A 120,699-nucleotide genomic window follows, 5' to 3' on the forward strand; every position below is an offset into this window, starting at 1 on the left:
CACAGGATGGGGACCGGGTCAGGGGGCCTGGGAGGAGGCCACAGGACGGGGACCGGGTCAGGGGGCCTGGGAGGAGGCCACCGGACGGGGACCGGGTCAGGGGGCCTGGGAGGAGGCCACCGGACGGGGGCAGGTTCAGGGGGCCTGGGAGGCGGAACCATGGAAGGCCTTGGAGGCGGAGCCGAGGAAGGCGGAGCCGTGGGAGGCTCAGGAGGCGGAGCCGAGAGAGGCTCGGGAGGCAGAGCCGAGGGAGGCTCGGGAGGCAGAGCCGAGGGAGGCTCGGGAGGCAGAGCCGAGGGAGGCTCGGGAGGCAGAGCCGAGGGAGGCTCCGGAGGCAGAGCCGAGGGAGGCTCAGGAGGCAGAGCCGAGGGAGGCTCAGGAGGCAGAGCCGAGGGAGGCTCAGGAGGCAGAGCCGAGGGAGGCTCAGGAGGCAGAGCCGAGGGAGGCTCAGGAGGCAGAGCCGAGGGAGGCTCAGGAGGCAGAGCCGAGGGAGGCTCAGGAGGCAGAGCTGAGTTTGGTGGCGCCGTAGGAGGCTCAGGAATTGAAGCCATGGGAGGCTTGAGGGGCGGAGCCCTGGACGACTCGAGAGGCGGAGCCCTGGAAGGCTCGAGAGGCGCTGGCTCTTGGACGGTCATGGCTGCCGGCGCTGGCTCTGGGACGGTCGAGGCTACAGGCTCTGGCTCGCTGACCGTGGCAGGCTACAGGCTCTGGCTCGCTGACCGTGGCAGGCGTAGACTGGGGAGCAGAAGCCTTTCCTCTTCTCCTCCTCCGAGCGAATGGAGCTGGCAACGCCGGCTCGGTGGCCGTGGCAGGCATGGGCACGTCGAGCCATGGAAGTCTGGGGGTGACCTCAGTGGGAGGAGATGTTACACCCTCCTCCTCTACACCCACAGTGAACGGTGAGCCCCTCACTCGTAGAGTCTCCTCCACAAACTCGAGGAGCGTCCAGTGAGGTTTTGCCGGAGGCAACAGCTCCTTTAGTGAACTACAGAGACCTGCTCTGAAGAAAACCACCAAGGAAAATTCTGGGTAATCCACTAAGTTTGCCAGATCTAAAAACTCACGAACGTGAACCTCAACTGGACGGTCCTCTTGCCTGAGGAGGAGAATTCTGACAGCTGCTAGATCCATAATGGTTGGTTAGTTCTTCTGTGACAAAGCAGGCGGAGAATGAGGATCTAGACGCAGCAGTTTATTCAAAAACATAAAGAAAAACTCAGAAACAAGCAAACAGGGGAGTCCTGGCACAGAGCATCAAAAACATGCAAGAACTAACACAGGAGACAGGGAAACCAAGGACTTAAATACAGAAAGGAACAAACAAGGGAATAAGGAACACCTGGGTGAAATAATCAGGGAATGAGAACTAATCAGGGGAAAACCAATCATAAAATGAAACTACAAAGGACTACAAAAACCAAACAGGGAATAAACTAAACTTCAAAATAAAAGCACAAAAACCAAAGACAACAGAGAACATGACACTAAGCTGAGTGCCAATCAACCAACTGCTTGTGATGTAAATCAAAGGAAATGGGACTAATACCAGCACTTAATATTTTTCTTGAAAAAAAAATATTCCTCAGCCATAGTAGCCTGTGTATAATAGCCTATGCTTTAGATGTCTATAAATGTAGCAGTCATGTGATGGTTGTGACATTGGCTGCTAATGATTTGGAAAGCATATGTGTATTGGCCAAATGGCCGTATTTATGATGATACTGCACAGTGGAAGTCATGTAAGAATTATTTTCTTTTTTGGTGTACTATCCCTTATCATCACTATTCAATTTTTATTCAGTTTTTGAATGGGTAATGAGGATCCTAAAAAATGCAGCTAATTAGGACTAAGTGAGTTGCTTTCAACTGCAATTGTATTGAAAACATAGACCAAGAAATTCTCCTTTTTTATTCTGCATGAGAAAGAAAGTCATACTGCTAATATAAAGAATATAAAGAGCATTATTTATAAAACTATGTTTAACAACAGCCAAGTAAGCAAGATAAAATGACTCACTCCAGTTATTAGTGTACCCGAAGTGACATGTTAACACATGACTCTATTGACACCTGTAGTATTTTATCTATACCATTTAACAATATTGATTAGAGTTAACCTAGTCAGTGTCCATGGCACTGTAAATTTTGTGCAGTTTTTTTAATTGGACTTTTGTCGATGAACACAATTACTAATACCATAGAGCCTCATACATTGCTAGCCCTGCTGTACTGTTCAGAAAATCATGACTTTACCTTAATTCACTGTGGGATGCCAGCGTGAGTTTGCAAGACATAGATAGAGCTTGGACTTGGAGAAAAGGCCACACAGTACCCGCAAAGCCACATCTCTGCATGACATAAATGGAGGCAATAAAATCCATGGGATCTATATCTGCAGCAAATAATTTAAAATGCTCTGTAGTCTGTTTGTCTTGAGGCTTTATATGTTTTCGTTCTCACAGTATGTCCTTCTAAAGGCACTCCCTCACCTCGGCAATAAGACTACCCATGAACATCTGCTGCTATGTTCAGACAATCTTAAACTGGCAATTCAATGTTCAAAGCGTGACCAAAGACTACTGAAGCTGACACCTGCTCATGTTGTGCTAAACAAATGTCTTTGTCCTATTTATGCTCAATGGGATCACATGGTGCAAAAAAGCTCAAATGAGCTCCTGAAATGAGCTAATATCTTCACATAGTCATATGTCTGTGTGTAGTTATTAGAACTCAAGCTTGGGAGATAAACGTGTAAACGTAGCCCATGGTATGGCTCAAATTCCTGAAAGGTACCCTGTTTGCTTGATCATTATTCAAGAAGTATATCCGCTGGTAACTTGAAGTTTCAAAGCCATAGAAACAGAAGAGTAGCTCTCACAAAGACTTTTTTCTAGGGCTTGTTCTTTGTTTCCAAAAACAGTGAGGCACTTACAATGGAAATTAATGGGGCCAATTTTTTGGAGGGTTTAAAGGCAGAAAACTTAAGCTTATAATTTTATAATAGCACTTACAGTAATTCTTCTGTTCAAACTCGTGGATTATATAAAATGTGAAATTGTTAAAATCTCTTTTTATAGCTGTTTTAGGGTTTATAGCATTACATCGTCATGCAAAGTTGTCAACTTGGATATAACTTTACACAGAAAAGGTTAGTAAACCTTTTTATCATACTAAAAATCAAGTTATATGCGTATTGTGTATGTCTTTTGGCTATAATTTTTAAACAGTAAATATTTTAACGTTTAAAGATTGGCCCCATTGAGTTTTTTGTAAGTGCCTCACTGTTACCCACATTTTTTTATTTTTTAAAGAAAAGGGGGACGATTAAAAAACATTTTTTGTGGTTATTAATATTATGTCGCAAATGCTGACAATTGAGTTTAACTTGCGTTGAACCCGGAATATCCCTTTAAAATCACAGTTCCCCCCAAAATTTGGATTCTGTCTAATTTACTCACTCATGTTGTTCCAAATCCATTTGACCTACTTTTTAATGTGGAACACAAAAGGAAATGTTAGGCAGAATGTTAGGGACTGACAACCTTAATTACCATTCACTCTTATTGGATAGGATTCTCTTTCTGTGTAAATCCCAATGCAAGCCTCCCATTGCAGTTATGTATGCTGTTTACGTGTGCAGTGGGAAACAAGCCTAATGTAGCCTCACAGTATTTTGTATAATATACAAGATGAATCACAAATAGATATCCAGTTTAATGAGTGAGCTGAAGATGCCCTAACTCAGGCAGTATTTCTTGAATGTGTGTATTTCAAGAATGTGCAATTGCGGTTTACACACTGACAGAATGAAATAAAGTAAGCAAGTTCCCAACTTATGTATATTTGTGTGGTAGTATGTTCAGCAGAGAATCTGATGGCAATAAACCTGAATGGATGCAGGGGTCTGTGACAGTCACAGCACATAGAATGTAAATTTAGCTGCAGTACAGACCTACATAGATTGAATGCAGCAGTGCAGCATTTGGCTCAGCATCTCCAATACAGTATGTCCTCAGACTGTTATTTACAACATCTCTGTAGTTAGCACCAAGCATTTACAGTCTCTCACTCCGACAGCCTTGGCCACAAAACGAATGTGAGCGTAGATATTGAATAATTTGGAGTGAGTTCTTGGTATTGATAACAGGGTCACTGGAAAAGCTTTTCGGTGAATTGCATTAATCTTGGCCTGCTGTGTACCGCAATTCATCATGATGTGAGGCAGGATATGGCTTGCAACTGAAGCCTGTCCCAGACCAAATGAAGTCATAAAATATACACCTCTGTGTTGAGGAGATGCTCTACCCCTTTTTTTTCTTCCTGGAAACACATTGTCTTGTAAGAAAAGAAATTCTTTACTCCCTGTGTCTTTCTCCCTCGTCTCTTAATAGAGCATAATGAGACAGATCAGCATGGTTTTAATGAGCTAATGCAGGGAGATCTCATTCATATCTGTAGCTATTCGTACCACAAGTGTACACTTACTTTGTTGTATGTTTGGATAGACATAGAAACATAAAATGTCAATATACTGACAGCATCAAAGATGTAAACATGTTCACGGATGTACAAATCTCTACGAATCCTCTGAAGACTGATCAGAACTGGAATTTCTGGACTTTCAGTCATCTGTAAATAATGGAGAAACTTTGTCTGAGAAAAACCTTTTTCATGGCAAATATTTATAATTTTTTTTAAGTAAATTATTTGTTCTTTGTATGGCTATATGTAATAATCATCAAAGTTCCACAAGTATAAAATGTACAATAAATAAATGTCTCCTCAGATGTTTAAAAATGGATGTATGCTAGAAACACACTTTATATACAAATAACTACAAACGAATCATGTTGGCTCATGATGTAATTATACATTCAAAAATGTAACTTCACAAATGATACACTGTTTGACACCCACACAGTTAACCTTTTTGTTTGCCTCTAAGTGAATTATGAGAAATATCTCAAGGTAATCCAACTCTAATGAAGACAGTGTCATGCTAATGCAGGATTAGTCATTTTGACTGGATGCCTTTAAGTATTATATCTTAGACAAATAAGAGAATGCCACTGATTCGATTAAAATGAGTAACACCGAATCACACATGGACTTCGTATCAGAGATTCTCCTTCATTAAGCTTCCTACATGTGACCTTCTGCGTACACCTTGTGATCATAAGACATGCAGAATTATCAAGAGGTGGCTTGTGATGCAGGCACTGAAAATCCATAATTCCCAAACATGCTATTGATGTGAACGTCAAGACCAGTGAGAAACCATCACACAATGCAGAACTGCAGAAAGCACAATAAAGCACTCACTGTAATTAGCAGTGGGGCCATTCCCTCCATCCTATGAAATCACGTTGATGAAATCAAGAGTGACGGTACAGTGACTATGAAGCACGACAGAGCTGTGGATCATTTCATGATGTAATGGTACAGCAGTCATGGAAAACTGATAAAACATACTGCATTATGATCTCAACAAGGGAACTTGTTAGTCATTTGTACAGTTTGTATGTTTCACTGACCTTCTGAAGTTCATTTATTTCATTATAACATCTTTGTTATTAATATAATAGAGCATACTTTGCCCAGAAATGTTGAAGGCAGAACCAACCTTCTATTCACAGCTTGCTTCATTATTCAGTGTTAAGTAAAATATTGTCTATTTTGAGATGTGTAATACAAAATGAGATGGAAAATCAACATTTCAAACTAATTACTATTATAATTCATTACAACTCGAATTACTTGCATATTGTACATTTAACAAGCACAGCAGACTTAAGGGGTTGATATACATCACAGTGAGGTATTGGCTGCAGATGACCAGTGCGGCATCAGTCATTATTTTAGAACGCTGTCTAATAATACAAGTTAAGCTTAACAGAAAGCTTTACAATATTGATTACCACAAAACTTTATTTTAACTTGTCCCACCTTTACATACAAAAAAATAAAAAGACTGAGGTTACTGTGAGGCACTTACAAATGAAGTGATTGGGGCCAGTTTTTGGGAAATTTTAGAAATTTCTTATAAAAGCACATACATTGATTATTCTTGTGTATTTTAATTGACTAAATTAAATATAAGTATTAATGAAAACTTTATATTTAATATATTTTAATATTATTTCAACTGTAGAGTTGTTTAAATCACCATTTTTACAGTCTTTTTAGGCTATAAGGCTTTGCACCATCATGCAGACAAAGTTGTAATATTGGATATAACTTTACACAGAAAAGGTTATTAAGCGATTATATGAAAATAAAATCATGTTAACATGCATATTGTTTTCATCTTTTGCCTATATTTAGAAACAAGCTTTTAATGTTTATGAATTGGCCCCATTCATTTCCATTCTAAGTGTCTCACTGTAACCAAGATTTCTGCATTTTGTTTAAGAAAATGGTGATGTGTGTGTAATTTCTGCAATACTAGTAGCACAAAATGATTTTGCAATAATAATGAAACAGTTTCCCTGAAGTCTATCACTGGATAACAGACAGTCTTGGCCCAAACTCGTGCCATTAGTTGAGCCTATGTTAACCCAATGTCGAGCTGGTTTGGACACTCACAGACCAAACAGACCAATGTTTTTGAAGCACCACAGCCACAAAGTTTTAATTTTCATGGGGAATCAACCTACAAACGGCTTACTTGCAGTTGTCTCTGAATATTAAGATGGGATAGGGGAACACATTTTAATAGAGAAAAAATTAGCTGCAGCCTAAAGTCATCACAGAAATGTTGTATACTCGGCACTCAAACGAAACTGGCTTGTTAATGGATTTTTCTTATGCACATTTCATTGTCAGTTATTTTCTAAGATAATCAGTATTTACCACTGGACTGTATTTGCACAGCAAGCTCTACATGTAAACTGCCTTATGACTCATCAAGTGCTGTGTGATGATTCCGACTTCATTTTGCAGCACGTAGCGTTCGCTCATTCTGATTTCCTGCTTCCTGCATCTGCTCATAATATCCTCTGGCAATACAGCTGGGCTATGGCCTGCACGGAACAATACAGTGAAGAACAGCAAGAAAATGCTATAAATGTCTGTATACTTTTTTATTGTATTTGTTTTGATGTGTTGTCATTTTGTAGATATTAACATTCTTTCTCCTATCCCAGCTTAATATGCAGGGACAACAATAAGTAAGCCATTCATAGGCTGATTCCTCCTCAAGTGTGAACACTAGTTCACAGCTATCAAAACATGGTTTGCTTGAGCATCCCGACCAGCTTAACTCTACAACATTGGCTCAACCAACAGCATGAGTTTGGGGCGGCACTAACCGTTTTTCCAACCAATGGAAGATCAGGGAAAGTGTTTTTATTTATGCAATTCAGTTTGGTGACACTACTGGTACAGAAATTATACACTTCTCCTTTAAAGAGCCAATTTTGCATTCATGTTTAGTTCCATTCTGTTTAGACTAATTGCATAATCAGCGTTCATGCACAACATGTAATCGGTGTGCTCTCATAAACAGCACTTGTTAGGTAAATGAGGGGCTTATCACAAAGCAATCTGTATTGTCAGAAATGCAAATTCCTTTATTATGCATGAGACACCTGGGTTGTCAAGCACATAGTGGAACACAGAGCTCACGTTGGGCGAGACTCACCACATGATGAGCTGTTATAATAAACAAATTCCTTCTCCATAGGAAGATGTGGACAAGACAGTCAATGATTCAGTGGAGTTGCCTCAGCTCCCTGGTTCCTTTGGCTGGCTGACTCTCCTCTCTGAGTCAACTTAGATCTGTTTGATAGCATTTAGCAAGACAAGAAGATGTCAGCTGCTGCTGACCTTGCCAATTATTACCCTGACAGAACGCTAATGACATGATTCCTATTCACTCCTGCTGGGAATATAAAAGCTGATGTTATAATGGTATTCCAATGTCTGATAGCATGATAAGTTGTAATAAAGCAAGATTTTGAAATTTTCTAAGGCTGTGAATTGATTAAAATGTTTTTAGTTATTAATCAAACAGTTTTCTGTGATTAATTGTGATAAAGTATGGTACATGAGACATTACAACACACATTAGAAATATATTTATATTTTGTCTAAAAGAGCTTGGTTAGTTTAAGGCAGATGCTATTTGCACTCTGGTGCAAATAATGCTACAGTATATGCTATTTAAACCCCAGTGCAAATAGTGCCATATATTATTTGCACCCCAACCTGGTGCAAATAATTGTAGATACTAGTTGCACCCTGGAACAAATACTGTCAAATACAATTTGCACCCATATTTAAATACTAACATACAGCGTGTTTATTGTGTTTATTTAGAAACCTACAGACACACTACATTAACCCTTAAACCTAACCTTAACCTTACCTAAGAAAAAATAACCTTGGTTTACTACATTAACCATGGTTTCACCATGGTATTGTTTTGTAAATTTACAGTAACCACAACATTAACCATGGTTAATGTATAAACTGTATTACCACAATATTACTGAACTAACACCATAGTTAATTGATTTCAAACTATGATTTCTGCCAAAAAGAATATGATTACTAGTTTACTGCAATTTTAGTAATACAGTGATGCAATCTACAACCAAGCTATGCCGAGCCATGGGAACGAGTGCGATCGACAGACCCTGCCTCCGGATCAAACCCTTCTATGCACTCCTCAAAATTCACTGTGACCAAATCACTATGTGACCAAATCACTAATCATATTTATATATTATCTATTATTTATGTAGTCACCAGACTGTTTGGGTGCAAAAAACTGCACTGTGTTAAACTTAAGTGTACATTGCCAATTAATTATTAGACACTATACTTACAGATATAAAACTAATTGAATGCTGAGGTTAAATTAATAATACATTTTTAAATCTCAAAACTATTATTTCTCTGGCTGCCATTCAGCCTCTATCACGCATGCTGGGTCTCTCTTTGCAGTTTCGCTTTTGAAACTGGTTCCAGATGACACTGAGTGAGTGTACAGCAGCTTGCCCGTATCTCTTGCACACCTGGTTCACCAATTGCGGGTGAATTCTCCATACTCCAGACAATAAATCTGCTCCTGTGTAATGCCCGGGACATGTGTCGCATGCAATAAATAAACATGCACTGCTCCACACAATCACTTTCTGTGCTAGGATGTGTAGAGTCAAGCGTGTACCTCCTTAAAATGTATATGTGCCATTTTTGGTGACAGGAAGCGGGGAAAACAGGAGTGAAATTTCATCCATTGTACAAATGTGCCTGGGTTTGCTCCTGGCAGGCAGTAGATGCCATAAGCCAGCCCCCATCCTAATCTTAACCATATGGAGCCTGTAAGGAAACTTGAGACACCTTTCTCCCATCATGTGCATTTTCAGGAAGTAAAAATACAACTATTCATTACAGAAATTAATGCATTATATTTCCCAGCCCTAACATTTGCTAAAGAGTATATGAGTGGAATTTGCCTGTGCAAAACTCGCCACCACAATGTGAGGGGGTTCTGGATGGTTTCTAGGGTGTTGCTAAGTAGGTGGATTCTTGGGTATTCTGAGTGGCTCCTTACTGGCCCAAGTCAAATGTGGCTCACCTCAGGTCTTTCTTCAATACAAGTCTATCTGACTTTTTCACCCATTTTATCATCTGCTAGGCTAAAATATAAAGTCTGATTACTTAAAAAGAAGTAGCACACCACTTCTTAACCATCTGCACAATTTTAAGTATCTTTAATGTACTATGCACAAATGTGTGGGACAAGCTCCATAGTGTAATACTTGGGGGTTAGGGATTTGTTTAAAAGTATTCCCAATAGTAATAGTGGTGCTTGCCTAGTAAACACTACTGACTTGGTTTCAGATTCTTTTCAGGTTCTTCAAACTGACAACTGGATTATGTAAACTGTCTTTCTTTATAGCATTGAGGGCAACTGGTTTCAACAGCCTCTTTGGCAGTGGTCAGCACAGGGGTGTTTGCTGATCAATGATGTTAATGCAGACGATGCTTGATCTCAGCAGATGGTGAGGTTCATTGATCGGGAGATTGCTTACATGCTCAGTGTCCTGAATCACCAAACCTCTCAACGTAGAGTGTTGCGACATTTGACAGGTCTGTTCTGAATGGATGGTGAACAGCAGGGGAAAACATGAGAATATAAAAATGGATAATCTGTTATGAAGTAATCAAATATTTGCTTCTATTGTGAATTGTACATAAACTATATAATTTGAAATGACTAATTACAGCATAAAAATGTCAGTCCTAACTGAACAGTGATGTCCTCTTTCACTTTACTGAACTTCACTCATCACACATGAATACTCGCTACAACTACAGTTTAGTAGTTGGGGAACGTGTGAATTCATTTTTCTCAGACCAATAGTACAAGCAGGCTAGACTTATGCATTATTCATCTGCATTCCCTCTGCTGTAGTTCAAATTAGAGGTCATCATCTGGCACAGGCGAGGTGATGTTACACTAGCCCATTGGAAATAAACTCCTACTGATGTGGGAAGGGAAACCATAAAAATGTCATTGTATTTACAAGTACCACCATGTGGTTTAGTTATCTTACAAGGAGGTTTCTGTCTCACTCTCTCTCTATCTCTATTTCTCTCAACCCCGCCTTACCTGTCATAATCTCCACATCTTGACACAGGATCTCTCCTGATCATTGATTCTGCTGAAGAAGTAAAGTGCTCAATAAATCAGCATGCTCACCCTAAGACATTCAAATCACAGTTAGAGACATTCACTCTCATTTTCTTCTACAGAATACAATTGATCATTGAAATTCATATGTTGGGTAGTGGAGGAAGGATATTAGAAGTACTGCTAGTCATAGGCATACAGGGTTCCACCCGTAAGTATTGTCATGCATGGAAATTTGTAAGATGACTTAAATAGTGGTGCTGATAGAAAAACACAGTGATGCTTTTGGGGCAATTTGAAAATGTTTTCTATAGCCTTCTCTTTTTTTTGCTGAAAACTTTTATTTAAATTTTTCTGTATTAATGTTATATAGACAGCTTAAATGTGTCAGCTAACTGGAATTGATAGGAAATGCTTCTGCTGAAGCCATCAGTCTATATTATTTATAATTTTTTACGATCAGGTTTAATTGCTGACACTACCTGTGAATCCTGAAGAGGAGATCCACCAATCAGAGAATGGCATCCAACAAACCACTGCAAAAGAGCCCAGCAGTGACCACCTTCCTAACTCACCCACTTTTTCTAAGAGAACAAAAAATTGGTCATCATTTATTTGAATATTTAAAGATGTACATGATAATTATTATGGTTATTTTTTTAATTAGACATATTTTTATAGATATAAAAATTGTATACATTTATGCATGCCATTAAATCATGGACATATTGCAATTACAAATTTGGCAAAATCTTCTGTCGTTTTCCAGTGGACTTTTTTCTTTAATAATAGGATCAAATGGGCAATCTCAACTCATATTAAACTTTATTGGCAAGAGAAACTTAAGTGCACATTGCCAATGCACTAGATACAATACATACATATATAAAACATACTGAATGCTGAAGTTTAATTTGATGAAGTTTAAAATTTCAAAACTATTATTTTTTCTGGCTGCCTTTCAATCTCTACAAGTATACCTGGCTGCAACTTGCTGAAAGGCTAGGTCATTCTCAGTCTCTGGTGTGCACACACTGGGTCTCACTCGTGTGGTTTCACTTTTGACAGTGGTTCAGATGAAAGTGAGGGAGCGTATTCTGGTGATGTGAAGAGATACAGCAGCTTGCCCATATCTCTCTCACACCTGGTTCACCACTTTCGGGTGAAGTCTCCATTCTCAAGACAGTAAAAGCTGAGTCGAGCGTGTACCTCCTGACAATTTATATACAGTATGCCAATTTTAGCCACAGAGCGTGGGGAAAACCTGAGTGAAGTTTCGCCCATTGTACAAATGCACCTTGGTTTGTACCATGTTTGTACCATGCAGGCAGCAGAAGCCCAAACCACACCCCACCCGTTGCGCTCTATACGTAAATCTAACCAGAATTTCAAAACTACACAGATGGGAGGGATTTTATGTGCCACTTACACCAGGGACAATAAAGATGTGAAAACGTACAATGTTCACACAATTTTATAATTCCCACTGATTACCAATGGTGGCAGTATTAAAAGGTCTTTACAAACTCAAAACACACAGCACTTGTTTTATTTTTGGAATAGGACAGTCTGGACTTCAAGAACGGTCAATGCTGGTGACTTAACACGCTGTGGCAGTGAAGGACCAGTGCTGCGATTTATCAGTCTGGCTGAATTATGGAGATTGTAAAATGTGGTTCCATATGCGAATATGAACAAATGTGGCTTTTAATGTGATTGCCAGAGGCGGTTGAGCCATCAGTCAAGGTTAAGGTTGGTTGCGGTCAGGGAGTTCTAGACAAAAGTGGTTTTAATAGTGATCCTAAACATGCTACAACAGAATGTGTGGATGCTTTGAAATAGCACCTGTTAAAATTAATGAGGCAGGCAGTTGACGGCACTCCTCCCTTTTTATGCATGAGATATTTCTGTAGAGATGATGATGATGATGATGATGCTGCATTGGATTACAAGAAGCATGCACTCATGTCTGATATGGGATAGCATAATTTACTCTGGCAAGTTTGTGGAATCATTCATAAGTCACTCGGTTAACATATAAACCAATTTTTCAGAACAGACAAATAATCTGGCATTGGTTTGTGCTGATATGTCACATGGCATCAACAGCACACTCTCTCTCAGATCATTTTGAGCTTAGATGAGAACCAAAGGACGTGCTCCTTCACTCAAGAGACAGGTGGATTTATCATCCCCATAACAAATTATAGATGCATAATTCTCCCTAAACCCAAAGTCAGATGAAGCTAGCAAATTGTTTGGGCTCTGTTTGCAGCCTGCTGCAGTGGGGTGTTCCTTCTAAAGGGAAATCAGCATTGACACAGCAGAGAGGGCAGAATAATTGGTGAGCAATGATAGTGTCCAGAATTGGCATGTGTGACCTGCTAACATTGGCTCTCCAGCGTGCCCTTGATCATGGATGCACACTCCCAGGCACAGGTGTGCCCATTCAGCTCGAATGATCAACTTTGCATGCCATACAGTGAGGGAGTGTGTTTCCCAGTTGCTGATATGGCACTCATGGGGCCCATGTTTTAATATGGCCAAGATGCAATAGAGAGAAAGCTAGGGAAATTACAACCACAGTCACGCTTGAGCAAAATTACATCTCCATTTCCCAAATGGCTTCTAAGCTTTAATTTTTCCCATCTTATTTTAAATTGATAAAAATAGAAACTGTAGGTCAGACTCATGCCCTACATAAAATAGCATACCGCCAAAGGACAGTAAGTCATACCACTCCCTTCTCCTCACATTATTTACTTATTTAATTTCAGACATTGGCTGTAAAAGGATGTATTTGTATGGCAGAAGATGTTTTACTGTGCATTTATATTGCTGTTAAACCACATGTATAGAGATGATTACTGGCAAGCTGTTTCATCAAGAAAGAGATAATGTCAGCACGGTACATTGAACTTATGATTTTGCGCTGCCTTTGTGTTCCCAGTAAAAAAAATAAGCTCCTTGTTTATGATGGAGTATACAAGAACATTTTCATCTCGTTCAAAAATGCATGCCCTTTCCAGAGGAAAACATATCCTTGATTACACCAAGAATATCCCTATGACTGATGGTCTGTTTTGTAAAACTAAATTGTATTGTGTAGGCTCAAGACCGACATAAGTCATTTTGTTTTAAGTCATAGTGATACGCCGGCCGCTACAAAAGCACATATTTCAGATAGAGAGGGGTGGGATTAGGTCTTTCACCAAAGCTTATGTCTGAAAAATATTCACAGCACCATACCTACTAGTCCACCAAAAAGCATAGAGTACTGTATGTTTAATAAAACTTCTCTAGCCAGACAGAGATCAAGTGCATAAACACGTAAAACTTTCCAAAAAAATATTTGTGACTGACATTCAAAGTTGTGTGGCTCTCCTATGCAGTTATACATTTGGCGATGTTAACAACACAGGCATGTAAATACACTTTTTATAGTTGTGTTTAATTGGATTAATCCTGACATTGAGTCAGCTTCTTCAGCATTTTATGCCGGTGTCATTCTTGCTTTTGATGGACTCAGCAAATCGTCTATAACTTTTAAATTTAACCTCTTGTTCTTGGGTTTTAACAGTCACGTTATTGAAAACAGTCTGAACTAACATTATTTAATTATTTCTGTGTTTTGGCACATGTACAAACAATGACAGTGGAAACAAAGCAGAACAGGGCAAGCCTACTGCCAGTCTCAGCTGCTGAGTTTTTGATGTCTTAAATACATTTTCCCAGTCTGTTTGTGTTGGCATAGATAACTAACATATCATTGAATTTCCAAAATGCTTTGAATAGACTCTTTTGTTCATCAAGCAATTAGAGCTATCAAGTTGCTAAGAGATTGACAGATATACAGTGCACCTATGAGTCACATTTTTGCAAAATGTGGTACAAAATGTAAGATCCAAATTTATCAAAGAACCACACCAATGACTACTTCATTAATAATACTTTATTTTAACCTGTCCAGACCTGAATTATGTTCCAGCGATTGTACTTTAACCTAAATGTTTATTTAAAACATGTGGTTCTTAACATGATTATATTTATATATTATATATACAGTATATATATATATACATATTGGAGTGCAAACTTACAGGACTAAATGGGGTCTAAAACGTTTTGTGATCAGATCACAAAAACCATATACGAATGTGGTCAAAAATGAATATGCTACATCCCATTTAAGGTGTAAATGCTAATCCTGTATACGTCTCTTACAGCAGCGAAGTGCAACCCCTCAACTGTCAATCAACCGCTGTGCTAAAACAAGAGTTTAAACTTGGCTGATTACGAGCGGCTTTAAAAGGAAATAACCATCTGATCAGAAAACGTAAAGAAGCGGTTACAAACACAAACATAAGATCTTCACAGATGTTCTTAAGTGTACCTGAAGCCAACATTCAGGGACACTTATTATAAGCACAGATATATGCAGTTCAGGGGGATCCACCTGATCTACTCTGCCAAGCCCCTGAGATTTCATAGGTACCCCCAGACATACACGAACACCCAGGGGGGGACCGCTTCCACCCCAAGCCATCCACTTTGCATATACAATGTTAGCAATGCCACTGGTATGACCGCCCCTTATGGATCAAAATGCCCCGCCAAAGATTACATCATAGTTTACACATTCTGTCCAGTAGGTGTCTATATAGCACATGCGCAGATAGATGCAAAACATGTTTGGTGTGAATGGCCCCTGATAGCCTATGCTTGTAGTCAAGCCACTTTGAGTTGGACAGGCCTAGTGAAACCAAACTGCAGTGAAGTGAATGGAAAATAAAAGTGAAAAAAAAAAAAAACATGTTCCTTTTACAGATTAAGTTTATTCCCCTCTGTATTTCATTTATTTAAAAGCACTTATAGGCTACATGACGACCTTAAACATATTCAGCAGCAGTGTTGGGTTAAAAGTAATTTGTGTTACGTAATCAGATCTGATACTTTTTAGAGTAACGAGTAAAGTAACGTGATGGTTTTTTTTTACACCATAATATCTGAGTTATTTTTTAAATAAGTAACAGTTGCTTTTTTACACCTCTCCCCGTATTGAGATAAATCTGGATTAAAAGTGTGCAAACTTCAGGGAGGGGACATAGTGCATGATGGGCATTGTAGTTCTAGAGAGTTTGAGGCTTACCAGAGATGCACAATGAAGTTGTAGTATGTGTGTGCATGATAAGTATTGTAGTTCTATAGAGTATGAGCTATGCTTATCAGAATTGGGCAAAGCACAATAAGTCTTCTTTTAGCACACCCTGAGATTCATGTTTTAAAAACTGCAAAATATTGCTAGTAAAGGAATATAAATCTGAACGCTTCAGTGGAATTCAGTTGTATTCATCATTTGCAGCTGTTGACTTTTTTGTGCACTGTAGCTTACATGAGCAGCCATCATAAACTTTGCCGTTGTCATGACAATCACATCAAGAGATAAGACATGTATTTTCATTAGGCAACATTATTTCAAAAATTTGACATTCGGGTAAGTGAAACTTTGATTCTCGTGATTGATTCATGTACGCTGAATGTAAATGTGAGTAAACGCACATTTTCGTGGTATAATACAGTACAGGCATAAACCCAGAGAAGTCTTCCCGTGGCCACGGCATGATTATACAGATACATACAATGTGAAATGATGGCTGACTGTTTGTGCGTCTGAATTGCTTTGTTTTATAGCTGCCCGTAACTATTACTCCACGATCTATGATTTACATCTGAACTGCACTGTGTTAAAGCATTTAACATTCAACATGCGGTTGAGTATAACAAGATTGATTCATGTGTAAATACATGTTGCATTAAAAAAAATCAGTAAATGTGTTTAGTCAGAGGGATTACAAGAGTAGTCTTCCACTGGCCATGAGATGATATGCAGGATGAAATATTCACTCAATTCACTGACTTATGCAGCCGAACTGCTCCGTGTTAGAGATCCTCGTAACTGCGAGAATGGGATGAGAAAAGCTGACTCTGGATCAGCGGCTGCGAGCAATGTACTACATGGTTTGTGTACGCAGACAAAATGTCTTAATATCTTGAAATATTCAAAATTTTTGTTTCATTATAAACAAGTGATGTGATTTGGGAAACATGCCATTTTGGTAGCATTAAAAACGATTCCATTCAAGTTATATCAGCATGCGTGTTTCCAGTAGGTGTACAACCTGTGGATCAACTCAAAACAAGTGTGCACTGAGATAACTTAGGTGAAAAATATGTATTTATTCATCAGACTTATTCCTTGAATATGTTAGTTTGGCTTTACCCACTGAATTTTATCCTGACTTCTGAAAAACATCTCAAATTGACTCTGGCATTGTCGATGGGCACCGCATATGATGACAAATGATGCAGGTTCAGATGCTGAACCTTTTTGCATTTGGTAAGACAGTGTATATTCATCATTATTCATGTATGCTACCATGTTGATGGAAAAACAAATCATGCATATTCCTGTTATTGACACTTTTTTATGAATATGACGTGAAGACTTACTGATTTTAGACTTCATAAATATCTGTTTGTTTAGAATGTTCTTTGGACATAAGTATTGTATAGTAGCTTGCAAGACCTGTAAAGTCTCTACATATCTCTTGTATTTGTATTGAATGCACAGATTAGCAGAAGAGAGCGTGGCGGTGAGAAACAGTAACGCAAAAATAACGTAGCACTTTGCTCTCCATAAAAAGTAACTTTTTAATTAATTTAGTTACTTTTTAAAGAGTAACACAATATTATAACAACTTACTTTTAAAAGTAACGTCACCCAGCACTGTTCAGCAGGTGTCTGAATTAGATTTAAAATAACACCAGTCTTCAAGCTCCTTCAAGTCTTTTTGACAATCTTCCTCTAAACTGTGCCATACATGAAAGGAGCTTATATATTTTATTGTAATTCCCCTAAAGTGCAGCCCTCAAAATTCAACATATGTCAATGCCCATCTCCAATCCACGGAGGAGGCATATGTCTGGAATGCCATTCAGACCAATGACAGCGGCATGTGGGCGTGTGTTGAGAGTGTAAGAGGTGCTTTTTGAGTTTAGTAAATGACTGCAGCAAGAAACACAGTGAGGCTGGCGGCGTTAATGTGTCGCTTATGAGCGATGGTACAGACTTTGTGCGCTGAAATATCGACGCTTTGGCATTTATCAAGAGGATTCTGGTAAAAAAAAAAAAAAAAAACACTGAAACCAAAAATGAGCAGCGTCTCCTAACTGGAGCAGACAATGGAAGTAGCTTCATGCAGCAGTAACAATTCACCCCTTGGAAGCAAGTACGTACTAAATAAGACTACCTGCAAAAACACATCCGTTAAAGGTAGCTAAAACTAACGTGTGGCTTGAAAGCGACACATTATCCATTGGGGATGCGCGTCAAAAGAACCGCGAAGGAACAGAACAGACGCGTACGTATGTTTTTCTTATGACTGGTGGCATTCCGACGCTGTGAGGGGATTGAGTATAGTTTCATTTGTTTCAAATCGCACCCGCGTATCGCCAGATGCGTTTGCGATGGAGCGTGCTTGAAAATTATTGGGCGACTACACATGCGAAGCTGTTATGGATTGTCCTGAATGAAAATCTGAGAAAAAAAAATAAATTGCAGCGCTTTTTCCACCTGAAATTCCGCAACCCGCTCAAGTCTCTGTCCGCGGTCCTGAAACGGGAGCTCGGCTTCAACCTAAACAGTCACTTTCGGGGGAAATGGTCAGCTCGTCTGTATGCTCTTGAGATGCTTTTTCCCCCGTTTTTTTTTTTTTCTTTTTTTTTTTTTTTTTGGAAATCTCAGACAAGCAAAGGACGAATTGTTCAGCTCAGAAGTGAGAGAAGGAATTGTTGGGTGCACTGAGCTGTAGCTAACTACATCTACTCATCTCTATCCTGACACAATGTTCGCACTCGGGATTTATTTGTGGGAAACTATTGTGTTTTTCAGGTACGTGTCATGGTGGTTTTATATTGTTTTTACTCAAACCTGTTTTCCTGATATAGATTTCTTTAGGCTACTTGTACTGAGAATATTGTAGGTATAGCCTACTAATTCAAGTAATGTTTGCCTCGTTTACATCCTAGTTCATGGTATTTTTATTATTAATTTATATATACGTGTGTTTACCAATTAAAACATATAACTAAGTCGTAATTCCGTCACATTCGACCATCCAGATTTGAAACTGCACAGGATTCCCTTTAAACCGGAAAACAGCGAATACTAGTGGTCATTTGACGAATAGAAAGTTATCAACAGGCATAAAACAATAACTCAATCCCAAAAATGAATCAATGAGCGATGTAATATGACATGTTTTGTGCTGTGATAAAAAAATGTCCTTAAAACGATGGGGCCCAAAATGAGGGTTAACAAAACAAGCCAGTTGGTATCTACCAACATTAATTTATTCATTCATTCATTCATTCTTTCAGTCAGTCAGTCATTCATTCATTCAGAAATAATAATATATTTAATTTACACAAAAATAAACAAATATATATATATATATATAAACGTAATTCCTAAGTTTATAGAGGTCTCTTAATGTACAGTGCAATTGATTGACAATATAATATATATATAATTTTATACCACAATTTTGCCACTATGTTTAATATGCACGTTTATTTAATTTGACTATTTACTGAAAAATAATATTGATATTAGTTTGACGGATGCAATCTGTTTCCAGTTCTAAATTGTTTTTCACATATACTATATTTTAACACATTTCAATTAACAATACTCTATAAAAACTAATACCAAAAAATAAAGGTAACTCTACAATAAAGTTCCATTCTTTAAAATTATTTAATGCATTAGGTATCATGATCAAATAATGCACAACATATTTTTTGCAGCATTTAATAATCTTAATATTAGTTTGTATAAAAACGTAAAAATTGTATTGTTCATTGTAAGATCAATGTAGTGTATAACTAATGTTAACAAAACATTTGATTTTAAAAATGTATTAGTACATTTATTCATTGTTAGTTCATGTTAAGGTAGTTAAGTAATGTTAACAATTGGAACCTTATTGTAAAGTGTTACCAAAATAAATGTATCATGAAAGGATTTACCTTTTCTAGCAAGTTGTTTTCAGAAATTATGTTGCATTCTGTGGGTACTGTTTAGTTCATGAACAAGAATAATAATATTGCAGTCTCAGCTCTTGCTGCTGAACTTTGCAGTACTTGTTAATTGATATCTCTCCTCTCCCAGTTTTATCCTACACCCCAAACTCATTTCACATGCAGACTTATTACTAAACATTGATCACCCTGTCAATGTCAATAGCAATGACAAATACAAATCATACACAAACATCATTTGTTTTATGAAATTCACCTCTCTATAATTGATTTCCATGTCAGCTTGCACACTTCTCATGCAAGGATTGTCATGTGAGAGGCTGCTGTGTGAGTTTCACAGGGGGAAGTGATGCGTAGCTATTAAAATGCTGCCCATGCATGAAACAGGCATGATGTTGTCATCACACAGAGAACTATGCAGGTAATACTGTATGTCTGCTAAATTCAACTAATGGAAACAGCATTGGCATGACAGTATGCAGAATGCATTTGCATCTTTTCTTTTTAAAATGGACATAGAATATGATATAGGAAAATGTGGCTTTGCCGCCCGCATATGTCAAATTGTTGAGGAAATCTTAAAACAAATGTACTAAAGAAAAAAATGTCATAAGTCAATCATAAATGTGAGGCCCATTCTCCTTTGTCTTGGCTGAATTGTATCTTTACATTATACTTGTGACTTATCATCACATGTAAAATATGTGTAGCATCTAAATCCATTAACATATAAATAATAATAAAAAAGTATTGTTTGTAATTTTTTGTCCAGGCACAGACAGAAAAAATGTAGACAATGCCATGTTCATGACCTCTATTATCTGTGTCATCTCTATTGGTTTGCATAAAGACCCAAGTGTGTCTCAGCATTCACTTTGAAAGTGTAGTTGCTTGTTTTACATTACCAAATGCCTGTTGAGCTCAACAGTGAAATCTCTGAAAAATTAAACTGTGTCTTAAGGGCTAACATCATGTAATAGCAGAGTTTAGAATTGTGTCTCTTAAGAGTCCTTCACTGGTAATTGTATATGCACAGATAGAATGAAACAGATGAATGAAACAGAGTAGGGTTCACGCTGTATATGGTTACAATTTTGTGTCTTATAGTAGTGCTTTGCAAACCTACAGTAATGTTCTTATTAAAAATGTAGGCACAGTAAATGAGAGGAAGGATGGCCAATTCAACATCTGAAGAAAATAGCCTGTATTCCTTGTAACCATTGTTATTAAACAGACTCATTCCCAGCTGCTGATGAATTAGATACATCACTGACCAAGACAGATCCTGCCACAAATAGCCTATCACTGGTAGTCCTATTTTGATTTTGGATCCACCACCTTTTTCTATGAGATCAATTGAAGATCTTGTTATTTTTCAAGGGTTATCCTCTATATTTGGCTATTAATGGCAAAATATGTATGAATATGAAATGCTTTGCTGGACATGCTGAAAGATATGTTTTCTTCTGGTCTTCAGAAACCACACTGATCAATTGAGAGGGGCTTAAAGAAATGGCACGTTGGTGCCAGAGAGACCTTTGATTTCTTGAGAGTTACAAAATGTGAAATCAATACAGATTCTGTTCATCAGTGGTCTTAAGAACATAATGAGCTACACTTAGGGCTAATAATTGGATCCTCACCTTAAAATTATGCAGGTCTCTGGGATGTTTGCATATATTTTCTGGCAGAATGCTCTGGTTTGGTTCTTGCTACATCAGCAGAAGTCTCAAGCCCTTCTTCACTGCCATGGTCAGCATTGATCAGGGTTCATTTGTTCAGCAATGTTGCTTTGATCAGTGAAGCCATTAATTACTAGCGACATGTTTAGAGGTGGTCTAGAACCCACATTAAATATCCAGCTTTGCTCTTTCTCTGCCAGCAACTACTTACAAATTGTAACTATGAGATAGACATGCAGGGAACCAAAACTAATAGACTATATCTTCAGATTTCACACTGTCACAAAGATTTTTCCAACAGCACTGGTTCATATAAGGAGACTTTAATGATAGAGAGTGGCTTTGAAAGAGACAAAATAATCTGTCATACCATGACTAATCTTGTTATGTTAACATTGCCAAATTGTACATTCAACACAAAGGATTTTGTTTGAATGGTCTCATTGTGATACACAATTCCCATATCTTTCATTTATTAAAAATTATAATGTTTGATAGGCATAATCATTTCTATTTCTCCACCAGCATCTGCAGAGTTGCTGTTAAATCTGAATTGCCACTTTCTCCTCTCATTATGCATTTAGATGAATGCAAACAGTTCTGGACATGCTTCAATTAACTAGTTTAATTCAGCGCATTCAAATTTTGACATTTTAAAACCAATACTTCTTTGGGATCACACACTTTTAACATAAAGAAATTCATGGTGTTCCTGAAATGCAGAGCAGAATTTCTAAGATTATTTTGCTCTGATGTATCCACATTTAAATGCCAAAGAATTCTTCAATTTAACAGTTACTTGAGCAGACAAGCTAAATGTTAATGCTCAAAAAGAATAATGATGTGAGGAACAGAAAAAGCCTGACCATTGGTTAGTTTGAACTGAATGTATAGCTGGCCATGCAGACATGAAAGAATAATGGATATGCCGCCAAAACAGTTAGACAGGATTCAGTGGCTGGTTAAGAAAATAAATCAATTCCCCCTCAAGACAGACCCATGAAATTGGTCAGAAATGAACCATGTCTCAAGGACTTGGGTGAAATCAATATACCACAGGCTATTTTATGATTATTATCCTGCATTTTTGTAAGACACACTGATGGTGTCGATTTAAAAACAATAAACAAAAAAAGGTCCATTGTTCCTATGTGTTTTCGTCAAAATTGAGGTGTGTTGGAGAACTTGAAGAAGATACACAATGAAGTCCTTTGTGGATTAGAGAAAGATGACAAATAAATGCTAGCCATCTAAAAGCTCTGTGGGTCAGTTAAAAGCATGGCTAATCAGCATTAAGAGTGGTCATAGGCTAAATGCCCATGGGATGAATGTTCATGTGTCTCACAGGCTAGTTAGTGGCCTGACATTTAGTAAGAACAAAATCAGTAGGCAGGTTACACTAAGATGGCAGTGGGACAGATATGTACCCTATTAGCACTAATTAAGTTCTAATGGCATCTAATGACCAATGAAGACATGGATACTTACTGTATGTATGAAGAGGTCTCAGAATTACTATCCTCATTCATTCAGTTCTTTCAGGGACACTTCTTTGGTCTAGAGCAGTGTTTCCTGACATTTTTTGTCTTATCTACACCCAAAGGCCCATCATTTAGGCTCAAGTACCTTTCATTAACATAAAACCAGAAATGTGTTCCTTTGAACTCTTATTAAACTGGATATCATTGAAAATTAAATACAATATTATTATTAACTTGAAATAAAAAAGTGCCTTGAGTCAAAGATGTAATGGTTGCCTTAGGGCAGAAAATGTAACACAATTAAAAAAATTATCACAATGTTGTCCTTCTCCTGCATTGTTTGGTACATTTGTAGAAAAGACAGGGGTTTGATTCTGTAGGTGAATAGCTGTGTAATGCACCTGTCTTTCTCCTGTTTCCCAGCCTGGCAGCATCACAACAAGCAGCGGCTCGGAAAGCTGCCACCCCCATGCCCCCGTCAGAATTCCTGGATAAGCTTATGGGAAAAGTGTCCGGTTACGATGCAAGAATCAGACCTAATTTTAAAGGTTGGTGTATCCACCAAGACACTATTGGATATCACAGGAATGTAGCAAAGAATTAGTTAATATTTTTTTAAATGGGTATTTTTAAATGCATCTTGAAGATTTTACAGCTTAACTAAAAATAAATACATTACATACAGCCAAGTGCATGTTGACTATTGACTATTTTTCAATAACAAGCTGTGGAAACAGGTAATAATGAACCAACACGTTTCCATCATCCATTCAAATACTATGCACATAGATAAGATCTATTTTTTATTATTATTATTATTTTATTTCTATTTTCAAATTCAGATTTTGAAGCATGTTCTTTCTGAAGCTGATGCCCAAAATTAAATTATATACCTGAAAGCAACCTACCTTATGCTTTTACCTTTGACAAAAGTAAAATAAATGCTTTCTGCATCATCACAGATACAGTAGTTGTTCTCAAGCTGGCTACATTCCTGTTTAAGGTTCATGATCTTGTATCATTATCCTGAGAGTATGTCTATGGTGGTACTTGGCATCTTATATATTATATGGTGTGACTTGTGCTGGCAATGTTAGAAATAGCTACTGCAAGGTACATGTCAGAGGTTTCCTTATTATACAGTGTCAAGCACTGCAAATTATAGTGTAACTGTTCCTTAGCTATTCTTGGAAGTAAACTAAAAAAGAATTCCCCCAAGGGTACATCAGTTACAAAATGTTCTCAATAAACTGGCAATATTAAAAAGAATATCTGTTTTTAGGACAAACACTTTTTATTTCATTAAATGGTCAAAACATGTTCTTTGCTTTTTTTTTTTTTTTTTTTTGTACACTTTTAGTGACACTTTTTTAGATTGGTTCACTATAGTGAATTTGTGCAGTGGTGCACCAATGGAAGTGCATGTACTGTACTCAATGCTTATATTTTGAGAATATAATGTGAAAAATAATGTTTGATTATGCATTGTTTGTAGGAAAAAATGTAAGGTCTGATGGCAAGATGATTGATCATTTGCATGTGCATTGACCGGTAACTGATCTTTCATTTTTTTAATAATGTTTGGTAATGGCTTATCAATGAAAGGCATTATAATGTGTTTGCTATTAACCAAGATGTTTTACTTCAGGCTCTTATACAACCCTATTTTGATAATAACATATACATTTTATTGGACAAAAAATCATAATAAGATATGTACTGTACATGTATGACTTCAGGAAAAGTTAAACTTTCTCACTTGTCATTTCAAAATACTGGTATGTAAAAGCATTACTGAATGATAGGAACCTTAGAGCAATGTATCCTGGGACTTTTATCCAGAATGTTAAAACCCTTTTGAATGCTTAAATGACAAATGGCCCTGTCCAGTTTTGAGAGACCTTGCATCTTAACCTTGCTTGTGGCAAAGGATTTATTTATTTGTATTATTATTTTTTGGACAGTCAGAGCTGTGATATGCTGAATGAATTCTGACATCTTCCATTTTTGCCTTTTGCTGAGTTTTGCTGCAATCTTGTTTCTGGCGAAGAGTGTCATACTGTGCAGTTGGCTGATTATTTTCTCACTCAAAATGACTTTTAAGTATCAGCAAATATTCTCAATATTACTAACTTTGCATCGCTTTAAGGCTTCAATTCAAACCATAATTACCAGAAATCCAATTGGTTTATTTTTATATTAACATGCTATTATAAAATATGAATAAGTAACTTAAGTGCCAGTTGATCATCATTGTCTGGATAAATATTGGTGCTCTGCTGTGATCTCATTATGTAATTCATTCACTTCATTTTATGTGGGCACATGGGTCCTGTGGTCACATGACCAGACCAGACATTATGAAACACAATGGTTCACCATGGCTGTCAGATCAGCCATGTAACTGCACTCTGAGCCGGAAGCACACACATTCTCGGCAGTATTCTCTGCTCCACTATAAAACACAATAGAAAAATTCCCACAGTATGCCACCTCACAGCGTCTCTTAGAAGAAATGTTCTGGATTTAATAAAATTTTAAGCTCATTCAACAGCATTTTTGACAATATGTCAAAAATCACAGAATATAATTCTGACCTGACCCTTCTTTAAAAAGCCAAAATTGCAGTTAGAAAAAGGCACATTTAAGAAAAAAGGTACCAGCTTCCAGAGGATTAAATGTCGAAATGTGAAGCTCATATTTTTGTTAAAGTACTTACATTAATTCTTCCATTAAAAATGTGTTATTTGAGCTGGAAAGCTGCATAAATTGCCATTTTTGGGGTGGGACTACTTTAGACAGATATACGTCTAGAGGTTTTTCATCATCATAATAGCTGTGGGAACATGCAGTACATGTACCCACATTGCCAGTATATCAAAAGAGGCGTGTAGTCACCATAACATCATCATGACAACAATATTGAAAGATTGGATATAGGTTTGCACAGACAACAAGCAATTTTTCCACATTAGTCTTATGTTAACATATAATATTTAAGTCTTATGACTGCATCAGAGATGAGTCAAAATGATTGTTATAATCAACATTATGCCACAAAGCTTAACTTCTATTTAACCCAGAACATTCCAAGGAATTCCTAAACCAAAGCTGACACAGGGATATTTAGATAGTTGGTTCTACATAAACACCATCTAATGTGAGAACATATTTTTTCCAGCTCATAGGAAGGGGAGATCAACTCCTCTGATTACTGCATTCTCCTGCAAATTTGGTTGTACAGCAACAGTGAAAAAGATGAGAATTGCCTGCAGCAACGAATGTGCTGGCAGGAGAAAAAATGACACTGATCATGACTGGGACTCACTGTGGGAAACCCTTCCAACTGATTTAGCTAGGATCAAATTGAAACGGAAATCTCATACCCTGGCATATTTGGGGCACCCCCTGCAGTTCGGGCCAAGTGAGCTATAAATTCAGAGCTCTCTTTTCAATCTTTTCAATCAATGAATGCTTTTTTATTAACGCTGAAGTGTGTTACATTTTAAAATGCCTTCTTCATCCTATTCCATAAGAAAACTATACTTATGTTAACTATATTATATTTATGATAGAATATACATATATTACTTATACTTACAGTTATAAGTCTAATATACTTATTAGGGGTGGGCTGTCAATCGATTACATTTCTTGATTGAATTACTTGCATTGTATGCCGATTAATTAATAGAACTAATCGCATGTATAAATATTTGCTGAGAAAGCCCCTTAAATACAAACTATTCAATATATAATGGTTGCAACATATATTGAATGATTTCATTTAAATAATCAAATAAAAAATATATTATAAAAAATTATGGATGCGTCTCACTTTTGCCGCGTTGCATCATGAACATGATTATACACAGGTTGCTCTGTCAAGTTTTACATAGTTTGAACCTTAGAAAAATACGTCTTGAGATCCCTGCATTCGGATTTGCACTCCAGACTCATCTTTTTTTGTAAATCACATTGAATTAATGCTTTAAATCCAAAGAACTGTTACTTACATACTATAGTAAATTACCTTCAAGTAGGAAAATTGCAAACACTGTGTCTCCGAGGCACTTTCAAAACATGACCAGCTCGACAAAGCAACAGTAGCTCAACCAATGGTGCAAGTTTGAGATGGGACTATCTGTTTGTCCAAACAACGAAGACAGGGATTGTTCGGGAAAACATAATATTTAATCATTATATAATCAAAATAATCGTTACTTTCACAATTCTGTTGGAGACTGTAGTGACACAGAACTTACGCACTTCGGTTCTAAATCTCAGTCATTTAAATAATTTTCCCTTGAAAATAATTTTCATGCTTGTTTACAGATCATAGTGTTGCATTAAACAAATTGGGGATGGGTAAACCCGAACGGTGCAGTGTGCTAGAAAAGAAAGGAGCGTTTGTTCGCAGACAGGTAGCTAGATCTGTAATCTGCGGCTGCAAGTGATGAAGTGATATGAAGTGCAGCTGTGTCTCCGGTACCCGTGTTAACCTTGTCCCTTTGCATCAGTCACTGTGAGGTGGTACGGGGGCCGACAGCCACGAGGTGCTGCAGATTCCACCCAAATAGCACAATCACTAGCTGTTCCGCCACGTCGCAGACAGTTATACCCCCTTTTCTCGTTGACCAACAGACACCCACCCTATTTCAAATTAGCCACCACAATGCTTTATGGTCATGATCAGTGTAATGCTTTCTGATTACTATGTCACTTTGCTTCTGAGTGGGTTCAATTAGACAAGTGTACATATGTAAATATACAGTTTGCAGCGGTATATTTACTGATTGCTTTTATTCTTTTCTTTTTGGATGTCCTGTATGTCTCTGTAACCTTTTTGCATCTCCTCATTCACGTAATGAAGTGCAGAAATGAAGCATTATTAGCTGGTGGAGCTTGGTGTTAATTTGGTGCTTTCAGCAAATGCTTAATGGGACTTTAATTGAATTAATGTGAGTTCTCTTAATGAGTGGGGGCGAATTGTTCATATACAAATGGCAATGGTGAACCTACTGATGTGCTTTTCACTTGCTTTAGATGAGGAAGAATGACTGAAAATATGATCAAAAGAGACTGATCGAGTTCTTTTGAGTGTTTATTATTCAATGGTAGAAGCTAATGAATTGGATATCTGCTGTCTTTAGAGAGTAACTTCCATAGGAGCTGTTCAGACTGAACATTGGATGAACTGATGCCAACTCCAACTTTAAGACATCGGATACTTCATATGCCACTGCCTGAATCTTGGACTTAGCGTGGACCCCACCAAACATCACCGAAATGACCTGCAGGCTGATATGTGATACACCCCATCATTTATCTCTGCCTGCATCACCTTTGTTCATTGATGGACTACACTCAAATAATATATATATTATTATTATATTATAATTTTTTTAAACATTTGACCTCAACACTTATAACATTTACAAATTTAAAACCATGACTTGCACTGCACATAAATAAGTAATATTGGTGTTATATTCATGCTGTTTAGCAGCACAGTGAGCATAGTTTCTCGCAAGGTTATTTTTCACCATTAACAAACATCTTATGGAGTTTTGTGTTCCTTGCCACAGTCGCCTTCAGCTTACTTACAGGTTCTAAATACAATTATTTCTTTTTTAATTATTAGTGAATTAGTGAATATTATTAAATGATTTAATTTCTATACACAATCATATTTAATCAAACTAAACAATGATCACTCAAAGACTTTATAGATATTACAGTTTCTTTTTTTGATAATGCATGATTTCCTATAAAGCTGCTTTGAAGAGGTGTGTGTTGTGAAAAACGCTATACAAATAAAAATGGCTTGAACGTGTTTTGAGCTAAAAAAGCTAAACGCAACACAACGTATATTAAAGAATGTAGGTTTCTTTACGCAGCGTCTAAAAAATGTGTGTGAGATGCTAAAACAAACAGCGAGAAACAGCACAATGACCAAAGACGCCTGTCTATCACAAGTTTGCAATAAAAAATCAGTGGAAACACGTGCATAAAAACACTTTTTAGTGTGAACAGCCCCTTAGAGACCAATATTTTTCTCCCAGCAGAATCTTCAAGAGCACAAAATATGTCCCCGCTAAATTCAGCTTTTTCTCCTTTCAAATGCCACTACAAAAAATGTTGTTACATCAAGCTTCAGAATTTTCCAACGTCTCCAATTAATAGAGGTGGTACGATCTGTACTTCTGCCATGGAGGTAGCTAATTGTCTCGGGATTGCAATAACTTTTTTGTTTCTCATGTGTAACAAAATTGATGCGAGGGGCTGCAGGCCTCTAAGAAACATCACAACAGAATAGAACAATCAAGCGACACTGAGACCGAGCAAGGTTAGGTCTGATTTAAAATGTTCATACATGATTTAGCTCATCGCCTACAAATTGTTCCCATTCTCACAGGGCTGCAGACACAATCATCCATGGAAATTTAATTTAAAAACTTCTGCTACTCGGATTTGAAGTTGAGGGTGCAATTTATTTCATTTCTAGTGCAATTTATCGCTGTCTTTTTGAGACATGGATTTGTAATGCGACACATAACTAATCTATTCAGAGAGGTCAAACTAGGTACATTTGTATCTGATTTTGGTGATGCATGTTCTATTAAATATTATAAAAACACAATTCTGAAGTGTTGTTTTTAATATTCTAAGCATGCTATGAATAGAATTTCTTTTTTATTTTGGCATAGCTTTTAGCTGTTTAGTATGTCTTGTGACTCCTATAGCCTTTTTTCAGTATTAGCTCTCTTGTAGCCCTACAATTGGTGATTGACATGCACAGGGATAAAGTCTTTTCTAGGTGACAGAAGTAGAGTCCTCTACAATATTTGTAATTGTCATTATCTAAAGACTTTAGACTGAACAATCAATACTGGTTAATTTTGAATGAGATTTGAATGGTTAACAAAGATCTTTCACACAAAGGATAAGCATCCAGGGATGTCCTGGATTACACCATTATTGGCATTATGCTCAACATGCAATTGGATTTGGTGAAAAAAGCCTAACTTTGAAGTCCTTAAATCACCCGTCTACTTTTATGTTTGTGTATGTTAATTGCAATCCAATGGAAGAGTGATTTCTGTCTTAAGTAGCATACAAATTATGACCACCTACAATGCTTTTGCCTCATAAAAATAGATTGAATTCGTTTTCATTGACGTATAACTGTGCACAATATATTTGGTCACATGTGTGTATGGTAGTTTTGTATTTTTGTCCTTGTGATAACCATACAGAACTGTGCAAGAGATGCACAAAGAGATACACAAAGTATGAGTTGTAGGAGTGTCTGTATGGTTTTGAGGAAGGTCACAAGAGAAAATTGACTCTGGAATATTGCACTGTGACCTGTCATATGTCCTCCATCTTAATCATTTAGGATTTATTTTAGGAAGCAAGTTCCCATTCCTTTTGTATTGCACAGTCATGCAACCCAATTGTTGGCAAATCAGTTTTAACTACCAAAAGTTATTTTACAATTTGTGCAAACCTTAAGTGAAGCCAGTTTGACATGTAGTCTTTGCATTTTCCCTCTTTCGAGTGTGTTGCATCTGTAAGTGCATTTTGCTAACCTTTGCCTCCTGTGACCAGATATGCATTGCAACCCCAATCCTTTCTTTCATTTCAATGCTTTGCCTCCTGTCCTGCCCGCTCTGAAGTTTTGAACAAATTAGTGCATCCCTTCTTACCTGCTCTTGCCCTTAGTATGCCCTTAGCACCCAATAGTCCCTGCCACACACTTCAAATCACAAAAGTGTTGGCAAGTAAAAAAGTAGATAAGTTGAGCCGTGCTGCTTCTATAGTTTTTTTCTGTTGGTTCCGCAAAGCTAAACATCTGCTGTTAGAATATCATGTGATTAAACCTGATCTTTTTTTCATTAGACCCACAAGGCTCCAAATCGGATGGTACTCACAAGAAAGGTACTTGCTTTTTATTTATCCAGGAATATACAAGTTGTTTGTATCATGCGGGCAATATTCCATCTGAGAAACTGCGGAGCTAGAGTGTGATTTCTTGGCTAAATGATAATGAGTTAAAGATGTTTGTGTGTGTCATTAGCCCACAAAAGAGTGTTTGTCGTGAATGGTTGAGAGTAAAAAACACTATCACACACTCAGCATTCTAATGGGAGAGAATGGCCACACATAATTTCTGTTGATACTGACATTTGTCACAGTGTAATGTAAATTCTCAGAGCAATTGGTGATAAAGCACTAAGCAGAATGCAATTGCCATCTGAAGAATGTCTGATCTTTTCCTAAATGGCATGCTAATTGATAACAGAATAATATTCAGATGTGCACAATGGCATTTATTTGTCTTTTGTGTTATTGCTTGATCTATTCACCTGTGCAAGGATCACAGTATTTTGTCTTCTGGCAAAACATTTATAATATAGTGTATTTGTTTATTAATTTTTTTTGCTCTGGCTGTGGAAAATTACAATTGTATTTAGTTCAGTATGTAGCCTCCAGTTGTTGTTTAATTTGTTGTTTTGTTTAGCATTGGAGCTTTGTGATTGCCACTGTTTAGCTTTTTTTGTAACTGGGCATGGGTTACAAAAATCACTGTGCAGTGATTTCCTTCTACAATTGGCTTAAATACAATTAAATTGCGAGAACAAAACTGAGTCTAAAATAATCTTCTAATCTAATAACAAAAAATTGCTTTACAAAAATGCTGTAATTTTGTGTTTATAAATATTACATTTAAAGAAATAGTTCACCCCAAAATAAAATATTTATGTTAATATTTATTCACCGTCGTTCCAAACCCATCTGACTTGTTTCTTCCGTGGACCAAAAAGGAGAATTTTAGTTGAATGTCTGAGCAGCTCTATTCCATGTACTGAAAGACTGTCAAATTCCAAAAAAGCAAAACAACACCATAAAATCTCATTCTCTAGATACCAAGTCTTCTGAAGCATTATGATGGCTTTGTGTGAAGAACAGACTAAAATATATGTCCTTATTCAATGATAATCTTGTCTTGGAAATATATGTTCATCATTCACTTTCATTGTAAGGAAAAGAGCTTTTAAGTCATACAGGTTTTGAATGAAATAAGAGTAAGTCAATAATTAGATTAATATATATATATATATATATATATATATATATATATATATACAGTGGGTACGGAAAGTATTCAGACCCCTTAAATTTTTCACTCTTTGTTATATTGCAGCCATTTGCTAAAATCATTTAAGTTCATTTTTTTCCTCATTATTGTACACACAGCACCCCATACTGACAGAAAAACACAGAATTGTTGACATTTTTGCACATTTATTAAAAAGAAAAACTGAAATATCACATGGTCCTAAGTATTCAGACCCTTTGTTCAGTATTTAGTAGAAGCACCCTTTTGATCTAATACAGCCATGAGTCTTTTTGGGAAAGATGCAACAAGTTTTTCACATCTGGATTTGGGTATCCTCTGCCATTCCTCCTTGCAGATCCTCTCCAGTTCTGTCAGGTTGGATGGTAAACGTTGGTGGACAGCCATTTTCAGGTCTCTCCAGAGATGCTCAATTGGGTTAAAGTCAGGGCTCTGGCTGGGCCATTCAAGAACAGTCACGGAGTTGTTGTGAAGCCACTCCTTCGTTATTTTAGCGGTGTGCTTAGGGTCATTGTCTTGTTGGAAGGTGAACCTTCGGCCCAGTCTGAGGTCCAGAGCACTCTGGAGGTGGTTTTCGTCCAGGATATCACTGTACTTTGCCGCATTCATCTTTCCCTCGATTGCATCCAGTCGTCCTGTCCCTGCAGCTGAAAAACACCCCCACAGCATGATGCTGCCACCACCATGCTTCACTGTTGAGACTGTATTGGACAGGTGATGAGCAGTGCCTGGTTTTCTCCACACATACCGCTTAGAATTAAGGCCAAAAAGTTCTATCTTGGTCTCATCAGGCCAGAGAATCTTATTTATCACCATCTTGGAGTCCTTCAGGTGTTTTTTAGCAAACTCCATGCAGGCTTTCATGTGTCTTGTACTGAGGAGAGGCTTCCGTCGGGCCACTCTGCCATAAAGCCCCGACTGGTGGATGGCTGCAGTGATGGTTGACTTACTACAACTTTCTCCCATCTCCCGACTGCATCTCTGGAGCTCAGCCACAGTGATCTTTGGGTTCTTCTTTACCTCTCTCACCAAGGCTCTTCTCCCCGATAGCTCAGTTTGGCCGGACGGCCAGCTCTAGGAAGGGTTCTGGTCATCCCAAACGTCTTCCATTTAAGGATTATGGAGGCCACTGTGCTCTTATGAACCTTAATGGCAGCAGAAATTTTTTTTTGTATCCTTGGCCAGATCTGTGCCTTGCCACAATTCTGTCTCTGAGCTCTTCAGGCAGTTCCTTTGACCTCATGATTCTCATTTGCTCTGACATGCACTGTGAGCTGTAAGGTCTTATATAGACAGGTGTGTGGCTTTCCTAATCAAGTCCAATCAGTATAATCAAACACAGCTGGTCTCAATTGAAGGTGTAGAACCATCTCAAGGATGATCAGAAGAAATGGACAGCACCTGAGTGTCACAGCAAAGGGTCTGAATACTTAGGACCATGTGATATTTCAGTTTTTCTTTTTTAATAAATGTGCAAAAATGTCAACAATTCTGTGTTTTTCTGTCAGTATGGGGTGCTGTGTGTACAATAATGAGGAAAAAAAATGAACTTAAATGATTTTAGCAAATGGCTGCAATATAACAAAGAGTGAAAAATTTAAGGGGGTCTGAATACTTTCCGTACCCACTGTATATATATATATAATGTTTGTGATTCCTTTAATATTATTAATTTTGACTCTGATGTACAGTCGATCCCATGGCAAATGTTATATTGTTGTATGTAGCTGCAGAGGTAGTTCAGCTGCAGTGTATTCCTTTTAGAGCCCTGTTATTTAGCTTTATTAAGGACATTATATTCACAGCTCACTCCCTTCATCTAGACTAATGTGGAGCCTGCTGGATTTTTGTCATGGCTCCAGTGTTCTTAAATGAATGGTCTTAGGATTGGTATCCACAAATCATATTACAAAATAATATCTGCATTTATCACACAACGTTTAATCATCATTTATTCCAGCAGAAATTACAGTTAGCTATTGGTTTGCTGTAAAATATGTTTGTGGTATGTCTAATGTGTGTTCTTTGCATACATTAGCTGGGTTTTTTTAACCATACTTCTAATGGTTAGTAATTAGTCATGTTCTCTGTTTTGTTTCCAGTCTTGGCACCTTAAACATAATTACTTATGGCTATGAAAGGTTGCTGCTTGAAGCAGAATGTTGTAGATAGTGTTTTTTTCTTTGTATTCAGTAGGCTATATACATGTTTTAATATTCTAGGGATGCAGCAGCTATGATCTGCTGATTAGACTGAGCACTATTCAGTGGGTTTGTTTTTATTGCAAACATTCTCTGAGTCATTACAAATGACAGTCAGCACCATACAACGAAATATAAATAGATTTGCATTTCCTGGCGTAAATGCGCTTTCTCTGCTGCTGATTGCAAGACAGTAAAACAATAGTGCTAACATTTTTGGTTTAAAGCTTGGGTTAGATCAAATGGAGTGCTCTATCAGAGCTATATTTCATTGTCATGACATGTCAGCATGTGTCTTATTTGCTGTCAACTGTATAGTTCTATCAAGAAGACTCGCAGACTTGAGTGAAATTTAAGATGGCATTTATTTGATTAATATAAAACAGAAAAGTAATGTCTCTCTTTGGCGTAGGCCGTGTCTGGCAGAACGAAGAAGTTGTACTCAGAACCGTCATATCCTGCCGGAGATAGGAGGCAGGGGCAAGGAGCCTACCCCCGTGCAGGACGGGACTCAACTTGTGGTGGTGTGGTGGTGGAGGTTGCCGTTTTAGTACACTGAAACAGCGATGTGATAGATTATGAGTAGACTTATAAAGCAATGGTTTACATGTGATTGGCTAAGAATTGCCCAGCTAATGGTGCAATGATATACAGCTGCTAGTCTTCCCGCTAGAACTACTCTAGAGGGCTATTTGGTAAAACAGATGCAAGAAAAAAAAAGACCAATCACATTTGACTATTCAAATAGTTGTAAGCAACAAGCTAATCAGAATTAAATATCCAAATATCACAATGTCATAGTAGTTGGCTATATTAATTGAAAACAATTCTATCAAGTCGAAGGGAGAATGTCTAACTTTAATCTTACATTTCTGAAAAGGTATAACATTTAATAAGCCAATAATAGATAGTGTGAAATTATCTAAAAAAACAATTGTAAATGAGGTCTGTACGTTATTTGCAGAAATTGAATAGTTTTTGTTTGGGATTTAAATGAATACAGTGCTGCATTGCAAACATTTTAATGAACTATATTGAAATCACATGTATAGTTTATATATATAAAATTTTTCTTTTCCTAATTTTCTTAATAACCATATATGTTGGGAGGTATTATGATATTACTATGATAAATATCTATTGAACTCAAACAGCATTTATTTTATTATAAAAACCTGTGTAATCTGTGTCTACGTTGTGCTGTGAATCTATAATTTTTTTTTAAACTAATTAAAGGTTCTGTAAGTTATTTTTTTACTTCCACAAGATAGAGTTGTTGAATTAGCCATGCCCCCTCTTCCCAAAACCACATGCTCCAAAGATATCAAATTAGCTTTATTGTGAGCAGAAATGGTTGTTAAAAACAACAATAGCAAAATGGCACTGTAAAGGGGTTTTAGATGGGTAAGGAGGAGGCGAGAACCGGCTTAACAATTTATTAATAAGGAACTTAAACAAAAAGACAAACACACAAAGGTGTCGGGCAGCTGCCCATAAATCTCTCTCTCTCTGTCCCACTGCAGTCTCCAGTCGGCCTTTATCGCTCTCTGAGGCTTGATTAGCCTGATAAGGGGCTGGGTGTGTAGCATCACGACAAGGCCCCACCCTCTGCCCAGTCACAAGCACCCTTAACTGGCAATTGTTATGAACAACAGGACATAGAAATGCAATATGCCTCAATAATTCGCTGCAACTACGGTACTCTGACAATATGCAAAATGTCTGACAGGTCGAAAGCGTGGACTCTTCTTTGCTTGCTAATTACAGAGTCTAGAGCAATCACAGAAACCGGTGCGATATCTCAGGACACTTATTTAATTAATATCTTTCTGGAAGTAGTAAAAAAGTTTTCATACATTTCCATGAAAAATTTATCTGTGATTAATCGCGATTAAATTATGGTACATGAATCATTACAACAAACCTTCAAAAATAATCATAAATATATTTACTTTATTCTTTGTCTCAAAGAACTTTCAAGAAATTGGTTAGTTATTATTTATTTTTATTATTAAAAAATTTACATGTTAAAATGTAATTAGTTTTTTTGCATTAATTAGACAAATTTTTACTGGTATAAATCTTTGATACAAGTATACAGTTTGAATGCATGCCATAAAATCATAATTTTCGCACAATGTGTAGCGATACAGCAGCTTGCCCATATCACTCGCTCGCTTGTGTGTGAAGTCTTCATTCTTCATACAGTAAATCCGCATGCGTCGCGCGCAATGAATAAGTGTGCACTGCTTCACAAAATCAGTTTCTGTGCGAGGATGTGCAGTTGACTCAGAAAGCCACAGAAAAGGAAGAAAAACATTGGTGAAGTTTCGCCCATTGTACAAATGTGCCTGGGTTTGTTCCTGACAGGCAGCGGATGCCCTAACCCCACCCCACTCTAATTGGAGCCTGTAAGGCTGAGTAGCCTGCCAGGAACAACTCGGCACACATTGTTCCTATCACGTGAAGTTTAAGGAAATAATAAAATAAAAAAAAACGATACTGCATTAATTGCGTTATTTTAAACATGTTAAACAAAAAATATTTATTTCAGAAATTAATGTGTTCAATTTCCCAGCCCTAGTTACAATATCTTAAATACAGCCATACAATAAGGAAGTTCAGATCCAGCTCATGCCTCAAGCTAGATATTGGTCAGTTTATGCAAAATCATCACAGTATTGTAATTTTACATTAATTCAAAAAGACTAAAAGTGCATTTAAGCAACACATTTTATAAGTAAGTTCCCTGTGATCTGAACTCATGACTTTGGTATGGCTAGTGCAATATGCTACCAGTTGAGATACAGGAATTTTCTCAGTATGAATTGCATTATTTCATACACATAGCTCTGCAGTACAATGCCACTACACATTTACCTCATGTATCATTAAAAACTTCAACGTAACCTAAGCGTGAATCAATTTTCCTATGAAATGTTTTAATTAGTCTCATGACTTCTGCAGCCAATGCTATCCAGGTAATCCAGTATAATCAAAGTGCAGTCGCCTCATTCTCCATTCCAGACTCAGTGCCACAGCCCTCCTATTGATTTATGTCTCTCTCCAGCCTCCCTCCTCCAAGGCTGTCATGTTCCCCTATCAGAGATGCTAGCCTCAGGGGCAGGAAGAGATCCTGGTAATTTAGCAGTGTGTCATTACTTATAGGCATGTGACAATGCTAACTCAGATGCTCTCACTGAAACTAGCTGTCACTGCACAGGCAGCTCTTCTTGCCTGAGCTGCGCTGTCCGACTCTTATGAATTTCAATACAATCCTCTCAATGGTTAGTGACGCCTCTAGCTGAAACGAACCTAGAGTGATGGATGGCTGTGACTCTTGTTCAATCTGGATTTTGTGTTGTTGTAGTGGGCTGTTTTATGTAGAAAGTCTTGGAATGTAAAAAGAACGCAGATTTTCTGTCAGACATATGTGCAGATGCAGATTTTTACCTTCATTAACCTGGTTGTTAATTGTGAAGTATTTTGTTAATAACACCATATAATATCCATGTAAGCTTTGCATTAGCATTCCCATTCGTCTCAATGGCAGTAGGTGATTTGAATTCTGCCATCTTTGCTCATGGGCACCCCATTTTGCACACAATAGTTTTTATATCAGTAAATATCATGTGATCATGTGAGCCACAGGAACTTGACTTCATGACAGTGCTGAGATTATTACAAAAATGTGCACATCCCAAGCCCTTTATTAGCAACTATCCTGAGCTGTGACATCAAGGGGAGTAGACAGAGAAAAATTTCATTTGATGCTTTTATGATCCCTGCAAAAAGAATCGGGCACTGGAAAAACATCTGCTATAATATAATATGTAAAGTACTTTTATCGTTTTTTTATTATTCAAAGTCACTATACATTTAATCAGAATACTTGCCTACTATTGATTGGACGTCAATGGAGAAAGATGCTCTTTGCTCACAGAATGGGTGAGTTGCAATATCTACCAGCAAACCAACCAGCCAAACATCTAGGACAATGTTGTAACCATCAGGGAACGAGATGTTGTGTCAAAGAAGCGACACTAGGGGGTCTTTCTTGTGAGCCTTGCGCATCTCTTAACTTGAGAAAAGGCCAATGAGAAATTGGCAGACAGAATTTGCATGTCCCACCCCCGGACATACGGGTATAAAGGGAGGGAAATGCGTCTGTCCATTTAAGATTTTGCCTGAGGAGCTGACAATGAGGTTCGGCTGTAACAGTGGCTCGGTTCAGCGACGTGGCCGGGAGGACACAACATCTCTTTCCCTCCATCAGGGAACGAAGGTTACAACAGTAACCTAGACAGTTCCCCGTCTGTCGCTCACTTCGACGCATGATATTACCTCAGTGGAGGGAAAGGGCGCTAGGTGCAAGCGGTACACCCGATCAGTTGTTACCGCGTTACCGAGTTCTACCGTCTCAGACCTGAGAGAACACGGGATGAAACCGACTCAACCCTGAGATTGTAAAATCTCGTAAAGGTATTGGGTGTTGTCCAACCCGCTGCTCTGCATATGTCTGCTAAGGAGGTGCCTTTGGCCAGTGCCCACAAGGATGCCACACTTCTCGTCGAGTGGGTGTGATAGGCTCTCACGGCCTGGGTGTGATAGGCCAATGCTATGGCGTCAACCACCCAGTGGGAAAGCCTCTGTTTGGAGAAAGCGTTCCCTTTCCGCTGTCCACCAAAGCAGACAAAGAACTGCTCAGAACGTCTAAAGCTCTGCATTCTGTCCAAATAGATATGCAAAGCACGTACCGGACACAGCAAAGAAGGAGCTGGGTCTGCCTCCTCCCGGGGCAGCGCTTGCAGGTTCACTACCTGGTCTCTGAAGGGAGTCGTAGAAACCTTGGGCACGTAGCCTGGTCTTAGGGTGATGTGAGTGTCTGCCGGCAGGTGTCGATGACAGAGAACGCTTGCAGGTCCCTGACCCTCTTGTTGGATGCGAGCACGATCAGGAGGGCCATCTTCAGGGAAAGGGCCGTGAGCTCAACTGATTCTAGCAGCTTGAAGGGGGGTCTCTGAAGGCCCAAGAGGACCACTGAGAGATCCCAGGAGGGGAACAGGCTTGGCTGAGGAGGGTTCAACCTCCGGGCTCCTCTAAGGAACCTGATAACCAATTGTGCTTACCCAAAAAATTGCCGTCTACTTCATCGTAGTGGGCCACATTAGCGGCAACATACACCTTCAAGGTGGAAAGGGACAGCCTCCCCTCCAACCTCTCCTGCAGAAATGAGAGTACTGACCCGACTGCGCACCTCTGTGGGTCTTCAAAACGGGAAGAACACAATTTGCGAACAATTGCCACTTCAGGGCGTAAAGTTGCCTGGTAAAGGAGCTCTGGCTTGGTTGATCATGTCTACGACAGCAGGTGGTAAGCCACTTAGATCTTCTGCATCAGGTCCAGGGGCCAGATGTGGAGTTTCAGAGGTCTGGGCACGGATGCCAGAGGGTGCCCCATCTCTGAGAGAGAAGGTCCTTCATCAGGGGAATTCGCAAGGGAGGGGCTGTAGCGAGGACCATGAGATCCGAGAACCAAGTCCGAGAGGGCCAGTAGGGGGCCACCAGAATGACTTGTTCCTCGTCCTCCCTGACCTTGCATAGCACCTGTGCAAGAAGTCTCACTGGGAGAAATGCATGCTTGCGCAGCCAGCTGTGTGCCAGGGCGTCTGTCCCGAGGGGAGCCTCCGTTCGGGAGTACTAGAGCGGGCAGTGGAAGGTCTCTCGGGAGGCGAACAGGTCTACCTGTGCCTTGTTGAACCGTTCCCAAATCAGCTGGACCGACTGGGGGTGGAGCCTCCACTCTCCGCTGGGCGTCCGCTGTCACATTGAGGCTGCCCGGGATGTGAGTGGCGTGTAGCGATCTGAGTCACTGCTGGCTCCAAAGGAGGAGAAGGCAGGCGAGAGGTGATGTGTGACGGAACGTATGCTGCCTTGGCGATTTATGTACCCTACTGTCACTGTACTGTCTGATCGGATCAAGACGTGCTTGTCCCGAACTAGTGGGAGAAATCTCAGAAGGGCAAGAATTAGAGCCAACAACTCTAGGCAATTGATGTGCCAGCTCAGCGGGGGCCCTTTCCAAAGGCCCGCGGCTGCGTGCCCATTGTACACGGCGCCCCAACCCTGTTTGGAGGCATCTGTGGTGACCACAACACCTGCTGCTAGGGGACACCTGCCCATAAAAAACTGAGGTCTGTCCAGGGTTTGAAAGTCTGGCGGCAGGCAGGGGTGATAAATACGGTGCGTGCCGCGGCGCCATGCCCGTCTCGGGACTTGAGTCTGGAACCAGTGCTGAAGCGGTCTCATATGCATCATATGCCATATGCCTCAGGAGCTTCTGGAAATGCTTTAGAAGGACCGCCGTGCCTGGCCTGAACAAGGTGAGGCATTCATCTCAGGAACGCTTGGGAGCCTTCCAGGTCCTGAAGGGTGTTCGTGAGACAGGGGGGGGCGTACGCTTCCTGCGGGTGCTTGACGCTGGATCTGAGAGCTGAGCCCAGGTTGAGGCGGAGCTGCACGTTTTCTGGAAGCCGCAGGAAGATGCCCTCGGCTGGCAGATGCCCTCGGCAGGCAGACGAAGCACGGCCCGTGCTGGTGGTGCGACGGGGCATGATATGAGAGATGGCCTCTGTCTGCTTCTTCACCACTGAGAGCTGCTGGCCAAAGTCCTCGACGGTGTCGCCAAAGACACCGAACTGGGAGACAGGGGCTTTGAGGAATTGTGCTTTGTCCACGTCCAGCATCTCGACCAGGTTCAGCCACAGATGTCATTCCTGAACCACGAGGGTGGCCATCGCCTGCCCGAGTGTCCGCGCTGTGACCTTCGTGGCCCTGAAGGCGAGGTCGGTTGCTGAGCGCAGTTCCTGCAACACGTCGGGGTCAGGACTACCAAAGTGCAGATCTTTAAGTGCCTTGGCCTGGTGGACTTGCCGGAGGGCCATGGCATGCAAGGTGGAAGCGGCCTGTACGGCGGCACTGTAGGCTTTGGAGGTCAGTGACAACGTCATCCTACAGGCCCTGGAGGGGAGCCCCGGACGATACCCCCAGGTGGCGGCGTTCTCAGGACACAGGTGTATCGCAACCGCTCTGTCCACCTGGGGGACTGCCGAGTACCCATGGACCGCTCCGCCGTCGAGGGTAGTGAGAGCGGATGAGCGAGGGGGTTGATTACGGGCAGTAAAAGGAGGAACCAATCATCCAGCCGTGAAGGCTGTGGGGAGGATGGCCCAGACACACGAGGCAGTGCCTGTGACCATCAGGAGCGGAGAGAACTCGACCGCATCCAGGAACTACACAGGGACGGAAGGGCATCTTTATAAAGAGGCATCCAGAAAAGGACGTCCAACGCCACTGTGTATTGCTCTTTTAGAGAATCAAATACTTTTTCAATATTCTCTTTTAGAAAGCTCTGTCGAAGCGCCCAGGGGCAAAGCTGCACTGCCGTGCAGAGAAGGAGAAAGCTGCTGATATGCGCCATAGATCCAATATCATACGCTCTTAGAGATGAGGTGAACAGATTTGTGAATCGCAGCTCGCTGATCACACAACCGGTCACAACGTCGAAGTGAGCGACAGACAGGGAACCTTGATGACTTGGATTATGCATTTCATTGCCTGTTGTGCTTTAATGTGTTATTTCATGCATAGAAATTGTACGGTTGTATTTTTTTCTTCACCGCATTAGAATTCAGAGAAAATCACCCCATATACAATACTTTCACTGTTGTCAACATCAAATAGAAATGAATTTTGGATTATATAGTTAGATGATTTGTTTGTTTATTTTCTGTTTCTCTGTTCCTGAAGAAGCTTAGCACCTTTACTGGAGCTTAACACATTTTTAACCCTATCGTTGTCGAGCTGCGCAAATTGAAAATTGCCATATGCCACTTGATTTACTCAGTGAGTCAATGCATGAGGAATAAAAAGAAGCCCTTGACATTTGCCCTAGTGTTGATTCAGTGAAGTGCGATGAAAACAGTAAACTTACACAGAGACTGGTAGGGCACTTTGCTGTCCCTTTGTTTTCAGTGTATCTCACTCACCACATCCAGTGAGAACTGTCTTGCCAAGACCTTGTAGGTACAACTGAAGCAATATAAATATTTAATGCCTCAGTGCCATTGTATTTCTGCTGAGAGCAGCTCGATTTTTAACAAAAGCAATTTCATTAAGCATTCTTTATTTACAGTAAATCAGACACTTTCATTTGTGGTGCTCCTCTTACCTGGGAGGCATCTTGAATGCCCGTTGTTTGCAATAAATCTGTTGCTCCTGCAGTGAGAGTGTCCTTTGGGTGCGACATCTCTTACACAATTTTCTCACCAGCTGACCAGCGTAAAACAGACTAATGGCTATTGAGATGGTATCATTCTCTGTATCGTTTCTGCTAGCTAGAGAGATGGACTGTGGTATTGATCAGCTTAGACCCAAACCTTGTTAATGAATGACTATAAACAGTTAACTGTAAAGATGAGTTGTGGTTGTTGGTTTATGAAGAAGTAATTGGTCTCCCGGCACAGGGCACTGTTTTTTGTTCTTTTTTTTTTTTTTTTGTAGGAAAAAGCATAATATATGTATTTTCTATGAAGGTTACACTGTGCTTACCCAAGGGAATTTTGATTAATGATTGCTCTGTTTATATGAGAAATTAATCATGATAATGATTCTGAATGTCTTGATTTTTATTTTTAAATACTTACTAATTCACTAAACAGATACAGCACTTTTACATGCAGCACAAAAACTTTTTAACTAATCACCTCCATTAATAGTTTAATCAAGTACCAAATGATCTGATACAGCACTGTAAAGTATTTAAATTATATCATTGGCTAGGTTTCTTGAAGCACTAAGTAGGATATTAGTAGCACTTTAGTAGTGCTTGATCTGTAAGCCACATTTCCCAAAAGCATTGTTTTATAAGTAGTTTGTAAAAACGTTTGTAAATAAATGAGAGCTTTGAACCACTCTTAAGTCCATTAAGTGCAACTTAAACATATCTTTCTGGCATCTTTCACAGTTTATCAAAGATAATGGGACATTTAGTGAATTAGTGAACATATTTTAATCATTGGAAAGCCATTGTAAACTATTTCAACGGATAAAAAAAGTGCTGAAAAAAATCACTATGAAATCAATAGGCAGACTCTGGAGTCTGTACATGCAACATGATACAGTATAACGTTACATTAGCCTTCTTTGATAAGCAGAATTGTAACGGTAAGATGATAATATGGTAAGACTGTTAATAGAAAGATGATATGTTCTTATTAAACAGATTATTTAAGAAGACATGCGTGAGTAATGTGATCATGCATCATGCATCTCTTCTTCCTCCTTCATCCAATGGATGTTTAAAATTGGCTCGCCTGTAGTCTTTTTACAAGGCAGAAACAAATGGCATGATGCACAATGGCAGTAAGGATACAAGTAGTCTAAACAGTGCCTCACACTCTAACCAGATGATTTATTAGTATTTAAACAGGTCTATGAGTAGTTCCGTACTGACGCCCATCATTTTAATCCTGTTCTATGTGCATTTGTTCAGTTTCCAGCAAAAGGATAACAAATTTTGGCTACGTGTGAGCCCCTCATGATTCACAATGTGTGCATTCACATTAAATGCATTTATTACATCACTTTCATTAATCTCTGTGATTGAGCATCAATACATCTGAAATTTCCCTTGTTGCATGACTGATGGCGCATTGCATCGCATTTATTAAAAAAGAAAAACTGAAATATCACATGGTCCTAAGTATTCAGACCCTTTGCTGTGACACTCATATACTTAACTCAGGTGCTGTCCATTTCTTCTGATCATCCTTGAGATGGTTCTACACCTTCAATTGAGTCCAGCTGTGTTTGATTATACTGATTGGACTTGATTAGGAAAGCCACACACCTGTCTATATAAGACCTTACAGCTCACAGTGCATGTCAGAGCAAATGAGTATCATGAGGTCAAAGGAACTGCCTGAAGAGCTCAGAGACAGAATTGTGGCAAGGCACAGATCTGGCCAAGGTTACAAAAAAAATTTCTGCTGCCCTTAAGGTTCATAAGAGCACAGTGGCCTCCATAATCCTTAAATGGAAGACGTTTGGGACGACCAGAACCCTTCCTAGAGCTGGCCGTCCGGCCAAACTGAGCTATCGGGGGAGAAGAGCCTTGGTGAGAGAGGTAAAGAAGAACCCAAAGATCACTGTGGCTGAGCTCCAGAGATGCAGTCGGGAGATGGGAGAAAGTTGTAGTAAGTCAACCATCACTGCAGCCATCCACCAGTCGGGGTTAAAAAACACCTGAAGGATCCAAGATGGTGATAAATAAGATTCTCTGGTCTGATGAGACCAAGATAGAACTTTTTGGCCTTAATTCTAAGCGGTATGTGTGGAGAAAACCAGGCACTGCTCATCACCTGTCCAATACAGTCTCAACAGTGAAGCATGGTGGTGGCAGCATCATGCTGTGGGGATGTTTTTCAGCTTCAGGGACAGGACGACTGGTTGCAATCGAGGGAAAGATGAATGCAGCCAAGTACAGGGATATCCTGGACGAAAACCTTCTCCAGAGTGCTCTGGACCTCAGACTGGGCCGAAGGTTCACCTTCCAACAAGACAATGACCCTAAGCACACCGCTAAAATAACGAAGGAGTGGCTTCACAACAACTCCGTGACTGTTCTTGAATGGCCCAGCCAGAGCCCTGACTTAAACCAAATTGAGCATCTCTGGAGAGACCTGAAAATGGCTGTCCACCAACGTTTACCATCCAACCTGACAGAACTGGAGAGGATCTGCAAGGAGGAATGGCAGAGGATACCCAAATCCAGATGTGAAAAACTTGTTGCATCTTTCCCAAAAGACTCATGGCTGTATTAGATCAAAAGGGTGCTTCTACTAAATACTGAACAAAGGGTCTGAATACTTAGGACCATGTGATATTTCAGTTTTTCTTTTTAATAAATGTGCAAAAATGTCAACAATTCTGTGTTTTTCTGTCAATATGGGGTGCTGTGTGTACAATAATGAGGAAAAAAAATGAACTTAAATGATTTTAGCAAATGGCTGCAATATAACAAAGAGTGAAAAATTTAAGGGGGTCTGAGTACTTTCCGTACCCACTGTACTTGCAGATTTTTATGTGAGATCAGGCTGAACCAACCCACAAGATTGGTATTGTGGCATGCAAATTACATTCAGCACAAAATGTTGTGCATGTTTGCTCCTTTAAATGATTCGCATTATTCCTTTAATACATCGGCTGCTTAATTAACACCCAAATGCTAAAAGTCAGCCGTGGCGGGTAGCTCTGTCATTCTTACTAGCCACTTTGTCGAAAGACATTTTTTCAGGGTTTTTCCTGCATTGAAAATTGTGTTAATGTCGGGTGACTCAGAGCTGCTGCCAAAGGAAATTACTCCTTATGAATACCAGGAATGGTATTCATGCATCTTATAAAATACACGCGCATCTGTCACGCACATAGGGCGAACCCTAACCCTTCACCTGATATTCCAGCAGTCGGTGGAAACCACAAACTCCTGTGACCCATTTGAATTCTACAAAGAACATTCTAGTATAAATTGCTATATGGAGGTAGTCAAATCTCTCAAACTGCTAGACAGCACATACTGTATATTATAAACTGCACCGACGAGGTAAAGAGGAGACAAATACATCATCAGTTTTTAAAATACACATCATCATCCTTACTAAAAGAAATATATATATATTTTTAACTCTAACTAGTAACTTGTATAGATTCATTTTAAATCTATTAGGGTGAATATATTAGACATTATTTTATATAATTTTTAACTGTGAAAGTTGCAGTGAAAGGTTTCTAAATTAATGTGTTTAGGCTATTAGCTTTTTCATAACAAACACTACAGTTTATTTTTTTAGAAAAGACTATCAACATTAAACTAACCCCAGTAATGTGAAGCCACGTCTTACCTAATGGCCTTGTTATTACAAATGCTACTGTTAAACAATGGTAGAACAATGGGGTTTGAAGGGGTTGAAACTGAAAATTGGAAAAATTTAAAAATGATTGACAAATTTTCCTCCTGTTATATTCTACTCCTGTTCTAACTGATGTTTGCCTTTTATAGGTTACTTTAACCATCAGGTCTGTGTCCTACTGAACTTTTATCCTTCTTGTTGAAACAAAATGTCCAAATAAATGCATGCAGTTACAGTCTCCAGTCTCCTTTATCACATTATGCGAGGTGGGGGATTTTGGCTACTGAAAATGCTTAGTGGCTAGTGACCTTGGAAAATTTCTAGCCACAGTGGCTGGTGATATAAAAAGTACATTTCAAACTCTGACCACAGATAGCGCATGCAAATAAATTACGCTATCATCATACACATTTTCAGTCAAATGATTTAGCTATGCACATACGAAATGTCAATACATCGTTGAAAGCCTGTCCTTACTCACATTCACTCTGTCTTTGATTAGGTTGTCACTAGGACAGACAAGGCTGATCTTTGCGAGTTGCGTGTCCTGTTTATGTCTGTGTAATAAACAGAAGCGCATTGAGACGTGTGAGGCTTCTAAACTTCTGTCACCTCTACAAGATGAGGGTGGAGGTATGGCTCAGAAATTAAGTTCTGATTGGCTTGGGGAAAATGTAAAAAAAAATAAAAATAAAAATAATCATCAGACGTCCCTCCGTTGGCTATTGCATCCGCTCTGCAGTGAGAGGTGCAGTGAAAGGAGAGTAGGCTGGATATTGTTTGGCAAAAACATGGCAAAGCAAATCATTCTTGCCGATGAGTCACCCTTTCCTGACAGTTAATGAGCTCTGTCTTTCACTCTTTCTCTCCTCTCTTTATTGGAGGCCAGGCTCACAAATGAACTGCAGTGGGGGTGAGGACATTAGATTTCTTCTGCGCTGCGTCACATACTGAAGGAAAGCCAAGAAGAGACAAATGATTACAGACGGTATAATACTCAGTGGAAGGAATATGCCAAAGGCAATTAACTATGTGTCCTCACATTGTACACAGACTTAAACAGGATCTGGCCCAAAATGTATACAGTGAGGAAAATAAGTATTTGAACACCCTGCTATTTTGCAAGTTCTCCCACTTCGAAATCATGGAAGGGTCTGAAATTGTCATCGTAGGTGCATGTCCACTGTGAGAGACATAATCTAAAAAAATCCAGAAATCACAATGTATGATTTTTTAACTATTTATTTGTGTGATACAGCTGCAAATAAGTATTTGAACACCTGAGAAAATCAATGTTAATATTTGGTACAGTAGCCTTTGTTTGCAATTACAGAGGTCAAACGTTTCCTGTAGTTTTTCACCAGGTTTGCACACACTGCAGGAGGGATTTTGGCCCACTCCTCCACACAGATCTTCTCTAGATCAGTCAGGTTTCTGGGCTGTCGCTGAGAAACACAGAGTTTGAGCTCCCTCCAAAGATTCTCTACTGGGTTTAGGTCTGGAGACTGGCTAGGCCACGCCAGAACCTTGATATGCTTCTTACAGAGCCACTCCTTGGTTATCCTGGCTGTGTGCTTCGGGTCATTGTCATGTTGGAAGACCCAGCCTCGACCCATCTTCAATGCTCTAACTGAGGGAAGGAGGTTGTTCCCCAAAATCTCGCAATACATGGCCCCGGTCATCCTCTCCTTAATACAGTGCAGTCAGCCCTGTCCCATGTGCAGAAAAACACCCCCAAAGCATGATGCTACCACCCCCATGCTTCACAGTAGGGATGGTGTTCTTGGGATGGTACTCATCATTCTTCTTCCTCCAAACACGGTTAGTGGAATTATGACCAAAAATTTCTATTTTGGTCTCATCTGACCACATGACTTTCTCTCATGACTCCTCTGGATCATCCAAATGGTAATTGGCAAACTTAAGACGGGCCTTGACATGTGCTGGTTTAAGCAGGGGAACCTTCCGTGCCATGCATGATTTCAAACCATGACGTCTTACTGTATTACCAACAGTAACCTTGGAAACGGTGGTCCCAGCTCTTTTCAGGTCATTGACCAGCTCCTCCCGTGTAGTTCTGGGCTGATTTCTCACCTTTCTTAGGATCATTGAGACCCCACGAGGTGAGATCTTGCATGGAGCCCCAGTCCGAGGGAGATTGACAGTCATGTTTAGCTTCTTCCATTTTCTAATGATTGCTCCAACAGTGGACCTTTTTTCAACAAGCTGCTTGGCAATTTCCCGTAGCCCTTTCCAGCCTTGTGGAGGTGTACAATTTTGTCTCTAGTGTTTTTGGACAGCTCTTTGGTCTTGGCCATGTTAGTAGTTGGATTCTTACTGATTGTATGGGGTGGACAGGTGTCTTTATGCAGCTAACGACCTCAAACAGGTGCATCTAATTTAGGATAATAAATGGAGTGGAGGTGGACATTTTAAAGGCAGACTAACAGGTCTTTGAGGGTCAGAATTCTAGCTGATAGACAGGTGTTCAAATACTTATTTGCAGCTGTATCATACAAATAAATAGTTAAAAAATCATATATTGTGATTTCTGGATTTTTTTTTTTTAGATTATGTCTCTCACAGTGGACATGCACCTACGATGACAATTTCAGACCCCTCCATGATTTCCAAGTGGGAGAACTTGCAAAATAGCAGGGTGTTCAAATACTTATTTTCCTCACTGTATATGCAGCTGCCTTCAAAGGCTGTATCTTGGCCATTACGGAACCTCCTAAGTGATCGATTTGGAGCACGCTACAAAAGGTGGCACAATAATAGTGCTCCAAGCGGGAGACTTGACACACAAATGTCAGTGGAGTTTGACATTAGCATGTTAAGCTAACAACACGATACTCTAACATGCATATAAATACACATTAAACAAAACTATTGGTTAAACTATGTATTTTTAATTACACTGATCTAGTTTTATTAGTACTTCCAGTATTGAATGATAAAAGTACATTTTATTCATCATTTCTCTCACGTCCACCATCTTTTTTACTGAGCTTGTTGAATTGCATACTTGGATTACATTCTCGGTGAAGGATCCATGTGAGGCTGCCTTAGGATTTGGTTAAACAAGGTAGCTTAGGAGGCAGCTTTATAAAGATTCCTACCTTTTGGAATAGCCTTCATATCTGGAGTGCACCTACGATACCTTAAGAAAATATTTTCTTACTGAAAAAATATCTGAATACTCTTAAAACAAGATAAAATTACTTGAGATGCAAAATGACATAAGGTATTTTGCCTTATTTAAAAATAATTGAAACTATATATATATATATATATATATATATATATATATATATATATATATATATATATATAATGTTAATGCTGAAAACATGAAACACTCATTGATAATGGGGTTTAAAAAAAAAAAAAACGCATTCTATTGGGCAAATAGTTTTTTTTTCTTAATTTAAGCATAATGCCCACTAAAGTTTGTATCTCTGAAAATAAGATGTAATATCTTATGTCTTTCTGTAATTTGTTTTGTTTTAAGGATGTTTAATATTTAAGATAAAATGTAAATATATATATATATATATGTATATATATATATATCATTTTTTTCAGTATTGGAACAAAGGAATTGTGTGTATTATGTTGATGATGTAATTGTTTGCTGAAATTGTTGATGATGCATAGGTATAGTTGTGTAGAATATTTTGTCGAATCATATGATGTCAGTTAGGATTAACTTACTTGGGGGTTACACCTCCAGAGAAATTTAGAGCTTGAGAATGACTAAATAATTTTGCAAGACTTTGCAGATTGCAATATGTTCATTTCCTAGAATGTACCCATTCAGCACCTTAAGATGCTCTGTATGGCTCATCAGCAGGTGAAAAACAGGGTGCAGGTTTTTCTCTGTGCTGTTCAGCAGCTCTGTATCTAAACGAATCAGAAGTGTGGAGCAGCCTGACGGGGTCTTTACAAGGCCATGAGCACCATGCCACTCCGATTCTCTCCCTCTATGTGCTTACACAGCCATATGTGATCAGTCTTTTTTAACCGCAGAAATATGGTTTCTGTCCAGTCGTTTACATCCGTCTCTATGACTGGAGGTTTACATTTATCTGTCTCATTGTATGCCAGAAAAAAGATTCACTTCTGATATTTTCTAAAACAGAAATAGGAGGTATAATGGCTTCCCTGAGTAAAGCGCTGTGCTCTCAGGCTTCTTTGATGGTTTGCTCTTTCAGTGGTCTAATAATATTAATGTTTGTACAGGAGTCCTGGTCCACAGAAAACACTGTTCTCTGGTTCTCTTTTTTTTTCTTTGACAATAAATAAATTGTACTCCATACAGTAACAGTATCATTGTTTTGTAAAAACCAAGACATATATGTTATAAATATTCTGTAATTTTTTTATGTCAACCCTGACATTTAATGGTAAGGTAAGTGTTGGTTTGTAGCAGCAGTAGTTGTCCCTTAATGAAGAATAGGCTGAATCAAGATTTTATGGCATATATTTTTCAGGATCAGTGAACTTATGTGTTGTATTTTTCCATCTTTTTCTTTTTCCACAGGTCCACCTGTGAACGTAACATGCAACATTTTTATCAACAGTTTTGGATCCATTGCTGAAACAACAATGGTGAGTGCATTGGTCATTTTGTTGAAGTTCTGGTGTTTGGATATCCTTTATATACTTAAATTAAAGAGAAGAATCAACCACATGATAGTTAACCAATATCCCTTCTGTAAAAAAAATAAACATAAGATAATGTGGTCTTAATTTATGAACCATTTTAAGGTGATGGAAAGGCAGTGATTTGAATATGTGCACCAATTGTTAGACTTTCACACTATTGACGTATTGATCATATGCCCATATATGTGCTCCCAGTAGTCCAGCGTTTTTTATGTTTTTATCAATGTTCAAAGATTGCTAGATCATCGCCATAGTTGATCAAGGTCAGTACACAATCCCAAAATTATGGAGAAGCTTTTTTTCATTCTCTTATAGTGTAATGTAGGCCCTATTGACAAACCCAGATGGGACTGAAAGTCATTTGCACTCTTTGAATGGCTGATAAAAGTATGAATTATATGCAAAACAGTGTCCATTTTAGTGGCGTAGAATTGATGTGTTTCTCTTATTTACTCATTTCTGAAAATGTTATAATATCAAATCATGCCAAAGATATCGTGTTAATTTGCAAACCTTTAAAATATATATTTAAAGGGACAGTTCACCCAAAAAATAAGAATTATCTCATTTACTCACCCTCATGCCATCCCAGATGTGTATGACTCTCTTTTTTCTGCAGAACACAAGTGAAGATTTTTAGAAGAACCTTTCAGCTCGGAATGTCCATTCATTGCAAGCAAATGGTGACCAGAACTCAAAATGTCCGAAAAGGGCATAAAGGCAGCATAAACGTAATCCATATAACTCCAGTGGTTAAATCCATATCTTCAGAAGAGGTATTATAAGTGTGGAGGAGAAACAAATCAATATTTAAGTATTTTGTTTACTTTTAATCTACACTTTCAAATTCAGTCACCTACTGGTCGGTGGAGATTTATAGTAAAAAAGGACTTTAATAGTAATCTGTTTCTTATCCACACCTATCATTTTGCTTCTGAAGGCACATGGATTACTTTTATACTGCCTTTATGCCCTTTTCTGACATTTTGAGTTCTTGTCACCATTCATTTGCATTTTATGGACCTACAGAGCTGAAATTTGCTTCTAAAAATCTTGTATTCTGCAGTAGAAAGATAGTCATACATATCTGGAATGGAATTTTCATTTTTAAGTGAATTATCACTTTAATAAAATATTATATGAATAATAGCATAACTTATTTTAAATACAAAACATTCAACCAGTTAATAAAATGTATTGTATGTATTATATAAACAATAAAACCAACCTATCAGAAAATGACACTTTACATGCAAATTCCTAAAAAAACGAATGAGATCACATTGGTAATATACAGCTCTAGTGAATGTAGGCTAAGTAAATATCTTTTTTCTTAAGATTGGGCATGCCAAAGTCCTAATGGACCAAGATTTCTTCCTAAGGCATAACAAATAGAGCATTTTCCACTCTCTTTTTCCTCCATAACCAGCGGAATTGATCCGCATTGCTCTTGCCCTTGTTCACACTGAGCAGCCGCAGCGAGGAGGAGGGGAAGAAGAAGGTAACGCAAGCAAAATCAATAAATCTTTAGCACTTATAGGGCAGCTGAGAACAATGTGTCATCTGACCGTCTCCGGCCATTACTGGGACCAGCGGTTCCACCAGCCCTCAACTGTCTTAATTGTTTACCCCTTTTCTAAGGTACGGGGCCAAGGGAGAGGCAAGTGGCTATATAATTACTTCGCTGGCTCTTTCATTTTCTTGCCGAAGTTAGAGAGGATGTGTAAATTCCAAAGTCCAGCATTTGTTAGCAGAGTTAAGGCGTGCAAGAGTCATGCCAGAATGCAAACTTTTTCTAATATGTCACCGCCAGGATAGGATCTAGCCTTGGGCTTGAATTGCATTATGAGTAGGTTGTTGCCATAAATCAAACTCCTTAGTCTAGAGAAATCAAATCGGGAAAAAAAATTGTGTGTGTGCCCTGATGAATGTGTGCCCACTCATTGCTTGTTTGCAAAATCATTCTGTCGGAAACTAGCTGTATGTTTGAAGGGTAGCATTTGACTTCAGGCACTCTCTTTGTGTCACAACTTTGGTCTTGGTAATGGATGTCAGATAATCAGAGAAGACAAGAAAGGAGCGTTTACTAATTGCGCAATATTTGTGATTTCCGTGCTGTTAAGGCGGCAAGAGGAGAACAGATGTGTTTACATAACACCTGAGTAATTGGAGATAATGCCATTGGTAATGAAGCCGCTATGTATGGCTTTGTTGTTTTTGCAGGGTTCATTGGCTTCTAAAAATGACCGTGAGCTGTTTATCATAAGGGAGGAATATTGACATAGTAAAATCGATAGTAAAAATGTAAAATGTTCTTTTTCCAAGCAATGTTGGCTGTGCTATCTGAGAGGCAAATCTAATAACCTGTGGCAGATGATTCTCCTCCATCAAAATATTTTGAAATTCTGGGGATGAACCGGTCACCTTACATTAGTATAATTGCCCTGAAATGTACTTGCATGTTGTAGCTGATTGCCATTGCAAAGGTCATCTACTATATGTTCCTCCATGTGGATCATTCCAAGGTACATTACTGCCTAGACAGTTTAATAGTCTCCCTGAAATGATATAACTGCAAGCCTGATTTGGAAAGGAATTGATAATTATGTCAGTCTGTTGGGGAGAAATGTCACTGGTTTTACACACGGCCCATTTCGCCACATATATCTCCACAAATAACAATTATCCAAAGTGAAATTTATAGTGAGACGACACCTAATTTACCTGGACTGAGTTTAGACACACAAGCAAAAAAAAAAAAACATGTCCTTGTGAAAATGCACAGACTCCCAAAGCTGATATTAATTGCAAACCTGCTTACAGTATCTGTTCTTCCTCCCCTCTGATCTATTGACATGGCTGTCTTTGTATGCCACAGGATTACAGAGTGAACATTTTCCTGAGACAGCAGTGGAATGACCCTCGGCTGGCCTACAGCGAATACCCCGATGACTCACTTGACCTTGATCCCTCCATGTTGGACTCCATTTGGAAACCAGATCTGTTCTTTGCCAATGAAAAGGGAGCCAATTTTCACGAGGTTACCACTGACAACAAGCTTCTAAGGATCTCAAAAAATGGGAATGTCTTGTACAGTATAAGGTAATAATCAAATTCATAATCCCAGCCTGATCTCATTTTTGCAATTAAAACTTTACGTGCTCTATAACACGATTGGCTGCAGGTTTCCAGTGAAATGTCCAGCTGGGGGTGCCAAAAGCAAGTAAAATAGTGTCATATTCAGACAGAGGTTTTAGGGTGAATTTTTGATGGATGTTTTTAAAACATACCTCCCTAACATAAAACGTTTGCCTGAACCTAACAAATAGTTTTAAAATATAAATGAGACATCCTTACCAAATGAACGCCTAAACATAACCATTAGTGTTTTAAAATGCAGAAACGGAATTAAAATGCACATTTTCTGAAGCAACCACCTCATTTCGTGCCACTTCATGTGTCACGTGTCAGCTTCAGTTCATAGCTGGGCTTGAATCGCGATCTTCTGACTCAATGTCGGATGCCCTATCAGGTGAGCTACACGCAAGGTATTACATTTTTTTCTCTACCCTTTGCTCCCCAATTTGGCATGCCCAATTCCCAATGCGCTCTAGGTCCTCGTGGTGGCGTAGTGACTCACCTCAATCCGGTTGGCAGAGGACAAACCTCAGTTGCCTCTGCATCTGAGACCGTCAATCCGTGAATCTTATCACGTGGCTTCGTTCCCACGGAGACATGATGCATGTGGAGGCTTCACGCTATTCTACATGGCATCCACGCACAACTCACCAAACTCCCCATCGAGACCGAGAACCACATTTTACCGACCACAAGGAGTTTACCCAGGGGTGGAAAGAGTACTGAAAAATCATACTTAATTAGAAGTACTGTTATATCCCAAAATATTTTGTGTGAGAAGAGTAAAAGTAGCTGTCCTAAAATCTACTCAAGTAAGAGTGTAGAACGGAGGAGGACAACGTACGCCCGGTCCCCAATCAGCCTGATGGGGGGACGCGAGGAATAAAGGCGGCCAGTGACGACAGTTTGAGGGTTCAGTTTATTATTAAACTATTATTTATATTTCCAAGCTGGTTCTCGCCTCCTCCTTTCCCATAACTCCCTTTACAAAGAGTAAAAGAGTAGCTCATGTAAAAGTACTCATGAGTAATGAGTATTGAGTATTGAGTTGCAAAACATATGCCCCATTATAATGAACACTGTATGCCAACTTTTAAAATACATCACATGCACAGAAAATAGTGCATTAAAAGTACAGTTACAGCACTTAAAATGTACTCAAGTAAAAGTCAAAAAAATGTTAACTATTTAAAAAGTAATTTTTTGAGGGAAAATTAGTTAATTACAGTAACATGAATATTTGTAATTCATTACTTTACACCCCTGCGGTTACCCCATGTGACTCCACCCTCCCTAGCAACCGGGCCAATTTGATTGCTTAGGGAACCTGGTAGGAGTCACTCAGCATGCCCTGGATTCAAACTCGTGACTCCAGGGGTGTAGTCAGCGTCTTTACTTGCTGAGTTTCCCAGGCCCCCATGCAAGGTATTTCTTTTGGAATAAGTATATTTATGTTGGTGGGTTTGTAACACAAGTATTAAAATGTATAGTATTTCAAATGATGCTTCAGATTAAAAGTGTGTTGATATCATAAAATAGCAGGTTCTGAGTAATAGAGAGAAAAATTATATAAAAGTATTTATAAAGTCATTATCAGCCATTAAAGTCATGTTTTGAGTAAAATTGTATAAAAAACACAGTTGTTGTAGCACCTCTAGTGTTCATTTCTCCTGGAAACTGCAAGTTTAATATCAAGTTTTGCAAAAATGTAGATAGTAAAGTTTTCAATGTAATTAATTAATACTGTACATTATACAGTTTGTTCACAAATGTATATATAAGGACAATAATGTATAGCATAGGATAGCAGATAGCAGGGATAATATAACATACCATATGATTGTGAAAATAATTTAGTTAGGATAGCAAAATAATCAGGCTGATTGACTTTTAAAATTGAGGCAATCAAGGTTTGCATTTGGTTTGTTTTTGATGTCAAAGGTCATTTTTGTCATCTATAACTTTGTTATAAGGCTAAAACGAATCCAATATTTTGCCCAATCTTTGTTACATGTGTCAGGCAAGCTGGTGGTACATCACTTCCGATGTTGTTCATGCATTTGCAAAATGTAGTTTTCAGCCTATGTCATATTAATAGGTTTGCATATTACTGGGGCCTATGCAGTTCATAGTAATATTAATAGGACCTTTTTGTTACCTTTTGTTTTATAAAATTTTTTTGAACTGTTTTGGTTTAACTTGATGTAAATCAATGTGATGTAAAATATGGGTTCCAAAGCAAAACCTGTTGACAATTACTGCAATATGTTGAAGCTAAATCTCATTGAAATCATGTTTTTTTTATTGTGTGGTATTATGAAATGTATAACTTTATACATATATTTATTCTTATCAAATGAAATATGTAGCTTAAAATAAAAGGGTGCATGTATCTTTCTTTTCACTTATTCCCAAATTCACTTCATATCTTATAATTCTAGCATTAAAGAGGACTGGGGTTGTAGTGAATAGCTATGTGGACTGAGAGGATAGAACAGGTAGCATGCTCATCTCTTAACTTGACACTATCAAACTATGAATCCTTCAGATCAATTTGGTCGTCACTGTGAACTCCCTAAATTGCTTCAGCCACAGTGCACATTAGATTAAAAAGATTGAAAATTGGAGGTAAATAACTCCTTGCCTGTGATAGTGGCATTATTACAGCCTTGAGTGAGTATTGAGTCCATGAAGTGCTCTGCCCTGGGTTATTTCTTTATCTAGCTTTAATATCTGAGTCAGTTTATCAAGAAAATAATGAGTAGGCCCACAAGGAACATGCGCCTGCAGAAAGCATCACAGATTCTATTTTTTTGCTTTAAAATTAGGATTGTCAAGCGATTAAACTTTTTAATTAAATTAGTTACATGATAAGCACATTATTTAAATGATCAAATACTTATTTAAATTATCTTTATTTTTGTTTCAGATAAGTGAAGCATTGAATAGACATAACTAAAATTGGATTCATAATCTACATGCAGTCCACAGCAATTGATAGAGTTTGTAATCTAGTCAATCTGTCTGAAGCAGTGGCATAGCCAAGGGTGGCCCAAATTAGACACAAGACCACCCAGAATATTAGAGATTCGTTTTTTACTTCAAATATGTATATTTATAAAATGGTTACAAAAATAATTGTAAATTCTACCTTCTGAAAGTGTGAAAGGAATATTTTAATGTGACAGCCTTTCTGTTGCTAAGGAGACTTTGGAGAAAAATTATTTGGGCAACATTTTGGCCCATCTTCTTTTAATGAGGCCCACCCAAAAGTAATTTCCTGGCTGTGCCCTTGGTCTAAGGTCTATTAAAAACATTTTTTTTAAAAAATACAAAAAAGACAATGTTTCCAAAATCAGCATAAATTAGTTAATATGTTAATATTCATAGGTTTAAATAAATATTGGATTTCATACATTTAAATGGATCAACCACTGAAAAGGTTTACATTAATAATATTGAACTTCATACATTTTAATGGATTAACCACTGAAAAGGGGAATAGAAAAGAATACTCTGACTTAATTTGTTGTGTTATTTGTTACTGATGGTGGATCTTATTGTTTTCAGAATAACACTGATTTTGGCTTGCCCCATGGACTTGAAGAATTTCCCTATGGATGTGCAGACCTGTATAATGCAGCTGGAGAGCTGTAAGTATGCCCTCATCCTTTCAGCCTGATGGAGAGGATTTATTCAGTGCTGCAGAGATGGATGTTCTAGTGGCTGGCATGAGGAGATGAAGAGCGTAGTGATTTAAAAGCACCGTGCAGCAGTCAGCAGGGAGATGCTTTAAGCACAAACCACTGCTGGCCCCTCCTACCATTATAGATGTATGTTATTTATTCTCAAATTTGCTCAATTAAAGCATATTTCTGCTGGGAAACTAGTGTTAGAATGTGCTCCGGACTTCTTTTTCACTGAAGCCTTTGCTCTTTTAATGTGAACACTAAAATGTTGTCTCCAGTGCTTCATTTGCAAATTACGAGGTCCTGGAAAATGGAACAGTGAAGAATCTGGTGGCTTGGGGGGAGGGTTTTTTTTGGTCATAAATGAAACACTAGAATATGAGCGTTCCTTAGCTGTGCAACCAACCAGCAAATGCAAATCATGGTTTATAATAGTGTCTGTTGTCTAATTTAAAAACAAGAAACAAGCCCTTCCTAATGTTCCAGAGTGGTCCAAAATTCCTGTTTCAATAGGAAATGTGGGACTGAACATGACAAATCTACGTCGCTGTCATTAAAATCAATATCGTTTCCTACACTGTGAGCAGTGTGACGTCGGGCACTTGTGTTGTAAATTGTGTTGTAAATCTACTTTTGTTTACATTTTTTATGGGGATATGAGGAATATAGGGATTTTTATGAAAGATATGCACAGACCATAGCATTCATTTCTTTCAGAAAGTTACGAGATGGGGGATCCACTTAAAAATGGGATGAAACTGAATCTGGATCCGGCTTGTTCTGCAACAAATTAAGCTGTGGTTCTGTCTCTCCTGAACAACATTTGATTCCACTATGTCTTTCCTCCACCAGTTGGCTACACGATGAATGATCTCATATTTGAGTGGGATGAGAAAGGAGCTGTGCAGGTAGCAGACGGATTGACGTTACCTCAGTTTTTACTAAAGGAAGAGAAAGATTTGCGCTACTGCACCAAGCACTATAACACAGGTCAGTGCCATTTTATCTTGTATTATTTGGCATTTGAAGCTGTACTGTTTGTTTAGAGTCAAGCAGAAAACGCAGATAACACACATACAAATAACACTGTTATAGGAGACATTGTTACAAATTACTTGGTTCTGAAACTGAAGGATGGAGGCTACAGCTCTGCTTTGATTCTTATTCATGAACTTTCAATTGAGTTAAATACCATCTGTTCGGTCAACGTCAACAGTCAGGATTTGTTACACTCCAGATAATGCGGGGAAAATGCTGAAGGCGAGACTAGCTCAGATCAAAATAGAAGCATGCCTAAACAGAAGGGACAGTTAGAGCAAATTTTCTGTCCCTTTTCTTTAATAATAATTCTCATTGAGCTAAAGTGTACTTTTAATGCCAGTTGTTTTGTAAAATATCTTCAACAGTCTTCCAGTGTTAAGGATCTTAAAAAGGTTGTGAATCTTTGCTTAACCATAATTGAAATAGTTCATCCAAATATTATCATTTACTCACCCTCATGTTTTTTCGATCCTGTATTATTATTTTCTTTTGTCCATTAAAAAAATACAAAAAAATGATAAGCGGAATGTCCAAACTGCTCTTTTTCATAAAAATATAGTGGATGGGGATTTGCACTGTAAAGCTCCAAAAATACAAAAAGCACCATAAAATGATCATAAAAGTAATGCACAATATTCCAATCTTCTGAAACAATATTTTGTTAAAAAAAAAATCAGTTAGATTTCCCTTAAAAAAACTGGTAGATGTGGTTGCCAGAAATTCACTGTAAAAAATAAGGTAACCACGTGTCAGGCTTTACGGGATGTAATTTTGATGCCTGCATATTTTACGGTGCATTATTGTCGTTTATATTATTAATTGATAAACTTGATATTAACCTTCTGAAACTGTACAAATCTGTTTTTCACTTTATAATGTATTGTTAATCACAGTAGAAATTAAAAAAAGGGCATGATAACATGAAGTTCATCAATAGAGGCTTCCTGGAGCAATGACCAATTAACATGTAGAGACAGTGCTCATTGTCACTCACACAAACACTAAACACCATCAAGGTAATGCAATTTAAATAATGCCGTAAAAAATAACTAAACTACATTAAATATAATACAGAACACCCTAAAGTACATAACAGATATTACAAATAAGAAAAGAATAACTATTCCCATAAAATATAATTAAATGTAATAGGTCACACAGGGAATTCTGGGTACGCCCGATTATTGTTTTTTACTGTACTTTTAACAGTAATTTACCATAAAAAGATGTACCGTTGATATGGGAAAATCAGACTTTTTGCATCTAAAAAAATTATTTTTACAAAATGTTTCCGTAAAACTACATGTTTTGTCTTTTTAAATATATTAAAATTTTGTACCATATATTATAAGGTGACTACAAATTTACCAATTAAGGGCTTTTTACTGTAGCAAATTTACAGTCTTTTACAGTGTACAAAAGCTTTGTTTGAGTAAATGTATTAAAATCAATTTCATCATCATAAAAACAGCTTTTCAGCTAACAAATAAATACAATTAATGTATTAATGAATGAATACTACATAGCTTCAATTAAGTTTTCAAAAACATTATTAGGCACTTCAATAATAAAACCATTTTGGGCACAATGCTAAGTCCTCTTTCTCGTTCATGTCTGATGCATTTCTCATCTGTGACCTCAGATCTTATTCCTGTGGTGTGTTAACTTTTCACGTCACCTCTCACCTCACTGTTGGTGTGCAGTTGAAGCCTATCGAAGGCTCTGAGGTTGCCCTAAAATTGTAATCATCCCCTTGCTGTGTTTCTTTCTCAGTCACTCACTCCCTCTCTCTCACTTCTTTCTTCTGTTGAAACAGACATGTTCTTTTAGCGCAAGCACTGGACAGCCAACCCAGTGCTGAGTGCTTGTGCTCAAGCATTAACTGGAAATTAAGGTGTCGTTTCTCTCAGATGTATTAGAAGTTTGGGTGTAATGCATTACTAAGTAATTAAATACTGTAATTAAATTACTTTTTCATTGAAAAGGTAAAGGGGATTACTCTTAATTTGTAAGTAATTTAATTACAGTTACTTCTGATGTAATTGTGTTAAACACAGTGAAGACTATAGAACAATTACATATAAAAAATAGTGAATTTAAAATTTAAATTTAAAGTCTAATGTTAAAATGTATGTTTTCCATTTGAATGCAGCCCCCTTAAATTCTTTAGCCAGTTTATTCATAATTTAATTGATTTTATATGATTTATTTGAAAGAATTAAAAGTACAATTTCATGTCTATACTTGTATTTTTCATCTGGTCAAGGTTTTAGAAAGTAATTAGCAATAAGTAATGCAATTACTTTTCAGACAGAGTCATTAGTACAGTAAACTAATTACACTGTAAAACATGTTATTAGTAGTTAGTTATTAATAACTTTTTTAGAGTAACTTACCCAACACTGTTTATTAGTGGTTTATTAGCTCTACAGTCCAGCTTCCTTTGGGTTTGTTTTCTCCATCCAATTGCACCCTCAGTGTCCCTTGGGGAAGGGCAGACTAGATGTTATTTTCATTTTAATGCTGGTTTCACCTATTATTCGCTTGGCTGTTTTCAATCAACAAAGAATGTAATCCAATACCTCTGTTTGCTTTCAGTATATTTACAGTATTTTCCTTTTATGTCTATGCACTGTAGATAATTAAGCAAATGTTTCAGTCTTTGCAGACAATAAATAATATTCCAAAGGAAAAGGAAATATTTGAGGTTTAGACAATATCAGTTCTACAAACAACTGCAAAAATCTTAAAGTTGAATGGACCTTGACCTTGACATTTTCAGCTGAGATTTGCTGTCTATTTGCAGTGTGTAAACTCATTTGAAAGTAACACGGCCCTGCTTAAAATCTTTACCATTCTTAGCTGGTTTGCTTGCCTTAGATGGCCAAGCTGGTAAGTGCTCAAAGAACCTCTAAAACCAGACAACTGACCTGTCTGACCAAGATGTGGGAGCAGCTAAAACAATCAAAATAAACCAGCAATGACATTGTACTGCAGAAACATATGGAAAATTATATATTTTTTTTATAACAGATGTGTAATCACTTCACAAAGAGGCTGCAATGAAAACCATGTACATTTTCTGTTTACCAGGGAAGTTCACCTGTATAGAGGTTCGTTTTCACCTGGAAAGACAGATGGGCTATTATCTGATCCAGATGTACATCCCCAGTCTGCTGATTGTCATTTTGTCTTGGGTGTCCTTCTGGATTAACATGGATGCTGCTCCTGCTCGTGTAGGCTTGGGCATTACTACTGTGCTGACCATGACCACCCAGAGCTCAGGATCAAGAGCCTCTCTTCCGAAGGTCAGTAGGGTGTCCTGCAATTTTTCTGCTTAATCAGTTCCCTATAAAACCCTTATCCCTGTTGGAATTATTTTAGAAAGTTCCATAATTTTGGTTCCTACAATTTGTCACGAGTTTTGAGGCAAAGCATTGATCCACACTTTATAGCCAAAAGTATGTGAACACCAAAACACTATATTTATAAGTGCTTGTTGAATGTTTAATTTCACAACCAAGGGCATACATAATGAGGAGCTAACATGGTTGGAGCATGGCTGCAATGTTTTGCTCACATTCAGAAAAAATAACATCAATAAGACATTTCTTTATGGCTATTTCTTCACCTGTTAGTAATGGATGTATATGTACGTATAATGTGTTCATTTAAAAATGTTGCAACAAACATTTACTGTATTTTATTGTATGTAATATTTTACAGTGGAGGTAACTAAATCTCACATTATTTATTGGTAAATGCAGTTAAGTACACAACATTCAATGCCAAAGGAATGTTTGTCTGAGAAATCCCGCATGAAAACTAAAGACAAAAAAAACCTAAAAAAAAAAAAAAAACAACAAAAAACTAAAAATACTACTGGCCACTCAAGGAGAATCTCACATAGCTCTTCATACCTTTTTAGCCTATGGCACAAAGAAGACCAGCATGGGGCCATGAAAGCTAATTCATTATTCATGAATCTTTGTGCACTGATAGCAATTTGTCATGATGATTTTCAATGACCTGCTATTATTTCCTCTTTATTTATTTAACTACAGATTTTTTCAGTTATGAGTTCCATGTCCCTTTGTGTGTGTGTGTGTGTGTGTGTGTGTGTGTGTGTGTGTGTGTGTGTGTGTGTGTGTGTGTGTGTGTGTGTGTGTGTGTGTGATTGTTGTCATAACTACTTTGAAGAATGTACAAAATCATGTCCATCATTTCTAATCTCTTTGTACCTGCTTTGTGTAACCTTGAATGACCTGTCTTTTGTGTATTGTGAACAAGAATTTTACATTCTACATGCTGTGTTATAGATGAGATACAGCGTGCATATGCATTATACAGACAGGATATTGCTGTAGTTTGACTACCATGTTGATCCTTTAAATGTACCATGACTTGGCAACTGTAGGCAAGAAACACACATACTGTTCAAGTAAATATATTCAGGTTGTCATGTCTGACATGGTCACACTAAAACCTTTGTCTCTCGAACATGGATTTATGTGATTAAAGTGGGTTGTATGAGTATGTCCTGGGAAATCATTCTCAGCTTGGGTGATCTGTATGATTCAGCCCCATTCCAATGATGTTCTGCTGGCCCAATCGTCATCATTCAAATATGCACCGTTGCAGCATGCTGAAACTTCTTAAATTCCATTTGTCACGGTATGCACGCTCAACCTGATATAACATCAGGACTCAACAAAAAAACTGGCCAGATTGTTGAGGTCAGCGTAAGAGCATTCCATGTATAGTTGATGGAACTGTCATGTGCTCGATTGCTGATATCAGGCCATATTCCAATTATTTATTTATCATGTGCGTGTGTTTTATGCCACACAAATGAAATATTTGGTTTTCTGTGTTTAGAACATTGTTGTTTTGCACATTCTGTTAAATTCTGCTCATGTAATTGTCACTAAGGTTAAATTATCTAGATCATTAACACACAGTAAGTAGAGGTAGATCAGGTTTTGTCAGAATTGCAAGTATGGTTTGTGATAGTATTGTAGTATTTGTTAGAATGGTTTGATAAATATTAACAAATCATTTTTAACACTGCCTCAATTGTCCAGTAATAATAATATATTTATAAATTTAAAATATATATTTAAATATATCTGTCATCATCATAAAACAAATATTAATTAATGCATTTGTATTAATGTGTTTATACACATTTTCTTGCTATTGTATATTGAAAACATAAATTGATATATGTATATTTTTTTAAATAAAAATATTGTTTAGGGGGAATACAACTACATGTATTTTTCTGACCTTTTTAAAAATATAATAATGATTTAATGAAAATTATCTTTTTATTTTTTATTTTTTTGGCCAGTGACAAGGAAATGGATGTTGCCAGCAAAAGTCCAAATCTGATTATGATGCCCTATTGTTGAACGCTGAATGCAACCCATTTCCTTGGATTGCTATACCTCCTCTCTGTCCAGCCACATTCATCCCAAAAAACCTTCAAAAATTTTGTTTTTTTACTCTTGACAAGGCTCTATAGGCTCATAAATTTTTAGGCACTTGAGTATTTCGTCAGCACTGTCTCACCCCAGCGAGCTCTCATCATTTCAACAATGCTTTCTGAACCATGCATTCTCTGTAATGCCACCTAATCTCCATGACCACTGTGGCTACTGGCTTGTCAAATAAAGTGAGTCTCAGCCAAACAGTCAGGCCAGCAGCTGAACTCTTTTCCACGCCAAAGAGCAACTCTCGATGCATCTTCTTGAGCAAACTTCAATCAACTGTTTGAGTAGGGACCACTGTCTGACGACGATCATGCTTTGACAAAACTGCAGATAAAGATTGGTAGTTGTACTACTATGCCTAAGTTCCTTAAAGTACATTTTTTTATTCATTAACACTGATCCTTATATCAAACTGTGTAGATTAGTTCTCGTAGATGCCTGGATTTCAAATGAAATTGCTTCTTGGTTATTCTTCTTTATAATGAGCATATTTCACGACTTTCTCAACTGGAAAGTTTTGAGCACTTGAGCATAGCGAATGACTCAGTCTAAGCCAGGCAATGAGTCAGAGTGGTGCTTGTTCTCAGCTACTCAATGCCAATCCTGTTGTTTTTGCCTTCTTGCAGGTCTCCTATGTGAAAGCAATTGACATTTGGATGGCTGTGTGCCTACTCTTTGTCTTCTCTGCCCTGCTGGAGTATGCAGCTGTCAACTTCATCGCACGCCAACACAAGGAGCTACTGCGCTTCCAGAGGAGGAGAAGACATCTTAAGGTGAACCACAAGTCCCACACTCTCCAACCATCCACAAGCCCAGTGAACACAAAGGCAAATTCAAGTGGTGCTACTTTTGTAATATAATCAGCAAACACCCAAGTTTTATTCACTAACCACCGCAATCCTGTTTAACCAGGTGCTACATGCACTGAAATAGTACTATGCAGTATTTCAATTTAGTCATTGCCATTCTTTTCAGCGCAAACATCCTTTCCATGCACATTAGGCATATTGTGTCTTATTCTCAAAATTCTAAAAAGGTATATTTGTCTTGTGCTTGTGCTATTATTGCCAAAAGATTGCAGGCGATATAATTTATTAAAATAGAATTACATCATTTTGATCTGAGACTGAAACCAAGATAATGTGAGTGAAGTTGAAACATGAATGCTCTATAAACGCATAGTGTAGTGCGAGTTGGCATGATGAGATCATTCAAGTGGCTCAGAAAGCTCAATATAAATCCTGAATCCCACTGTTGTAATCCTTCGTCTGCCTCTGGGCAGCATGTAAAAGGTGTAGTGAGATTAGTCTCTGGTTCCCTCAGCTCTATTCAGGTAAATCCGCAAAGACAGACTACACAGCCCTTGCTGTTAGCAGTCCAACATTAAGCCACCAAGGGCAAATTCAACAAACTGCAAATCCAGCTGTTTGGCATGAATGTCCTAGACTCCCATGCAATATGTGACCAACCAAGAGTTTCCAGGAGTTACCACTTGAACGAGGTAAATTTTTACAGATAGGCCGATAATTGGTTTGACCCATATTTATCAACAATATTCACACTTTTCTACTTAATCGGTTATCAATTCTTTAACAATGATTTATTGTTAGACAGATAGATTGAATCATCTGGTGTGTCTTTAAAGAGTAGCACCCAACACCACCATTTTGCATTCAACAGGAAACATAAGCGTTCACTGGTAAAGTAACATACTTGATATATTATTTGCATGAATTCCATCAACATTTTTAAATACTCATCAAGAGTATTTACATTGCAAAAAAATTCAATATTTGTATTAATCATAATAATATAATGACATGAATAGTAATAATTATAATAATAATAATAATTTATTATTATTATGTCTTTATTGTTTTCGTGTAATGATTATTTAGCTATTATTGTGTTAAAAAGAAGAAATCATACAATCATTATAAATCTGTTCTGCAAATAGTTTACCGGCCACTTAAACATAAAAATATTTGTTAACGGTACTGGTCATAAAAGAACAGCAGTGTTGATATACGGTGTCTACATATGGAGTGTTCTCCATTTCAGGAGATGCAGCCCACCAATAGGTCTGCTGCTTTTTCATTATCACTCCCAGTTAAATTAAGCTCCCTGGCCACAGTGATCCACGGCTGGGGTGCAGCCCTCCATTCTGCCTCACTGGGGCCATCACTCAGTGCCTGCTCTCTGCACTGCAGCCCGGAGCTGTCACCTCCCTGCACTACACAATAAAACAACTCCCCAGCATTATCACAGGAGCTTATCGACCTCCTCCTCATGCCTGCTATAGGCAGCAGGTGTCTGGGTGTAGAATGAGGATTCCTCCTGCTCGTCTCTGAGATCTGTGTTCAGCTGTGGTGTGACTGACCCCAGAGGAATGTTGTTTAAACATTGTGGAGACAGCCATCCTGAAAAGACTGAATAAGTGAGATGTTCATTAATCAGGAATAAGGGAATTTTCAGAAATACATTTTCTTGAAACTGATAAAAACCATGTACAGCTCTTCAGAAGCATGGCCTGCTGGGTAGTGCACTTGCTCCTATGTGTTGATAATATACTTATATACAGTATATGCAGTATATGCACAGTAAATATGCATATATTTATATACAATTAAAAGTTATAAAATTAACATATATATATATATATATATATATATATATATATATATATATATATATATATATATATGTAAATAATAAAAAATACATATTATAAATTTTTTTCAGTTATAAAATTAGGTAAAAGAGAATAAATGTTTTATTAACCTTATCAGCCAAACAGAGAGTCCTGCCCCAAAACAGATGCTATTAGTCTGGATGAGATGCTTTTGATAGCAACTTACAAATGGCTCTTTTATATGACTGCATACAGTTTTCACATTTAAAAAATATAAGCAAATAAGCATGTTTACTTAAACATACTCTAATTTAGCTCTCATCATTTAATGTGATCCACTTTGAAAGTATTTTGAGTCCAGACTACCAGAGTGTCCTCCATACGACTCTATATCGTAGAAGAATTTCATTAACTAGGTGAAACAGTACCACCTCTGGACTGCAGATGTCTTTGCTTAGCCTAACAATGACAAGAGTATATAAGTGAGTTACAGATTGATGGAGAGTAATTACCTCGTTATGGCTGATTGTGATGCAGGGAGGGATAGCTCACAAGGAATTGACCCCTCTATTAGCTTTCAGTTCTGAGCTGTGCAGCTGCCATCTAAAAGCAAGGAAGATATGAGGGGGATTATCTATGTAAATAAGCATGATGAGATAAGTAAGCCACTGTCACACTCCTTAGGCTGCCTGTATTTAGCCTTTAGGTTGGGTGAACTTGAATAGGGTGATAAAGGTGCAGAATGTGTCTGGTTTTGGTTTGCATGTTATTCAATTTTGTGCAACCTGAATTAAAGTGGAGCTCACTTTGCTGGAGAGCTTATTAGAGGCAGAGATGTTGAGTGGACTTGGCACTGGACTATAGTGTGGTGCAAAATATTTTGCAGTCATGTGTGGAGTGTTATCAGTTTGATGTCTTGCTGTGTGCTTTATTGTTCCCTATATAGGTGAGTGTTGCTCATTAGTGGTGCTTGCGAAGGAAAGCATAGCTATTATTAGTGCTCATTCTTAGGGGTAGGGATTTGAAGAAAAATAAACTAGGGATGTCGATTTACCATGTTAATTCAGTGCAATCAATTATAAAAAACACAAACAAAAACATGTTAAAAAATATGTAATTATGTCCTTGTACCATAAAATAGAATATTCCTACCATCAAAGCAGTTCAAGCTTGAAGTACCACCTGTTTTCAGCAGGGGGCAGTTAGCGAAACTCCAGCTGCAAAGACAATAAACCAAACTCAGGCTTGCTTAACACTAGCGATAGCAAAAGATGAGAATGCGTTGCATTTAAACACAGCTGGATGGAGCGCAATTCTGAATGCAGGGATCTGTAGAACTACTTTTAACACAGCAACCTAAAAAAAACATGGTTTATGATGCTGTAAAGGGAATATAAGGGAAAGGAGGAGGCGAGAACAGGCTTGACAATATAAATAATAATTCAATGAAAAAACTTAAACAAAAGACACAAAACACACACATGACGGTCAGCTTCCCGTAAACGATCTCTCTCTCTCTCCCGCACCATCATCCTCAGTTGGATTTATCCCTCTTGGAGGCTTAATTAGCCTGATAAGGAACCGGGTGTGCAGAATCACCACCCGGCCCCGCCCTCCGCACTGTCACAGATGCCAATCTCCAAAAGTATCCATCTGATGCATATGTACATTGATGCAACCATAGAAAAGCTTTTATAATAACTCTTTATCAAAGAGATTTACAAATTAATTTGCAAGATTGATTGATGTGAACTATAGGCCATTGATTGGCTTGTGTGCTATAATGTGAATATAAACAATATATTGCATTCTGAGACCACATTTTGTATTGTCTTTTCAATGCTTTACTTTTCTGCTCTCATCACATTAATGTAATGCATTTAATCATCTGAATTTGTATTTTTTTTTTATAATTATTTATTTTATTTATAATTGTTTAATCTTTGTATGTTAAATTATTGTTATTTGGGGGCCCTTCTCTGCAAATATGTATATATGTGATTAGTTTATTAATTAAGCAGCATATCATGTAGTTAATTCGATAAAAAAAAAAAAAAAACTATTTAATTGATTGGCCACCCATAGTAATAAACATTAACCCTAAGTTTTAAACTTCTGCAAATTACTCATCCCATTCAGTTTGTGCTCCAGACATAAATTATACCTCAAATCACGTGGCTTGTTGAGGAAAGGGGCTATTACTTTTTTAAGTGATTTGATTTTTGCAAGGAAGGTAATAAAATGGGCAAAAAATAAAATAATAAAATCCCATAGACTTATGTTGATGGAAGCTGCCATCCAGAAAATTGCTGATCCTTTAGGAAAATTAAGCAGACAACTTCCCCAATGACATATTTTCTCCAGTCTTAGATGTTTACACCTGCTAATTGGAAACCTGCATCACAATGGTAATTTATCTCTTTTTTATATTTAAACAGGTACTGGAAATTCCATGTGAAATATCTATATGCACTAAAATGTAATTAACTGTTCTGATTATTTTGGTTCTATTTCCATTCACATGTATAATGAAGTCCATCTCCCAAGCGATCACACTTAACTTTTTTGGTTGGCGAATGATAAACGGGCAAAAAATCAAATATAGACTAACATTGAAGAAAGGACCCGAGCCATATCTAGGGACCAGAAATTCAGAGAGAATATGAATATTTCCCTCTCTTTTAAATTTTACAGTGTTTTTGGGGGGGGAGTACTACACTGTTATAGGAAGTACAACTAAGACATAAACTGACATGTGACATGTGACTAACAGAAATGGAATAATGTGTCCCTGAACAAAGGGGGGCTCAAAATTAACAAAAGTAACAGTCAGTATCTGGTGTGGCCACCAGCTGCATTAAGTACTGCAGTGCATCTCCTCATGGACTGCACCAGATTTGCCAGTTCTTGCTGTGAGATGTTACCCCACACTTCCACCAAGGCACTTGCAAGTTCCCGGACATTTCTGGGGGGAATGTCCCTAGACCTCAACCTCCGATCCAACAGGTCCCAGACGTGCTCAATGGGATTGAGATCCGGGCTCTTCGCTGGCCATGGCAGAACACTGGCATTCCTGTCTTGCAGGAAATCATTCACAGAACAAGCAGTATGGTTGGTGGCATTGTCATGCTGGAGGGTCATGTCAGGATGAGCCTGCAGGAAGGGTACCACAAGAGGGAGGAGGATGTAACACACAGTGTTGAGATTGCCTGCGATGACAACATGCTCAGTCCGATGATGCTCTGACACACCGGCCCAGACCATGACGGACCCTCCACCTCCAAATCAATCTTGTACAGAGTACAGGCCTTGGTGTGATGCTCATTTCTTCGATGATAAACGCAAGTCCGACCATCACCCCTGGTGAGACAAAACCACGACTTGTCAGTGAAGAGCACTTTTGGACTCTCTGGTCCAGTGAAGGTGGGTTTGTGCCCATAGGCGACGTTGTTTCCGGTGATGTCTGGTAAGGACCTGCCTTACAACAGGCCTACAAGCCATCAGTCCAGCCTCTCTCAATCTATTGCAGACAGTGTGAGCACTGATGGAGGGATTGTGTGTTCCTGGTGTAACTCCAGCAGTTGTTGTTTTCATCCTGTACCTGTCCCGCAGGTGTGATATTTGGATGTACCGATCCTGTGCAGGTGTTGCTACACGTTGTCTGCCACTGCGAGGATGATCAGCTGTCCTTCCTGTCTCCCTGAAGCACTGTCTTAGTGCTGGCCACATCTGTAGTCCTCATGCCTCCATCCAGAAAGGCTTGTTCATGCAGATGAGCAGGGACCCTGGGCATCTTTCTTTTGGTGTTTTTCAGAGTCAGTAGAAAGGTCTCTTTAGTGTCCTAAGTTTTTATAACTGTGACCTTAATCGCCTACCGTCTGTAAGCTGTTAGTGTCTTAACAACCGTTCCACAGATGCATGTTCAGTAATTGTTTATGGTTCATTGAACAAGCATGGAAAACATTGTTTAAACACTTTACAATAAAGATCTGTAAAGTTATTTGGATTTTTACAAAATTATCTTTAAAATACAGTTTCTTATTTTGTTTTTATATGAGTTTATATATTGCAGAAGTTTGCATACCCCTTTGTTTTAGACCTTTACATTTTCACACCTCTTTCAGAATGTATGCAAATATAAGAGATAAAAGATTATATATTTGATGTAGTACTGCCCTTCAAAAGCTACATTACACAAAATGTACTGTCATTTACACAAATCATCCTGTTCAAAAGTTTGCGTCCCCTTGGTTCTTGGGTTGCCTTCTTGAGCATCAATGAACGTTTGCACCTTTGGTAGTGGTTGTGTTTGTGTGCATCAGTTTCCTAAGTATCAAAAGCTAGATGTCTATATAATTTAGACACTGTTGGGAAGAACTCAAATGAGCAGAAGATGCTGGGAAACCAAAGAATATACAGTATTTTTCTTTGGATAAGTGGGCAGCTTCACAGCTCAGGACAAAGCAGGGACTCAAGAACAGTTATTACACAAACAGTCATTAATCATAGAGAATGCAACACACCATATTAAAGGGTTTGCTTTCGTGCCAGGATCTCTAAAGCTCATGTGCAGTCTGTCTGATGAACACGCACAGGAGATCATTGGTCGGTGAAGATTTTCACTTAATAATCAGATTTCAGTTTGTTTCTCACCAAACCTTATTGTATTCCTTCAGAACAAGGTTGAAGAAATGGTCACCATAAACTGCCATTGTGTGACATCGCTGAGCACAATTGTTTTTTTTTTCACAATTTCTCCCTTTGTGTTAAGAAAATAAAGAAAATCATATGGAGTTATAACAACACAGGGGTGAGTAGACAGTGACTGAATTTTCGTTTTTCGATGAACTAATCTTTTTAGAACCAAGGGAATGTAAACTTTTGAACTGGATCATTTGTTTAAATTCAGTTACTATTTTTGTCTTGTGGAATATGAGAGTATCTGTGGTCAAATAGCTTCTTCAAGGTAGAACTAAATACATTTTTATGATACCGGTTGGTTCGTGGGGACGTATCCAGCGAAACCGAGCCCGCTGCCATCCCCAAATTGCCTCCATAGCCAGCCGGGTCTTCCTCAATCCCATGGGAAGGAGGAGCAACGTGGGGGGGTCATATTCTCGCAGTGAGTACATGTACCATCCACAAAGGCTGCCTCAGTGTCATCGCTACCCAGGCACACGAGGCAGCGTCTATGACCATCAGACTTGGAGAGATATTGACACATCCAGGAACTACACAGGGGCGGAAGGGCATCTTTAAAAATACGGACGTTCAACGCCTGCTGTGTATTGCTCTTTTAGAGGGGAAAATACTTCTCTTTTAGTGGTATACACTCTTTTAACAGAAGCGCTGTCGAAGCGAACAGGGGCATGGACTGCACAGTGTGCAGAGAGGGAGAAAGCCGCTGGTAACACGCTGTAGATCCAACAGCAATGCTCTGCTTGTAGAGGTGGAACAGTAGTGAGACAACCGCTCATCTCCGAAGAAAAAATCTGACTGACAGACGCACATCCGCTTCCATTTATACCTGTATGTCCGGGGGCGGGACATGCAAATTCTGTCTGCTAATTTCTCATTGGCCTTTTCTCAAATCCAGAGGTACGCGAGGCTCTCTAGAAAGACCCCTTGTGTCACTACATTCGACACAACGTCGAGTGATTGATAGAAGGGGAACTCTGGTTTTAATGACTACCGCTGCTTTCCCTTTTTTTGGTGTATGTTTGAGTGGAGGAGAAAAAGCAACAAATAACTGAAATGGCAATAGAACGAAATAAGAAGTGTGTTGAAGGACCGTTTTGTCTTCATATACCTAAAGCATATTCTTTCATTCTGAAACCACTTGGAAGTTTGTTCAGCAGGAAACTAATCATAAAATCTAAATTTGCATTGACAATTGTTTTTTCTTAGTTGTGTAAGTTAAAATAATCTTAAAATATTGATGTTGAGTTTACGGTTCAGATTCAGAATTCAGATTCATGAATGGATTCATTCGGACTCAGCCTATTATGGAGTCCGACTTGGCCCCTTTTGGACTCAGACTTGACTCGGACTCGACTAAGGTGGACTCGAACCCAACACTACTAACAACAGCATAGCAATGTGCTAACAACCAGCCAAACCACTAACAATCACCTACAGGACCATGCAAAGCCTTTGAATGTAAACCTATCCCTTAGTGCAGAGTACTGTAATTTTAAAAAGAACATTATTAACTGTTATTTTATTTTGTAACTGGTTAACATTTGGAAAGGAGGCTGCAGAACTTTTTAACTGGAATAAAAAAAATAGTTTTTGTTCAGAAACTTTTTAGTCCCTGATTTGAACTATATCACTGTCACATTTTTAGACCTGTTTAGACAAAGCAGATGATATCAGTGGCTGAGCTTGAGTATATGTCTGGACTATGGTATGTTGAAAATAGGGCCAGACCATTTGCATCCTAAGAAAAAGGGTTGGATATGATTCCATCTATTGAAGAAAACTGAAAGGCATAATATGGTTGCATGCTATTTGTTGGGTCCTCATTTAAATTCACAGTATTTATGAGGGTACAGATGTTTATTTGAGAATATATCACATATCACATTTTTGTAAGTATATATTCATCCAAGATTCATAACCATTAGAGACATCTGCATAATGCCTGAATCCTTTGTTTATACTGCTCATAATATATTTATTCCAAGTCACCCATAGGTGATAAAAGAACAGACATTATGTAAATGTAATACACTGTAATGGGATACACAGCATAGCTATACAGATATACTGTATGTTGTAAACCATTCTGGTCTAAATGTGTATAATAAAAGTGATTAAAATATTTTAGTCTATTATAAGCTTTTCAGCTAAATGTATACAGAAAAATAACAGTGAAACAAAACCTCATACATTGCATGAAATAGCAAAACTGTAAAAATTTATATCAAACCATAGTTTTGGTCAACAAATATTGTAATTGTAAACTGTATACATTTGAAACACGTGACCACTTATTATAATGCCCTAACCTGACATTTATGCAAAATACTAGGGATGTGCATGGTTACCATTTTAACATTCATTAAACCGCAATGTTTCACAAACTGTTAACCGTTATTCCATCAGGAGTCAGGATGCAGGAATTGGTGTCTAAAAAGGTGGTGATCCTGCGCAAGACGCTGAAAACAAAAATGTGAGATTCAGCGCAACAGTCAAAAACATCCGTCCAGCATGTGTTAGTAGAGTATATAGAAAAAAAGCGCAGACGCACACAAAAGCATGTTTGAACACCCCCTAACTCACCCTGTACTTGAAAAACTGACTCTAACCCGGCCAGAAAACCCAATGGTTTTTCGGAACTCTTGACGTTCGTGTTGGGTTGAAGACCTCTATTCCACATGAACAATTACCTAATAGTGGATTTTGTATTTGAATTGTGGCTTGCAAATAGTTAACTGTGTCAACTATCCGTGCACATCCCAAAAAAATACCCTTGTCCTCAGAACAAATGTACTTTCATTATAAAGTTGACTCTTCTTGAATGTATGCCAGTGTTATTTTATTGTTATTTGAATGTATGTTTAACCAGCAGCTATAGCAAAAATATTATACTTGAATTTTAGTTTGGAGAATATAATTCACGAAACACATTCTATTTTAAGAGGGTTTTGAACCAGTTATTTGAAACCAACATACACAATCACAGCTAAAGAAAACACATGTTTGTTTAATTGAACTTTTGTGTCAAAACCTTAGAGTTACAGAGATGTTGCCCTTCCCCATAGGACAACTAGCCCGGTCTCCCCTATATAAAATGATCACACTACCACGTATCCAAAGCAAAACATTTTGAATACAGTAAGATAAAAGCCTAAAGTAGCTGCCTCTTTCATTTAAATTTCTTACAATTCTCACGTCATTCTAATACAAGACAGAAATGCATCAATTTCATCTAAGTGCTTTGATTGATGAAGGAGCTAAGAGGTCCTGTATATTGCATCGGATGCCACACCCCTGCTTTGCAAATTCTGGTGTGAGCTGCATACTGATGCCCACCGATATTGCATTCAGCCATAAAACTCGAGGACGCGGGCTACTGTTCTGCTTATTGTGTTTTCTCTCTCCACTAACAGTTGGACTGGGAACACTACTGGCACGTCTAACGCTGTAATGGCAGAGTTTTAATTAGGGAGGGAGGGTAATGAATCTGGCATGGTCGGGCTGGAGGGAAAGTGACGCAGGACGCGGCGGTGCAGCAGCCCTTCTCCTCTTTACAACTCCACATCACGTCTCAAAGCCACCACATCAATCATATGGCAGCTGAAATAAAGCCGAGCATCCGTAATACTTTCGAATGGTGAGCTGGTACAACTGAAGGACAAGGAAACGTTGTAGCACTCCAGCATCAAAGACAGCATCATATACAAAAGAAAGGGGCAGTGTAATAACATCACCCTTTAGACACACATCACACACACGAATCCTAGTGCAATCTTCCATTTACCCCTGCACGCATTAACTGCTATAAATGGGATGGAGGACAAAGTGTCTAAAAATGGAGTCCTGCAAAGAAAATGGCTGATCTTTTAATAAAATCAAGCCAGCTCCTTCCCAAGCACCCTTATTTCTCTGGTGTTAGATGTTTGCACCTGCAAATTAAAAACATGCATTACCAAGATAAGGATTCCATTTCGCTTCCCTGGTTTGTGTTTAAACAGGGATAATCTATGTGAAATATTCTCTATCCATGCTTAAATGTAATTAAATGTGCTAGTTATTTTGGTTCTTTTTTTTATTAACGTGTAAAATTGAGTCCATCTGCTGAATTTCAAATATGTGGATAAAGGGAGCAAGGCATGATGGGTCTATTAACTCACCTGAAATATTGTGACCTTTGACGGAACCCTGTGCAACCCAGCAGACATATATCAATAGTTAATTCCCATGAACACATGTAATCCACAACATGCTGTGCAACAAAGAAAATATGGGCAACAGATCAACCCAACAGGATTGAAGGAATCAATAAAAGTGCATTAAAGGCCAGGCTCTTTGTATTGTTTAAAGTGAAGTGTGTGAAAAAATGGATGTTTTAACAATGAAAGTGAATGGGAACAGATTCTGTCAGTCCCCAACATTCTCCCTAGAATTTCCCTTTGTGTTCCAAGGAAGAAAGAAAGACATACGGGTTTGGAACAACATTATGGTGAGCTGTGATTCATAGGACATGAGGCTGCATGGAGGCCATCTCAGCAGTACTGCTAATTAGTACAGCAGCATGATTGTGAGTAAGAGTGGCTTTTATACATCAGGGGCCGGTTGCACCATGCATAAGTCTGGCCATCTAAAATCAATACATAGCCTAAATCTCTCTCTCCTGCATACACGCACACAATGCGTGGGCATGTTTATGACAAAAACGTCATATTATGCGGGCCAAATTATTTTAATTGTTTAATAATTCTTTCATTATTTTATTTTAAATATTTGTTTTAATTACAGATCTGCTTCACAGCCCAAACCCGGCGGCATCAAATCTGTATTAATACATCATATATAAAAATAATTCAGTGACTACTCTGAAACAACTGAGAAATTGTATTTTACCTCAATATATTTTGTATTTATTTGTTTTTGCATCTGGATTAATCATGCATGTATATGTAGTCATTTTATACAGTTGTCAAAAGATCTTCAGGATGTCATGGAAGGCTACATCCACAATGTGCAATTAGGCAAAGAAATGTGTGATGCAGCGGTGTCCTTCAGGATCAAAGCATATGCTTATCATGCTCTACTAAAGAGAGTGAAGCCCCTTTTTTGGGCTTCTGCAAGTGGTGTAATTTCCAAAAATTTACTGTGATCGACCATCTAGATTTTGGTTTCAGTAAAAAGTTATCGTAAACAAAATGAACCAGTTATTAAACAGTTACCAGTATTTAAAAATAACGTTTGCACACCAAAACAATTGAAAGGGCCTTTGTTCCCGTTTTCAGTTACATTTAGCAAAAAATTCCATTATTTTTTTTATTTAATTTTTTTGTTCCTTGAACCAATTTCAGTCCGTCACAGAGTCATTTAAAAAAAAAGATGTACCTTTATTTCATTCTAACCAGTTACCAATTGGTCATTCATCTTACAGTTCATACAAAATCTTTGTTAAAACACTGTCCCTTAACACTTAATTAGTTTAATAATTTTAAACCATGACTTGCACTATACATATGTAATACTGACATTAGATTCATGTTGTTTAACCAGAGGGGAACTGGCCCCCACAGTGAGTCTGGTTTCTCCCAAGGTTTAGTTTGTTGTTCCTTGCCACAGTCGCCTTCAGCTTACTCACTGGGGTTATAAATACAATTATAATATAATTAATTATCTTTTATACACAATACACTATCGTATTTTATCAAACTACACAATGATGATTCATCGACATTATAGACATTACAGTTGTATCATCTGTTAATGCCTGATCTTCTGTAAAGCTGTTTGAAATGATGTGTGTTGTGAAAGGCGCTATACAAATAAAATTGACTTGACTTGACCAATTGGAATGTTGTAACAGAATGAAAAACGTTTCTGCTCAGAACGAACTGAAATTAAAAACAGTTTGTTTTTAGTCCCTGATTACAAGTAATATTTATTAATTGCCTCTTTTTAATTTTAGATACATTTCCTGAATATTATATAGTACATATTTAAATATACTGTTTATTACATTTACTTACTTTTTAATATATCGTATTTCAATGGAAATGCAATGTATTACCACTGACAGTTACATGAAACACAATGTCTTTTCAGCACTTCTGTTTCCAAATGTAAAGATTTTATATTTGATCAATAAATTTAAAGAGAATATGCAACTACACCTACTAGCTAAGTCTTGCCTTAGGGACTGGTGGTGCAACTACATTAACCCCAAATTATTATTATTATTTTTTTTTTATCCTGGGGAATACAAACATTAACCTCCTGAGACCCCCGCGTGACTGCTGTTTGCGTTTTTCATTTCCCTTAGAAACTAAGAAACAAGCAAAATATATATATAGTGCAAATAGATTTACGAATTGTTTTTTTCATCAAAGTTTATTATGTGTCCAGGAGTGTTGGTTAATCATGTTTTTGAGGCGTTACAGACATTACAGCTGATTTTCTATAAAGCTGAATTAATAAATAATTCTGATTAAAAGTAATGACCAACATCATCAAATCACTGCCAAACATGTTAAAATCTACATTTGCATTATAAACTCTGAATTTATGTACTGATTATCATTGTCCATGTCTGCAGAACATGTTGAGTGGTCCAAAAATTATCTGCAGCCTTAAACTGATCTTTTGGTCGGATTTTAGGAGTGAATATACAATAGCTGCATAGAAAGCTATAGGATGCACCCTTGCTCCATTTAGTGAGAGACTTAACCTCCAGTGTGCTGTCTGTCTGCACTGGTCTCAGAACAGTTCGAAATTCAACTTATTTTCACCCTAACTCCATATACATTTTTCAGCTTTTGCATGAATACATTTATTCTCAATGTGAAATGCATAGTAAATATATAGGAATGCTTTTACTAATGTTAATGAATAGAACCGTATTGTACAGTGATAACAAAATTAAATATAACAAAATTTATATTAAAAGAAAGCGAAATGACCCACAGATTTTTGCTGTGAGATGTTATTCATGTTTTGGAATGTCTGTCAGAAAATTTCTCCATAGCACTCATCCGAGTATTTCATGTTTATCAGCACGCCAAAGTGCAAAACATTTTTGAGTGGTCCAAAACATCATATTAGAAATCAAAGTCATGGTGTTTGGTCACGTGACTGTGCGTCAAAAGTAAGTATTGAACAGTATGCTATGGGTTTAAATTCATTTAAATTATGTGTTGGGTATAGCGAATCCAAAATAGCGAGTCCTCGCATGAGGCCACGGGGTCGCATGAATTAAGAGGCTGGGAAGAGGAACAATGAAAGAGTCTGTTAAATTATTGTGAAAAATACTTAAAAGAGGGTCCTTACAAATCTTTATCTAGAAGTAGAAATGCAGCATTTTTTGAGAAGGCAGCTGACCTTGAGTCAAATGCTACTATCTTGTCAATGTTATTTTCATGTATTCTATAAGCTATAAAATTGAAAATATATTTTTTTTATGTATTACGTGGGTCCTAATGTGTTGGAAAATAGCAATGAATACATTTTTAGAGGTACCTTTATATACGTCCCAACTTAAATAAAGCGTTACAAACAGCTGGTACATATATTTGTCTATAATAAACAAAAAATTTTAATTGAGTAAATTACATTTTAGACTCGATATGTCCTGCAGTTTGTTTGTTATTGTTCAGCTAGCAAACAGGGACAAGCAAAGTGATACAAACAGACAGTCAGTACATTTAAATGCACTTTAAAAGTCAGACTAAAGCCATAATTCTTTTGAAAATGTTGTGTACTTGGACACACAAATAAAGACTTCAGCTCCGCAACTACACAAAACCCCACGGTAGCTTGATTATAACTGCGCATGTAAACATAATGACTGAAGTGTAATTCAAAACATTAGCACTCTTGGAATACCATTTGTCCAGTCAATTTAAAGGACCAGAACTAATTGATATATAATTGTGCTGTATTGCAGGAAGACGATGCAGACGGCCGATTCAGCTTCACCGCCTATGGCATGGGCCCGGCATGCCTGCAGGCCAAAGACGGTATGGCCATCAAGGGAAACAACAACAACGCACCCACCTCCGGCAATCCCCCTGAGAAGACCATGGAGGAAATGCGCAAGCTCTTCATCGGCCGAGCTAAGCGGATCGACACGGTGTCGCGTGTGGCTTTTCCACTTGTCTTCCTCATTTTTAACATTTTCTACTGGATCACTTACAAGATCATTCGCATCGAGGATGTTCACAAGAAGTAAAGAGATGAAAAGGGGAGTCATATCTGAATACACCTGCTTCCATGCTCCTCCCCATAACTTCCTGTGCCCGCCTCTCTCTTTCAGTGCAGTGCACACTTGCTTTTGGTGATGATGAGTCCCTGGCAGAGGTATTTATTCTTTTTTTCATCTCTTTCTCTTCTCTCCTATCCTTCTGAATAATCCGGACCTGTGCAATAGCAATGCAGTAAAATGCATGATGTATGAATGTGGCAATATATTTACACAAAAAATGAAGTGACTGAAGTAAATATTAAAACTTTCAAAAACATGTCTAAGAACTTCTGACCCAATGACTGGAAATCCAAGAGGAGATGCTCTTGTGAAACTCTTTTTTGCAACTTGAAGACACTGCATTGCGAGAATATGGAGAAACATTATCGCTGTGTAATATATCATATATTTAAATGATAATACTTCTATGAAAAAGTCTTTAAAAATCATTTTTCGAGGTTTCAGGGTGGTTTGGGGCTTCCATGAGTATACAATGAAAATGTTGCAGGTCCTGTAGACCGAGATTTGCTTCGAAATGTGTATTACAAGCACTTGTCAAAACTTTCCTGGAGTCTCATGATGTTTAATTATGATATAAATGACTAATGGAATCTTAATGGGTGCCAGTCAAAAAATAATAATATTTATTTAAGCTGTGGTCAATGTTTTCCTCTATCTGTGCTCATTTGCAGATTCTTCTTTTTGTTTTTAACATCAGATTGTCACTGTCCATGTGCCAAACATCATGTTGCTGTAATACATCTTACTTTCAGGTTGACCAAAAAAGAGAGATATCTTACTTGCATTCTTCATTGTTTTGTTTTATTGATTTATTCATTAATTCATGTGTCCATGTTTTTTCAAGGGACTCTGTATTGAAAATATTCAACACTGAAATAACCCTGCTGAGGGATGGGTGGGGAAAAAATAAAAATAATTAAAGAAACACATTCTTTTTAGTGTTTTCTCTCTCTCTCTCTCTCTCTCTCTCTCTCTCTCTCTCTCTCTCTCTCTCTCTTAGTGCATTCTTTTGTTTTGTCATTTTCGTCACACCTCAGAAAGCATTAGAAATGGACACAGAAATAAAATACAAAGGGATCTTTCATAAATCATGACATATTTTATAGTACATATTGTTAACACTTGAAAGTGTTATTTTTATAAGCTTGGTTACTTAACAGAACAGCCAGTGCCATGATACACCTAGACCTGCAGTATATTTCAAACCAAATGTGTCACAGATTTTTCAAACTGTATGTATAAATGCATAGTACATTGTGCAGCTGATAAAATATGTGCACATAGGTTCCATTTATGAAATTTAGAATGCATCTTCATCTGGCTTCTCTATGCAATAATCATTTATGCAATTGTTTTAAGTGTTTATCATGTCAAATATGGGCCCAAAAATATGATATTTATTATTTAGTTCAGTCGTACTCACTTACATACTTAATCATTGAAAAAAGGGGTTGGAAAAATATTGTCTATGCATGCATAATTTTTTAGGTTCAGATGTAATAGATTTCATTTTTCAGTTTTGTAATGTTTTGTTTGGCTGCTAAAGAAATACACCATTGTACATAAAAAAAAAATGTAAAAAAAAAAGGTATGTGCATGTGTCTAGGGCAAAAGGAGATTTCTGTAGGATATAATAGCTTTTGCTATGTGTCATTTTTTTTATTTTATTTTTTTTGTATCACTTTGTTTTTAAAACCAAAGAGCAATTCTTTTTATCTATTGTCAATGCCTTTCGGGTTTTTAAACCGTTTATGTCAGTTTCACATTTCTGAGAATTTTTTTTTTCTTTTGTCTCCATTTTCTGTTTCATCCTGATGCAATTTGATCCTGTAAAACTATGGCCTTTGATTTGTAAAACCTATAACATTTGTAATTTATTCTGATTTTCTCATGTTTATTGAAGAAAACCTTCAAAATGAAGACATCTTATGAGAACTTTATGCTCAACAAACAACAAGACATTTATTGACTATTACCAGAATGGTAGTGACCACAAAGCTATATGAAAAACCATCTAGGTCAAATGAATGGTTTACTAATGTTTTGGTGCAAGTGAGATTTTATTGTGAGATAACACTTTTTGGTTAAGATGGAAGTTTAGATTTAATTGATAACTAATGCCTCTACCTGTTGGAACATTTAGTTGCTTCCCCATGCTTGAGTAGCATGGAAGAGCATTTAAATGACTAGGCATCATGTTAAATTTGAAGGGCTACTTTTGAGTATCAAGATCAAATCCTCTCCCCTAACCTTGTAAAACAGTATTGGCATACATGTGTTCTGAAAGCTGTTTTCTGTCTCAGCAAGATAAGTAAACTCAATTAAAACACTGGATTTTACTGTATATCAGAGCTCTATTTAGGATGCATCAGACAGAAGAAGCTGAATTTCAAGGAGGGAAAACATTGTAATGTGAAACATAATCCATATGCTTTACCTCCAACAGCAGCACAATGTAGCAAGAAAGAACTTCAACTCATCTTTGGAATCATCGCAAATCTGTAACATTCCAGACAATGTTAATCATGATTATTTTACATTGTCACCAGACTAGACTGAGACTGATAGAGGTGTGTGATGTATAATATGCATCATAGTGTACAGTGTGAAATGTAATAATGTTGCTTTTGATGTGCTCATACTTGATGCAGACTCAAAACTGTTTTCAAAAACACATTTAGAGTAGAAATATTGTTCAGCTTAATGTTGCTGTTAATTACAAATTTCTTTAGCGACAAACCCTGCTTAAGGCTATTTACGATGCTGCTGGACTGTCCCCTGTGTTAATGACAGCAGTCAAGCCCTGGGCCCTCTCACACACTCATGCTAAATGCGATTTAAAAGACGAAAACATCTAAGATTAAAACTGGCTCTGGAATACAAGGACAATGTGATGTGAAATACGTGCTACATGCAACAAGGATTTGTGCTTTGGCTTAATGATCATGCAAATATCAATTTAATGTCCAAATAATTTCAGTCAATCTAAATTATTGAGGCATGATATTGTTTGTCTTTTGCATTATTTTATCTGTTTAACCTTTTACATTGGATAATGCCCCCTTCTATTTTATTGCAACTGCCCAAGAAATGGTGTGACAATGGGCGTGGCGATCAGATGTACAGTGATGGCCAAAATTATTGGTACCCTTGGTAAATATGAGCAATGACCGCTGTGAAAAACAATCTGTGTTGTTTATCCTTTTGATCTTTTGTTAAAAAAATTCACAAAATTCAAACCTTTAATTGAAGTAAATCATTTGAAAGAGGGGAAATATCCCATTAGATATTTATTTTATCCAAAACACATTGGACACAATTATTGGCACCCCTATAAATTATTATGAGTAAAATTTAAATATATTACCATACATATTTGACTTTTTTTTAGTGCACCTGGTTGACTAGCAACATAAAATTTTTCAGTCATGACATCCTGTTTCACAGGGGTTTAAACATGAGGTAATGCACAGGCCAAATTCCCTTTATTTTCAATCACAGTGGGTTAGACTAAATAATATAGTTCTGATGGGCAGCATAAGTTTGTCAAACTTCACAAAATGGGAAGTGTCTATAAGAAAATAGCCAAAGCATTGAAAATACCCATTTCCATCATCGGGGCAATTATTAACAAGTTCCAATCAACAGGTGAATCGGCCTGGAAAAGGATGTGTCTCTATATTGTCTCCATGCACAGTGAGGAGAATGGTTAAATTGGCCAAAGAATCTCTAAGGATCACAACTGGAGAATTGCAGAAATTTGTTGGGGCTTGGGGTCAGAAAGTCTCAAAACTAAATATCAGACATCACCTACATCACCACAAGTTGTTTGGGAGGGTTTCAAGAAAAAAAGCCTCTGCTCTCTTCCATCAACAGACTCAAGCGTCTTCAGTTTGCCAGACACTACTGGAACTCACAATGCGACTGGGTTCTATGGTCAGATGAAACAAAAAAGAGCTCTTTGGCAGCAAACACCAGATAGATTTGGCTCACAGAGATGAAGAAGTACCAAATGCCCACGGTTAAATGTGGGTGCTGGATCTTTAATGTTGTGGGGCTGTTTTTCTGCCAGAGGTCCTGGACCTTTTGTTTGGATACATGGTATCACAGATTCTATCAAATACCTACAGAAAAAAAAAATCAAAACCTGGCTGCCTCTGCCAGAAAGCTTCAAATGGGCCCTGGTTGGATTTTCCAGCAGTACAATGATCCAAAACAAACATCACTATCAACACAAAAATGGTTAACTGACCACAAAATCGAGGTTCTGCCATGGTCATCCCAGTCCCCTGACCTGAACCCCATAGAAAATTTGTGGGGTGAACCGAAGAGGAGAGTCTACCAACATGGACCTCTGATTTTGAAGGATCTGTAGATTCTATATAGAGGAATGGTCAAAGATCCCTTGTCAGGTGTTCTCCAACCTCTTAAGGCATTATAAGAGAAGACTCAGAGCTGGTTTCTTGGCAATGGGAGGTTGCAAAAAGTATTGACTAAAAGGATGCCAATAATTATGGAAATATGTATTTAATAATGAGATATTTGCCCATTTCTATTGTTTTACTTATTAATGAAAAATCAAAAGGATAAACAACCTTCTTTGGTCATATTTACCAAGGGTGCCAATATTTATGGCCACCACTGTAACCTATGTACACAAAACTGTGGGTAGAGTTTTAATTTTGCACAAGTTGGAATGGCCTTAATTTTTTTGTTTATTTGCTTATACTGTGGATTGTAATCATTTGCTTTTTTTTTTTTTTTTTTGCACTAATCTGTGCAAAAAAAAACAAACAAAAAAACAACAGCAGCAAATACTTACTTTTATGTTCAAATACTAAAACATGGAATTTTGCATGAATAAAATTAAAATTGTATATTTTTTGGCTTGTACAGAAATGTGAGCAATTTGAAGAAAAAAAGGAATGTACCATTTCTGCTATATCTGTACATAACACAATATTTATTAAAATATGTCATAATCCTAAATTTAATTCTACTATTAAAGGTTTTCTGAACTAAAATATCTGAACTGTTTGTGAGAATTATGACGTTTGTGAGAGCTGGCTGGCTATTGCTACCTCTCATGCCTATGACGTGATGCTGATGTTTTGTTTATTATTCTATTAATTTATTAAAAAATACATACAAATGCAATTCATATAGATAATGCCTTGATTATACCTTTTTCTTCCATTTCTGAATTAAAATTATGTCTGCTATTTTTAGTAGGGCAAAACGGACATGAAATATTTCCCGTGCCATCTCCCAAACTGTCTTGAGATTGTGTTTATGTGTGATAAGTGTGCTGTTATTGCTCATTATATATGAATATGTAAAGCATATAGACTGGGGCTTATTTTTTGTTTAGTATTTCTTTAAAAAATATCTTTAATATTTTTTATTTTGTTTTACAAATTCTAATGAAAAGTAAATAATTAAATAATTGTTTAGATTTTTAGATGTAGCATTAAGTAGGCCCAAGGAAACATAGACTTTCGAGATTAGTTCATATTTGATCTTTATACCGAGTATGCCTAAAAAGTAAAAAACATATATGGTCATGTAAATGCCTTGAACAGTTTTCCTTTAACGGAGTATGGTCATAAATAATAAAAAGATAAGACAAAGGTAGATTTTTGCCCATTACCCTGATTTTAAGTTGTATGTAAACACCTTTACCAGCCTACACATTGTGTGGTTTTACGTCAAATCATAGAATAGTTTACAACAGTGTCCTCAATTGCGTCAATTTCAGTGCATTGTGGAAGTGGGCGGTCGCTGCTGGGCTCTTTAGATGCATCTCACTGATCTGTGGATTTTCCCAAAGGACCATGGGTAGTGTTGTTCTTCACCTGGAATTCCGCTGTTAAAACACAATTAAAAATAAATAATGAAGTTGAAATAACAGACTGATGGCTACAGGAGATGCAACCTCAGAGCTAGGGTAGGCCTGTCTTTAGAAGTTTAAAAGCAACCGATAGTAATCAGTTCCTCTACGGAAAAAAATTATGGTATTTTTAGTTCTGGAACAAAACTGTTGCATTCTATAACCCAATGATTTCAAGTCTCATGTAAACACAAGTTTCTTGCATAGGTGCATTTTTTTAAACAAGCTGATTTTTGCATTTATTCTCATCTTGGTGTGCATGTAAACACTATGAAATTATTGTTTGTGCTGTTGGCTGCAGTATGCACCCACAAGCATTTCCCATTGTCAAAATGTATAAGTCAAAGAATATTGACATCCACTTTTTAATATGCTTACAGGTGAAACTCGAAAAATTAGAATATCGTGCATTAATTTCAGTAATTCAACTTAAAAGGTGAAACTAATATATTATATAGACTCATTACAAGCAAAGTAAGATATTTCAAGCCTTTATTTGATATAATTTTTATGATTATAGCTTACAGCTTATGAAAACCCCAAATTCAGAATCTCAGAAAATTAGAATATTACATGAAATCAATAAAAAAAAAGGATTTTAAATACAGAAATGTCGGCCCTCTGAAAAGTATAATCATGCATATGTACTCAGTACTTGGTTTGGGCCCCTTTTGCATTAATTACTGCCTCAATGCGGCGTGGCATGGATGCTATCAGCCTGTGGCACTGCTGAGGTGTTATGGAAGACCAAGATGCTTCAATAGCGGCCTTCAGCTCTTCTGCATTGTTTGGTCTCATGTCTCTCATCTTTCTCTTGGCAATGCCCCATAGATTCTCTATGGGGTTCAGGTCAGGCGAGTTTGCTGGCCAATCAAGCACAGTAATACCATGGTCATTGAACCAGGTTTTGGTACTTTTGGCAGTGTGGGCAGGTGCCAAGTCCTGCTGGAATATGAAGTCAGCATCTCCATAAAGCTTGTCTGCTGAAGGAAGCATGAAGTGCTCTAAAATGTCCCGGTAGACGGCTGCGTTGACTCTGGACTTAATAAAGCACAGTGGACCAACACCAGCCGATGACATGGCTCCCCAAACCAACACAGACTGTGGAAACTTCACACTGGACTTCAAGCATCTTGGATTGTGTGCCTCTCCATTCTTCCTCCAGACTCTGGGACCTTGGTTTCCAAATGAGATGCAAAATTTGCTCTCATCAGAAAAGAGGACTTTGGACCACTGAGCAACAGACCAGTTCTTTTTTTCTTTAGCCCAGGTAAGACGTTTGACATTTGAAGCCCATGTCCAGGACCCGTCTGTGTGTGGTGGCTCTTGATGCAGTAACTCCAGCCTCAGTCCACTCCTTGTGAAGCTCCCCACACATTTGAATGGCCTTTTCCTGACAATCCTCTCCAGGCTACGGTCATCCCTGCTGCTTGTGCACCTTTTTCTTCCACACTTTTCCCTTCCACTTAACTTTCTATTAATGTGCTTTGATACAGCACTTTGAGAACATCCAACTTCTTTTGCAATTACCTTTTGAGGCTTTCCCTCCTTGTGGAGGGTGTCAATGATGGTTTTCTGCACAACTGTCAGGTCAGCAGTCTTCCCCATGATTGTGAATTCAACTGAACCAGACTGAGAGACCATTTAAAGGCTCAGGAACCCTTTGCAGGTGTTTAGCTGATTAGAGTGTGACACTTTGAGCCTACAATACTGAACCTTTTCACAATATTCTAATTTTCTGAGATTCTGAATTTGGGGTTTTCATAAGCTGTAAGCCATAATCATCAAAATTATATCAATACTTTGCTTGTAATGAGTCTATATAATATATTAGTTTCAACTTTTAAGTTGAATTACTGAAATTAATGAACTTTTGCACGATATTCTAATTTTTCGAGTTTCACCTGTAACTTTCAGCATTTGTTTATTTACTTGTTATGAGGTTTACACACCCAAACCAATTTTTAGAGGAAAGTCAATTAAGCAGATTCAGGCTCTGGAACCTACATTTGGTTAAAATTTCCCAGAGGCAAAGTATAGCTGCATTTGAAAACATCCAGTTTCAGTCTAATGGACATCCAAGCTAAGCCTTTTAAATTATGCAAGAGTATCATGAACCACAAAAGGCACAATCAATATCACCCCTTGCTTGAGTAGCATGAAGAGCAAACCCCCCGACCATCCAGTGCCCAGGCTGCCCTGTGCTTTACTACAATGACAAGATTTACATTACAGCTGACACTGAAAACCACAATAGGGCCTGAAGCCAATGAAACATGGAGGCTGACATTTTTTCACTATTTGAAACATTTATATTTTTACTCCCTGCTTAGAAGCAGAGGTACCTATATTGCTATGGACACCTTATACTTTAGTAACAAAACTGGAGGTTCCTGTATTTTGAAACACAGAAAAAGTTGTAAATAGTAGAAAATAGAGCAGTAATTACACTTCTAAAAAGCTGGGACAATGTCTGATGTATTGCAGAGCCAAAGGCTTTGCGAGTGTCCAGCTGGAGGGCCTTATGCTTGGTGTGTTTTTGCCAGCTGTATGAGAACATCTTGAGCTTATGGGGTCGTGGGCTTCAAAATGGAGCAAGAGAGAGAGGTTGTGTGTGGTGCTTTCCCTTCAATGAATACTAATGCTGAGAGACATGCTGGTCAACACACACCTAAACCAAAGCCACAGCCACTCATACTGACTGTTATTCCAATTTTCAAGGTGCAACAATCATGATTCATGTGATGCAAAAACATGAATCTATAATTAGAGCCAGTAATCTCATGATACATCAAACAATTTCACAGAGAAAAGAAAAGATAATTGTCTGTCATATCCGCCAGGATAAGGTACCAGTGAAAACAATACAGCGGTAATATAACTTATTCATATTTGTTTAGGGGCAGGCATATTTGTTTATATTGCAGAATCTCATTTAGGTGGCTGGGTGATAGAAATCTATTGGCACAAAACTGACTTCTGTTACAACCAACACTTCCCAACAATAAGAGTAGAGGGTGAGAGATTGAGCAGACGCTATGAGAATCTTCAGGTGCTTGCGACTTTTAAATGGGATTTGCATATGTTCAAATGGTTTTATACTCCCCAGGAAAGACACATCCATGCTTCAAAATAGTACATAGAGTTTATTTGTTCTCTCAACAGTGGAGTTGTTAAAATATGTTGTCATTCTTGATGAAGTGCAACAGTAGAAGGCAAACAGGATTCTTTACATGCTAGATAGTCACTCACACACAACCATGATTTGACTTGGCAACAATCCCAAATAAAACCATACTTGCAATTGACCTGAAAGCGGGTGCTAGCAATACACACGATTGCCCAAGCAGTAAAACACGTTCCTTTAAGAAACAGGGAGAGAACGCTAAAACCAAATGCTAGGTTTCTCCTTTCCCCAATTCAAGTAGTTTTGTCTTTCTACAACAAATTCAAGTTCAAACTCAGAAATAAAAGGAAGAGTCCTGATGAAGAAGAATTGCACTCCTGGGTCATGGAGTGAAGGATGGAGACAGGGATTAAGGGAAGCCATCGGTGTTAACCAGGGTGACTTGCATCAGCAGTGAATGACGTGGGAGCTGCCTCACTGACGTGGTCCTGTGTAGCGGCCTTCGCTGGGTCCTGTGCCACGTCCAGCTCCGAAACTGGGTTTTTGAGACATGCCCCCACGGGAAGGTGGTCCTCTTGACCCACCTATCCTGTCACGCGGGCCCCCTGGGCCTCTGGGGCGGATGTCCCGCCGGTCACCTTCACGAGCGGAGCGGGTCTTCTTTTCCTCTACATTCAACCGAACATCTCCTCGCAGTTTAATAGGCTATAATATAAAGAGCACATTTGAAGGTCATTCTGGTGATCTCCCATTAGTAATAAATGCAAGAGCTGAGCAAGTTGTGTAGCGCACTACTTCTGAATTTCAAACATACCCGATTGCTGAGAATCTTCTGCACTGGCTCGGAGTCGTCAAATACCACAAATCCAAAGTTAGGCAGCTTGCCACCACTGTTGATTCTCAACTCAAGGACTGTGCCGTATTCTGCAGAAAAAAAATTAAGCAAATAATTTTACACTGCCTAATTGGATAAATTGGTTTTTAACAACTGAAATCAGATTAAAAGGAGTGTTCACCCAAAAATATCACTTACTCACTCTTATATGATTACATTTTTGAAGTAATACAGCCTTGGTCACCATTCACTTTCAATGTATGAAAAAAAAAAAAGACCGTGGCTGTCAGTCCCTATCTTTCTGCCTAACATGTTCAGTGCTCCATGAAAGTTATATGGATCTGAAACAACATGGTGTGTAAATTATATTTTGGGTGAACTACACACACACACACACACACACACCAAAACACAGAATTTCTATGTATATTGCTTTTAGAGACTCACGTTCAAAGAATTCTTTGAGTTCTGTCTTATCCACGTCATGAGGTACATTTCCAACAAAGAGCTGTTGGCTGTCGGGATACCGGACTGTTCTTCTCACCTCAGACTCCCCGCCCTCACCCTCTCGCACAGCTAACCAAAGATTAAACATAAGACACATGACACTTCCATCTGCATATGATGTATATCCTTTCAGGTTGCTAGTGGCCAAACCATGATTTGTGCCTTTAATCGAACTTCCAATTTTGTGGGAAGAAATGCCATTTATATGCAGACATGAGGTTCATTAAATTGTGCTGTGGTTGCCTTAAGCACTTTTGCCAGAGCCAATAAAATGTATACAAAAGTTGTTAAGTCGTCTAACGTCTTATACAACTAATTTTAAGTTAAAAAGTAAAGCAGCAGTATGGAAAAATATTGGCAATAGACAAAAGTTTAAATGCACTCCAGCTAGATAGCCTTTGCATTATTTCTGTATGGTGCATAACATGTGCGTTTAATAGTGCACCTCCTGGTCTTATTGTTCTGTGTGCTGGAGAGGGTCCTGGTCTTGGTTCACGTGGTCTCTGGTCTCTCTGGGGTCTCTGTGCTGTGGTCTGAGTTTCCACTTTCACCTCAACACGCGGCTAAAGATACAAACACAACACTGGAGTTATTCTCTGTTGTCTGTACATTCATTTATGATTATTATGCATTGAAACCCAAAACAATTACATCCTTTAAAGGATTCTTCACCAGCAGGATATTGAGAATGTCCATTTTTTTTTTTTTTAAATAAAACGGGATCAAATGCTGAGATTCAAGTTATTCCATAGCATGAATTAAGGGTTTATAACCAATTGCAGCACCCAGTACTATTGGCTAATACTATGGAACTTGTATTAAATATCATACTTGTGTTATTTTGAAGCTTGACCATGACAAACATGCCGTTTCAGATAAGTCTGAACCTAATCCCGAAAAGGACTCTGAATAGTACAAAATATTACGTGAAAGATCCATTAAGGGCGCATCTACCTGAGCAGATGGGACTCTGACAACATGTGGAGGGACGCCTGTGGTTGGGACCACTCCCCCTGGTGGGAGATTCTTGCTAGTGACTGAAGCCCATGAAGATGGCTGAGAACGAGAAAGAGCAGATGACTTTAATGTATTGTAACCCTGGTGATCTCACTTATCCAGTTTATGATGACAGTTTAGAATTAGAAATACAAGTCTGTTGGGGGGGTGGTAATGAGTGTGGTCTTACCCGGTTGTCCTCTAGCATGGTGGGTGTGGTGTCAGCAGGAGTGGGTGAAGGGGGCGATCTTTGTGTCTTTTCCTCAACGTGAACCTCGGGTTGGCTGACAGGCTCCTGTTTCAGCTCCACAGCTGCAGGTTCAGGCTCCACCTCTGCTTCAGGCTCAGTCTGGGTCTCTGGCGTTACAGACACCTCCTCCTGCTGGGCCTCAGGCTCCACACTGCAAAAGCCAACACTTCATATTAAATAACACTTCCAAAAATCTCTCATTGGAGAGGGCAGCATGCAGGTTAAGCACACATTTTAGATACTGAAAAACACTTGACAAGGTTGAAGATTGTAATAATTCATTACAATGGGTGGTTAATTCTACAGGTAAATTCCAGTGAAAAATCTATTGAGTTTTGTCTTGTACAATTCAATTTGTCTTTTGGATCCTCCAGCAAAGTCAAAAATCAACCATCTAAAAACAATGACCGTAAGTGTTCTAGGCTATAATAGGCTATATGACTAGATTGAGGTCAAGATGGATTAATTTTGGCACTTCTGCAGAAGTACTTTCAGAATAATTGATATGAATAAACAAGAATTACATCGTTCCTTTACCCCTTCTGCGACATCTTTACAAAACAAATAAAATAACTACTTCAAAAGGGAAATCATTCATTTGGCAAAACTAAACTGCTGAAAAATGGTTACCAAGGTGACTGTTCGTAGTATCCAGCAGGCTCCTCCTGGACCACCTCTGGTGAGTGCACTCGCTCTAGCTCTTCCACATCTTCCTCAGACTCTGTGAATAGCAGTAGATGAATGAAATCATCTGCTCACCGTGAGATTAAAGACCCCTGAAATAAATAAATTTTAGCTGCTTACCCTCAGGAGGTTCCGAGTCCGAGTCCCCAAATACCTCGTCCTGGTACCGGAAAATGTCGTTGTGTACATAAAACTTATTAGCAACAGTGCCCTAAAAAGATGACATGGAAATACACATGAACACATCGAACATTATTAGTCCTGTCCAACAATGGATAATGACCTGCAGAAACAGACAAAATGGCTATAGGTACATAAAGAAAATTCTTTAGAAAAATGTAAAATCTGAGCTGCCGCCTATGAAGAGCACATTTGGTTGTTCACGAACACAGCTGCATTCATCACAGGACACAAGTGCACGGGCAGACATCCATGTGACGATGACATGGCCAGGCCGCTATGGTGCACAGCCGGCGCTGAATCAGTTGATCAGCAGGAGATCAAGATAAAGGGGAGCTGGAGGTGCCAGTCTGAGAGAGAGAGATGGACGTGGCCATGTTGCCTGTGGGTCCTTATGTTTGTTTTATATTGAGATCTGGTTAAACTTTACATTGACTGTTCAGCCAGTTTACACCACCTCATCCGGTTACAGTGGTGCTGAAAACCGGAATGCGCCATTGTGGAGTCCTCTCCGCTACCATCCGTGGCCATATGCCTGGGGATGGAGGGGGTAGCTGCCGGCCGCCAAGAGCTGGAGGAACTGCTGCCATCCGCTGAAGGGGAGGAGCAGATCCGTTTGCCAGGAGTCGGCGGACTCGCTGCCATCTGCCAAGGGAGGAATGGTTGAGGACCAAGCGACAGTGTGTCCGGAAAGCCGGCGAGCAAGTTCTTCTCTCTTTCTTTGTGTGTCTCCGCTCACCCTTTCCCTCTCTCCACCAGGTTCAAGGGAGGCAGGGTGGACCAACGGCTGACAGAACAGCTGGAAGGGCAGCGTCTCCCCTCCAGAGTTGTGTGAGGAGTTAGTCAGGCCAGATCAACTGAATCAGCGGAAGAGCAAGATAAAGGTGAGCCGGAGGTGCCAGTATGAGAGAGAGAGATGCACAAGGCCATGTTGTACGTGTGTCCTTATGTTTATTTTATGTTGAGTTTGATTAAACTTGACGTTGACTTCAGCCGGTTCCTGACTTCTACTTGCCCGTCCTTCTACTGTTACTATACGTATGCGAGCGTTTGAAAGTAGCCCGCTAAAATCAAACAGCGAGTTGCAACCGAATTGTGGAAGAGCTTGATATTGCTAGTATTTTTTTAGCATCAGCAGCTATTAAAATATTGAAACAGAGATTTTTTTTGGCACCAGTCGTTGCGGCGCCCGGCAGTTTGGGAATCAATATGAAAGTTTCCTAGTTTGTTCAGTATCTCGTGCAGAAGAGTTGCTTATTAGATGCCACATAAAGACCTTTATAAATGCATCTCGAAGCAAATTTAAAAATTGTATTTGACCATCTTACAAAAGGCATGCCATGGGAATGAGAACATGCATAGACGAATCACTGTCATTTAGGAACAAGATTGTGTTGATGTCTGAATCTAAATAGTTACCTTTTTAAAGATTAATCTCACAGCTGTAGAACAGACCCATTATTTTAAAAGGCATTGAAAGAAAATCTATGTAAAAAAAAATGTTTCCCCACAGCTTTTCACTAAATGAAAACAAGGGAGAATGAGATCTAATCCTGTTGATATGTACTTTTATATTCATTGATTTGTACTTGATACTGATACGTAGTAGTTTAATAGAAAAAGGCATTCTTTGCCTTCATACATCTTTACTAAAAGATTTTTTGTGAAAGAACAAGGTGTGCAAAAGGCACTCCACAAATTTAAGTTAGTTGAATACTGCATAATACTAAATTATTAATGTGGGAACCAGCCAAGTTTATTATAATACTGAAATGTCATTATTTTAAGGACTAGATTGGTTTTAAAAGCAATACATTTCTATTGTATTTACCTGCAGCTTTTATTTTGACACTGAAATTGCCTACCATCAACTAATGCGTGCTTTATGAAACTTGATGGCCAAAATAAAGGCACATTAACTCATTGCGATGTTCATAATATTACTAAATTTTATATTGTCAGCAAACTCATTTTGATTACATCATGAATTTTCTATATAGTCACCCAGCCCTAAATGAATAACACAAATTGAAAGCAATCTCACAAATTTGACATCACATTAGCTTACTAACAAGTTAATTAAATTAAATATTTCTAAATCTGAAGCTTATATATTTTCCATGACCATGGGAACCATGTTAATCTGTAAAAAGTAACCTAAAATATTAATGATGCCTAAAATACAGGTCTTAGGACACACCAAGTCAAATTTCAATTTGCACATTATATTTTTCAATTATGCAAGTCTTTAAATAACTGTCAAAGCAGACAAAAGCTTTTAAGACGTGTGGCTGCATTAATTGTAAATAGAATTTCAGATCCATAAAACGTATAATTCACCTAAGGTATATATATAAATAACTTAAGGAATGTTCATACCTCTGGTGCCAAAACAAATGTCTGCATGAACTTCCTCATGGGCTGCATGTTATTGGACAGCTCCCCCATGACTTGCACCACCACTCCCTCATTCAGGGTGGCATGGGCATCAACATGACTGATCTTAGTGTGACAGTCACGGAAACTGAGGGCCATTACCTTTTTGTGGATTTCCTGTACAAAATCATAAAAACAAATATAGCACCAAACCTCTGCAACACAACTATCATTAAGGCATAATTCACAGCAAGAGGAGCACTGGTAATAAAACACTTACAGATTGCCCATAGACTGCTTCTTCTGGTTTGCCATTACTGTCCAGGCCACCGTGTACGTAAGATGAGTTCTTGCCATAAAACCTAAGAAAGATTCCAATAAGCATTTTAAGTTTAAGTTAAATTACCACTTCTTAAGCATGCAATTAGCTGATTATGAGAAACTGATGAATCGTTTAGTACATTAAGAATTTTTTGTGAGGCTTATCAAAGATAAACAAATATATATATTCTTGGAATTGAGCGATTGTGAGAAATTACATTAAAATGGATCTTATAAAACCAACTTCCATGGGGCTTCAGTTACTGTAATTTCCGTCATACTCAAATTGAGTGGCATGTAACAGCCACTGTAAAGTTCGAATTTTAGGTAAAATTATAATCAAGAAAACAGCTGTGTATGGAGACAAGTGATTTTAACCTGTGCAGGTAGTCGGGAGCCTGGTTCAGCAGGGTGTAGTACTGTCGGACAAACTCTCGCCCGACAAGCTGGGCACTTGGCTTCTCCATCACCATTTCTTTGGTCAAACGTTTTCAGCTAAAATTGACAAAAGGACGACTGATCATTAGATTCCAGGGAGGATTAAAAAAAAATAAGCAAGTACAACACCCCCAATATTTATACCATGATCAATAAAAACATGTAAATTATTCATACTGTAATCCCCCCCAATGTTCAAGCCAAATCTATGCCCTTAACCACGACAGACCTTTCGGTGAAACTGAAACAAATCCTTTGTTAAGCCCATCAAGATTGAGACGCAATGAGGCGGTTAGTGTCGAAGCCATTTCCATAGATTTCCACCGGGAATGAAGTCGCACCCTATGTGAACAGCTGTTAAATCCTCACGGATCCGCTGGTTTAGATGCTCATTATATACGGTGTGACTCTTTTCCCAAGGGAAATATGAGATTTATTCAAATGATCCATTATGATATGTGCTCAACTAGGCCCGTTTATCAGAAACCACCAGATGCCTCGCTGTACGTAATCACAAAGTGTAATTCATTTGTGATCATATAATGGACCAAATGACATAGCTAAAAATGAAGTATTTTCACCGGCAGACTAAATCTTAAGCGAATCACTGGATTTTCTTAAATCGTAATTAATGAACTAGGCACGTGTTTAGCACTTTGTCCAATTAGCTTGAGACGGTTATCGGCGTCAAACAATGCATTTACACACGATAAATGCAGATAATTTGCCCAAGAGTACCACTAAAACCGAAACAAGACGATGATTACGGTGTGAAACACGAGGCAACACCAGACTCTCTCTCTTTGACTGAAATGTCGGTTAGCGGTGAGACAAATGTAGCTAAAGCTAATCCTCAAAGCGTCGAACTAAGAAAAAAATAATACTCCGGCAGCCTAACGTTGAAGTTTACATCTACGCACCACATATAAATCAAATACTTATCACCCGCTGTGTTGCAATATGAAAACGGAGAGAGTAACTATTTTAAATAAATAGAAAACTTCGCATCAAGCACATGGCTATTAGCTGCGCAAGAGCTAACAGAATCAATAAGCTAACCGCACGAGAACACTAATAACATCTCGCGAACAAAGGCAACGTTACCTGTTTTAAATATGGGGCACTACAAATTCTGAAAACTTACCAGAGGGGAATCTTTAATGTTTGTGTGAGGTTGCGTTTGAAGTGATTTTAGTGAAGCAGCTCCTGTGCCGGTAGCTGTTAGGATTTTAGCTCAGACACTGGCAGCGCGTGCGGTGTATTGCCGGTGTCTCTCGCATTAGCTGCTACTAAATTATCCGCTAAGTGACCGCATAAACTGTCAGCCAATCATATCGTCGTAGATGATTGTTGCAGCCAATCAGCATTCGTTCACTTTAGAAGCCCCCAAAATTAGCCAATGAAAGTCGACTTTGAAGATCTGTTGCAAAAACGATACTGAACGGAGGCAAAGCTAGGTTGTTAGGGCCGCATGGACATGTTCAATGTGGAGATGCGCAGTAGCTAAATTTGTTGTGTAGCTTTATGAAACAACGGATTTGCCAGGTCATGTCCGTGTAGATTAGAAACGCTAAACCACACACAAACTAACACACTTCTTATTTTAGGTCGTGTGAATTCAAAAACCCTAACAATAATGTACAAAGGAAGATAACTTTTTGACTGTTTGGCTGGTCTTTGCTGTTTTAATATGGTCTCCTAGTCTTAGATGGACAAAGATGGTCTCCCAATTTCAAACGACCAATTTGACCAGCAGGGGAGTCTTTGCTGATGTGATATAACTTTCATCGATATTGAGCTTTTATCTACAGCTTATTTATATAAAAAATATATATATATAATTGTAGGTGGGGGCTACTATAAATTGAGATGTATTGTCCACTAGGAGGCGACACTTCCCACTCATGAACAATTGGTGGTTCAAGAGATCCAGATCATTTGTTTGCAATTAATTAAGGATTAATCAATCCGCAAACAAAGCATATCTATTAAACCCCACCAAACTTCCGGCAGCTCTCATTAGCTGAGTACTTAACTGAACAAATTTGAAAAGATGATTGGGCAGGCAGAAATACAACCCACGGCCTGTTCAGACACTATTTGTATTTGATAATGAGAGCAAACCGCTAGATTTAACAGATTTTAGATTGGACTACAGACAGTGAGAGTTTAGCTAATCTAACAAACAAAGGAGCATCTTAGTTTTTGCTATTCATTTGTAATTATTACACTCTCCTGGATTGTGTCAGATTAGGCTATGTATATGGATAGTTGTATGTTAGAGTTCGAGTTTGTTATGTTGGGTTTTAGTGATATGTGCCACTATTCTGTTTTTAGGCTTAAGAAGGTGTATAGAAGAGTGTTTCCACCCCTCCTTGTTGCAGAAGGGGGCTGAACTAAGCTCAGTGTTCTGGCTGGAGCGTTGCCATTGTTTGAGATTCCTGACATGGGTGTCTGGCTGGGAGGGTAAGCCTGGTGAATGGGTAAATGCTTTCTGTAGCTCTGCTTTCCCATGACTGTCTATTCCCCAGTGAGACCATCAACTAATTTTCCCACTGCTTTGTGCTTTATGTGCAAAAATAACTTCAGACGTGAATCTGTTTTTGTTTAAAATTTTAGTAGGTTAACTATAATGGTTATTGAAAATAATTAACACAGCGTGTAAACCTGTATGCTTCTCACAATAAATACACTACTTCAGTAAAGGATATGAATTCAAGCATGCAAAAAAAAATTATATAGTCAGAAATACAACAACATAAAAGTAATAACAAAAGTTATAATAATTGTCCTGCTTTCTTAAATATCTAAAATTTTTAAATGTTTCAGAAAATTCTCTCTATATAAGTGGTACTAGAGCTTGCTAGATCTTTGCTTTTATACTGGAGTTCAACTTAAAATAAGTAAAATGTACACTTGTATTCAAACAAACATATTTTGTATTCAAATTTATAAACAAACATTGTCGATTTTCTGATTTAGTATAAATTATTAGGAAAAAAAGATCTATAAATATATATGCAAGTTTTTCATGTCAACATGTTTGAGTTCGATTTGTTTGGGGTTTTTCAAAATGTTTACTGTTTAGAGCAAACTTCATTGAACACTAGCCACACTGGCTCTGAGGCTTAAAAATAATTCTTTAAATATATGGTCCCAAAATATATTTTTAAATACCACGGCAAGACGGAAATTACATAAGCATTAACTCTAACCTCAATGAAACTGTTAACAAATGTGTTCAAGATTTTTCACCCCCATTATACGCAGGGTTGGGAGAGTTACTTTTGAAATGTATTCCACTACATATTACAGAACATGTGCTGTAAAATGTAATTTGTAACATATTCTGTTAGATTACTCAAGGTCAGTAACATATTCTAAATATTTTGGATTACTTCTTCAGTTTTCACTTGTTTCTGCCAGTACAGTAAGACAAAATACACATGTTAAAAATAAATTCTCTGAAAAACGTAAATATATTATGCAGTGTTGTTTCAAGCAGTAAATCAAACAAATTTTTATATATTTTAACAGGAAAACAATAAAAAAAAAAAATGATCATGAATATCAAAGGCCTTACCTGAAAAAAAGAAATTATGATCTAACGAGAATTTTCTTGATAAAAAATATGATCGTACATGGTAACATGTGCAAATAAAATGGCTAGAAATAGCATTTTAGCTTAGCGTAAAGCTGACAATTTACACAAGTTTTATTTATATTTCTTCTGCTCCAAACTTACATCAAACTTACTTCTCTGTCTGATTGAATGAATGTAACACTTCATAAGAAAGTGTTTAACCGCTGTTCAAATGCACTTTGGATCACATAATTTATATGTATAAAAGTTTTCCATCTGAAAGGATTAAATATTAAATGAAACAAATGACAATAAAAAGCAAAGTAATCTCTTCAGTAATCAAAATACTTTTTGAATGTAACTGTATTCTAATTTCCAATGATTTAAATTGTAACTGTAGTGGAATACAGTTACTTATATTTTTTATTTTAAATAAGTATTCCCGTTACATGTATTCCATTACTCCCCAACCCTGTGCATACGGTAGAGTGTCCCATTTAAAGATTTATAAACATTCTTTGCACATTTACTGTATAGTGTTTATGTAGTGAATTCATATTTACTTCTGCAGAAACACCATATTTGTCAGGGTTTCAGAACATATAAGTGTACACAGGTAATGCAATAATCTTTCTGGGGAATGGAGATAAAGAAAAAGGGAGAAATGCATGTAATGATTGAGTTTGGAAATTTCAGTAGCTTTTATTTATTTAAAGAGTTTCATGGTGCCCACATTGTGGCAAATGTATGTGAACATGTTAGAGGGTTAAAAAAAAAAATCTCATCCTGCGAAATTTCGTCCTCTTTTAATTCAAATAATATTTCCTTATTATTAAAATAAAAAAAAAAAACACTCAACATTTCACCCTGATTTGTTTGACAGGTAATGAGACTCAAATAAAAACAACAACCTGTAGATCATCAGGGCTCAAATTTAAAGATGTTTTAAAATGTAATTAAGAAATCAAAACAATAAATACACCACCAAAGAGTGCAAAACACAAAAAATATAAAGTTTATAAAGCAAGCAGAAAGAACATTTATTTAGAATCTTTATTTAGTTTTTGTACATTTCCACCATCCAAATTTACATAAAATCCAAGCCCTGATTCTGATTTAAAAAAAAATTGTAGATCCATTTCCAAAACAAAAATGATATCTTTCAACATACATGGTTCATCATAGGCTTTAACTTCTTTAACACAACCTGTCCAACATCTATTTGGCCAACTTCAACTAACTTCTGAGAAAAATGGGCAGTATTTAATCACTCTTTGTGTGTCAGGAGGGATTTTCCTGTGCACTTTTTTAAAATATTGATGTTTAGGGAATGTTTAGTGGTATATACAGGTTGTTACAAAATGCAATTAGCACCTTTACTTTGATTTGAATTTAAGGGTAAGCATCTCGTCCCAATAGTAACTAGGTAGTCTCAATGGTAGATGTGCTTTAGATGACAAGATCCTTGTCGACATCCTCTGAAAACAGAAAAGAGTCAAAGTTAGCTAATAAAATAACTGAACAACTCTTAAAAATGTAACAAAAGTAAAAGAGCAAAGTCAAATACTAAGAAACATACGCTCTTTGATTCCAAAGCAGTTGGCCCATTCCTCAATGGCGATGTACTTGTCCTGGTCGGCATCACACTGCTCAAAGAAGTTGGTGGTGCAGTGCTCCATTGGGATGAGAGGAGCACGTAGAGGGGCCAGCTCAGTGTGGGACAGGAATCTGACAGAAAACACAAGAATCAATGTTTCGGCATTTTATTTGAACATTTTTTTTTTTGTTATATTATTTCAAATTGCTATGGTTGAAAAACTCATGTTTCAACTAATAATTAGACATGAAATCAACTTCTGTTACCAAAAACCTCCCTGCTTGTCGTAGTGACAAGGTTTATAGTAGATTAGTGTCACTGAATGGCTGGATGTCTGAGTGGTGTCCGGAGAATAGCATAGGGTTTATAGACAATTGGAATAGTTTTTGGGGTAGACTTGACCTGTTAAAAAGAGACTGACTCCATTCCTCCAGGGAAGGTTCAGCTCTCCTCTTTGGAATTTGTCTCATAGATGTAATAGTGGGAGTATTTGACTAACTGGGGCCCAGGTCAGGAAGCATACAAACTGGTTAATCAGAACATCTGCTAGCTGCGTTGAGATGTCACACAGGTAAACTAGATATCATATAGAGACTGTGTCTATTCCCTGAACTTCCAAACACAAAATTCTCACTAAATCATTTAGAAAAAAAAATTGTGGATGCAATGACACCCGGGACGGAGAGGTTTGGCAATCTTGGTGTGCGCACATGTTAAATTTGTACAGAGATGATTTCAGGTAGTTCAGGTAGAACTATTCTTTCGGCCACTAAATATAGCTTTACTAATAATCTTCTAGATTTATCTAATATACTCCGAAAGCCAAAAAGTATAGAAGAACTTGATGTAATAACAGAAAATATAAATACAGTCTTCTCTAACACTCTTGATAGTGTCACCCCACTAAGATTAAAGAAAATTGAAGAAAAAAAGACCCACACCATGGTACAATGATCACACTCATGCTATCAAGAGAGCATTACGGAAAATGGAACACCAGTGGAAGAATACAAAATTAGAGGTATTGTGCGGTGTTATGAAAGGATAGTGTAGCTACGGACAGTCACTAAAAGCTGCCAGGTCAGCATATTTTAGCAAACTCATAGAAAATAACCACAACAATCCTAGGTGTTTATTTAGTACTGTGGCTAAATTGGTTAGGAATAAAGCCTCGACTGAACCAAATATTCCATCCCAGCTCAACATGACTTCGTGAATTTCATTACTGATAAAATTGAAATCATCAGAATTAAAATTGGAATTATGCAATCATCTGTCACAGTACCTCAGAAAACAGTGTCTCATAATTTTCCTCACAAGTAACTTCAATCAGTCACTGTCATAGTTCATGAAGAGCTATCAAAACTTATCAGAAACATCAAAAGCCACAACATGTATGTAAGATCCAATACCAACTAAGCTCTTAAAAGTGGAATTCCCTGTAATCTCAGAACCTCTTCTTAATAATATTAATTCTTTGCTGTCCTCAGGACATGTTTCAAGAAACTTTAAAATGGCAGTTATCAAACCACTTATTAAGAAGCCACAGCTTATACTGGAGAATTGGCTAATTATAGACATATTTCAAATCTCCTGTTTATGTCGAAAATACTAGAAAAGGTAGTATCCTCCCAGCTATGTTAATTTCTACAGAGAAATAGTAAATATGAAAATTTTAAGTCAGGATTTAGGCCACATCACAGTACAGACACTGCACATATCAGAGTTACAAATGACTTGCTCTTATCATCTGATCACGGCTGCATTTCTCTTTTAGTATTGTTAGTCCTTAGTGCTGCCTTCGACACCATAGATCATAACATTCTCTTGAATAGGCTTGAGAATTATGTTGGCATTTGTGGACTTGCATGGTTTAGGTTCTATTTAGCAGACCACCTCCACTTTGTCAATGTAAATGAGGAATTTCAAATCAAACAAAGTTAAGCATGGAGTGCCACAGGGATCAGTTTTAGGGCCTCTACTTTTCTCCTTATATATGCTTCCCCTAGGAGATATTATTAGGAATCGTGGAATAAGTTTCCACTGTTATGCCGATGTTACCCAACTTTATATTTTTTCAAAACCCGACGTAATTTCACAGATCTCCAAATTAGTATCAATGAAATCAAAGTTTGGATGGCCAGAAATTTCCTTTTACTCAATTCCAACAAAACAGAGTTACTAATTATTGGACCAAAAACAAGCAGCTAAATATAATTTGACTCTTGATGGATGTACTGTTACATCGTCTTCTACAGCGAAGAACTTAGGTGTTATATTTGATACCAATCTGTCCTTTGAAAATCACATTTCCATTGTTTGAAGAACAGCATTCTTCCACCTCAGAAGTATTGCAAAGTTTACCCTGTTGCTGATGCCGAAAAACTAATTCAAGTGTTCATGACCTCAAGACTAGATTATTGTAATGCATATAGAGGATGTCAAGCAAGTTCAATAATTAAACTTCAGGTGGTTCAAAATGCAGTATCCAGAGTGCTGACTAGAACCAAGAAACATGATCATTTTAGCCCCGTTTTATCATTGTTACATTGACTACCTGTCAAAATTCGTATTCATTTTTGTATTTTGTTAACTATGTACAAAGCTTTAAATTGTCTAGCTCTGCAGTACTTAAGTGACCTTCTACCATGCTACATTCCATCACGTTCATTAATATCGCTAAATTCTGGCCTGTGTATATAGTTTCCAAAATATCAAAATCCACAAAAGGAGGTAGATTATTTTCCTGTTTGGCTCCTAAACTATGGAATAGTTTCTCTAGCACTGTTTGGAATGCAGACACACTCACTCAGTTTAAGTCCAGACTAAAGACTCCTCTATATAGCCAGGCATACACCTAATTTATTCATCAACCCACAATTAGGATGCTTTAGTTATGTCTGAGGGAACCAGGAACGTACATCATGATCTATAAATCTGCAAAAAATTGAATGGAATCCATGCTGATATTATTCTATTTGTTTCCCTGTCTCAACCTCGGGATCCATTTCCCAAGGATACCAGAGCCGGCCAGGTCTAGCTCAATTCCTGCTTGGTGTCGGACTCCACTGCTAAGTGTCTCTGAGTTATGACAACTAAATGCAGCCAGTGCCATCCAGACATGCCAGACAGTCTATTATGATGTACTTAAGAGGATGAACTGATGCCAAATCCCACCATAAGACATGGGAAACTTCATATGCCACTGTCTGAACCTTGGACTTAGGATAGACCACACCGAAATGACCTGCCTGTTGTACAGCGATGCACTTCACTGATCTCTGCCTCCATCACCTTTGTCTAATGATGAACTATACTCTTAAAATGGAATACACTAACAATAAATGAATTACCAACAAAAGCCTTCATCAGCCAACTAACAAAGGACAATGCATCTATGTGAATTTCTGCAGTTAATCAGGATGAACTTCAAAGACATTAGTCATTGATCTTACAGTTCATATAAAATCTTTGTTTAAAAACTGGCCCTTAACATTTACTTAGTTTACTCATTTTAAACCATGACTTGCACTGCACATAAAAAAAACTAATATTGGCATTATATGCATGCTGTCTATCCAGAGAGGAACTGGCCCCCACAGTGTGCCTGGTTTCTCCCAAGGTTATTTTTCTCCATTAACCAACATCATATGGAGTTTTTTGTTCCTTGCCACAGTCACCTTCGGCTTACTCACTGGGATTCTAAATACAATTATTATTTAATAATGTATTTTTATACACAATTAACAATCATTTTTAATCAAACAACACATTGATGACTGTAACACTTAATAGATATTATGGTTACTTTTCTTTTAATGCATGATTTTCTGTAAAGCTGCTTTGAAACGTAGCGGTCTACTCTGTTTAGTGACAATTACAGTGCAGAATTTACACACTTCGCCTTAAGTATGAGAGCAAAACAAGCTGGAATAGCTTAGAAAATTTAAAACTAGAGTAATTGCACATACCCATCAACAGGGTGCAGGTCAAGCTGGCCAAACTGCCAGTGAACAGGGAAGATGTACATATTGTAGTTCTTCTCAAAGTCCAGGGCCAGAAGGTCCAGAGAATGTTCACCAGCCTGCAGCCTCTTCTCGTTCTCATAGATCTTCTTCACCTAGATTCAGACGATGACGTTAGCTGGTGTTTTAGTGGTTTGCCATCTGGATTCAACTAACTTTAACTGTCTTGACCTCAAGAATTTGTTCAATTATATTTGCACAATTTTGCGACCAGTGCAAATTCCTTTCATGAAAGGAGGCTTTTACTTAAATTATCTTACAGTGCATTATGTGGTGCATGTAAAGGCCAATAGAAAGCTAAAAAGTTTAACAATATAATACATTTTTCAGACTATGAAGAGCCAAATGTCAGACTGACTCTGAGTTTCTGCTTCTCAGTGAGCAGATTATTCTCTTCATCACGCTCGTACAAGGTCACCAACACGTTCTTCAACCAGTCCCTCATGCGAAGCGGAAACTCATTCAACTCATTGTCCAAGCAGGGCATGATGTCTGGGGGAAAATTCAAACATTAAAATACAATATATTTTAAATAAATAATAAACAAAAACAGCACTCTAGCATGCCTCTTGGTGTATACTGTACTCTCATGTTAACATTATAAAACTCTGTAGAATATACTTTGGAGTTTTAAAAAGGGACAAATTACAGCCCCATGGCTAATATTAGTTATGATCTAATTAGTTTGTGCCAGAAACATATTTTTTTGTTCATCCCTAACTAAGGCACCCTGCCTAGCCATAAGACAATGCCACAGCAGAAGCTCCATCTGAGCCCTTCAGTCCCAACTCATCCCATCAGAAATACAAGAGCTATGGAGGGGGCAGATTTAGAGGGGATTCAATGTGCTTTTTGGAACAGCCCTGGCAAGTTCTATCCTATCATGTTCTCTTCAATTGCAGTGGGGCAACAGTGACACCTCAAAGCTACAAGCCATAAATCACACCAAAGCACTCACTTTTATGACTGAGATGGGTGGGTATAAAAGTTAGATGTATTCTGACGCAAACATTCTAGACAGTTTGTTTGAACTTATTTTCCATATTTGCCTCTAGTGTCTTGCACTTACATTTGCAGGGTCCAATGTAGTCCATGTGCAGCTTGTGGCCCTTCTTGGTGCCCTCCAGGGCGCATTTGGTAGCAAAGAAGTGGCAGGAGGACTCATAGGTTTTGTTGTTGGTGCCACAGACCTGTGAAATAAATGTCATAAATGTGAGAAACCATACATTTTATTGTTGTCAACTTGACACACTATTGTTTACTAAATTAATTCAATGTCAATCACAGTAAACTCCAGGCATTGCTGTTACTTTGCATGTGAAGACTTGAGACAGATGTCAAATGAAGGAAATTACTTAAAACACACACATGCTCAAACTCTCCAACTGGGGCGGGGCAGGTCAATGGGTCCTGGCACACACACATTGGCTGGTTGCTGTCGTCGACTTCACATACTTTGCCTTTCTTGCAGTGATGGTTTAGGCAGGGGTCTGTAAGGAAAAAACAGGGAAGGCACAAATACACTTTATACATTGTCTGCAGGACCCCTTTTATTTATTTCTGATCCTTTTTTAGTTACCTCCACTGGACAGGAGGTGTTTTAAAGTCCAGATGTTGCAATAGAGGCGTGGTCTATGCGCACAGTCTAGTCCTTCTGCAATGTGCTTTGATTTTCAGTTGAAATTATTTGTTGATGATTTTATTTAGTTTATTTTTGTGTTAATTACAAATCTAAATTTGCAGTTAAGTTTAAGGCCATGTACACAATGTTTTCGGTAGAAAATGCAATGATTTAGCTATATTTGCACCTCTCATCCAAGCTGGAACAACATTTTCCTCCACTGAAAATTTAGACTATTGAAAAGGATCTCCAGTACCACAAACTTTGAAAAATTATGATGTTAGAAACTGGAAAACTGAGATTTCAACCAAACATTAATTAGTGTCGACATAGTATAAATCTCCCTTTTTATTCCATTTATATTTTTCTTTTTGAGTAGTAACATAAGGCCTTGTACACAGACTCCACACTAATAACAATTTCGTTTAAAAATGCATTGAGTTAGCTACGTTTAGGCCTCTCATTCACACTGGAATGGCATTTTTCTCCACTCAAAACTTAGACTTTCAGAAATTCTCTCAAGTACTGCATACTTTGGATAACAATGATGTTTTAGTATACAGAAAACTACGTTTTCAAAATAAAACATATTAGTATGGATGTGGCCAAAATCCCCATTGTAGTACGACAGAAAGGAAACAATTCTGAATAGTCACTATATTTTTTTCATTTTCCTCCTTTTAAAAAACAATAATAAATAATAATAATAATAAAACAAATGTAAAAAAAAATTCTCTAGACCATTTTTCTTTCATTCCCCTTCCCAGATATTTGATGGTCGGCAAACACATTATGTGGCTGGATGGCTGGCACCTAGTCCGTTATAACCATAGTCTGACAGAACACATCATTATTTGACTTACATACAGTCTGCTATTACCTATAGCCTCATGTACTTCTACACAGAAGGAAGACATGATTCAATCAGCAGATAAATCTCTTGAGGTAAATAAATCTCTCTACTGCACAAATCCCTGGTATGAAAATAACCATAAAACAATGGTAAATTGTTTGAGGTGTAGAAAACACTAAATGATGCACAGGTTGATTATTCTGGGTAATGTATTTGACTCACTCTCAGCAAAAACATCCTCCACAACTTCAATGGCCTCATCAAATTCTCCGGTCTCCACCTGGACTGGGTTGGCTCCCACTTCCAGCTCCTGAATTATAAGACAACAATTGTGGGTATGGCCTGTATAACCAAGCCCAGTTTTTTTTAAACACTGCTTTACTCTTTAAAAAGAGGCTAAACTTCAAATGGGCATGAATGACCCTTATTACTTTCCAGCCACACCTATAGTTTTGCTTCTGTGACCAAATTTGACTGGCATCTGTGAGCACAAGTGGCAAAGCATTGAATCGTAATTGCTCCCTTTCAGATACATTTACAAACTTGGATTTCAGTTCCCTGGGGAATTTAACAGGAAAATTAACATGTGTATGTGTATGAAAAAACATCTGTTCCCTTTATGGGGATTGAATTGTCTATTTTTGACCAATGGCTGGTTTAACAAGACTTATTTAAAATGCAGCATAGTCTGATTTAAGAAAATAGAGAGCGTTAGCTTTTTTTATATATATATAAATTAAATATAACGTACCTCTTCAACAACTGGCTCGTCCTCAGCCTGCAAAAGTATGAAATGGAATGAAGGTTTAGAAATACCACAACACTGTGAGTTTTAAATTGTAATTTTTATTGGTTTACACGACAAACTTGATTTATTTGTTTGCCTTTTTTTTATGTATTATTTATACAAATAATTAGTCACCATGTTTAGTTATTCAATATAATATAATATAACTGGTAGTGCATGGCACTATTGCAAAACCATGGATTCAATTCCTTGGGGTTGCAGTTGCTGTCACTTTGGATAAAAGCATCTCCTAAATGCACAAATGTTTACATAGAGTGACTTACTGGAGCAGCCATAGTCTTGCCAGTGAGGCAGATAAGGAAGAAGATCCAAACCCTCATTTTGAGTTTCAGCCTAAGGAAAAATAGGCAAAACATACATCATCTTCTATATCTATTGTCACAACACAATGAAGAAAATAGTATGTATGTACAAAATCATCCAATGTATTAACAGAGCCAAGAGCAAACATAATCATAATCATGTTAGAATGCATGTTTTGAATACGTTACTGGAGTATGAGGATTGCAGTGTGTCAGTCACACACACACATTCGTCCCAGTTAGGTTTATATTTATTCCTTTTACATAAGTCTGCCAATGTTTTGTGATTAATATCACACCGAGTCAACAGTGAGACCTTTCATAGACTAAGTGAGTATTGTAGCACCTCCTCACTTTTTTTTCATGTATGCTTAATGTCGGCTAACTAAACTGCAGAAGTCAGTCTCTCCAAACAGATGCTGAGTGAGATAAGAGCTCAGCTTGTCTTTGTTCTGCTAGCTCAATTGCCTTCCTCTTGCTCAAATAGCCCCTGGAAGAGGGTCTGATGTGATATGTTCTCCTTGAGAATCTACACTCTCTGCAGGGTGATAGGGGCTGTTTGTCAGAACTCAGATTTTTTTCTCTATCCCATTTTCTCTGTACTAAAGATTTCTCTCCCTCTCATCTCTCTCTCTCTTTCTTTGTCTGTCTACTTTTAATATAGACATGTTGTTTATGGCTGGAAAGTTCAAAGAACCCATGAGTATACCATCATTGGGGTGATTGAATCAACTGCTGCACTTTGGAGGCACTGAAGGACATGAAAGATCAAAGTCAGATGCTATTGTCTTTTAATGAAAACACAGACATAGTATTGGAGCTAATGCTCTACAGCTCTGAAACAAAACATATCCTGCCATTTCTGAGCATGAAAGGCCTGCCCTTTTATCTTTTCAGTATTTGGTTGAAATACTAATGTTGCATATGTGAGATTTTAATGGCTCATAACATGCCAATGGACTTTTTTATACCAACATCCAAATATTAGGTTACATTTATGTGGGTGTTTAAGGTAAAGTGTGTATCTTAGTTCCTGTAATTATTTGCCATTTCGATAAAGTTTTTCACCATTTGTAAACAACTTGTTGCCTTTCAGGCTCATTTTAAATGGTCTTCTGGTTTTACAATGGAATTTTTAAAAGTTCAAATATTCCATATAGTCAATGAATATGAGGTCATAAAACAATTATAAAACAATTAGCCAAACACTGTGTAAAACTGTTTTAGACATAGCATGTTACTTATCATCAAAGGACATCTCTACTTCCCAAATGTCAACAAACCAAATATTGTTTTATGATTGGCAATTTGGTATTTTTGGTAATTATTTACTGAGGGAACATCCATCACCCCAACTCACTTGTTTTTAAAGGGATAGTCCACCCAAAAATGAAAATTATCTCATCATTTACTCACCCTCATGCCATCCAAAATGTGTATGACTTTATTTTCTCTGCTGAATACAAACAAAAATATTTAGAAGACTATTTCAGCTCTGTAGGTCCTTCTAATGCAAGTAAATGTTGGCCAGAACTCTGAAGGTCCAAATATCATATAAAGCCATCATAAAATTAATGCATATGACTCCAGTGGTTTAATCAATATCTTCTTAACTGATCCAATCCGTTTTGGGTGAGAACCGACCAAAATGTAACTCCTTTTTTCACTATAAATCTTGGCATCAGTCTCCTTGGTATTCATGATTTCAAGCTCAGTCACACTTCCAATAGCGCCATCTAGTGCTTTGTGCATTCGTCAAGCACTTGGAGGTGTAATCAAGCTTGAAATGATCAGACCTAGAGACTGCAATGGCAAGATCCATCCATCCATCCATCCATCGTCAACCGCTTATCCTGTGTACAGGGTCGCAGGGGGCTGGAGCCTATCCCAGCTAACATTGGGCGAAAGGCGGGGGACACCCTGGACAGGTCACCAGTCCATCGCAGGGCCACACATAGACAGACATACACTCACACTCACCTCCACATCCACAGCAATGGCAAGATGTACAGTGAAAAAGGAGTACAATTTTGGTTTGTTTTCAGACATTGAAGACATTGATTTAAAAAACTGGAATCGGATTACTGATGCCTTAATATTATATTCTGGCCACCATTCACTTGCATTGTAAGGACCAACAGAGCTGAGATATTCTTCTAAAAATCTTCTTTTGTGTTCTGCTGAAGAAAAAAGTCATACAAATGTAGGATGGCGTGAAGGTAGGTAAATAAGTGACTTTTTATTTTTGAGTGAACAAATCCTTTAAGATTCTTCAAATTCATGCATCTTGTGTGTGTGATGAATCTATATCATGATTCATAAGTCATGACTTACAACTAGTTCATTTGATGGTTGACTTTTTAAGTGACTAAAATCTAAGCCAATTCCCAAATGTCAAGCTGTGATGGGCATAATTGTGCAGGAGTTGAGAGAGGGTGGGATTACTGCATATTATCTGTGCATTCATAATTGGCAGAGTTGTAAAGCTCATATGGGAATAAAAGGGGCTTCTTGAAACTACTGAACCGATATTAATTTGCCCAGCAACTACAGAGAATCTCCTTGGTTTGTTCAGGAATGTCCATGAGATTGGTTTAATTATTTGCATAAATTAGTTAGAAGTATATCCTATATCAGACTGGCAGTTTAAAACAGCATTAAGTTGATTGCATTGTCAAATATTATAGATGTCTGTTTTTGAAGTATCCAAGAGTCATTTGTTCTCAGAATTTAGCAAAAACGCTGCATATTAAAGTTAAAAATATGGCCAGCTCAGTCCTACTGTCTTCTGAAGTTTCATGGAAATCTATGGATCATCTGTTAAATTTGACTTGATGTGTGCTTCTTGAGTAACCCTTTTGTCAATTCAGTAAACAACTCTTTATTTGGTATGATTAGTAGTATTCATGCTAGAGGACATGAAAACAGTGTAAGTCAGGTTGTCAACTCTTCAATGGCCCTGCTTTTATTGGCATGGGAAGAGGAGGTTCCTGCTCATGAGATGAGGTCAGATGCCTAGACTTAGACATGGAAAAGTACAGAGACTCTGTCATGTTCTTCAAATGCTGATGTGTCTAAATGTGTCAGACAAGAAATCTTTTAGGTTATCCATAAAAATACCAAAAATAAAACAATTTCAATGTGAAAACAGGCTGATGGTGTGAGCAGTGTGAGTCATAGGAAGAAGGAAATGACCCAAAATCATCTCCTGTTTTTATTTGGATATGTTACTCTGTTCCTTTCAAGAGCCATTTTGGCACATTTAAGTTTATATGTCCATTACTTTGGTGGAGTCACTTTAGAGCAAAACAACTTATTTTATTTGGAAGGTCGCGCTCAAAATCAAACATGCACGAACTGAGGGAAAGTCAGCGGTATAAAGGATGCCTTTTTTGCCTAGTGTTTAATTGGAGTTAAGTTAGGTCAGCAGGTTGCGGGGTGTATACACTGGGAGGAAAACTGTGGCTCTGTGCTGTGCTGTTTTTCAAAGATTCAAGAAAAACAAATGAGTATACTGGAATAAAGTATCCACATTTGCAATGCTAAATCGTCTTGCTGCCAAAGATCTCTTACAAACAAACAAACTCTATACAACATATGAAGTAAGATTTCATGAACAATCCCCTGCTTTGAGGGATGAAATATCATCCAAAGTAGTTTAAGCTTGTTAAATAAACACAGATTATCATCGTCAGTGCCCAGATCTGGGACAGAGAATTTGGCATCACGGGCACACTTGATTTATGGAGCAGGAAACCTCTTGGCACAAGAGGTAAACCCCTACACAAGCCACCTGTCCATTACTTCACAATTATTGCCTTGCATCTGTGCACTGTTTAGTGCTAAGAAGAATAAAACAGACCCCTTCTCTTTAAAGCTCCCCTGAAACAAACAGTGAACCTGCCAGCAAAGCAGTCACATAAAAACAACAATTTAACTCAATAAAAAGTAGAGTTTCAACAAACTGCTATTGGCATAAGGCTATTAGGCCAAAACCTGCTTCAACAGCATCAGAAACGACACGTTTGTTTTACTTGTGAGGTTTTGTTTCACAGGAAGTGAAAGCTTGTCTCTTTGTAACCTTATCTTATTTTCTGTGGTAACAAGAAATAGCTAAACCTTGTGCAAAAAAAAATATTTGTATCCTCTGCTGAAAAGCTTGCTATCGACACGGATGAGGTATGCCAAGCACAGGGGCCTCAGAGGTGGACAAAAGGCAGTCAAAAGAAAATAACTGAGCAGATCCATGTAACCCGAGTTTACAATCACCTGACCTTTTTAAGTTATTCCCCATCCCCCACAGCTATTTCTAAATTAGACCTCTCTGTTATTACGGCCCAACTGTATCTTTTTCTGAGTGTAAAGAACAGAGCAAAAATGATTAAATTTTAGCCCAAGTGTACAACCTTGAAAAGACCTTATCTGTGACCAAGAAAATATGACTAACTAATGTAAATTCTGATCATTTCCTTAAAATGAGCCGTTTCGTAAACCGCAATGTAAAAAAAAACAAAACAGGTTTACGGGATTGGTGCTAATCCACATTTTTGACCTGATTTGTTGCCTTTTATGCTCTCTAATCCATATTTATTGTAAACATAAGCCTCAACAGCAGAATAATAAATCAAATATCTGATTTGTAGGTTGTTTTTCCTTTGGGATACAAACCCTTCGCCCACAGAACTCTCACACAGAGACCAATCTCCATCTGCTACAGATGAAAAAACTGATTTAACCTGTTCTGTTTCACCCAAAGGCACAAAAAATCTTGTAGGTTTCAATAAACCTTATTTCTCTCCACCCATCTCTCATGAAAATCTTTTTGGTGCCGAGGGGGGGAAACATACAGTATCCGTGCCATTCTTAAATCCATTTCTTAAAAGAAAATGCATCTAGTCTCATGCATCTGGCTTTAAAATTAGCCATTGAAACATGTTTAGAAATAAAAATTTACTTCACTGATTAAATACTCTTTCTATCTTTGAAATGCCCTTTTGAAAACCTTTTGGTTGTCTTTATAATAACACCAACACCTTTGGCAGCTGTGCACTGTCAGTTTGATTCACACTATTCTTGTTTGTCTACAGAAGCTACATCTGCTTCATTTCGACATGTCTCAAACAGCTGGTGACAAATTGGCATGGAAACATGCATTACTTTTGATGGGAGTAATTGGAAGGGAAGAGATCTGACGCTTTCTCTGTTACCCCTCCCCCTTCATCCCAGACATTCTGTCCACCCCTCCTGCTGCATATGTGGCACACAATACCTCAGCATTGTACTGCTCTGAACATCACAGTACGCTTTTAATCCTCAAACATTGAGTAAACAGCACAGCAAGCACATTTGCCTTGTTAATCTAAGTTTACCTTCATAAATATTTCTTAATAAATAATTAAGCGACACACAAAGTCTACATGAACAATAGACACCTGCTCTAGTGAACATTTAACCTTATGAGCTTTCTGTTAAACTGCTTTCAAAAATGCATAATAAAATGCTTCCAAGCAAAGTAATTTTAAATCGGAAGTACTTTAAAAGTAGTTTAATATGCTGACAAGAAAAGAAAATCAAGATAATATTTATGACAGCTGTTTTGACAATAGTTTTTAAAGTATTAGTAAATCAACACTTGATTGTGAGATTCTTATTGTTGTCATTTTTATTTGTAGAGAGTGGTGTGAAGAGGAGGAAAAGTAATGCTCTTACCTTCTGTCCTGTCAAACAGAGAAGCCCTTGGAGAAGTCAGCTGGTGAAAGGGTCTCAATCTTTCTAACAGCACAAGTTCACACAGAAGACATTTGCTGTGGGCAGGCCCAGTCAACCCCCTTCACTCAGTTAGAGTGGGATGTCCCACTGTTAACTCTGTGTATGCAACACATGTGGACATTTATACTTAAGTGTATACTCTCCACCACAGACGTTCATTTAAGTTCATGTTTAAATTTGACTGTACATTCTGTTTTTATCAAAGGGCATTCACTTTACTATCATTTTATAGAGTGTAAAAGATTCCTTTGTTTAAAAAAAAAAAAAAAAAAGAACAAGACTTTTGAACAAGCATGGATAGAGCAGCATAATAGGCTAATTAATAATTGTGATATTTGTGTCTGATCCAGGCATTCACAAGACTCGTCCTAGCATAATATTCTTTATGTCAGGTGTATTGAAGTAGAGACAGGCCAATACAGATCATGTGCAACAGGATATAATCCACTAAAACCAATCAGGAATTAATGGTACCAAAAATAATTGAAATTTAAAAAACTTTTTGTTTTATGGTTAAAAAAAATGCACCAATATTACATGTTTTTGTGATGGCAAAATTATGATGCACCTTTTGTACAATGTTTGATGTCAGCTTATATTCCCAATTGTTATCAGTGCCCTAAATTAATTTGTGTTTTTTTTAAATAAAATAAAAACACAAATAAATTAAAAATACACATAATATCCAATTGCAAAACTGTTTGGTCTTTCACTTTTCTGGTGCTCTGTCAAGATATTTTGACAATAGCAGTGATGTCTGGATCTCTGAATGTCGCACATAAAATAAAATGGCATTGTTATGTGATTCACTTTAAACTAAACTAATTCAGGATCCAAAGGAGCATTTATAATCCGATAATGGAGCTCACAATGTGGCATGTATTTCAGATCTACAGCTCAGATTTCTTGGTTGAATCCTGTTTAAGAAAAAAAAAAAAAAATCCAGTTTAAAATCCCAGGGGCCCTTCCCACTATACTGTCTTTAAGTTTTGTTTGCTCCTGACCACCAGACTAAACCAATCACGCCTACTGTTTCATTCCACCCACGAAATATCTGCCTCACATTCACAGTCAAAGAGGTTTGCTCTACTATAGATTGCTAATGTCTGTACTTTTTGAGTGTACAGAGCAGTAAGGAGAGGAACATCTGGATGAGACAACGCTGGGAAAAAAAATAGCGTCTCTGCAACGTGGCATTTTCCATCCTGGCCTATGCAGACACTCAAAGCAGGCCACAAAGGAGTTGTAATTATACTATGCACTGCAGATGTGGCACTGTCTGTGGGAGATAACAAGTTCTTGAAGGATCACAGACTCTCTGAGTTTTGCTATCAAATGACAATAAAATATATTGGGTTTTTTTTATGCAATTACATTTGATTATATTTATCATCAAATGCAAGAAAGAAACAAATGCGTCTGACTTGTAGGTCAGTGGTTCTGGTAGGTCTATTTGGGTCATGAACAGCAAGGAAAAAACAAAGCTAAATGCAGTTCATAAGATATGACTAACCATGTCATATGTGCATAGTTAGGATAGCAAAACAAATCCTATATCTTTCGTTGTTGCTCTAGAAGTTTGTGTGTCCAATCAAACTCTACAGTATTTGGTCACAAATGTATCTGTCACTTAGTAGAAGGTTACCAAATTAGGTGCCAACATGGACAGGTAGTGTGACACGCCCTCATCCTATTAAATCATGAACAACACTCTTAAATGTAATAGAAAATGCAACCCAGACATTACATTAATTACATGTTCACAGTGAGGATAAGCATGGTTTGAGCTGACCATGATTTGTTTTAAGCAGTAAATGATTTGTTGCCTACAACATGACATAAAATTTTAAGAGACATTTAGAAATTAAAATGGTCATCTCATGCTAAAGATTTTGAATATTGTACTGCATATGCAGTTGCAGTTCATACCAAAAAAAAATTAATATAATGTTTTATTTTTCTACAATAGAAAATTTTGTTTATGTGCTGGGTTGCATTTGGATGACCTAGTCAAATCTGGGTCTTGAAGAGAAACCAGTTGAAAACCGCTCTATGCTATATGTTGTTGTTATGCTGAAAATGTATCTGGTGGTTCTTTATGTATGAAATGTCATTAAAAAGTTGCCAAAAATGTTGCATAATTATACTGTCAAATAATATTTATTTTAAAATGAGTCAAAATGTTGCATCACAAATACTGGCTGTTGATTTATTTTGAAAGAGCCCCTCTTTGGTTAGTTTACGGGAAATACCTCTCTTGGGACCAGACTGAAATTAGCTTGATTCTGACTTGTGCACCAGACGGAGGGATTTCAACCACTGTTTCCTAAATAAAGTTCCACAGGTTCTTCAAAGATTCACATCCTTCAGGGAACAAGGCCCCTTTTCATCCTAGTTCCTGTTTAGACTTTATGTAAGCTCAAGCCACACTGTGTCCAGCACCAGCAAATAATATCAACACTGGCCTGGAATAGATCATTTCACATTAGTTACAGTACATATTTAAAGGCAGGTGTTACTGTTGTGTGCATAAATCATATATTAAACATGGTGCTCTGCTTTTTAATGAATTTTTGGGTGGTATTATTCTGATAAAGCTTATAATCAAAATTAAATATAATTGACATTTTAAATCATTTTAAAGATTTGAGTATGTAGAGATGATGTAGCATAGTTCCAAAAGCTGTAATTGCAAAAACAATGACAGAATATGTTAAATTAATGGCATAAAGATGAGAAAACATTCATTCTTATTTATTATGTCAACTCAAAAGCCCACACAAGTGAAATTGTCTTTTCACATTGTCTCGAAGAACTGGTCTGAAATTTGGAAATAGATCCCACATCTTTGCCAGTTGGACCACTGTGGAAACTGCCACAAAATACACATACAAGTTATGTAACATGATGTGCATAATATCATACTACAGTCACTGTGCCCAGATCTAGATCCAGCTTGAATATCTATACACTTTGTAGAACTGTCAAAAGAGTGATGTTGTAAGTGTCAGGCTAGCCTGGAAGGGTAATTCACCAAAAGTTTCCTCTATAATTTCTTGTGAGGGTTTTTTTAGCGGTTTAGGATTTATGAGTAAAAATGGGGTCTGGGGTTAATAATAAAATGTAAAAATGTAGTGTTTAAAAACTTTACATTTTAAAAACTTAAGTTGCTAATGAGCTGCCACATAATGCCTACAATGGTTCAGACGGATCACACTTGCTCCGTTCTCCGGAGATCACATATGTCGGCCGCACGCGTCATTGAGGGTGTCTCGTTTTAGAAAAGAGTAGGACACTTCGAATGCAGCCTTCGAATGAGACCTTCTTTCACGGGAATTCAGAGGATGCATGAGGTGTATCATTCATGGGCACTCACAACCCACAATTCTTTGCTTCAACGGAAATGTCTAAAATAATTTCCTTAAATATGATGTTCAAATGCACTGTGTCTCACTGTAACACAGAATTTTGCCTTTTTCTTTTCTTTTTTTTTAAGAAAAGGTTTAAGACAAATTTTTGTGCCAGAACCAGAAAAACTTCTCACATTCTATAACCCTGCTTTAAAAGTGAATGGAATTTACTCTAATATTTTTCTCTCTGTTTCCATGTCTCAACCTCGGGATACAAATCCCGAGGTTTCTAAAGCCTGCCAGATCCAGCTTTCGGTCCAGCCCGATTTCCCTCTCCTACTACTACTGTATGTGACTACTAACTGCAGCCTGTGCCAACCAGACAGCGAGGTACGCTTCAGTGATTACTGACAGCCACACTTCAGTCTACTACGATGGACATCACAGAGGATGAACTGCTGCCAACTTGTAATTCACAAATAATAAGACATGGGATAATTTACTGTCCACTGCCTGCATTTCTGGTTTAGGATGGACTGCGAGGCATACCTCACATACCTCCGTCAGAATCATCTTGGTCAAAGGATAGACTACAATATCTTAAAATGGAATGCATAGACAATAAATTAATGCAAAATAAAGCGTTAATCATACAAAAAGGACACTACATCTATGTGCAGTTCTGCAGACAATTCAGGATGGAATTCATAGACACTTAGTCATTAGTCTTAGAGTTTGTAAATCCTTTAGATTTAAACATTGCCCACCAACATCTTCTCAGTTTACTTACACAAAACAAGACTTGTACTATACATATATAATTACTATTGGCATTATCTTTATGCTGTATATTCATATTTAAGCATTTATGCTTGTGATTTTACAACAATGTCACACTATACTCTAGATTGACACAACCATGACTCCCAGAGATTTCACTTAATGAAAAAAGTCATTCTGAAATCCAACCAAAATTCCAGAGGGAAACCATGGCTCAAAAATGCTAGATCTCTTTTGTGTTTTAGGACTACAAACTGAACAGCTCAATTTTGTCAAAGGATTGTCTCAATCTCCACAAACTGTGTGAGGTTTGCTCTGAGCAGATTAAGCCACGAACCTAACAGCATTGTCAGTGCAAATCATTTTCAGTCCGGGATTACATGTAATCTGTGACTGTTGGCCATTTTATCCGACATTAAAGAAATGCTGCAGTATTAAAGAAAACTGTTGTAGTGAAAAGTCTGCATGGGTGGAAACACAGATGGGAACACTAGAGAAAATGCAATGGCTCATCCTCTATATTCCTTATTTCCTTTATACCACACAAATTACTTGGACAGATAGCGTCAGAGAGAAAACATCTGTGCATCGATCCAGGAAGACCATAATGATGAGCTGACTGCTTAAAAAAGTGAGAATGTCATGACTGTGTTTTCTACTTCTCCTAGAGTTGCTAAGTGGATCAGAATGCAGTGGTGCAGTTTTGGTGTGTGATTGTGAAGTGGCTGCTTTCAGTGGGTTGGATTGTAAGTGTGACCTGGTGACGTGTACATCAAAGACTATAGTTGCAGCCCAGAACTTGTTCTGGTACCCTCGTCTGATAAAATAGAATGTGGAAGCTTGAAGAGCTTTACCGTTAAGTATAATAATAACGGTATTGTTCATGGTCAACATTTTGTAATTGATTTAGACTATAAGGTGGTTTATAATAAATACATTTTGAAGATTGATTAGCTGATAGATCAGACTGTGAACTGTTGGGTCAGTTTGACTTTGGGTTTAATTCTGCCTCAAAATATTTAATAACATTTCGAAAGGAAATATATTTTAAACAGAAATGAAATGACCCAAACCTTTCAATAAAATCAAAACTTTAAGGCTAAACAGAAGGACTCCAAAACGTACTTTTTATTTCTGCTTCCTATTCATTTCCTTAATCTTTCCTTTTTTCATTCTCTCCCCAAATGTGTGCAACATTTAGTTTTTTCATCTAAATGTAACTACATTTTTATTCTGCTAATTTTTTTATCTTGACAGTCCTGAAGGCCAATTATTTCTAAATAATTCCCAATGGCCCTTTGATTACAGTGCACATTTGAAATATTTGACAATGCTGATGACAAGAATATTAAGAGTAGAAATATGATCTCATAAAATTGTCCATATGTTGCCACATCAGACGCTTTCTCATGAAATCTGTACTGAATGAAAAATCTATAGAATCTTCACACTAAATTACATTTAAACAAATAAATTAAAGCAGCATTTATCAACCCCCATAGTCTTCATAATTAGCTACGGGTTTGGCCCCAACTGTTAAGCTTTTTTAACAGTTAATTTAACGCATAAGCAATGACTGAAAACCTATTCTAATGTACTAATGGAGCAAAATCTCCACAAAGTGTTAAGACTTCAGAGAATTTATCTTGAATATCTTATTCAAAACCTTTTTTGTGGTCTTATTTTAAGCGATATCTAATCTTAAATCTTGTCTAGAATTCTTATTTCATTGTTAATGCAGTCATTTGTGTAGCTCAACTAATTTTAAATATTTTTATTTTTATTTGTATTTACATGTATGTATGTATTTAACTTTTGTCTTGTTCTTTTGGCAGATTTCTCAAACACTCAGAGACTCTCTCTCTCTCACACACACACACACACACACGCACACAAACGCACACGCACACGCACACACACACACATGCACACACACACACACACGCACGCACACAAACACGCACACACACACACACACACACACACACACACACACACACATGCACACACACAAACATGCACACACACACAAACATAGATGCACACACGCACACACAAATCTAGTCTGTCCCTTCCTAACTAAAAGTCTAGTCTGGTCCGGTAGTGCATGCCCCAGTTTTTTGAGAGCAGCAGTTGTTTTATGTTGAGTTTTGCAAAGATTAAACTCCTTACTCTTGCTCAGTTTACTTGTGGATGTTGAGTCCTAATTTGTTTTTGCAATAGCAGTTCATTTGTGGAGGAGTTGGTGTGAACAGGGAAAGCCTGGAAACCCCTGAGCCTGTCACTAAGTGACTGTGCCTGATCATCATACTATTGATTAATTGTTAAGGCACATTAATTAAGAAAAAAAAAACAATGAATCAATAGAGTTTGACACTGGAATGAGACTTATAAAAAGGCAGGATAAGGGAATTGGACTGGCTCAGTATTGAGGTTAAGTTTAAGGATTTGGGATCAGATTGAGAAAGAGTTATGGTTACATTCAGTATCAATTTAGTATTTGTATTATTCATTTAACACTAAAAGAGATGATCCTAAAGTCTCCCTGAAAGGTTCTACACTCAATATTATGTA

At 37.7% G+C, this 120,699-nt stretch overlaps 3 protein-coding genes across 3 annotated transcripts; 1 reads left to right on the forward strand and 2 right to left on the reverse strand.

The window, feature by feature from the left end:
- The first annotated feature begins 18,516 nt into the window (after positions 1 to 18,516).
- Positions 18,517 to 80,736, forward strand: LOC127617091 (glycine receptor subunit alphaZ1-like). The gene is made up of 9 exons (XM_052088975.1): positions 18,517 to 18,593; positions 23,331 to 23,455; positions 50,768 to 50,835; positions 53,771 to 53,994; positions 57,601 to 57,683; positions 58,572 to 58,709; positions 61,854 to 62,068; positions 64,882 to 65,028; positions 79,516 to 80,736. The coding sequence occupies exons 1-9, from the start codon at positions 18,547 to 18,549 to the stop codon at positions 79,798 to 79,800; spliced, it is 1,332 nt and encodes a 443-aa protein (XP_051944935.1). The 5' UTR covers positions 18,517 to 18,546; the 3' UTR covers positions 79,801 to 80,736.
- An 8,119-nt stretch (positions 80,737 to 88,855) lies between these two features.
- On the reverse strand, positions 88,856 to 96,714 carry LOC127663504 (ras GTPase-activating protein-binding protein 1-like). The gene is made up of 12 exons (XM_052155106.1): positions 96,582 to 96,714; positions 95,378 to 95,494; positions 94,959 to 95,040; positions 94,682 to 94,855; positions 92,243 to 92,333; positions 92,069 to 92,159; positions 91,379 to 91,589; positions 91,147 to 91,248; positions 90,638 to 90,755; positions 90,133 to 90,261; positions 89,665 to 89,774; positions 88,856 to 89,555 (listed from the first exon to the last, which is right to left on the reverse strand). Exons 2-12 carry the CDS (start codon positions 95,470 to 95,472, stop codon positions 89,325 to 89,327), a joined length of 1,434 nt encoding a protein of 477 aa, XP_052011066.1. The 5' UTR covers positions 95,473 to 95,494; positions 96,582 to 96,714; the 3' UTR covers positions 88,856 to 89,324.
- A 2,983-nt stretch (positions 96,715 to 99,697) lies between these two features.
- On the reverse strand, positions 99,698 to 114,020 carry LOC127663435 (SPARC-like). Its single transcript, XM_052155034.1, has 10 exons — positions 113,936 to 114,020; positions 108,188 to 108,257; positions 107,868 to 107,894; positions 107,339 to 107,426; positions 106,011 to 106,132; positions 105,712 to 105,832; positions 105,001 to 105,134; positions 104,589 to 104,737; positions 100,600 to 100,748; positions 99,698 to 100,498 (listed from the first exon to the last, which is right to left on the reverse strand). Exons 2-10 carry the CDS (start codon positions 108,242 to 108,244, stop codon positions 100,470 to 100,472), a joined length of 876 nt encoding a protein of 291 aa, XP_052010994.1. The 5' UTR covers positions 108,245 to 108,257; positions 113,936 to 114,020; the 3' UTR covers positions 99,698 to 100,469.
- Between the last annotated feature and the right edge of the window lie 6,679 nt (positions 114,021 to 120,699).

The sequence above is a fragment of the Xyrauchen texanus genome, chromosome 23, assembly GCF_025860055.1.
Source record: "Xyrauchen texanus isolate HMW12.3.18 chromosome 23, RBS_HiC_50CHRs, whole genome shotgun sequence".
NCBI classification, from domain to species: Eukaryota; Metazoa; Chordata; class Actinopteri; order Cypriniformes; family Catostomidae; genus Xyrauchen; species Xyrauchen texanus.

What these genes read in the sequence shown, in the direction of transcription:
- LOC127663435 (XM_052155034.1), bottom strand. Translation starts at nt 108,244, where the DNA reads ATGAGGGTTTGGATCTTCTTCCTTATCTGCCTCACTGGCAAGACTATG. An exon ending in GCAAGACTATGGCTGCTCCA is followed by an intron (nt 107,895 to 108,187) that starts GTAAGTCACTCT and finishes ATACTTTTGCAG; the next exon opens with GCTGAGGACGAGCCAGTTGT. An exon ending in CTACATTGGACCCTGCAAAT is followed by an intron (nt 105,135 to 105,711) that starts GTAAGTGCAAGA and finishes ATTTTCCCCCAG; the next exon opens with ACATCATGCCCTGCTTGGAC.
- LOC127663504 (XM_052155106.1), bottom strand. Translation starts at nt 95,472, where the DNA reads ATGGTGATGGAGAAGCCAAGTGCCCAGCTTGTCGGGCGAGAGTTTGTC. An exon ending in CAGAACAATAAGACCAGGAG is followed by an intron (nt 90,262 to 90,637) that starts GTGCACTATTAA and finishes ATCTTTGGTTAG; the next exon opens with CTGTGCGAGAGGGTGAGGGC. An exon ending in ACTCAAAGAATTCTTTGAAC is followed by an intron (nt 89,775 to 90,132) that starts GTGAGTCTCTAA and finishes TTTTTTCTGCAG; the next exon opens with AATACGGCACAGTCCTTGAG.
- LOC127617091 (XM_052088975.1), top strand. Translation starts at nt 18,547, where the DNA reads ATGTTCGCACTCGGGATTTATTTGTGGGAAACTATTGTGTTTTTCAG. An exon ending in AATGTCTTGTACAGTATAAG is followed by an intron (nt 53,995 to 57,600) that starts GTAATAATCAAA and finishes TATTGTTTTCAG; the next exon opens with AATAACACTGATTTTGGCTT. An exon ending in CAAGAGCCTCTCTTCCGAAG is followed by an intron (nt 62,069 to 64,881) that starts GTCAGTAGGGTG and finishes GCCTTCTTGCAG; the next exon opens with GTCTCCTATGTGAAAGCAAT.